The sequence below is a fragment of the Rhincodon typus genome, chromosome 24 (genome assembly GCF_021869965.1).
Source record: "Rhincodon typus isolate 14 chromosome 24, sRhiTyp1.1, whole genome shotgun sequence".
In the NCBI taxonomy this organism is placed as follows: domain Eukaryota; kingdom Metazoa; phylum Chordata; class Chondrichthyes; order Orectolobiformes; family Rhincodontidae; genus Rhincodon; species Rhincodon typus.
Genome location: NC_063355.1, coordinates 7,492,656 through 7,636,834, shown reverse-complemented (window position 1 = coordinate 7,636,834; position 144,179 = coordinate 7,492,656). Strand labels below are relative to the sequence as shown.

General features: G+C 41.3%; 2 protein-coding genes and 3 pseudogenes across 2 annotated transcripts; 3 read left to right on the top strand and 2 right to left on the bottom strand.

The window, feature by feature from the left end:
- Positions 1 to 16,861: 16,861 nt before the first annotated feature.
- Positions 16,862 to 22,046, bottom strand: LOC125486012 (immunoglobulin lambda-1 light chain-like). Its single transcript, XM_048611790.1, has 4 exons — positions 21,929 to 22,046; positions 21,440 to 21,777; positions 20,746 to 20,754; positions 16,862 to 17,182 (listed from the first exon to the last, which is right to left on the bottom strand). The coding sequence occupies exons 1-4, from the start codon at positions 21,963 to 21,965 to the stop codon at positions 16,862 to 16,864; spliced, it is 705 nt and encodes a 234-aa protein (XP_048467747.1). The 5' UTR covers positions 21,966 to 22,046.
- Positions 22,047 to 48,905: 26,859 nt separating this feature from the next.
- Positions 48,906 to 105,456, top strand: LOC109927699 (immunoglobulin gamma-1 heavy chain-like). Its single transcript, XM_048611696.1, is given in 9 exon segments — positions 48,906 to 49,006; positions 49,142 to 49,483; positions 52,761 to 53,077; positions 83,198 to 83,339; positions 85,955 to 86,151; positions 95,328 to 95,472; positions 102,606 to 102,903; positions 102,905 to 102,936; positions 105,003 to 105,456. Coding segments are annotated over 9 exon segments (1,845 nt in total). The 5' UTR covers positions 48,906 to 48,957; the 3' UTR covers positions 105,326 to 105,456.
- On the top strand, positions 82,963 to 86,278 carry LOC125485976 (annotated as a pseudogene).
- Positions 105,457 to 112,071: 6,615 nt separating the features above from the next.
- LOC109919708 lies at positions 112,072 to 118,969 on the top strand (annotated as a pseudogene).
- A 14,045-nt stretch (positions 118,970 to 133,014) lies between these two features.
- Positions 133,015 to 137,308, bottom strand: LOC109919709 (annotated as a pseudogene).
- Positions 137,309 to 144,179: the final 6,871 nt, after the last annotated feature.

Below are 144,179 nucleotides of genomic sequence, written 5' to 3'. Positions count from 1 at the left end.
GATTATGCAGATGCAGCAAAAGCAATGTTACAACAGGAAGTGATAATGATAGCAGCTGTGAGAGAGCAAGAAGCCAAAGATGATGAATGAAACACTTTAAATTTACAAGCGGCTGCGAGCTCAGAGGAAAATGTAAAATGGATTAAAGACGGGACAACATTAAGAGCAGGCGATATTTGGAGAAAGGAAGGTAACATGTTTGTGCCCACATTATGCCAACAGACCCTATGCACTGTTTACCATGGATTAGCACAGGTAGGGAGGGTTAAAATGATACAGCTAATATTTAATTGTTGGTGGTGAAAAGGAATGGGAAGCAACACAGGTAAGTTTTGCCAGAGGTGCACTACATATGCGCAGCCAGAATCAGGTCAAGGAATTAAAATGAAAATGAACCATCAGCCCTGCCCACGGGGACCATGGTAACACATTCAAATGGACTTTATAGGACCACTCCCAACAAAGTCAGAATAAGAAATTCTGCCTGGTCATAGTCGATCAGTTTAGTAGATGTCTATAAGCTTTCCTCACAAAGGACTGTACTGCAACCTCATTGGCAAAAATATTGGCAACTGAAATAACACCTAGGTTGGAGAAGGGGGTGGGGGGAGGGGGTTCCCCTGCAGCAGACCAAGGAACCCACTTCACAGGCAAGTGCCTGAAGGAAGCATGTAAACTGTTGGGAATAACACAAAGGTAAAGGTACCATATCCCCTGCCACCCACAGAGCTCAGGGATGGTAGAAACAATAATTAGAACGCTGAAAAATGCTCTGACCAAGGCAATGATAGGAGAACGGGTTAAATGGACCCTTTCCCTATCGGCCATTCTGATGGCCCAGAGGGCAACACCCTCGAAGATCACTGGACTAACGCCCTCTGAGCTCATGAAAGGACGAACAATGACACTCCCCAGGACTGAATCGCAGTGGGGACAGAACTGCCTAACAGCAAGGGACAAGCCTGGGATTATATGAAATCCCTCTGTAAACATCTACACATTCTTCACGGACGGGCATAAGGCCAGCAGCTTGTCAAGGACTGGGAGTTTGAGGGACAGAAATGCCAGTACCAGGATCAAGGGTCCTGTTGAAAATAATCCCATGCAAGGCAGCCTTGTCCCCTTGATGGGATGGACCTCATGAGATAATATTAACAGGTAACAGAAACGCACTTATTAATGAAAACGGAATTGGTAAATGGAGACATCCTACTACAACTAAGGATATGTAAGGGTTAATAATATAACAGTCCAGTCTATTAGTTTGGTATGCTTTCTCTCTCTCTCTTGCACATTCGAAAGGGCTCTCATCTGTGCACAGTAACGAAGAGCAGTAACAGGATCCTCAACTTCAGGACAGCAACCGGAATAGTTTAAGGTCGCATGTGAACATACGTGATGTGGGGGAAGCTATAATTAAGAATATTGCTGAAATTAGCATGAATATGAAAACGCTAATCCTCTGTGGGCTTCTCTTGATTCTGATCCCATCGGAGGCTAATAGGTGAGTGGAGAAGAGAGAATTGAATGTGAACACCTTTTTACATTTATCTTAAGTGTATGCAAGAAAGCACTATCTGTCCAGTTGCTGAGTCTGTACAGATATTCCCATACATTCTAAGGGAGGAATACAATTGCGACCCATCCCCTTTAACACCTTAGAACTAGCTGAATGGGTATTGAGACAGAATATCTTGAAATGGGGAAATAGAGACGGGCACTCTACCAATGGTGTGAAGTGCTCAGTGAATACTGACCGAGATAGGGCACAATGGAAATCAACAGGGTATAATCTGACCACCTTTGCAGGATGGTACCACCCCAAGTACAATATCTCATGGCCACCCCCCACTTTGTTACTTTGACTAACATGTCAGGGATAGGGAGACTTGACGGCTTGCTCTGCCTGACAAGGGTGGAAAGCCAGGGAACGGGAATGCTCATGCGATTTAGTAACTGTACGCACAGTTATAACATCTGCACATATCATCTCCAGGACCCATCAGTGCGTTCTTCCTAACCAAGAGTTCCCAAACGCATCTTTTCTCAGACAGGATGACCCTAGCCTGCTGACCTTCAAGAGCCACATGAATAAGGGAATATTCTAACAACGCTGGTACCCCAAGATTATCACCTGACTCATCACATATAATGGCACCTACTTTGTGTGCGGATACAGAACCTATGCCTGGCTATTCCCAACCTGGAGAGGGTCATGTTACTTGAGTTATATGCTACCAGTTTGTCTTTAAAATGCATTATAGCCACAATAATGAAGAAGATGTCTGTAGGAGAGCCATGGATCAAGGGAGTGGCCCTGCTAGGCATCACCAAGCCATCAGACTACTAGTGGAATGATGAAAGGAAATGACCAGGTCATCGAATGACAAAAGGAAGATCATGGATGCAACATCGCTGAGAGAAGACTATCTTGGACTTTGATCTGGACTCTTGAATTCTGGCTTGGATTCATAGATTCTGATTTGGACTGTTTACTAATAATGGCCCTATGGCCATATTGTGGCCTAGGGCCAAAGCGGGGATCTGTGGGTGTGACCTGTACCTGTCCATACAAAGTGACCCATACCTGTTTACACCAAAATGGCTGATGTTTGAAAGACACAAAATGGCCAACAAGGACTAAAACAAAATGGAAAAGCCTGCTCGAACATTTAAGTGAAATATAATGGTACCTTTGAACAAGACTACTCCAAGGTCAGCAAAAGAGCCTTACCACCAACCATCTGAGACTGTTTTGATAAGAGAATGCCTAAGAGCAGACAAGTGATTAATTGCAGCCTCATTAATGAAAGGATGATTGCCCCAGTAAATGGGTAATGCCAGGTGCAGGTCTCAACCAGTATGCCATGAGCAAGATAGGTTGTTCACAATGCATTAATTACAAAATGTTAACAGTAGAAGTAGCTGTACAACTTTATATTTTATAATTAACTTTATAGTAGAAGTTAAACTAATAGCAATTAGCTAAAGTTAACTGTCTTTTGTATTTTTACATATATAATTAGGACAGTGGGAAATTTCAGAGGAGTAACTGAATTTTATAAAGGCAACACATGCAATACAATGAATAACAGAATTCAAGCTGTCCTTAGAGATAAGCAAGCCTGAGACAGATCTGAAGGAGTATAGCTAGTAACTTTGGAATGCAAATGAATAGGATGCATAAAAAGATCCCAAGGCCTAGAGATTAAAATGCCTGGTAAATGCCATATTCATGGGAACATGGGGCTGTCCATAGGACTTCCCAAAATTGATTATGGTCCCTATGGATTGGGTGCATGTATTCAGGGGGAAGGACAGTGACTACACTGTATTTGACCATTGTAACAGAAAATGTATAAAACACTGTATTTCACTGCAAAATTCAGAGTGGGTCATTGATTTCTCTTCCTATCTGACCCAAAGATTAAGGGAAAAATTGCTTTCTCATGTCGAGGCCAGGTTCAGGGTAGATCATTTGGCCCTCTCCTTGCATTAGCCAATTTCTTCTTGAATAAAAGTGTTTCACTTGTCCTAATCCTGCCTGCCTCCTGAGTTTTTGTCCCCAGTCAAAGGCTATGCTCCTATAATCACATTTCTCTATAATGCATGCAGATGTAAAGCACTCATTTAAAACCTTGCCAATGTCTTCCAGCTCCACGCACAGCTTGTCACATTGCAGCCTAATTGTTGTGAAGTTGGGCAGAATATTCGATGTTGGTGAAATGATGGGGGAGGGGGATGGTGTGTTGGGTGGGTGCTTCATCCCTTTAAAGATGATATGTTATTTTACCAGGCTTGGAGATCAAAAAATGTGCAGGTGCACAGCGAACTCCTGAAATTGAAACATCCTATCAAAATGCTGTGTGGTTAACAACCCAGGCAGTAGTTTGTTTTGTTATTAAGGCAACGGGTTTGAAAAATCAGCCAACTAATTTAAACCAGGCACTTAGAAACTGAAAACCAATTAAATTTAAATCTGATGGTTTTGACAATCTAGAACCAACCAATCCTATTGCAAGAAATTAATAAGGTATCAAAGGGTATAAAAGAAGAGGTCATTTGAAAATCACTGTGAGAGTAGCTGCTATCTAATACAGTTAACAGTCTTATCAGTTCTAAGGATTAAAAAAAAAAATCACTGGCTGTCACAATTCTCTCAGCTCTCAGAAAACTGTCATCTAATGAAAGATATAATGACATTCCTTGCTAATACTCTTGACACAATTCAACAGAGAGAGGTGATCCTGATACTGAAGAACACTGGAGAGGGTGTGAAGCATTCTGGAAGATGTATCCTTTTGAGAGATTAAGTTGTTGTTGTTGTTGTTGTTTATATAAGTGGAGCTTCTATTTATTAGAGCAGCATACCATTAGAATTTTGGTTTATTTGGGATGAGTTCATAGTTGGGGTGGGTTATTTGGTTTGTTAACTTGCTCACTGTTAGAGTTAGATAAACAAATTGTTACTGGTTAATTATAGAGGGAGTGAAAGGATTTCATTTCATTTAACTACTCCTTTATAACAGCTTGAGGGTGTGAGGTAGGTTATGCTACTTTTCACATGTCTTTGAGGCAAGGCAAGCCCCTCTGGATATTTCTGTTTTAGTTATCAGAGGGGTGTCCACCTCTGCTTCATAACAGATTGGTGGCTCAGGTCTGGGATCTGGCCAGTTTGTGTATGGGATCTGAACCAATTTAGACTTGGGATATGAAAGCTCTCAGCAAATTTAAACAGATCTTGGGGATTAGTGCCCTAGATCTTTAAATTAAAACTTAGGGGATAATGGGAAAATATGTTTAATTTTGCTTACTTGTGGTTGGTCAAATCAAAAGTGGGGGAAATGGCTCTTAATGTTGCTAAGGAGGTTCTAGGGTTTGAAGATGCTTTCCAAACTTGCCAAGACAGTTTAGAAAGATAGAAAAAGGAGAAACTCTTAGAATGAGCAGACATGCTAAATTTGTGTTTAATAAGGGATAAGAGGAAAGCTGAAATTGTATCGAAGTTAGCAAAGCATTTAAATATACCAGAGAAACAGTAAAGTGCAATGGAGTTAGAAAAAAATAAATTGCAAAGATGACAACTGGAGTTAGAGAATGAAAGAAAGGAGAGAGTTTGAACAATGGTTAAAAGCAGAAGAGAAAGAAAGGGAAAAAGATTCTTAGTTGAGAGAGAAGAAAGGGGGAAAAAATGTTTGAGTTGGAAAAAACAAAGACTTCAAATGATAAAAGTAAAACTACAAGATAGAAGTGTTGATGATGAATTTGCTCATAGTTAACAGCCTGGTTGGGATATGTACAAATATGCACAATTGGTACCAAAATTCAATGAAATGGATGTAAAAGATGTTTTCACTTCCTTTGAGAAATTGGCTAAACAGATGAACTGACCAGAGAGACTATGTAATGTTACTTCAGACCAAGTTGAAAGGCAGGGTTAGTGAGATGCTTGCGGTGCTGTCAGATGAGGTGTTGAGAGAATTTGAAGTAAAATGTATTATTTTGAGTGCCTATGAACTGGTACCAGAAGCATATAGGCCACAGTTCAGAAATGAAAGAAAGGAACCAGGTCAGACTTGTGTTGAGTTTGAAAGGGTTAAACAGAGCAACTTTGACAGATGGGTGAGAGATTTAAAGATAGAAAAAAAACATGAGGATCATAGAGAATATTCTGCTGGAGGAGTTGAAAAACTCACTTCCAGAATGATGATAACTCCTGTTGAGGAACAGAAAATTAAAACAGTGAGAAGAGATGCAGAGATGGCAGATGAATGCACATTCGTGCATAAATCAAAATCTAGCTTCCAATAGCAATTTCATTCCATGAGGGATAGAAATTGAGGAAAAGGGGATCCTTCAATGAAAAACAAAAAGTAGATCATCCTGGAACAGTTTACCATGTGTGAAGAAAGAAACCCAAGAGGGTGAAAAAAGGGGTGAAAGGCTTCAAGTGTTTCCATTGTATTCAATGGGGACACACTAAGTCAGTGCTGGTGGATTAAGAGGCACTGGGGAAAAACGGATGTGGTAAAACCCACCAAACAAGTGGGTAGTGAAGGAAATCCCAAAAGAAGTTGAGGACCTGCAGGAAAGTCCACAGTCTAGCCACAGGCTGGATAGTAAGATAATGCCCGATCTCTTCAAAGACTTCACCTCTGTGGGCAAAGTTTTACTCAGGAAGAATGGGGCAGAAGGTAAAGAAACTAAAGTATTGATATGGGAGCTAATAGTAAGAGATGAAAGTATTTGCACTCCTTTTGAAAATTTACCTGAGAGTGATAATCTGTGGAATAAATGGACAGATTTAGTGTTCCCTCATGTAAGATAAGGCTAGAAAGTCCAATCAAGATTGGGAAAGTGACAGTGGGAGTGATCGAAAGAGTGTCTATGCCAGAAACACAGCTTTTCTTGAAAATGACCTAGCCAGACCAAAGGTGGGAGTGATGCCTGTTGTGGTGAAGTCCAAAGAAAACCATGGCAGTGAGGAGTTAAAAACAATATACGCTGGAATTTTTCAACAGTGTTGACAATAAACCACAGTGATAAGTTAAAGCATAAATGGAAAACCAAAGGAAGATGGAGTTGAGGTCCAGTTAGCTGATACCCTGTTTGATGAAATTGCAAAGTAGAAAATGAAGCAGGTAGAGGGTAGGCAGAGATAATTAGTTCTGAAAGACTAATGGAATTACAACAAAAAGATGAGACAATAAAAGCTTTATACAATAAAGCCTACTCAGAAAAGGGATCAGAATATATTCCAGAATGTTGTTACATTAAGGATAAATTCTTAAGGTGGAAGTGGAGACCTTGAGAGGTTAGTGCAGAGGAGAAAATGGGAGGAAGTTCACCAGATTGTTTTACCTGTAGCATACAGATAGGAAGTATTGAGGGTAGCACACGAATTACCTGTAGGAGGACATCTGAGTGAGGAACACTGAGGCTAAGAAAAAAAACATTTCTATTGGCCTGGATTACATAAAGATGTGGTTGAGTTTTGCTGTACCTGTCATACTTGTCATATGGTAGGAAAGCCACAGGCAGTAATAAAACTAGTGCCTTTAATGCCGATTCCCACATTTGAACAAGCTTTCACGCAGGTTTTGATTGTGTAGATTCCTCCCTAAAACCAAAAGTGGGAACCATTATTTGTTAACCATAATGGATGTGTCCACCAGATTTCTGGAGGCAATTCAATTGTGGAATATCAAGGCCAAAAATATTGTGGAGGAGTTGCCTGCTTTCATAACCCATTATGGACTACCCAGGGAGATTCTGTCAGACCAAGGCCCCAATTTTACTTCCAAACTATTTAAGGAGGTCATGGACAGTTTAGGCATCCAACACGTTCAATCAAGTGTATACCATCCTGAATCCCAGGGAGCATTGGAAAGGCAGCATCAGACTCTGAAGAACATACTGAGGGCTTATTGCCCAGATTACTCAAATGATTGGGATAAAAGGTATCCCTTTATATTGTTTGCTATTAGACATTCTCAAAATGAATCAACTGTTTACTCCATTTGAATTGATATTTGGACGCAAAGTGAGTGTCTTTAAAATTAAAGAAAAATTGATTGATAGGTCTGAAGTCAGAGATCTCGCAGTTTGATTATGAATCTGAGGTGAGAGAAAGATTAAACAGAGTAGGTGAATTAGCTAGACAACATTTGAAGGTGGTACAGTAGCTAATGAAGCAAGCAGTAGATAAGAAATCTAAAATTTGCATGTTTGCCCATGGGGATAAAGTATTGGTGTTACCAGTAGTAAGAGATCCCTTCAAAGTGAGGTGCATTGGTCTCTACCAGATTGAGAAGTTAAGTCAGGTGGATTATCCAGTAAAAATGCCACATAGGAAAAAAAATTATTGGGTATGTCATGTGAATGTGCTGAAACCTTACTATGATGAGGAAAGGGACCTGGAGAAACAGGTATTGGTCACTGCCACTGAGTGAAGAATCAAATCCAGATAATTCAGATTTTGATGTGCCTCAGAATAAATTGAATCTGAGGAAGTCCTTAAAGAATGGGATAAGGTAGTAAGCTGTATGCGTCAGGAACAGAGACCTGAATGGAAAGACTGTTGCAGCACTGAGTACATATGTAGAAATAGAACGGGGAGGACTAACACTATAGACGAAGTGGATGTAGGAAGTGCTGTTCCAATAAATCAACATCCCTACATGCTTAATCCCCTCAAAGCAGCACATCTACAAAAGAAAGTGGAAGTGATACTTCAAGAAGACATCATTGAGCTGAGATAAAGCAAGTGGAGTTTGCTGGTTGTGTTGGTTCCCGAACCTGATGCTACTCCATGATTCTGTGCAGATTATCAGAAGGTCAATGTTGTGACTAAATCAGACTCCTACCCACTTCCAAGGTTGGAGGACTGTGGAAAAATTTGTACAAGTCACCAACATAAAAGTTGGACTTACTTCGCAGTTGCTGGCAAGTATCTTTGTTGGGCATCTAGATGATTTAGTGATCTTTAGCCACTCGTGGACAGATCACATGGCATATTTGGCAGAGCTCTTCAAGAGAATACAGAAGGCAAAGTTGGTCATAAATTTGGCAACATCCCAATTCTCAAAGACGGAAGTGACATTCTTCAGACACAACATCAGACATGGATGGATGACACCAAGGAATGTGAAGACGAAGGCTGTGGAGGAATTTCTAAGAACATCCTCCAAGAAGGAGGAGTTGCAATTTTTGGGACTGAGCAGACTCTACAGGAACCTTTTAACAAACGTTGTCATGTGGTGGCACCACTGATGGGTTTGTTAAAGAAGAACATGAAATTTCAGTTGGCAGAACAATGCCAGGAGGCATTTGAAAACTTAAAAGCAGTGTTAACCACTGCACCAGTTTTAGCCATGCCAAATTTCTTGAAACACTTTAAAGCTGCTATCAACACAAGCGATGAAGAGGTTGGAGCTGTGTTGTTACAGGAGGATGATTGTGGAATTGAAAGGCCAACTGGTTATTTTTCAAAGAAACTCAATATCAACTAGAGAAAACATTCAATCATTGAAAGGAATTATTGTAAGTAATTAATAGGTCAAGAGTATGAAAGAGGGCATTTGAAAATTGGTGTGAGGGCAGCTACCATATAATACAGTTAATAACCTATCAGCTCTAAAGAGAAAATCACTGGCTGTCACAGAATTCTCTAAGCTCTCAGAAAACCATCATTGAACTAAAGTATAGCAGCACTCTCAGTTAATATACTTGATGCAAGAATTCGATGAAAACAGGTATTCCTGTCACAAGAATTCGACAGAGGTGTTTCTGACTGAAGATCACTGGAAAGTGTGTGGAGCATTCTGGAAATCATATCCTGGCTGTAATTTTTGAGAGATCACATTTGAATTTATTATCTTATTACTATTTTGGTTTATGTAGGTGGGACTTGTACTTATTGGAGCAGCTTACCATTAGAAGTTTGGTTGATTCAGGATGAATTATTAGTTAACAGGGAATTGTTCGGTTTGTTAGTTCTGTTAATTTGTTCACTGTTAGAGTTAGATAAATAAATTGTTACTTGTTGATTATGGAGTGAGTGAAAGGATTTCATTTAATTTAACCACTCCTTTATAACAGCTTGAGGCTGAGGCAGGTTATGCCACTCTTCACTACTTTTAACAGATTGAGGTGAGGCAAGCCTCTGTTGCGGTTTTAGTTATTGGGGGGGGGGGTTGCCCTCCACTTCATAACATAATGGAACATCTTCTCTCTCCCTGGTTATTCTCTTGACCACAATGCATTTATACAACACCTTTGGATTTACTTTTATTTTACTCATCAGTGTTCTTTTATGCTCCCTCCTTTTTTCCTAATTTTTTCACGCAACCCCCGCACTTTCAATATATATCTGGAGATTCCAGTGTTTTGAAACCTTGCAGTTTACCATGAACTTCCCTTTTTTTTCCTTATCCAACACTGAACATGCCTTGATATCCAGGGTTCCCTGGACTTCTTGTACCCATTCTCCACTTGTTGGCCAGATGCTGCTCACACATAAAGACAGTAACTGAACTGAAATTACCTGAGCCCTAGCTGCTGGGCTAGGTAATGAGGTAATCCTAAAGCTGTCCTTGAAGTGAGTCCATAGCGGAGGGCCACTGCTTTCAGATGAGCTGAGAAGCCAACAAGAGCAAGACACCATGATTTGGGAAGATAAAGAAAATGGATAAAAATGAAGGATTTCAGTGTGCCATCAGCGAAATCTCTGAACAGTAACCTTTCCAAATTGAACCCCACACTTGGATGTGGAGAAGACTCCCAAGATCTGAAAGGGATACCCAGCCAGTGTAAGCTTTATTCTTCGGTATTAGCTTTTTTGCTGACTGTTCTGGGAATGTTATACTTAGTGTGTGTTGATGAATTGCATGCTTGCTGTTAACCTCTTTCAAACCAAATGGTGTAAATTGCATGTCTGCTTTAAATAAACTAATAAAGGTAGTGGTCAGTTGGTATAGATTTGATTCTTGTGCTGAACAAAAACCTAGGGATGTAGGTTCATCATTCCTTGAAAGTGGAGTTGCAGGTAGATAGGATAATGAAGAAAGTGTTTGGTATATTTGCCTTTATTGGTCAGGGTATTGACAATAGGAGTTGGGAGGTAATGTTGCAGCTGCACAGGACATTAGTTAGGCCACTTTTGGAATACTGCATGCAATTCTGGTCTCCCTGCTATAGGAAGGATGTTGTGAAACTTTTCCCTATTGTCACAGGCTAAGGGGTGACCTTCTAGAAGTTTCCATAATCGTGAGGGCTATGGATAGAATGAATAGACGGGTCTTTTCCCCAGGGTGGGGGAGTCTAAAGCAAGAGGACATAGGTTTAAGGTGAGAGGAGTAAGATTTAAAAGGGACCTAAGAGGCAACTTCTTCATGCAGAGGCTGGTGCGTGTATAAACGAGCTGCCAGAGGAAGTAGTGGAGGTTGGAACAATTACAACATTTAAAAGGCATCTGGATGTTTATATGGATAGGAAGGGTTTAGAAGTATATGGGCCAAATGCTGGCAAATGGGACTAGATTTAATTTAGAATATCTATTCAGCATGGATGAGTTGGGCTGAAGGGTCTGATTCCGTGCTATACATTTCTATCAGTCTTTGCGTTCAGACAAAAATTTTAGTCAAGAGCCAACCAGGCAATACTCTTTACAAGAATGTAATGGCCCTGCATTTCACTATTTCCTTTCTGAAAGACTTCCACTGCTCCAGTGTAGATTTTCCTACAAGTAGCTGCTCCCAGATCCAATCTTAAACTAAAATCCATCTGCGCTTAATTCAGAACCCTTTATTTCCAGTCCACTTTATCCTTTCCCATGACTACCTTAAATCTTTCTTCTGTACACAATATTGAGCTCCTAGTCCTGCCCCTCCCTCAACCATGTCTCTGTGATAGCAATTATATCATATCTCCAGGTATTAATCGACTCCCTCAACTCCCCTGTCTTACTCATAAGGCACCTTGCATTAAAATAAATGCCATGCTTCCTTGTGCCTTCACTTGACTATATGATTTGCTTTCCAGACTGATTTGATATTTTCTTGAATACTTGTCTGTGCTTCATCCTCATTTATGCATTTACTCAGTATCCCATCGCCCTGCCAAATAAGTTTAAATCCCTACCAACGGCTCTAGAAACCCCCACTATAAATATGTTGGTTCTGTTTGACTTAGGTCCCATGCATCAGATTGTGCAGGTCCCACCTTCCTTAGAAAAGAAGCCAGTCATCCAGAAATCTAAAGCACTCACTCCTGGACCAATTCTTCAGCAATGCATTCACCTGGAAGCTAGATGCCAATGTGGTCTACTGTACTGAAGTTTTATTTCTGTAAGGCTGAACACTTTATTTCTGTATTGTCTAAAATCTTGTAACAAAAGAAGCTGTGCTTAGGTACTTTAGTATCTAAATTGGTGCTGTAATTGGCAATGTGAAAACTTTTCACTATACTCAATGAGTATATATGACAATAAAGGCTATTCTATCTCTCCTACGTAAGTTTAAAAACAAATCTACTCACTTAATCAACTCATGTGCCTATAAACTCTTTATTGCTAATATTAACCCTGCATTTGTGTAGAAATGTATATTTTTCAAAATTACTGGAGCTGAAATGCATTTACCAGCCATAACTGTTCAACAAGCAGTCAACTCCTGCCTCATCAACTTACAGAGCCACTGATCATCATCTTGCAATCTGTGATTGTCATTACATTTCAAAAATACTAAACTTCATATTTTTGCTGCAGATTCAAAAAGATTTTCAAATATATTACAGCTGTCTGAAAAAACTTGCCACATGTTAACAGTGCTCATTGCTCTACTTTTATAGGATGTGGTCGAAATTGACAAGGCCAGTCTTTGTTACCCCTCCCGCATTTCCCTTGAACCTGAGTGACTGTTTAGGCCCTTTTCAAGGGGCATTTAACAGTCAACCACATTGCTGTGGGTCTGGAGTCACACGTTGGTCAGACTAAGTAAGGACAGCAGCTCTTCATCCCAAGGGACATTGTGCCACCTTTAAAAGAAAAGCTGTAAAAACTTAATGTTAATCACCTGTTTGGACAGGCTATAAACATACCTTCTGTAGTTGATGCTTTTTTTGACCGTGCCTCAGTTTGAGGGACCAGTAGCTGAGACTTAAAAAGAGCTTAGGTGTCCTCTACTGGTGCTAAATCAAATTGCATACAGTTCCACCGTCACATCACCCATCAGAAAATTATTTTTGGATTAGCTGAAACTTATTAAAAATGTTTATCCAGCTTGCTGATTACTCTTTATGATATTACAATTACTCATCTCTTAATTAGAATAACCAAACTAAACAGTAGAAGCATGAATTTTCTGCAATGACTATATCACAGTAAAGGTCCCAGTAAAAGCAGATACTGAGTAACAAATGGCTCTCAAGTTCATGAGATGAGGCACTAAAAAGACAAGCTTTTGTATAGTGGATAAGTCACCATGTCAAAGTAAGGATGTAACTGTGAACACTGTCAATGCTACTTGGAAATCTGGTTGAAAATCTTGAGTCTGTGTGATTTACCTCAAAAGCTGGTGGCAGCACAATGCACAGCAAGTATTTGGGAAGAAACACAAGCGGTCTGAACCCTGGAAGTAAATTTCTTTATGCTTTCTTCCAATTTCCCTTGTAGATACAAGTGCAATCTTGGAGAAAGGACAGCAGAGGCCCCGTCTCTGGGTATCTGTAGACTTGTTGTCAAAGTCATGGGAGGGTTTCTCGAGAATGCTACAGTTTCTCCATCTGATGCAGTGAGTTGAAGCTCGTCCTCCTCCTCCTCCTAATGCATCAATCAGTGATCGTTGGGTGGAACGTTGCAGAGATAGCAACATGGCATTTTTGACTTCTTGGTCTTGGATGATTTGGGTCAGGGGCTTTATAGCCTGAATTCCCCTGGCCCCCATGGAGGTGCCTTTTTGGAGAAGAGGGCAGTAAAGGAAGAAGTTGTGGTGCAAAAATGCTGAAAGAGATATGAGAGCCACCCCCTGACATATTGTCACCTCCAATTCTATTCCTCCCCATGGCTATGCTGAGTGTCCAAATGGCAATCTTCCTGCAGTGGTAGGACAATAACTGAGTCATTGAGGAGCTAATTAACAAGCATTTTCCTGGTAGCAGGGAGATGTGAGTGCCATTATCTGAACTTATACATCATTTTGTAAAGGGGGAACGGGTCTAAAATAGCACATGAGAAGCAAATACAGTTATATGGAGGTGTTGTCCCTGCAGATTGATGCCTCAAGTGTTTTTATTTCTTGTTATGCTTTCATGCCTGTGCCTTGGTGTAGCTGACGAGGCCAATATTTGTTGCCCATCTCTAATGATCCATGAAATGAATGGCTTTCTGGGTCACTTCAGAGAACAGTAAGAGTCAATCATATGCTGTTGGTCAATGTGTAGGCCAAACCAGGAAAAGGATCCCACATTTTCTTCTCTAAGGGCTGCTATTAAACCAGAGGGATTTGAAAACATTTGTTTGCAGTTGTTGTGGTCACTATTACTGAGAACCAGCTCCATATTCTAGATGTTCTAATCTAATTGAATTTAATTTGTCAAGCTGCCACCTGCACTTCCCCATAACATTACTCTTGGCCTTTGCAAGACTAGTCCAGCAAAATTTCCAATCGGCTGTTGTCTTACACTGTTGGCCTCAATGACGCATCCTTTACTTTCCCTTATTTTGCTTTACATTTTTTTTTATTCAAACAGCCAGGCCAAAGTTCCTTGCTGCCTAGTCCAGGTGTTGAAATTGAGACAGACTGCAGTGTCCTGGCCTGACTGTTTACCAAGGGCTTCCATCGGACATTGTTGCTGGGTGAGCACTAGTGAGCTGAAAATTTATTATTCATCCCCTTAATTGGAATAGCTTTAGCGAGGCCATTTCAGGGACAAATGCAAGTCAACCATATTTCTGTGGGTCTGCAGTCACATGTAGACCAGATTGGGTAAGGCTGATAGATTCCCTTCCCTCAAGACCATTGGTGAGCCTGATGTGATGTAATTACAAAAAAATGACAGTATCCACCATCAGCAACATTGAGACTAGTATTCAGACTCAGATTTATTAATTGAGTTCAAGTTCCACCAACTACTATTTGATTTGATTCAATGAGATTTGATGCCACATCTACAGAATGTTAGCCTGGGCCCTGGAATTATTAATTCAGTGACCTTATCACTATATTGCCATCTTCAAAAGCTTTCAGTGTGCTATTTCCACCATTTGTTCAGTGTTGGCCAGCCTTCCTTTTGGCCCCTCTGACTCAGCATTATAGACTCATGGAATCATAAAGCATGGAAGCAAACCCTTTGGTCCAAAGCATCCATGCTGACCAAGTTTCCCAAACTAAACTAGTCCCAGCTGCCTGCATTTGGCCTATATCTTCTTTGCTCTCTTGTGTCTGAGTGCTACCCACCATCAAACGCAAAGTCTACCAAATATCAACCAGTACTGAGAAAACTGGGGAGGTGATAGCCTAATAATGTTATTAATCCAGAGACTCAGATAATGTCCTGGGTGAAAATGTCCTGATCATGGCAGATGGTGGAATGTAGTTCACTAATGTCTTTTAGGGAAGTAAACTGCTGTTCTTAGCTGGAATAGCCTACATGTGACTTCAGAGCCACAGCAACATGGCTGATTCTTAACTAGCCTCTGGGTAATTAGGGATGGGTAATAAATGCTGGCCTAACTTGTGTACCCATATCCAACCACTAAAAAAAATGTTCCTGATATGCTAGAGGCCTTCCAAAGTTGATAGATACTTCAGCATGCTCGCAGCTGGAAATGCAATTTCAATTTGGTAGGTTCCCTTTTAAAGTTCTGTTCTGAGGAAGGGTCACCGGACCCGAAACGTTAACTCTCTTTTTTCCTTCACAGATGCTGCCAGATTTGCTGAGCTTTTCCAGCAACTTTGTTTTTGTCCTTTAAAGTTTTTATTTTTGGTACAACAACATAAGATGACTCTCAAATGGGCTGTTTAACTGGCAACCTCTGTTGCACTTTCTCCTGCTCTTTCATTTCTTTTTTCAACATGGAGATCACAAATGTTGACAGTTGTGTCATGTAGTCTAAACATGGTTCTAAAGGAGTTGGAACAGAACCTCCTTGCAGTTGAATGTCATCCCTCTCAGAAAGCCTGTATATGGGCCCTGTATTGGGTTAAAATGTTAGTTTATGTGTTGACCAATACTGGGTTTCCTCAAGAGGCAAGATCATGCCATGGAGCCTGATAATGACTACTTGGGGTTAACACTCCGAAAGGTGGCGATATCGGTTTGCTGACACTGGTGGAAAATTCAACACTTTGAAAACTCGCTTTGTCTCTACCTAGAACCTACGGTACATTTACAAGATTGTTTTTCCACTCAGTCATTCTGGTTAAATAAAAAGACAGTCAAAAAAGAGATTGCCATTTTGACATTGGAACGTCTAAGGAAATGACCCACATTCATAAGGCGCAGTTCACCGATTTGGAAAGTGTCCAGGTTTCACTGCCAATAAAATACTTTCTAACGGTGGCCTCAACCCCATGTTGCCATCTATTCCCGATAACCATTCATTCCCCTTAATCTATCTGCCTCACCCTTGAAAATATTTAGTGATCCAGCCTCACAGTGCTCTCTGGGGAAGAGAATTCCAAAGAATCTGAGAGAAAAACAAGTCGTCATTTTCATCTTAAGTGGGTGACCCCTTATTTTTATACCGTCTTCTACTTCAAGTCCATATCAAAATAACATTTCACCTCCTCTGCCAACTCCTCTCACTGCGTTGCCTGAATTCCTTTGAGACCCTTTTGTTTTAAAAAAGCTAGAAGGCACTATTTAAATGTTTGATAATTTCTCCGTATTTTTCACAAATGTCGAATAAACGAGTTCCCTCGTAGGAAGGGGAAGTGGACGCGCAGGATAATACTACAAATCCAACAAACTCTTGCAAATCCATGAGCTCAAAAGAAAGTAGCACTTGCTGGAGGTACACGCTGGAGTCAGTCAGTATCTGCCTGTCAATGATCACTTCCGGATAGTTTCAGTGTGAATCGCTAATGGCGAATTTGGCCTTTGCGTTGTGAGCTATACAGCATTTCGCGTACTCATGGTATTTTATTATTTAATCCAGGCTAAAAATAAGACATTAATACAGCACACGCAAATGCAACGGCGTTACTTTGCTTAAAGAAAAGACGGTGACGCACCCTTGCTTTTCAAAAAGAGACCAACATTGTAAAAATTGGATGAGATTCAAATTAAGAAACAGCGACAAGTTATTTTCAACAGGAGTACAGAAAAGCCAACATTTTTTAACAATATATTTCTTTCTTCATCACATGCAGCTTGATCGACTGATGCTTTGCTCAAGTGTGGAGCTGAGGGTCTGGTGTTTTACTCCGCAGGAGTAAAGCTCGTGTGAGCTCCACTCGGAAGCTGGCAGGGTGAGGTAACTGCTTAAGCTGTATGTCTGGTCAGAGTCCTGTATGGTTGAACTTGTCTGGACGCCGGTCTGTCTGACTTTGCCGTCCACACTCCACACCAGCGTCACCGACTCCGGGTAAAAATGAGTGACCACACACATCAGCGTCGCATCGTTGGTTCCTGCAATCTGCTTTGTGCTGGGGGGAAGGAGCGACACTTTGGGCTTGGCTGGCTGACGACCTAGAAGCGAAAGGTTAAACACTGCTTTGAGTTCACTAACGCACAGTGGTGCATCTGAGTTATAAACTGTCAAACCCTCAGATTTAAGCAATTAATGTGTCTGATTCTGAACTGCAGGGAGACCTGTACCTGCCATGGGTTTATATTTCTATGAAATTTCACTTGGATGCAAATATACCCGATAACACGTGCAAGGAAAACGTACAAAGCAGAATTTTATTAAACTGCAAACGGAAAAAGAAATATTCTGTCACTTAACATCTTGCTGGAGAAGGCTGGAGAGTCTGCAAATTGCTCTCGTGGCGCAGATACATTGACTTGGGTTAAAAAAAAAGTTTCTGATCATTTCAGGGAACTAGTTCTCAAAATCCATTTATCGGTAAGGAGGAGAGAGCCTGTGGGGCAATCGTACAGTGTCTGACTCTGGGAGGCTGCGTGTTCAAATCACGGTAGCTTCACACTCTATGTTCCAGTAATGTTGTCGTTATGACATTCGCATAAAAGGCGAAAGGAGCCCGGTTCGAAATCAGGTCAAAAACATCAAATCTGTTTTAAGTTGTGGCTCTTGTGATGCAGTAGCAGTATCCCTATTCCTTGAAGCTAAGGGCCACGGGTTTAAGTCTCAATCACTCGGGTAGTGTGCAATTACATCTGTGAACATGCTGATTTAGAAAATATCCAGTTTGGCAAGGAGCAAAAACGATCACTCGTCATGCTGGTAATAAGAGAGTACAACATGGCGCAATGTCTTTTTTTATTCACAAACAAAAACACAAATTGCTAGTAAAACTCAGCAGGTCTGGCAGAACCGAACAAGAGTGACTGGACACGAAACTTTAGCTCTGCATTCTTTCGAAACATGATCCACATTCGGAGCGCGAATACTCATCATCGGACTATTTCCTGATGAGCATTCCTTATGTATTTCTGTGGACAGCTTCAAGCAGAAAATTCCTCTATACCACAGGGATGTTATTTCAAATCTGACTGCCCGTGACAGAGACTGGCTTCTATTTCAAATTGCTTAGCGTTAGCAATGTGTACAGACTCCCACCGACATCAAGCAAAGACAACTATCCCCAAACATTGTACATTTGACACACCCTTAGTCCGGTCAGTCTGACGTGATATGAAGCTAAATATTTGTACATGGCTGTGGTATTTATTTCAACTGTAAGTTACTTTATAGACGTATTTTCTGTTGGTGTGCTGATATCTGAAATCATTGGTCAGTTTTGAGGATAATTGAACAATAATGCTTCAGGACTTGATGTAACCACAAGTCAACTCCGAATTACAGGAGACTTGGCTTCTGGATATTCACAAGTGTTGGCAAATTGCATTAGAGCTCTGTGAAGCAGTGGTAGTGTCCCAACCTCTGAGCCTGCGTTCAAATCCTACCTGCTCCAGGGGTGTATAAACACACCAATACAAAGGTATCTGCAATAGGTTGCACCAATTCGGTTTTTGATCAAATACCACCAAATATTACCAACGTTGAATAGTCCTTCACGAGGACTTTTAAATTGTTTTAGTTATGTTATAGATTGGGTGTCCGAGGCATCGCTCAGTTGAATTTTATTTACATCTATGTAGGCTTCTGACTACATGTCTGAACAAAGTTGGACAGAATTATCTGGAGGGGACCATCAGTTGTATATGGTTAACCCTTCCTCTAGGAGGCTCACCGGAATATTTCCGAACACCTTTACATTCCTTCCCTTGTAACAGTAGCAAAAACGTTTTAAAATTATTTAGGTTAACTGTAAAACAGAGTCGGCTTTTCTATTATTAACATTCCCCAACATAAGGTCGTTGACTCAGTAAATTCCAAACTACGCTGACCAATATATCTTTTATCAACAAAACATGTTACCGGGATTACCGTATCCATTCCAATCAGCCTTTAATGCCAAATTCTGCTGAGAGACCCGATTTTCCGGAGATTAGCCAAATCCAAGATCCACATTTAGACCCAAATAAGACAGGGAGATCGGGCAAGTCCCTGGGAGAGTTATTTGGAAGTCAGAATTGAATCTGCCATCCCCACAGTCTTAGGAAGTACATTCCAGTCCTTGAACACACCACATCAAAAATGTTTCTCCTCGTGCCACCTTTGGTTCATTTGCCTTTCACCTTAAATCCGAGTCCTTTGGTTTGCCATCATTCCAGCAATGGGAACGATTTCTCCCCAGGAACTCTGCCTAGACACTCCATGATTATGGACGTTCCTATCAAATCTTGTCCGCTCCTCATCTTCTTTAGAGAGAACACTCCCTGCTTCTTCAATGAAACCGCCTCACTGAACTGTGGAGCCATTTTCATATATGTTACCTTTTCGTATCACCCGCTAAAACCCTTGCAATCCCTGCCAAGTTGGGTCGAAAGCACCTGATGTAGCCAATTCAGTGTTTTATGAAAGTTCACGATAAATTCGTTGCTTTTGTAATCCGTTCGTCTATTTTCAAGATCAGGATTCCGAAATCCTTTTTAATGTAAGAAAGATGCTCAACCTGCCCTGTGTTTAAAGATCTCATCTTGTGCCCTCAAATCGCCGTGCCTCTCTCTGTTCCTATGCTCTGTACAATCACGTTCGTTGTTTCATATTACTTTACCTTATTCTCCCTTACACTATGTAACAATTCACATCTCCCTCCATTCAATGTCATCAGACTAGTCAGTCTTGAAATTCATCATCATCTTCCTCACAGCTCACCACTCCCAAGATTTTTTCATCCCTAACGTTGCAAATGTACCCACTATACCAAAGTCCAATTTATTCCTATAGATCGGTAAGCAGTAATCACCGGGGGACTGCACTGTACACGTTCCTGCAGCCAAGAAAATAACCATTTACCGCGACTCAGTATTCTATCGTTCAGTCCACTCCCTAGTCAAGCTGTTCCTTTTATCCATGGGCTTCGCCTTGACAAGCCCTTCTTATCCCTGCCTGATTACTTGGTGTTAGTAAAAGGCCCGCACATTTTGCCTGATAACAGAAACAGTTTAATCCTGTTTCAATTCAGACAATACGTGGGATAATATTTTGTTGAAATTGGAACAAAACTAGTCTTGGCGCTGTTCCTGGGACACGTTCCCTCCGGGATTTGTCTGGGGCTCTGTAGGTAGTCTAATTCTACCTGCCGACGTGAAACATTGCCAAGAAATCACCCCAAGGCTCTTTACGACTTACGGCGATGGTGTGGGAAAAGAAACAACGTTGACCCTGTTTCTACATGGTTTCCCTTCATGTTCAGCAAGGTTTGAGCAGAGATCAGCCAAAGGCCTGTATTTTACTAACCCATGGATTTAGTGTTGGAGTCGGAGGGGTGACGTGGAGAATTTTGGAATATAACGTGGGGGTTGGGTCTCCCGATTGGTTCCCATCAACGGGGGCTTTTCCCGGACGGATCCCCGGTGTTAGTGGCGACCCGCCCAGGCAGTGGGGGAGAATTGAGGGGCGCATTAATCCCCATTCGGCACTACGTTGCTATTTCTTTACCAGAAGCAAGCATACACCTCTCTCCTATGTGCTCGAAACAACTTGAGGCAGACTGCGTGAAGCTTTGTGGGGAATCGCTTCAAGATATAGCTCTCCATCTGCCTCACAGCTCTCAGCCCTCCCCACACGGACTCCAAATGGCCGGTAAATCCAGGGGACTGGAGGGGGGCTAAGTAAGCGTCCGCTTCCCGTAACGTTAAGCCAGCAAGTGTGAGGTGGGCTTGGGACCCGGAACTGTTCCCGACTTCCGCCTGCAAAATTACCCCAATCAGCGGTCTTTTGGCCTCTGAATGAGCCGGGCGGTTGATCGGGATACGTGAGGATTGGAAAAGGCTTGAAACTCGACTTAAAGGTTAGTTTACACTTAGTTACGAGCCATTGCTTAACTTGTATATGAGGGTGTCGGTTAGTTCAGTTGGCTGGATAGCTGCTCAGCGCGGGTTCAAATTTTGGACCAGTTGAGGTTACCATGGAAGTCCCAGCTTTTAACTTTTCCCCTCAGGTTCAACCTGCACCAGTTGTTTCTCTCGAACATGCGAACCGTCCACTAGCAACTGTTACTCTTTTTACATAGAATTATGATTTTCTTTGGAATGACGTGAAAGCATAGTTTGTTTGTTTTAACAGCGGGAGAAACCGATTCAGTCTCTTTGTTGGAAATTGACAAAATAAACATTGCATTTAAATTAGGCATCTTATCAAGAAATTTTACTTAGAGGCATAAGGAATTAGTCACTTGCCCGGCACAATCAGCCTGGTTCCGCTGCAGAAGTAGCACACGTCGCTTGCCTCACATGAAAAACAGTAATACTCAGCAGCATCCTCCGATTGCACATTAGTGATAGTCAAATATCCCACGTTGGTTGATTCATCTTCCAGGCCGGTAAATCTGTCCGAGATACCTTCACCTCTTTTATCGGTCCCCTTCAGAATAAATCTTGGGGCGCTGTCTCGCTTCTGCTGGTACCAATAAACATGCTTTTTTGAAAGGCTGATTCCGTGGACTGTACAGGTCAGGCGAACAGTTTCTCCAGGTGTTGTGGACTCGGAAGCTGGTTGGACCAAGCGGACGTCCGCGCTTGTGTCTGTAAAACAGATAAAACATTTCATGATTAATAATCAACTGATAAAAATGAACACCGAACGACGACATTACGTTCAGATCAAGACACACTCCGGATTAGGTGCTTGCTTGATATTTTTTTAAACATTTGTTCATAATGCTAAAGAAATTACACATATTTCGATGACACTTGCAGGTCAGGCCAAACATGAGCAAGACCAGAGGCCATTGTGACGGCACTGCTGTTGCAGGAATATACAATCTTTCAGGTCAGTGAATGCAACTCTTTATATCAAAGGCCGGGGCAACTTAAATGTCACCGTCTTATTAGGTAGGCAAATATATTGTCCTCCCGAAAGTGTCGATTGGCCAACTGAGCAGTATCCAGGTTCTTGTAACCAATTGCATCAGTCACAACGTTTCCAAACAGGAAATTCAAACGATAGAATTCAACCTGTCCACTCTTCCTCCTCCCCGCTGAGATGTTTCTCTTCACATTATCGCCGCGACTTAAAATAAAATCCAAAGGCTAACATATTTCAATTCTCATATTTAGTAAAACCTCAAATTTGATCAATGGTCATATTTTTAATCAATTGCCCCTTATGATTAGCAACTGCAGTCGCGTCATGTATTTAGTTATTTTGTCATTTAAATCGTTGAAATTGATTGCTAATTCACAAATAAATTAATATATCAGCGTTAGTACTTTTTTTTGCACTTAGAAATTGCAGTGAGGCACCGAGGGCTGTTTTCCATTGTAGAAAGTGCAAAATCCTTTATTAGTACATTTATAAATTTCTAACTGTTTCCATTTTGTTTAATCAGTCAGTGCAAGGGTCTAGGCCCGAAACGTCAGCCTCTCTGCTCCTATGATGCTGCTTGGCCTGCTGTGTTCATCTAGCCCTGCACCTTGTTGTCTCGGATTCTCCAGGATCTGCAGTTCCTACTATCTCAGTTAATTCATTAACATTCTTTTTCCCTTGCTGTTACACAGTTGAAATGGTCCTTCAATTCATACATTTCCAGCAAAAGTGAATTGTAAAACTTCCGAGCTTCCAGGAATTGATATTGGTACAAAGGGTAATCCTTTCACTAAATGACCTCGTTTATAGGTGTCATGAGGTAACATTCACAAGATTTTGCTCATCATCACAGATGTTGCACTGATGGAATGGAAGGGTATAGGTTGTAGGACACCATCGCGGAAATGGGGTCACTGCAAATTGCGTTTATGATGAATTTCCAAATGTTGTAAATCGAATAATGACAAAAGATCCGTTTTTTGAATTGAACAAATTGTTGTTTGAGCGATTCTCTAGTAAAACATCTTTAAGTTGTAGTTCTCGGGGCTTGAGATTTCTCCTGTGCATTCACATTAGAATTAAATAAAGCTGACTATTTGGAATTTAATAGGGGTAGGAGTAATATCATCGTAAACCATTGACTTTTGTGAGAGGTTTATGCTTCGCTTGCAGTCCTATAACTTTTGCAACCATTTTTAGAACGTGGAGTACCCGGACAGAAGTTGTTCAGAGATAAACAATGCAGTCAGCCTTTCGTAAAGTTCAGAAAAAGCAAATATCGAAGATATATTTAGTGATTCTATATATACACGTTGTTACACTGAAGTCGGATATCCTACGTGTGTAATGCATGATAACTTACTTTTCTAACATTGCTTCTTGAAACTTTTATCATGTAATAAAATTACGCTCAATCATGTCTTTTTTGCCATTTATGGTTGAAATCAAAATTTCTTTCCTTCGCACGTGTGTTCCATTATAGTGCAATGGCCCTCAGCCTTCTTTACTATCCTGTTTCGACACCATCACCTTGAAACTTGTTATTATCTCTCCACCTTAATTAATTTATACAGTTTTGGATTATTTGTTGCTTTGGTTAGGCCCTCGGCAAGTGACTCTTATACCTAGTATGTTATTCCAGCAGTTTGGTTTGTCTCCAGCACCACCTTATTTTTGTTTTGTAATTGTTTCTCTGCCTCAATTAATCGGATTATAGTCACTCCTTCACTTGTTATTCAGCTGTTGACACTCACACCGCCTGACACTCTTAATCACCAGCACAGCCCTATTATTCGGCCTGTGGACACGCCACTCAGACCACTCGTATGATCTCTTGATCCCTCTGATTATAAAGTTTGTGCCTAGGTTCTCTCTTCACTTCACCTTACCAAGGGGCAGCGATTTGAAAGCTTGTGATTTCAAATAAACCTGTTGGACTGTAACGTGTCCTGTGGCTTTTAACCTTGTCCACAAAATACGGGCTACATTTTAGTGGGATGTGCCACTGTTTCGGCATTATTTACTCACCCCCAACCCCATCCAAATTCTGTTGTGCTATTAATCTTTGCTGTATTCGGAACTCATCATACAAATTAATTGACCAAATGAAAGAAAATAGTCTACCCATATTTCCACGCAGCTTGCATTCTAAACAGGTCTGATCGAGGGCAAATTAGCTTCATGATGGATGCGGCTGGTCACACGGGGTTAAACAATGTACCAAAAGCAACGCACCGTCGATGTTGGAGATCTGAAGTACAAACAGAAACTGCTGGAGAAACTCAACAGGTGTGGCGGCATCTGCGGAGGAAAAAACAATTAAAGTTTCGATTTCAAGATGTTCCTTCCTCAAAAGATTATTCTTCTGAGTTCCGAAGAGTCTCATTGGACTGGAGACATTAACTGTGTTTCTCCATATAGATGCTGCCAGACCTGCTGAGCTTCTCCAGCATTTTCTGTTCTTATTTTTGCCAGCACTGGTATTTACAAAGAATATATGTAAACCTCTCGCATCAGCAAATGGCTCGATGTCAATTTAAGCCGTACTTTGCATTAAGCAACACTGCTTTAACGATGTGATAAAAGTCATGAAAATTAGTAGTTAGAACATACACTCCAGACCCTTCATATTATCATTCTGACAAGTTGTTTCTTTTTTGTTGCGCTGCTACTTGAGAATTCAAAAGTTTAGTTTTTATTTGTGTATCTCCAGCTCTATCTCTCTCCACTGCTTCATTTTAAAAATTGTGGGTCTCAAACTGTCTCAATTCCCGGGCACTGAGAGTGCAGCAATCCGATTATCTTGGTGCTTATTGACTAGTTTGTCCTGTTTGGATTTTGTACAACTGGAATGTTGAAAAGGGACTTTTGTAGAACTGTTTTTTCGTTGCTAAAGAAATCCGAATCTGAACGCCAAGTTGTGAATGTCAAATCCAGAAGTAGCGGAGCCTCTAGACAAGCTCCTTCACCAAATCTGCTCTCGGTCTTCGCCTCTCGGAGGCGAATAAACCCGCCTTCTCCAATCTATCCAGGAACTGAAGTCTCCTATCGCTACATCAATTCTCAAAACTCTTTTCTGAATCAGGTCCAGCGATTCCACAACCACGCTACAACGTGTGACTCAGAATTGAACGCAATAAACAGTTGAGGTCAGACCAGTGCTTTGTGAAGTTACACTATTAACTCCTCGGTTTTATACTTTCGGACTATTTATAAAGCCCAGGAACTGTATCGAGTTTTAACTATTTTCTCAGCCTGCCCTACCGCCTTCAACTATTTGTGCAAGTCTGCACCCAGGATCCTATCATTCTGTAGAAATATACTTTACACGCTTTTTTCAATACTTTCATGCCTCGTTTTCCTATCAAAATTTACAACTGCATTACTTTCTGAATTAAATTGGATCTGCCACGTGCCAACTCCTTCCATCACGTTGTCACTATTCACAATACGTTTAAAATTTGCATCGTCAACATGAACATAAATCTTCTACACCCAAGACTAGGATATCGATGTGTTTTCTTTTAAATAAAATAGTTATTTCGATCACATCTTGTCCTCAAATAGCGTGGCTTACTCTGGCCATTTCAGAGTCAATCCTGTTGCTATGGCACTGGAGTCACATGCAGGCCAGATCAGGTATACACGGGAGGTCTTCTTCTCAAAGGGACATGAGTGAACCCAAAGGGTTCTCACAACACTTTCATAGTTTCATGACCATTGCTTACAATGTCAGCTTTACACTGAAAATCTATTGTTTACATCTAAATTCCATATCGTTAAAATGAGATTTGAATCCATAATCCCACAGCATTTTGTTCTGAAGAAGGATCAATGGACCTTGAATATTGATTGCGTTTTCTCACCACAGATGCTGCCAGACCTGCTGAGTTTCTCAGCAATTTTTGTTTCTAGTTGATTGCATTAGTGTGGGCCTCTGAATTGCTCAGTAAGTGATGTTACCATACTAACTGTCTCCACCAAACAAAAATCAATAAATATCCATTATACTAACCTCGATTTCTAATTATTTCCTGATATACACATTTGTATCTTTTTTTCCATTTTTTCATTTATCTCTCCTTCCACAACATATCTCTGTTTTTGATTTCCGGAGAAGATATCCAAGCAGTCTTAATTTTTTCTACTTCAACTCATTCTTCCAAATTAAACATAACCACTTTCTCTTCTAACTCAAATCCATCTTCATGTTGCAGTTCAACTGTCCCACCATCACAGCCTCCAACTAGCTTTTGATTAATTCCAGAGATGTGATCTCCATTAGTCAAAGCTTTGTTTCTGGCTCCTTGCCTGGAAAATAAGTTTCTTGAAGTCTTATAGGCATTCATTTTCCCCTTGATTAATAATAATGGTTTAACTAAAGTGCGACTATTTTTGATTTCTTCATGCTAGTTTCTTGGATAAATATATTTACTGTGCATTACTGGGAAAAGGACACGCTGGTAGAGAAGCTGCCAGAGAAAATGCACCAGATAATGATGATTGGCGGTTAACTGTCAGCGCATTTTTAAATGTTATACGAAGTAGGTTGGTTCTGCTTGTTTAAGGCATCACTCTGAGAAATCAACCGGCGAATCACGATCCACTGTTCTGTTCAGTTGAAACAGGAGCAGTGCATGTAAATGTTCCCTGTGCCTGCAAGCAACAGGGCACTGTTTATTAAGCTATGTAACCTCTGGTACAAGTAAGTACCAGGCCCAGTCAATAATTCAAAATTAGTTGCTCTGAAATTCTTCACACACTTGGGATTATTCAGCAAATATTGTCCAGTTGCATCATCACATCTAACATTAGACTTGCAATGTAGGATTTGCAAGCATAGATTGATTGGATATTTTCAGTACCTTACTTGTTGCAAATAGTTGAGGGGCTCTGTCATTTTATACCATCCACTACTCATCGGAATGTATGACCAATATACCTGATATCATACCTGCTTGCAAATTGTCATGATAAGTGCAAGATGTAAAGCTTTTACAAAGTTTTTTTGTTTCAAAAATCCTCAAGTTCTGTATTACCACATGATTTATAATTTCCATCATCATTTTAGCATTGAAGAGGTTGAGTTTTCAAATGTAGTCTTAGGAACAGTTTGGTTTTCAGAAAAATAAAATGATATTTTAACCTTCTCTACAGTGTATCTGGAGATTTACTCACTAGTTGCTGATGGAAGTTATGAAGGGGTTTGGCAGGGTAAATGTTGAGATGATATTTACATTCATAGGACAGTTTTGAACTGGGGTGTAGTCTTGGAAGAAACGAGCACTAACTTAAAACTGAAATGAGAAATTTCATATCTCAGAAGTTTGTGAGTCTTTGGAACTCTATGCCACAGAGAACTGGGGAAGTAGAGTTCATCTGTATAGTTAAAGCTGAGATAGATAAATTCTTGATTAGTAGGGGAATCAAGTGTTATGGAAAAATGTAGGTGATGGAGCAACTTTGAGGGGCTGAATGGTCTCCACCTATTTCTTCTGAACTGATCCTCATTTTGAACAGTTTTAATTCTTTCATTCATCAATACTCCAGAATCACTTTCTTGTCCTAATTCAATTGGCTTTGAATGATTCCAGAACTATCATAGCCGTATCTTGCTGTTTCTTCCGACTATTAAGCACATTTCTTTTCTGAAGGAAATCGCCTTGATTTCAATCCTGGATTTCCCATGCGTCATTTTCAGTCTGCATCTTCATTTCTTCTGCACCGTTCAGCTAAAGACATTTTTTCTGCCTTTTTGTAGAAGTTGACAGCATCATTGGTTCTTTGCTAGAACGTCTGCTGAGCTGATCCCGAGACAATTTCCTTCCACATTCATGATATCTCTTTTTAATCCAATATTTATTCCATTTTCACTGGATGATGCAATAATCTCTCCTTGAAATATAGTGGTGATGAAGCAGTCCATATTCCATTTACTAGCTGTACAAATTAATGAATCCTAATCTCTATCTTTATTTTCTTAGTGACAAATTTAAAAGGAAATCTCTTGTTACTGCCACCTGAACGAGAGAAATAGTTTCTCTCAATTTATGCTATCAGAACATAAATCAAACTTTAGTAAAGCTCCATGTTGCTGCAGTGTTGAGGCTCCAAATGTCCACTGTATTAAGAATGATCTGGCTTCAAACAAGAAAGTAAAGCCAAGCTTTCTGTAGATTTCTATCATTAGGAATAGCATCAGGAGTAGTCTGTTTGATGCCTGAGCGTGCTCTGCCAGTCAATCAGATCATCGCTGATTTGACATTCATCACGTCCATGTTCCTGCATTTCCCCAGAACTCTTGATTCACCTGCTCATCAAGAACCTATCTATCTCAACCTTATAGACAAGGACTTTCCCCTACAGCATTCCATGGGAAGCAGTTCCAAAGACTCACAATTCTCTGCGAGAATAAATTCCTCCTCATGTCATCTTAAATTGATCCCCCTCTTTTCTGAGATTATGTCCTCTGGTCCTAGATTCTCCCCTAAAGGGAACCGTCTGCTCAGCTTTTACCTTTTCAAAGAACAAACAAAGAACAAAAGGCCCTCAAGAATCTTTTCATGGATTTGCTCATAAGACAACCCCTCCATACTAGTGAATCTTCCTTGTTTGAAGGACAGAAATTGCTGATAGCATCTTTGGAGAGAAGGCAGAATTAACATTTTAGGTCCAGTGACCTTTCTTCATCCTAGTAAACCTCGTCTGAACTGTCTCCAATAAAATGATATATTTCCTTATATAAGGGAACTAAAACTGCTCATAGTACTCCAGGTGTGGTCTCACCATCATCTTGTACATTTGCAGTAAGATTCCCTGATTCTTATATTCCAAACCCCTTGAAATAAAGGCCAGACGTCCTGATTACCTGCTGCATTCGTGTGCAAGCTTTTTTTGATATGTGTATAAGTACCCCAATCCCTTGTGTTGCAGTTTTCTGCAGTTCTCTATTTAATTAATTCTCTGTCATTTCGTTTTCCTTTCAAAATGAATAACTTCACATTTCCCCACATTATATTGTATTTGCTAGCTTTTATTTGTTTATTGATTCACAGGATGAAGATATTGCTGGCCAGGCAGCATGCATTGACTATCCCTAATTGCCCAGAAGGCAGTTGAGAGTCAATCACATTGCTGGGGGTCTGGAGTCACATCTAGGCCAGGCCAGGTAAGGACTGCAGTTTCCTTCCTAAAGCACATTAGTGAACTATATGGATTTTTCCTGACAATCAACAATGGATTCGTGGTCATCATTAGAATCTTAAATGGAGATTTGAAAAATAAATTGAATTCAAATTCCACTGTCCACCATGGCAGCATTAGAACCTGGGTCTCCAGAACATTATCTGAGTCTCTGGATTAACAGTGCAGTAATAGTACCACGAGACCATTGCATTCCCCTTTTTTATTCAATTGCTTAACTTGTCACTATTTCTTTATGAACTGTTTGTGGCCTTCTAGCAACTTGCCTTTCCAACTATTTTTGTGTTGTCTGCAAATGTAGCTATAGTATATTTGCTTCCTTCCTCCAAGTCATAAATATGAATTGTAACAGATGTGGTCTTAGCACTGAGCCCTGAGGAAATCCACTCGTTACAGGTTGCCAATCTGAAAAAGAATCTTTTATCTCACTTGGTTTCCTGCAGTTATGGGCCAGACCAAATCCCCTCAAAATATATTGACAAAAAAACCTAGACCCTAACTTTTTTTTTATTTTAAATGCAAGTGCCAGGCTTTGCGTTTGGATGCAATTTAGTTGGTCAAACTACCAGTTGTGAAGAAAATAACACTTAATTCATACACTCTAATTAAAATACAGGGCAAAATAAAAATAAAAGAATTGGCTTAATTGTAACTCTATCGAAATGCTGAACAAATTAATATATGTATATATGTTAACTACCAGGAATTAAATGCTCCAATATAGGAATATCCCATAAACACATCCATACCAAAGGCAAATTCGGTAAAATAGAATGTCTCATATGCAATTTTCCAGTCCAGCAGGAAAATCATGAATGAAAAAACTCTGAGAGAGACAGAGAGAGAGAGAAAGAGAGAGAGAGAGAGACAGCAGCAGGGAGAGATGTAGTGCCACTTCCAAACCCAGCTTCAAGATCCCAGCAACTGCTACTGAAGGCTAAAACTAAAAAAAACCTGGTTCTCTGGGAGCTTGACCCCACCATTTCAGGCTGCTTCTATTGTTGCAACTTGGAAAAAAAACACCCAAGGCCTCACAAAGTTCAGTAAAAGGAGGTGTGGCATACGTGAAGGGCAAGTACCAGGATATACACCTAGAGGCATGGAGCATAGCTGAGGCATTCACATTTATTTACAAAAGAAGAAGATAATAGTTAAAGAGAAGATCATTCAGACACTTAAAAGGGTTCAGAATCAATAAATAGGAGGAATTGGACAGGCAGACTGTCATAAAGGTTGATTTTGCACCCGGCAGGTAATGATACATCCAAGGATACTGAGGGAAATGAGAGGGGAAATTGTTGAAGCTCTGGTCATATCAGTCTCCCTTGGTATCCGATGGCTGAAGAATCGGAAGTGGCCAAAAAGGTTGTAAAAATAAGTCCAACACAGGCAATTCTTCACCCACCTCTAGGTCTTGTGTTGTATGGGTTGCTTGCTGCACAGCAAACCCATTTTCAACTATCTGCTTTTCTTGTAGCACCATTCCGAGCACTTAATGCGCCCTCAGCTTATCCTTAGCTATATCTTTGTTTGCCTGAACTCCCTATTCTGAGTGCGTGCACTCCATCCCCATGTACTCAATTGTCAACCACACCAACGCCATCATTAGCATAAATGCTACTCTTTCTCCTTTACCATGTTCTCATGCATGAATCTCAAAAGATTAGAGTGCATGCACAGCACATCATCAAGAAGGATGATGAGATGTTATCCTTTTTTATGAGATGAGCTGGATATACAACTAAATGTAGAAGGTGCTGGATAACTATAATGTGTCTGGCAGCATCTGTGGACAGAAAACAGAGTTAATATTTAAGGTTAGAAGAACCCTTTGGCTGATGAAAGGTCAGTGGATTTGAAATGTTAACTCTGTTTTCTCACCATAGTTGCTGCTGGACCTGCTGTATTTCTCCAGCACTTTCTGTTTCCGTTTAAGATTTCCAGCATCCTTAGCTGCCTGTGTTTGTTTTATTGCCTGGCCCTGGTTGCTCTTTGAGAACGTGGTGGTGAACTGCATTCTTTTTAGCAGCTGGATTCCATGTGCCATTGTGGTAGACCCACAATACTGTTAGAGATGAAGTTTCATGATTTTGATCCAGACACGCTGAAGGAGCAGCAATATATTTATCAGTCAGGATGGTGAGTGACTTGGGAAGGAAGCTGCAGGTGATGCTGTTCCCATGTATCTCTGGTCCTTGTTTTTGTTATTTTGGTGGAAGTGCTCATGGGCTTGGAAGGTGCTGTCTAAGCAGCCTTGGTGAATTTCTGCAGTGCATCTAGCAGATGCCACACAATGCTGCAACTGAGCATAGGTGGTAGAGGGAGAGGGTATAGTGCCAATCATGTAGACATCCTTTGTCCTGCAAGGTGTCAAGTACATCATTGGAGCTGCACTCTTCCAGGCTAGTGGGGAGTATTCCATCACACTCCTACCTGTTCCTTGTGGACAAGCTTTGGGGAGTCAGGAGGTGAGTTACTCACTGAGTACTCTTCGCCTCTAATCTGCTCTTGTACCCATTGTATTTATACAGTTATTTCAGTTTTGGTCAATCTTCTTCATATTTCAAAAATATACTTTATTCATATTAAAATCTTTATATACACACATAGTCTTTTGATACTGTACAGTCTTTGCAATTGGGAAAAAATTGATGTTGGATTGTGACTTTCTCAAGAATTCCAACAAACAACCTAAGAGATTTCTTACATATGCAATATGCTATTTACATATATTAGAGGTACCTGGAGGGTCCAATAACTGAACATACCCCCATTTTACTTTGGCCAATAAACCTCAAACAGTGGTCTTTCCCCACTGTGCCTTGGTAGCTGCTACCCCAAGTTTCAGTGCGTCCCTCAGCACGTAGTCCTGGGCCTTGGAATGTGCCAATCTGCACTACTCTGTCGAGATCAACTTGTTGGAAAACCAACAAGTTTTGGTCAGACCAAAGAACATCGTTCACTGAGTTGATGGTTTTCCAGGTGCAATCAATGGTTGTCTCAATGTGCTTCCTGAAGACAGCCCATAAAGCACAGAGTCCTTCATGACAGAGCTGCTCAGGACGAACCTCAATAAAAAATCACTGCATCTCTCTCCATATCTTCTTTGCAGAGGAATATTCTAGTGGGAGACGCACGACAGTCTGTACCCACCCCTTCCCCGCAGCAGCTTCAAAGGCAGCTGGCAGTGTCACAGAGAGAACGGGGATACTTGAGAGATCGAACAGGTAGTGCACTTCTCAATGCCAGCCAAGTGATGTCTTGGTGCTTACTGGAAAGTTCTGGTGATGAGGCATTCTGCCAAATAACTTTAATAGCCTGCTCAGGGAATCACCCAAAATGATCCACTCTCTCCTTTTCCCAGAGGGTCACAAGGCCATTACGTGCTGACCACTTCCTGACGGATTTGTGGTCAAGGGTGTTTTTCTTTGCAAATTTCTCCAGGAAGGACAACCGTGCAACTACTTGGAGCGTTCCACAGTGAAGAGACCAGGCCCATCCTTCGTAACACCAGGGACAGTTAGAACCTCAGTATATTGCGACACTTGGTGTTGGCCTACCGAGGCTTTATGCACTGCTTGATGCAGCCACAAACAAACGTGGCCATTAGGATGAGGGGTAGCATCGAGTACATCCTTTACCCCCTTTTCTAGAGATTTGTACATTGAAACCTTGAAGGCGCACATTTTTTTCTAAAATTCACTGAAATGCAAACATCTGATGGACAGTTTGAAAGCAACACCAGGAAACTCAGCTCGAAGGCAGCCATAGCGATCTTGTGGAGCGGTGATGGTATCACTACCTCTCAGTCAGGAGGCCTGGATTCGAGTTCCACCTGGTCCAAAGATGCGCAATATCACACCCGAACGTACAGAAGCGAATTTATCGAAGGCGCCTCTTTCACCCTGTGTCTTACATCACTGCACCACCAGAGGGCAATGTTGCACTACATACGCCTGTTCCACAGCGAATTGCTCGCCCTCTCTCAACAGAAATTTCGAGTCGAAACAGTTCTACCGTTAAATAATCAAGATATTAACATCTAAAGACATTTGTCTTCAAATTAACCGTAGTTATTCACACAGGACCTTAGATGTTTCATTCTTTTTAAATGCATGTTCCCCTGTTGCTTATTTGTCGTGGACCAGCTACCGCCGCCTGTATTTCTCCCCGTGTTCCCGTTCTTTTGTGCTCCTGTTCTCTCCCACGTTTGCTCACTCTGTGTTTCGCTGTCTCCGGGTTCCTGCCAAGAAGAAACAGTGAATAGCTGGCAGTCCCATCTCACTGATATCAGTAGTTGCATAGTTGTCTTTAAAAGCCTGACTAAAACAATCTTCGCACGCAGTAGTCTGAACATCAGAAAGCTCGACAAATCACATTTAAGATAATCTGCGAAAAGACAAAGTACAGATGTAGGAGGAAGAAAAATAAGGAGCGAGTTCTTTTTAAATTATCGCACATATAGATACAGATGGTGAAGGGGCATTCAATAATAACTCAGAAAAGGTAATAGCCACATTATCTTGTTTAGATTTGTATCTTTGCTACTGGTTTTTCTTTAGTTGGAACAGCTGATGAAACTAATTACATTTGCAATCCACAGAACTCTCTGCAGACATGCCTTTCAGGTCATCATAGATGGAATCTTTTGTTCTTTCTCTTTTCCATGTCTTTCAGCTGGTCTATGGAAATGTTACTTCTTTCAATTGTTCGTAGACATGTATATTCGCACGAATGAAGTATTGTGGGTCACAGAAATAGTATGACTTAGAAACAGTCAATTCACATTCCATTGAGCCCATTCTGGACTCTGTAGAAGAATCCAGATGGTCACATTCCCCCATCCTATCACCTTTTTCCTGCAAATTTCTGTCTCGCTGGTGCGTAGCTAAATTCCTTTGAAGGAATTGACTGTCCCCATTCCCACGCCTCCAGTGGCGTGATGGATTGCAGATAAAACAACCCTTTTAATAGCATCTTCGCTTTCGATCTTGCCACAATATCTAAAGTTGTGTCCTCTATTTTTTGAACCGTTAATTCATGGCAACAGTCTTCATTTGTTTACTTTATCTAAACTTGCTATTATTCTGTACATTTTCCTGTACAAATGGCAACTCTTCCTAGTTTTGAACTTGATACCTCTACTTATAAAACCCAATATTCCGTCTGTTTGTCAGGGGATGGGCACTGAATGCCGACATTGCCATTGACATCCACATCCCATAAGACAACTTAAAATAAATGCAGAACTCCAACTTGTCAGTCCGCCCTGCTATCTTCAAAAATCAATTCACCTAATACCCCCCACCAAGGTTCCTTTGTCCTTGCACAATCTTTTGAACTTTAGAAATGTTGCTTTTCTCTAACCATCCTGCCAAAACACTCAACCCACTACACTGTTTTGAATTCCACCTACCATTTGTCCGTCCATGCTCTACGCTTATGTATGTCTTGATTGGTCTCAATGTCACAGTTTGGCACGCCTCCGATTTTCTTATCATCGAGAGTGCTGAAACTTTACCCTGTATACTAATGCACACGTGACTTCTATGTATCAATTGGTCCTAGCACTGATATTTCGGGATCGATATTGTTTCCCATCCTCCAGCCTGAAAATCTACAACTGTCTGTTTGCTGTCCTTAAAGCATTTTTAATATCCAAGCCGACAGTAACTCACATATTCCATGAGTCTCAAAGCTGTCATCCCGCCTTTTTTTGCGATAATTTGTGAAAGGCCCTCTGTACATTTGAATAAATAACACCCACAGCATTATCATTATGATCCTTCTATGCCTCTTCATTAGAAAATGTGAATTTACAGATCCATGCTAATCATTTTACTTAACTCAAATCTGTCCGTTTAACAAATATTTCAGATCACGATTATCATTTCTGAAGCTTTACCAACTACTGGCATTAAACTAGCCGACCAAGATATACCAGGAATTCCCCTACACACTCCTCTGACCATCCCTGTCACACGTGCTACTTTTCAATCCATTCGCACCTCCGCTGTTCATTCATTCATGTGTGCTCTGCCTGAATGCAGGTCCGTGACACATTCCCTCAACATCAGCTCTCGCCAGGAGGGGGAAACCGACATATTTTAGTAGCCGGAAACCGCCAGTCCGAGGAGATTAGCTACATTTCATTGAGAGAGGAATAAAAAAGGATAGGATGGGATGTACTTTTTACCCAGTTAGGGCTCGGACTACAGTGTCTTACCTGTAAGAATAGACCAAACAGAATCAAGGGTTTAAAAGAGAAAAGAGGGAAAAAGACAATTTCTTCTGTGCACTAGAATTCTTTGCCCACTGGGTTTAAAGGCTGACATATCCAGGCCTCCGATAGCCCTGTTCAAATGGCTGAAACAGACATTTAAATACTCCAATCCGCTTCGATCTTCGATTAGGATAGATAGTGGGGAAATTTGCTGCAATTCAGTCTCACCTCCAAATCCAGTGAAAGAACCTCACTCCCATATTTTGCAATAACCCTCGCGGACTAGAGTCAATCTATCAGGAATCGGTTTGTGGGAATGATAGTCAGCCGAACGAAAACAAAACATTGATTGGTACAAGATCTTTTTTTTTTATTAGTGTGTCTTGCCTACCCATTCAATGAATGGTACTGTGAGATCCCCATCAACGGTGATCAGATGGTTGTATATTTTGGAATTATATTTCAAATGTGTGCAGGCAGCACTTGAAACCGGAAACTAGTGGGCGAGATACAGAGACACTACCACTGACCTACAAAGACCTCTGACACACATTATATGTTCCCTCAGTTGTACAATTGCAGGTTCTGCGTTCAGAGTAAGAGCAGTAATATTAGAAAAGATACATGAATTAAAAACGAAAGAACTGTGGATACTGGACATCAGAATCAGAAACAGAAATGGTTGGAAGAAAAACTCAACGGGTATGACAGCATCTGGGAGAGAAATCAGAGTTAACGTTTCAAGTCCAGTGACGCTTCTTCAGAACACAGGCTTTGGATCACAAAACCAACTGACATTCCCAGTAACTTCAGTTTTTGTTACAGAGAATGTTTTCGTCATAGTTATTACGACTTGTCCTTTCAACAACATAACGTGAAACAGGCCAAGATGAGATAACAAACAAAAAAAGTTTCAATTGTTTATCCAATAATACAAACGCCTAATATTACAAACGCCGCTACAAACTTCGCTGCAACATTCTTTCGTTTGGAGAATGATATAAAATGAAGGCAAAACCTGATTGATTATCTCAGGAGATTTCAGTCATTCTGTTCTCATAATGTTCAACTAAGCCACGGTTAGATCTGCTGTTAGGGGTTTCAGATACTTGTCAGAATACTAGGACATTGCCTCTCCAAATTAAATGTCAGGTAAACTTTATTGGTTTCCAGGCGGAATCCTCAGAACGCCATTACTTTATTAAACCGCTAGGGGGCACTCTGGAACAGCTGGCAGTGCAATAATTTTATTCCCGCAAAAAATATAACCTTTTCATATTTTAATCACTGATTTACAACAATTTATCAAATCTACCAAATGATTGGCCTTCTCAGCAGAAGCTTGTAAAGCATGAGGCAGCGACATGAAACTCTGACAGTTCGGTCTCAAAACATCCTGTTCCACTCGGTGATATTTCGTGGTTACCATCATGGGAACGTTTGTTTGTCAAAATAGAGAAATAGGAACGAACTTACATTAGTATGGCGCCGACCACGACCTCGGGACATCTGGGCGCACTTCGCAGTTGGTTCAGTGCACCCTTTTTGTAAGGAAAGCCACCATAGCGACGGAGGTTCCAGTTTCTCCCTTAGCCAGGCTCCACAAATACGGATGACCACTTAAGCTGTCTAAAGCGATTTTGGGTGAGAGGTGAATATTTGTCAGGTGGTTTCCATTACAGGAATTTGAGGCCCCCCGTTATGATACCACTGCACAATAGAGATGTAGCTGGTTACAGGTGACGGGTTTCTGTTTAGTTACAAGGTGTGATATTGTGATCCAAATCACGTTCCCAAATAGTGTATTTTGAATATGGTAGAACAGTGTTCTGACGGTTTACACAATAAGTTGCAGTGAAGCAGGACTGGGAACACTGAGAGAAATTTCGTGGAGGCGAGCAAAGTAGTAAAATGCGTTACGCAGAAATGCAACAGTTTGACCAATTTGTAACACTGCCGTGAAGCATTTTTGACTTAAATATTGAAGCTTATTTTTCTGTCGGCATTAGTTTATACTAAATTCCAAGTTATTACTTGATACCTTTCTTTCAAATATTTTGGCTATTTACCACACTTACTCTTCAGTTTCCTCTTCAGAATATGAATGTGTGCCTCACCATGTAGAAAGTGGGAGCACCATTTCAGATTATCGCTTTTTTTGTACCGGAAGCCGCAATGGTGGCAAAGTTGACCCTAGTGTGGCTCCGTTCAACTAAATTTCTCAAACCTTTCCGGAGCGATATATAATTTTCAAATATTTGAAAAATGTGAAACATGGATTCCGACGTATGCGCTATTTGTTAATTGGAAATTCTTCGACTGATTCCTGTTTTTCAGAACCGCGGGTCCCTTTGGTTTCCTTCCTTCCGCCTTCATCCGTTCAAATCACGTCCCTGGTGCGATGGTGAGCGGTTTAACACGAGTGCTGTGGATGTTGAGCGTGCGGTAGATGGCAGCACCCTTCCCCACCCCCCATGTAATTAGAGTAGAATTTGAATGAATAATTCACATAAGCTAGTTCAATACCATTGCATAACCTTGCTCCATTCATTTACTCCTCGACAGATTCACAGTTGTGCATCAGTCAGATTGGTCTAACATGGTTCCCCGTAGCTTGCGCGCTGTAAATTTCATACCCACGTTCGTTGTCTGCCGTGTTAAATATAGCGAAAGTCTTCAGCCGAGAATTTTGAACAAATTTGACTTAACTGCATTTACCCTCTACTTTTGCGAGAGCGGAGGAAAGATTACCACTGCTCGCTGACACTGGGGTGATGAATTCCGGGCATAATAATAACCATTTTTCAATAAGCTGTTCTCTCTTGTAATTGCTTCATCACATTTCCACAAGCGAATGTATATCAGGTACTAGCCGCAAGATGTAGCTTGAATTACCCAGCTAAATGCGTGCATATAAACGAAATAAAGATCGTACATAGAGAAGATTGCCAAAAAATACTTCCAGATTTATGTTGTCCTAGTTACAGTGGACATAGTATTAGACTTCTCAACAGGATGTGACGTGAGCAGGGGACGCGTCAAGTTCCATTTACACCAGTGTAATTTGAGTTCTCATGTTTTCTTCGTTAAGATTTGCACTTTTTAGTTTGGTCTTTGCTCAAAGGCTTGAATAATCCAAGAGCACCTGAAATACTTGGAATGCCGTGAATTCAGAAACAAATTCAGAAATTGCTGGAAAACCTCAGCAGTTCGGGCAGCGTATGTGGAGAGAAATCAGATTTAACGTTTCATGTCCAAGGGACCCTTCCTCAGAACTTTGACGGACTCGAAACGTTAACTCTGATTTATCTCCACAGATGCTGCCAGACTTGCTGAGTTTTTTTTTCCAGCAACTTCTGTTCTTGTTTCTGATTTCAAGCATCCACAGTTCTTCTTATGCCGTGAATTCAGGTTCGTTCTACCTACTCTCTAAACACAGCCTATTGCTTGCTCCGGGTGCTAACGTAAATGATCCATATGAGGAATACTCAGGCAATGGTGATCAAAACCAAGTTAACGTTTTAGGTCGACGCCCTTTCATCATTATTTTGGAATGATCGACAGTCTAATAGTGTTCACTGCTTCTAGACCCTTCAATCGTCTTCAGTGACGAATGACGTGGGAACAATACTGCAGAGACAACAGCAAAAAAAAAAGGTTGTAAGATCTTATTATGAAATTTCCAGTGTCAGTTTCACCAAAGACCCAGCTGTAAAGTTATCCAACACAGCTTGAGTTTCTGTATGCTGTAATTTCCAAATTCCACTTCTCTACGGCGCCAAAAGTGTGGCACCAATCACATTAATTCTCACCCATTCCCAGATTTTTGACTCGATTACTGTCGGCTCAATCCCGCAAATCGACGAGTGTCTCAATGGTGCCACCAAGAAACTATCTGTATTCCACTTACTTTTCCTTTAGCAACGTGCACCGTGCCTACCTAGACATGCAATTTAGTGTTTGCACATGTGAAATATTGAAACTTAATGGATTATCGAGAAAAAGATAATGGCACGCGTGGATTGACTTGATGTCTGCACAAATGGCTTGCTAGATGCAGTATGTAAAATATGCAACAGAAAGACAGATCATGGGAGCACAAAGGCGATGCCTTGGGGCAGAAAGGGGATGTGAGATAGCTTTGGCATGTAGGGTTAAGGAAAATCCAAAGAGATTCTACAAGGTATATTAAGGAGAAAAGAAAATAGATGACGGCAGAGTGGGGGTCGTTGCCTACATGGACTTTAGCATGGCCTTTGACGAAGTCCCGCATGTTAGATTGGTTAGTAAGTTTAGCTCACATGAAATTCAGGGCGTGCTAGTCAATTGGATACAAAATTGACTTCACTGTAGGAGACAGTAGTTGGTGGTAGAGGTTTATTATCAGACTGGAGGCATGTGAACATCAGTGTGCCACAAGGCTCTGCTGGGTCCACTGTTGTTTCTCATTTATATAAATAATTTGGATGAGCATATAAGAAGCATGGTTAGCAAGTTTGCGGATGACACCAAAATTGTGGTTTAGTGGACAGTGAAGAGGTTTATCGAAGAGTGAAATGGGATCTTGATCAACTGGGCCGGTGGGCTGAGGATCTTTAAGTTAGAAGGAGTTTCAGTTAGATAAATGTGAAGTGTTGGATTCAGGTAAGACAAACCAGAGCAGGACTTACACAGTTAATGGCAGGTCCCTGGGCACAGTTGTCGAACAGAGAAACCTAGGGGTGCAGGCACGTATTCTTTGAAAATGGCATCGCAGGTAGACATGGTAGTGAAGAAGTCCTTTGGCATACTTGCCTTCATCATACTCCTCACTTGTGCCTGTGGATGTCGCAAAGGCTGTGGGGAGTCAGGAGATAAGTTACTTGCTGCAATATTCTTAGCTTCTGAACAGCTCTTGCAGCTATTGTGTTTACATGGTGAGGTCCAGTTTAGCTTCTCGTCAATGGTAATCTGAAGGATATTGATAGTAGCGATTCAGTAATGGTAACAGCATTGAATGTCAAGGTGCAATGATTATGTTGTCTCTTATTGGATATAGTTATTGTTTGGTATTTGTGTGATGCGAAGGTCACTTGCTATCTGTCAGCTCAAGCCTGAATGTTATCCATATCTTGTCTCATGTGAACATGGCCTGTTTCTGGATCTGACGAGTCAGGAATGATGCTGAAAGTTGTGCAATCATCAATGAGCAATCCCAGTTCTGACCTCACGATGGAAGGAAGGCTGTCCATGATGCAGCTGGAGATGGTTGTGCCTAGGGTACTACCCTGAGGAGCTCCTCTAGAGATGTACTGGATCTGAGATGACTGACCTCCAACAACAATCACTTCCCTGTGTACCAGATATGACTCCAGCCAGCATAGTGTTTGCCCCCTCATATCCATTGATTCCAGTTTTGCTAGGGCTCCTTGATGCCACACACTGTCAAATGTGGCCTTGATATCAAGTGCTGTCACTCTCATCTCAGTTCAACTTTGGAATTCAGCTGTTTTGTCCACATTTAAAGTAAGGCTGCAATGTGGTCAGAAGCTGAGTGGCCATGGTGGAACCCAAACTGTGCGCCACTGAGGGATTATTGCTGAGCAGGTGCTGCGTGATAGCACTGTTGATCACACTTTCCAACACTTTACTGATGATCAATAGTAGACTGACGGGACAGTAATTGGCCAGGTTGGATTTATCCTGTTTTCAGTGTCCAGGACATACTTGGACCATTTTCCATGAATGAGGAGATGCCAGTGTTGTAACTGTACTGGAAGAACCCGGCTAGGGGATTGGCAAGTTCTGGGGCACAGATATAGTGTACTTTGCTGGACTGTTACCAGTGCCCATAGCTTTTGACGAATCCGGTGCCCCCAACCATTTCTTCATATGATGTCAAGTGAATCAACTTGGCTGAAGATTGGTGTCTGTGATGCTGTGAACCATCGGAGAAGGCTATGATGGATCATCCATTCTGCACTTCTGGCTGAACATTACTGTGAATGCTTCAGCCTTATCTTTTGTACTGATGTGTTGACTATGGGGATATTTGTGGAGCCTCCTGTTCCAGTTGTTCAACTGTCCACCACCATTCATGTCTGGCTGCGACAGGACTGCAGAGTTTACATCTAATCAGTTGGCTAACGTAGTTTTGTCTATCTCTTGCGGATTATGCTGGTTGGCATGCAAATAGTCCTGTTTGGTAGATTCACCAGATTGACACCTCATTACTAGGTATGACTAGTGATGTTCCCAGCATGCCTTCCTGCATTCTACATTAAACCAGAGTTGATTCCCTGGCGTGAGGTAATGGTTGAGTGGGGGTTATACTGGATCATGAGGGTGCAAATTGCGCTCGATGCTGCTGATGGCCCACAGCATCTGATGGACGCCCCATCTTGAGTTGCTAGGTCTGTTCGAAGCCTGTCCCATTTAGCCCAGTGATAATGCCACGCAACATGATGGAGGGTATTCTCAAAGTGAAGGCGGGATTTTTCCTCCACAAGGATTGTGTGGTGGTCACTCTTACCGTCACTGTCATGCACAGATGCATCTGCAGCCGGCGGATTGGTAAGAATGAGGTCAAGTATGATTTTCCATCTTGATAGTTCCCTCACCACCTGTCACAGACGCAGTCTAGCAGTCTAGCACTCGAACAGCTCGATCAGTAGTGGGTCTACCGAGCCATTGTTGGTCTTAGGCTTTGAAATCCTCCACCCAGAGCACATTTTGCGCTCGTGTTATCCTCAGTGATTCCTCCAAGCGTTGCTCAACATGGAGGAATACTGATTCATCAGAGGAGAGAAGCTGGTACGAAATAACCAGGAGGAGGTTTCCCGAAGCCATAACAATCTGTAGAGGATGGAGTCAATGCTGAGGACTCCCACGGAAATTCCTTCCTTCCTGTATACCCCTGGGTCTGTCCTGCCGGTGGGATTGTGGGGCCTCCTAAATTCAGCACGAGCCCCCAGATATTCATGAGGAGGACTTTGCAGAGACAATGAGGCTGTTTTACCATTATCTTTTTCGGTGCATAGGTCGATGCAGGTGGTCGGTTCGATATCATTTCTTTCCTGAGACTTCGTAGTGCTTGATACCACCGAGAAGCTTGCTAGGCCATTTCAGAGGGCAGCTGAGGGTCAACAACGTTGCTATGTGTCTAGACTGATATGTAGGCCAGACCAGGTGAGGATAGCAGATTCCCTTCCCTGAAGGACGTTAATAAGCTAGATGTGTATTTCCGACAATTGACAATGAGTTCATAGTCATCAGTAGATTTTTTAATTCCAGACATATTTATTGATTTCAAATTCCACCATTTCCAAACCCTGGTCACAGAACAATATCCGAGTCTCCGGATTAATAGTCTCGCGACAACAGCACTAAACCATCGCAATCTCTTATGTCAGAAAGTTGCTCTAGCTGTTGTTACCTCCAATTGGTAAAAGGATGCCAGAAAATATAAGACAGTGCCATAATTGACCTATGTTTATTAATTAATGATATATATCTGAATAGTGGATGCAAGAATCACTCACATGCAATTTATCCACTGGCCAAATATGAGTTTGGATCTCAGGATATAGTTGTCAATGAAGTTCACTGATAGAAAAGATCTGATGGACAATTTCACTGGGCGACATTGGGCCACGTAATTTGAATGGGTTCGTTCTAGGGTGGCCGTGGGGCGTGGTGGTAGTGTCTTCCGAGTCAGGAGGCTTAGATTCAAGCTCCACCTGCTCCAGAGGTGTGTAGGAACATCTCTGAACAGCTTGATGAGAAAATATTGGAGGAGGGAATTTCATCCTGTGTTATACATCAAAGTAGCACCAGATGGCAATACTGCACCACATTTACTGTCCCACAACAAAGTCAACCAGCTCTCTTGGGAAATATTTGTAGACGAAACATTTGGCGATTAAGTAAAGCGCATTTTAAACAAAATATTTGCAACTAAATAAATTTGTCACCAAATTCACCATAATTGTTTGCACAAGTCCTTAGATAGTTCAGCTTGAAGTGCGCGTGCCGTTGGCTTATTTGATGTAAATTCCCAAGGGGACAATTTACTGCATTGGGTGTGCTCAAAGACCTTCCGTCCGGTCCGCCACTCTCGTCCAGCCTTACGACCGCGCCGTATTCGGAAGGAATGCGGTCAGCCCGCGCGTCTGCACTCCCTCACCTCCACTTGTGTTTTTCTCCGTAACCGGCTACTACCGCGATTTATTTCTCCGCGTGTTCCCGTTCCCTCATGCTCCTGTTTTCTCCAGGTTTGCTTTCTCCATGTGTCGCTCTCTCCAGGAACATCAGAAACAATGGCATTAACGAAGTGCACAAATTTGCAGTCCACAGAACACTACAGACATGCCTGATGTGATCACTGTAGATGGGATCTGTGATTCTTGCACTCCTTCTTGCTGTCAGCTGGACAATGAAATGCTCCTGCATCCAACTGTTCATGGATACAAGAATTGATGTGATAAAATATTATGTAGTCACATTAACAATATGATTTAGAAATAGTCCATTTAGAATACATCAAGCACATTCACGCTCTATAACGAACAACTTAGCTGGAAATATTCCCCACACACTCCTCGTTGCTTTACAAATTTATTTCCTGCTGGTGCTTTATCTCTTGCCCCAAAACCTGAGGTTTTGCCCTCGTCTTCTACCATGAACTAATGCCAGCAATCTTTATTTTTCTACTTAAGTTAACTTTGCAACTATCCTGTGGACTCCCATCAAATCGCAAATCAATCATCTTTTTTCCATTGACAAGAAAATCCAGCTCCAAGCTAAGATTATAGCTAAATTTCCTCAGCCCAGGGATTATACAATGAATCTCGTTTCCACCACTTTAGGAGTCTTTCCCCCTCCAAAAGTGTGAGGAGCAGACTGGATACAACTCCTTTGTTGTGACCTAACCGTAATTTTTCTAAAGCTTCTGCATAACTTTCCTGTTTTGACCTCGATATTTCTATTTCTAAAACCTAATATTCCACCTGTCCGTCTGGAGATGGGCAGCATGTACTGGCCTTGCCATCGACATCCACATCCTATGCAATAATTAGGTATATGTTTCTTCTCCCTAACTGTCGTGCAAATAAAATGCGCAACCTCACACTGCTCTATTTTGAATTCCATCTACCTTGTGTGTCAATTCTGCTAGCTTACATATGTTCTATTGCAATCAATTGGTATCAACGTCAGTGTTTGACACACCCTTAATTTTGTATTATCTACACATTTGAAACTTTACCATGTAATCTAATGAACGAGTCACCTCCATGTATCAAACTGTCCCAGCACTGATATTTCGGGTCAATATTTCTAGAATCTGCCAGGCTGAAAAAAAATACAACTTGCCATTTTGTGCCCTGAAAACATTTTTATAATCAAACCTAACACTAGCCCACCTATAAAATGAACATCAATTTTGTAATCTGGCCGTTTATGAGATAGTTTGTTAAAGGCCATTTTTACATTTGTACAAACAACATTCACTGCATTCGCATATGTACCATATGAGAGCCGTTGTGCTCAATTTTGGTCTCCTAGCCTGAGGAAGGACATTCATTTATTGAGGGAGTCCAGGGAAGGTTCACCACACTGATTCCCTGGATGGCAGGCGTGACATTCGATGAAAGACTGGATCGACTGGGTTTGTATTCGCTGAAATTTAGAAGAATGGGGTTGAGGAAGAATTTCTTGACTCAGAGAGTTGTGGACTTCTGGAATTCTCTCTTACAGAAAGCTGTTTGGGCCAGTCCATTAGATATTTTCAAGAGGGGGCTGGACGTGGCCCTTGCACCTAAAGGGATCAAGGGGTATAGGGAGAGAGCGGGAATGGGATAGTGAGATTGCATGATCAACCCTGATTGTATTGAATGGTGATGCAAGTTCGAAGGGCCGAATGACCTACTCCTGCATCTTTTTTGTGTGTTTCTATAGAAGATAGTTTATCAGAAAATGCAATTTTAAACATCCATGCTACTCGCTTGAATAAACTCAAATCTGCCCAGTTACCAAATATTTCAGTTCACGATTATTATTTCTGAAGCTTTGCCCACTACGGAAATTAAACTAGCCGACCGAGATATATCAGAATTCCCTCACTCACGTTCCTGAACGCGGGTATCACACGTGCCACTTTTCAATCTACTCGCACATCCGCTATCCATTCATTCATGTGTGAACTGCCTGAAGGCAGAACTGTGACACATTGCCTGAATATCGTGAGCCGTTTCCGTCGGGAGTGGTTTCTCATTGCCTTCTACGTGCAGGAAAAAGACACGAACAAAGTTCACTTTGGCTGGAGAGAGAATCCAACCTGCGCTATTAATATTGGTATGAATGACACGCTCGCCAGCTCACCGCTGCATCTTGGGAAAGATGGATCAGTAGATAGATAGATACATACGTAAAGACAGAATATTCTTGTTCTACTTTGGGATGTGAGGGAAATGTCAAAATGCTCCGGCACTGTTTTGCGAAATTTTGGTGAATTGTCATTAGATAATGCTGGTTTATTATCAATGAGAAAATCTAAAGGTTTTGTATGATTTTAGACCATTATATCTTAAGACCATAAGACAGAGGAGCTGAAGTTAGGCCATTCAGCCCATCGAGTCTGCTCCGTCATTCAATAATTTTTGATAAGTTTCTCAACCCTATTCTCCTGTTTTCTACCCGTAACCCTTGATCCCCTTGATAATCAAGAACCTATCTATCTCTGTCTTAAATAAACTCAATGGCCTGGCCTCCACAACCTTCTGTGGCAGTGAATTCCATAGATTCACCACTCTCTGGCTAAAGAAGTTTCTCCTTGTGTCTGTTCTAAAAGGTCTTCCCTTTACTTTAAGGCTGTGCCTTCGGGTCCTAGTCTCTCCTACCAATGGAAACATCTTCCCAACATCCACTCTGTCCAGCCCATTCAGTATTCTGTAAGTTTCAAGTAGGTACTCACTCATCCTTCTAAACTCCATCGAATATAGAACCAGAATCCTCAAATGTTCCTCATATGTTAATTTTTTCATTCCTGGGACCATTCTCGTGAACCTCGTCTGAACCTACTCCAGGGCCAGTACATCTTTCCTGTGACATAAGGCCCAAAACTGCGCACAATACTCCAAATGCGGCATGGCTGGAGCCTTATAGAGCCTCAGAAGTACATCACTGATTTTATATTCAAATCCTGTCAAAATAAATGCCAAATTTGCATTTCCCTTCTTAACTACTGACTCAATCTGCAAGTTTATCTCGAGAGAATCCTGGACTAGAACTCATAAGTCTCTTTGCACCTCAGACTTCTGAATTTTCTCCTCATTTAGAAAATAGTCCAAAACTGTATTCTTCTTACCAAAGTGCATGACCTCACACTTTCCCACGTTGTACTCTATATGCCACTTCTTTGCCCACTCTCCTAACCTGTCCAAATCCTTGTGCAGCTTCTCTGCATCCTCAATACTACCTGTTCATCTACCTATCTTTGTATCGTCTGCAAACTTAGCCAGAATTCCCTCAGTTCCTTGATCTAGATCATTAATGTACAAAGTGAAAAGTTGTGGTCCCAACACTGACCCTTGTGGAACACCACTTGTCACCAGCTGCCATCCTGAGAAAGACCCTTTTAACCCCACCCTCTGCTTTCTGCCAGACAGCCAATCTTCTATCCATGCTAGTACCTTGCCTCTAACACCATGGGCCCTTATCTTACTCAGCAGCCTCCTGTGCAGCATGTTGTCAAAGGCCTTCTTGAAGTCCAGGTAGATAACATCTATTGGCTCTCCTTGGTCTAACCTGCTTGTTATTTCCTCAAAGAATTCTAAGAGATTTGTCAGAAATGACCTCCTCTTGATGAAGCCATGCTGACGTTACCCTATTTTACCATTCACTTCCAAGTATTCAGAAATCTCATCCTTCGCAATGGACTCTAAAATCTTACCCACGACCGAGGTTAGGCTAATAGGCCTGTAATTTTCAGGCTTTTTCCTTACTCCCTTTTAAAACAGAGGTGTCACATTAGCGATTTTCCAGGCCTCTGGGACCCTCCCTGACTCTAGTGATTCCTGAAAGATCATCACTAACGGCTCCACTATCTCTTCAGCTATCTCTGCAAGAACTCTGCGGTGTAGTCTATCTGGTCCATAATTTATCCACCTTTAGGCCATTCCATTTTCCTAATACCTTCTCCTTGGTGATGGACACCATACTCAGCTCTGGCCCCTGATTCTCTAGAATTTTTGGGATATTACTCGTAAATTCTACTGTGAAAACTGATGCAAAGTCATTACTCAGTTCCTCAGCCATTTCCTTGTTCCCCACTACCATGTCTCCAGCGTCATTTTCCAGCGGTCCAATGTCCACTTTTGCCTCTCTTTTGCCCTTTATATACCTAAAGAAACTCTTAAAGTCCTCCTTGATATTACTGGCTAGCTTACCCTCACATTTAATCTTCTCCCTCTTTATTTATTTTCTTGTTGTCCTCTGTTGGTCTTTGTAATCTTCCCAATCCATGGTTTCCCACTGCCCTTCGCCACATTATATGCTTTCACTCTTGTTTTAGTGTGATCCCCGACATCCCTAGTCAGCTATGGTTACCTCATCGTCCCAGTACCATGCTTCTTTTTCCTAGGAATGAGTTTAGAGGAGGTGCTATTCTTAGAATAGGAATTTTGCATATTTGTTTCAACAATTGAATGTGGTGCTGTATTTACTTTGCAGTTCATCATAGCTATGATCACCCTACATAAGAACTGGTACATTTGACGCATTCCTCATTTTCTGCACTGCCTTCAATTTTTAAATGTCACTACTTCCTGCACCTTAAATATATCTCTAAGACTAATTCATGGAACCTCTTGGTAAAGGCTCAATATCATTGTCTGAACTCTTCCCATAACAAGCAACTCATTAAGACTTCTCGAGACTTCAGCATCTTGGCAACTCACTTACTTGCCATGGCAGAATAAAACTGATTGATTCTCTGTCTTCTATCTATCTATCTATCTATCCGTACATATCATTCTAAAAGGACAGTGCTCAATCTCCTCTACCTCTCGCTATCTACAAATTCAATGTAAACTCACAATTGATCATTCAGTTCAGACTCCATGGGAACTCAAAAGCTGTTAAACAAATTTACCATCCTCAGCTTCTTCACTCTGTGGTAATTTTCACAATTCAATTATTCAAAACTCGCTCGTTTAATCTATTTATTTGTTTTGCGTTATTCCATCATTTATGCGCTGTATTGACTGTGTTGTCCTGTTTCTCTTTAAAATGGCTGACATACGCTCTATGCAAATGTAAATCGATGCAGTTTGCAGAATCCAGTTATTGGCTTGCTGTGGATACAGATTTGCATGCATGTTCAATATTCAGTAGGTTGCTGGGGCTGACACTTCTTAAGGTGAGATTTAAAAGAGTCCAGAAACACATTGTGTCAGGAATTATTTACCTCCTGATTTTCACAAGAACCTTCACCATGACTGAATGGGTTCGAGCACTCGCGGCTCTGCTGTTCTGTCTCCACAGTAAGTACGGGCATTCATTCGCACGATCGCTTCTGTTTACATTGTTCTCTTTGTGTCTTAGTTAAGCGGGGGGAACTACAAACAATATTCAAAGCTGCAAAATGTAACTTGTCAATATCTTCACTATTTCACCAGGTGCAAATGGGGATCCTGTTCTGACTCAGCCAGGTTCCATCTCAACATCCCCGGGGAATACTGTGAAGATTACCTGTACCATGTCCGGAGGCAGCATCGGTAGCTACTACACGAGCTGGTACTGGCAGAAACCCAGGAGTGCCCCGGTCTTTGTTTGGCACGAAAGCATAGGTACAGCTTCGGGAATTCCAGATCGATTTACCGGGTCCGTGGACTCGTCGAGTAACAAGATGCATTTAACTATCACAAACGTGCAATCGGAGGACGCAGCCGATTTTTATTGCGCTGTAGGAGGTAGCGGAATATCGACGTTCGGGAAAGGAACCAAGCTGAACCTGGGCAGTAAGTAAAATAATATGCACTATTACTGCGGAAGTCTCAAAAATAGTTGAAAATCATTGGTTAGGTAGATTGCACTAGATAAAATCTGGCTTATTGTTCCTAAGTATATTTACAGTGAACTAGTGAATCTGCATTATATGATATGGAAAGATGGGTCAGGCAGAAATGCGAGATAACAAGGTGTAGATCCTTCTTCTTCAGAAGAAGGGTCTAGGCCCGAAACGTCAGCCTTCCTGCTCCTCTGATGCTGCTTCGCCTGCTGTGTTCATCCAGCTCTACACCTTGTTATCTCAGATTCTCCAGCATCTGCAGTTCCTAATACCTCTCAGGCAGAAATGCGGCTATTTTGAAGTGGATGATCTGGGCTGTAAACAGGAAGTAGGTCTAATCGTTTCCCAGGTCATAACAGTATGGCTTTAGTTCGGTCCAAGTGCGGCTGTTATCGGGTAGTGGTGGTGTCCCTAATGCTAGGTTAGAAGGCTCCATTTGATTCAGAGATATCTTACAAGATAATTACATCGTTTGATTAAAAATACCTAAAACGCTTTCGGAGAAAGTCAAGGTGAAGAAACTTTACCATCACTTTCCACATTCTGATGGAATGCGGCCATTTTCAGAGATCGGGCAGCCGCCGGCCCGGGGAGATAAACTTAATTTCATTTGGAGTGGGATGGAAGGACAGGACGTGATGTTTATTTACCCAGGAAGGGTTCTCACTGCAGTGCCTTATTTCTAAGAATGGAGCGAGCAGAACCAAGGTAGTCTTTAAAAGAGAAAGAAGGGGGAGAAGCTCCTGCTTCTGAGTACTAGAATTCTTTGGCCGCTGGGTTTTTCAGACTGACAAAACCCTGGATTCCGATAGCCCCGTTCCTCTGGCTAAAACGTGCAGTTAAATACTTCATTCCATTTCGATCTTGGGAGATTGAACCCCCAATCTTGGTTAAGGATAGATAGTGGGGCAACTTGCTGCAATTCAGCCTCGCCTCCAAACCCAGTGAAAGAACCTCAATCTGATATTTCGCGTTACTGAGTCGGAAAAGCCTTTCGAACATATTGTATATTCGTTCAATTGCATTTTCCCGCTGTTTCTGTGATCAGCGTAGGAACAGTAAAAGTATATATTCGTTGTTGCTATTTCATCTTCTGTTTTCGGCAACATTACGTGAAATGCACCAAGTTGTGATAGGAAACAGAAAATATTCTGTCATATTTTCAACTGTTTCCTAAAAATAAAGGCGCCAAATTTTAAAACCGCCACGGTAAATTAGTTCGCGGCAAAACACTTACTTGGACAATTATATAAAATGAAGGCAAGCCCTGCTCCGTGTATGGGAGATTTCAGATATTCCACACATATATTGTCATAATGTTCAAATAACCTCCAGCTGTTGCAAGGAGATTATACTTTTAGCTGTTTGTGATACTTGTTAGACTACACAGAAAATCACTCACCCAATTCAACTGTCAAGTTCCCAGACGGAACTTTAACAAGGGCAGAAGTTGGTTAAACTGACAAGGGGCTGATCTGGGATGGCCAAGGCGCTCCAGAAGAGCTGGCCCCAACATCACAATGTCACGAAAAATATGAAGCAGGTCAATCTCTACTTTTAGACATGAACAAAGTAGTGACATTTTCACATTTTCTTCACTGCTTTTCATTGCGTTATCAAATGTACCGAGTGATTAGCGCTGTCAACTGAAGCGTGTAAAATTTGAGGCCGAGGCAGGGGACTCTGACAGTTCGGTGTCAACACATTCAATCGCACTGGGCGATAGTTCATGCTCACTATCGTCGGAACGTTTCTTACTTTACTATAGAAATACGGAAACGAACTTGCGCCGACTAAGACTTAAGGACATCTGAGCGCGGTGATTAAATGCGTCTTTTTTTGAGGAACTTGTTTCGCATTTAGCAAGGCTCCGCGCAGATATAGTTGGTTCCCAAACAAAGGCTATTTATAGGTAAAATCCAAAAGAGTTGCCATACTGTAAATCAGAAACAAAAGCAGAAGTTGCTGGAAAAGCTCAGCAGGTTTGGTACCATTTGTGAAGAGAAATCCGGGCAGGGCCACCGGACTCGAAAGGTTAACTCTTCACAGATTTTGCCAGACCTGCTGATCTTTTCCAGCAACTTCTGCTTTTGTGGCTATTTATAGGTGGCGGTTTTCTGTGTAGTAAGAAAGTGTGACACTGTGATCCCAATAATGTTCACAAACAGCGTATTTTGTTGACGCAAGAACAGTCTTTCGAAGGTTTGCACATTAAATTACAAGGAAGCGAGGATTGGAAACTATGTGGAAAATCTCTTGGAAGCGAGAAAAGCAGCAAAATGGGCTGTACAGAAATGCAACTTTAAACGTTTTAAATGTTGCAGCTGTTTCTTTTTTCGGTCAGCGTTAGTTTATTCCGAATTCTAGTTTGTTGCATCTTACTGTTATTTGAATAGGGTCATAGAATCATAACAGCAATAGATAATGCAGCACGGAAACAGACTCTTCGGACCAACTAGTCCATGCTGAATATAATCCCAAACTAAACTAGTCCCATCTGCCTGCTCCTGGCCCATGTGCCTCCAAACCTTTCCTAGTCATGTATCAATCCAAATGTCTTTTAAATGTTGTAGTTGTACCCACATCCACCACTTCTTCAGGAAGTTCATTCCACACGCGAACCACACTCTGTGAAAAAAGATTGCCTGTTATGTCTTTTTTAAGTCTCTCTCCTCTCACCTTAAAAATGTGCCCCGCAGTCTTGAAATACCCCGTCTCCGGGAAAAGACAACTGTCATCAACTCTATCTATGCCTCTTATTATTTTATAAACTTCTATCAGCCTGTACACTCTTTCTTTAAAACTCAAACCTTGCATATTGGCAACATCCTGGTAAATCTCTTCTGAAACCTCTCCAGTCTGATAATATCCTTCCTATAACGGGACCACCAGAACTGGACACAGTATTCCAAAAGAGGTCTCACCTCTGTTTATTAATACCTCTAGCTATTTACTGCCCTTGTATTTTATTTTGTTTCAATTTCCTCACCAGAATATTCATGCGTGCCTTGGCATTTAGAAAGTGAGAATATCATCTCATGTTAGCTATTTAGCACCGTCAGCCGCAATTGTTGCACTGTTGAACGCAATGAGGATCCGGTCCACTAAATTCCTCATGGTTTTGCAGAATGATGTGAAATTTTCAAATATTTAAAAATCCTGAAGCACTGATTCCGCCATATATATATTAATGATTGGTTCCTCTTCGACTTATTCCTATTTTTCAGACCCACGAGCGCCTTCACTTTCCCTCCTTCCACCTTCACCGGTTCAAATCACGGAAAAGAACAAGGCGACCCTGGTGTGTTTGGTGAGCGGTTTTAACCCGGGCGCTGTGGAGATTCAGTGGACGGTAGACGGAAATGTCAGAGGGAACGGAGTTGAGACCAGTCGGATCCAGCAGGAAACGGACAACACGTTCAGTGTGAGCAGTTATTTGACCCTGTCAGCCTCAGAGTGGAATTCACACGAGCTTTACTCCTGTGGGGTTAAACACGAGACTCTAACAAACCCACTTCAAAAAAGCATCACGAAATCTAGTTGTGTTTGATTCAAATATCTTATGTATTTTTTATGCTAGCGGCAAGTTTTGTGTAAAATCAAACAAGCTCGGTATAGTAGACAAGTTCAAATCATAACAGGTTACAATTTCTCTGTGCATATTTTACAGTGTGTTCACCCTGAACTGGTCAAAGAATCAACATGCACGTGCTCGCAGTATAATAAAAATGACTATTGCTTATCTCAAACGTTGTAATAATTTTCTATTCACTCACATATTCATTCCTCAATAGCTAGCTAATTATGGCGACTCCTTAATTTTAATGTTTGCAACATTCTGCACATTTTGTGATGTCATTTTCATCAGTCGGAAAAATGGGATTCCTTTCAACATATTTTCAAAGATAGAGAAAAATGGTATTTTTTTGGTGTAGCGGTAGTCTCCCTCCATCTGGTTTCAAGTTCGCCCTGCTCCAGAGGTGTGTAATAGCACCTTTGAACATCTGAAAATATCCGCTCAAAGGTAGACCTAAGGGAGGTGGTTGTGTAGCGGTCACGTCTTGGATTAGAAATACTGACTAAATGATCTAGAAATATGGATTCAAATCCTATCTTGGCAGATTGAGGAAATTTAAATTCAATCATAAAAGAATCAGTGATTCGTAAAGGTGCTTCTGGACTGCAGTAATTGAGTCAGTTCCTTTGAGCCCTCAAGCCTGGCTTCAAGTCTCACCAGCCTCTGAAAATATGGTATATGTCTGATCAGGTGGTGGAAAATCCTTACTTCCAAGATTGACGTAAGGGCTCTTGTGGTGCAGTGGCAGATCCTCCAACTCTGAATAGATAACATATCTCAAAGATAGTTTTGGATGAATCTGGTCCTTATGGAGTAGGGCGGAAACCTTTACCCTTTGTCCATGCCTCGTACTTAGAGTCAGTGCTTCTAAAGTATTGGGTTCTACAAATTTAAGTTAAATATTGCAACTGCCTATGCTCTGGAATTCAGGGGGACCATTGTCAGTGCAGTTTCTGATACTGCAAACTTCTTTCTTTCAAAATTATCTGATAACTTTAATTGATAGGTTTTGCCTATTTCGAAGCGGCAGATTTCAGTCGCAAGTCAATTGGTCATAACGACCGATTCTGTAAAAATTTAATGTGATATGGTTTAGATTAAAGTCGTGATTTTACATAAAAATAGCAGCTTCACACTCACCGTGAACCAAGTATAGAATGTTTCCCATTCACTGTCGTTGTTCAGTCTGAAACAGGACGAAACCAGATAGATTGTTGCATCTGGAAACAGCAGTTATTTTAGGTCAGAACGAATGCAACCAAAATGCTGTTTGATTTCTGGCGGGGTGAGGTGGAAACGATCTTGATTGGGAGGGATATGTTTCAGTTATAGAGCATTGTGTTTTGTCTTGAGATGAGCATACATTTCTTCCCTAGTCTTTAAAAACCTGTACTTTATGTAGCTTCGTTAATTATCATCCAAGCACAAATAGATGTATTTTCGAACGGACGAATATGGGATTCGTGCAGGAAAGTGGCGCTGAGTTACAACATCAGGACCTTATTGAATTGCGAAACATACTCGGGGGCCAAATTACAATATTGTATTCTTGGGGTCCAAATCTTGATTTCAATTACTGCCATTGAGAGCGAAGTGAAAGAAATCTCCCACTTCTACCAGCAGCTTTGCTGCGGAGCTAACCTAATCGAACCATAAAGATCATTCCCAAAATACAGATGGAGTGGAGCAAGAGAACACTGGCTAAAATGAACTCTATGTATAAATGGTAAAGCAGGCACATCAATGTGAAGCAAAAAAGAAAAAAAAATGCACGCGTATTTAAAGTGGGAATTACAACAATCGGAAGAGGGCTGCCTTTTAGGGGTGACTTACGTCAACTCCAAGAAGTTTCTACTTTCGAGAGACAAACTGACAGCAACTTCCGCATTTGCCAATATATGAGACAGAAAGTAAGACTTATTATTGCTTCATGCTGTCAAGAATAATGTAGCCTAATTTGGACTATGTTAAGAGAGAGACCCGATTTCTTAAAAATAAGATCAAAATAATAAAATGCTATGCAGCTGTCAAAGTTTAATTTCTTTTCTAACACGACAATTGCAGCCATCATGTGTTTTCCTAATCATTTTAATAATACAGCAGCACCAAAATGATGAATATATAGGAGTACACAACGATAACCTCACAATGGTCTTATGTCATTGTTGCAGTTATTTGCAGAAGTTATTCTTCTCACCGCGTCCAGAGATCCACGCTCAGTGCCATGCGTTATCATAAGCACAATCTCCAACTCTCTGTCAAGCAGCACTGCTTCGCACAATCTCAGAGCTGTCCTTCCTTTCAGTTTTACTTCATTCTCTGGCTCGTTTGACATTCCATGAAGAAAAGTTTTCTCTTTTTAGGCATTAAAGAGAGCGAATTGCAGCATCTCGAGGTGGCCAAGCCCCTCTGGAATCTTCTTCCTCTGCCATTTCCCCTGTCTCCATCTTTTCACCTCATCCCATATTTTGTGGGTTATTTACTATCTCTTCGGATATTCTGTTCCCTGATGCTGAACGTTCTGTACTCTGCAATGGACTTAGCTTTATCCCTCTGCACACTCGCATCAATGAATTTCAGGCACGATGTTACGTTGAACCCCCTTGCCTCGATCTCCATGACCATTTCACTGGACAAGTGTCCATCGCCATTCAATCATTCCTTCACCGGCCTCCAACACTCTCCCTCCACCTGGAAACCACCCTGTTGTATGTTACCTGGCTCAATCTTTTCATTGAGAGCTGTTGACATGATGTCAATCGCCTTGATTTCTCTGCACCCCCACACCACCTCCCCATCACCTCTTCGAATTTATCTCCCTCTGAATGGACTACTCTCTGTACTCTCAGATTCAACCCTGACTTTGTAAATAAGACTATGCCAAGTGCGGTGCCATTGCTGTCTGGTGTAATGACCGCTACATTTTGGAGACTGATTGCCTACTCTTGTATGTCTCCTCCTATCACCCCTGGACCATGATCCCACCATCAAGCATTAGGTTACTATAACCACAACGGTCACTAATCTCATCTTTCTGCGGGTCCCACACATAATCCCGGCCCCCCAACAGCCTCCAAGCTCACAGTTCCCAATCCCAGACAGGCCACATCTAACATCTTTCCAAAAATCGCAAACAGAACTGTCTGCGTAGTCCCATTGCTTCTGCCTTTCTCCCCGTTGGATGTATTTCTTCCTACCTTGATGTGACTTTTCTCCCCTTCTCTTGTACATTCCCATATACCTCCATTGCATCAGTTTCAAAATTTCCAGTTTGCGGGCACCAGCCACGTCCTCTTCAAAATGCTCTTGCAATCCCTGTACACATGCTTTCCCCCATCAGGAGAGTCTGACTGTTCTCTGCTTCTTCCTGGAAAGAAGGCATGAACAATTGTCATCTATCACCATTCTCCTCCACGTGGTCAAGCGCATCTTTTCTTTGAACAGCTTCTCCTTTAACTCATCTACTTTCCTTTAGATCAAAGGTGTGGCCACACCTACCCACACGGATCTTTGTGGGAAATGTGGAATATTGCTTATTTGGATCTTACTCAATTTTTTTTGAGTACATCAATGAGATCTTCAGAACTGCTTTTGTCTTTGAAAAAGAAATTACCAATTTCACTTCCAAATTTCACTCTGTTCTTGTCTTCAACTTCTCCATCTTTGATTCCTGTGCTCCATTCCTCGGTATCTCTGTTCATATTTCTGGAAATGGGTCGGTTACCACTTTCAACCCACCGAATTCATATCTGCACTACACAATCACTCCATGCTTCCTGTAATTACCCTATTCCACTCTCCCAGTTTCTCTGTCTCTACTGCTTCTATTGTGATGATGCCACGTTTTGCAAGAGTGCCTCTGTAGTTTACATTATTTCCTTCAACTGACAATTGGCTACAACCATGGCTGACAGGATAATTAGCCATGTCCATCAGATTCCACTTCTGCCTTGACCCTTTCTCTTCCTACTTACAAAACTGATAGTATCCTTCTGGTCTACACTTCCAATGGTTCCAGCACCTGCATCCAAACGATTCGAAGCTGACATTTCAGCCACGTCCAATGGGGTTCCACCGTCAGGCACATATCTCCTTTCTTTTGTCAGTACTTTGGTCAGATATTTCCTACAGGACACCGTGCTCCACTCCTCCTCCACTCTTAATAACTTCTCCCATCCCCATGGAAATATCCCATGCAACTGCAAAAGGTGAACAGTTGGGCATTTACTTCTCCCTCCTGACCGTCCAGGGCTTATGACATACCTTCCAGATGAAGCAATGGTTTACCTGCACTTCACTCATTTTAGTTTACTGTACTCACTACACGTCATGTGGTCTCCTCTACACTGGGGATATGAAACACAGAGTGGATGACTGCTTTGTGGATTGCTCCCCTCTCCCCTCATCAGCATATAATCCAACTTTTCCGAGCTGCTATGACTTCTGAAGAAGGGTCACAGGACTCGAATAAAATCATCTGCTTTCTCTCTGCAGATGCGATTGAACTGTCGAGATTTTCCTGAAATTTAAGTTATTGTTTTGAACCCTCAGCATCTGCAGTTCTTTGTTATATTACAGAAGTCATGTTGAATTAGAGGACATAGCAGAAAACACTGGCTCAGTGGTTAGCACTGCTGCCTCACAGGGCCAGGAACCCAGGTTCGATTCCACCCTCAGGTGACCATCTGTGGGGAGTTTTCACATTCTCCCCCTGTCTGCGTGGGTTTCCTTTGGGTGCTCTGGTTTCCTCAGGGTCAAGAGATGTGCAGGCTAGATGCATTGGCCATGCTAAATTGCCTGTAGATTTCAGGGATATGTAGATTAGGTGGGTTATAGGGGGATGGATCTGGGTGGGATGCTCTGAAGATCGGTGTGGACTTGTTGGGCCAAAAGGCCTGTTTCCACATTGTAGGGGTTCTATGAAATCACCATTCTATGTGTATTCCAAAGCATCTTTCAAGGATTCATTTGAATATTACGTCTCATACAAGAAAACTTTGAATATTGAAGCCACTGAAACCATTATCAAGCTCGCTTCACCTCTGCCTCCTTTACTCAATTTTCCACCAGCAAACAGGTTTGATCTGCAATGGAACCAGTCTTCTGACCATATGTCCTGTGCCTCCAGACCCCAACTCAATAAAAAGTCACCAAGCTTGCAACTGCTTGCTGCTCACCTCCCTTCCCTTAGCTCACTTGTCCAAATGCTTCTCTGCATCTGCGCGTGACAGGTACAACCTCAGTCGACTACTCTTTGAGTATCTATCCCTCATGGCAAGCATGAAGCAGGAATATTTATGTCACATTAGGTTGCTGAACTACATATGTACATTAGTGACTTCCTGGGAACTGTGCACACACGTGAAAGAGCTTTCTGTGGTGGCCACCGATTGAATATACATCCATCCATACCTCAGTTTCATGACAGACATAGACTTGTCATTTGTGGTTGCAATAGCCACATGCGTTCAGTTGATCAATACCTCACCTGGAGGAGTTCAGCGAGGACCCTGAAACCCATGACTCATTTAGATTGATTGTACAGATTAGTGTGCAAATATAGATTGTTCTTTGTTCTCTTGAACAGGACATTTATCAACAACGTGTTGCATCTCTGCACCAGATTGCCAGATCCCAGATTTCATCACATGGATCATAGAAATTGTGAAGAGGCATAGACGTTCTGTGTCACGTGGACCATCAGTGTCACTGAGGAGTGTTAACAGTTATTCCCCATGGGGCTTAGTTTGCCCTGCAATACGGTACACAAATCATTGATGGCTTTTCTGGTGAGGCCTAATATTCAGAAACTTGGTTCTTGGATATTTGACTCAGCTTTGAAGTTTCCCCTTTCTGGAGACTAACAACTTGATCACTCTCTGTGCCCTTTTCCGTGTAATTTCACACCAAGGAACATCGCCCTGTTGGGTCTGATGTGATTGACCTCCTGAGGCAATTACTTCGACTTTATCCTCTCTCTGCTGTTTCTCCTCTTTGCCGGAGGCCTAACCTCGGTTAAATGAGGCACATGACAAGTGATCTATCTCAGTTCCTGGTGTTTCTTATACAAGCTAGGATGAGTTATCTTACTATCTGGGTATTGCTTCAGCTCAAGTGCCAATTTTAGAAAAGAACAATGGTAGCACTGCTTTGTAAGTGCTGGCACATCTTTCCCCACCTTCTAACTTTGTTTCCAGTATCTGCTTTGTCCAGGTCTGAGTGGAAAGCTACGCTGATCTCATGAAGTGTGCCAGTTAGAACTGGGCCTGAACTTTCCTTGCTTTGCTTTTCCTTTGGTTTGGGAGGCCACGAGACTCTGTAGATCCTTTGTAAATCAAGGAGGTTCAAACCTGCTTCACCATTAAAGCCAGGGCATTGAGTTATGGTTACTGAAAACGTACACGTGTTGTGTTTTCTGATGATGTTGCACAGGGGAACACTTGGATGAGAAATAGTATGGTTACAAGGATTCGTGTGTTGATAAGGCAGAATGGTATTATTCATGTCTGCTCTGTTGCTTTCTGTTAGTACAACATCGCAGAATTCAGTTTAATAACCTGCTCACCATGTTCGAATGTTTCACTCTTTCTGTGGGCATTCTTCACTTGTTGCATTTCGTTGTCTTTTAGAGGCATTTAATTCAGAAAAAGTCCATTTTTAATTCGTCCAACGTAGCTCCATGCATTGGATCTTCCCATATTCGATTCTAATATCTGTACCGCTTTGCGCCCTGGGACATTTGCAGCCATTTTTAGTCAACCCGTTCAGACACGTACTGACAGTTATGGAGTTCTGAATTGGGTCTTCTCGTCCAGAGGTAGGGACGGTGCCACTGCCGTGCGACAGCTCAAATTCACAGTTAATTTATCCATTATTATAATCTAACTTGATGCAATGTTGCATGTTCTACATTCTGTACACACTTTACAGGGGACAAGGATTATGATCCTAGAGTTTGCAATGGATAGTATATGAGTTTTCAGTGGTCTGTACCATTACCTATTAGCTGAATTGATCAGTTGAGTGAAATGTCTTGCACGTTTTAAATGTCTGACAAATCTTGATGTTAAATAAGATTAAACTTACATGATTTACACTTTAAAGAGTCACTGTGTAAAAGTCGCAAAACATCTCGGAAGAAGTGCAATTATCTACATTCTTACCAACAAATTTAAAATGAAAGTGTAAATTCCAAAACGAAAAGATCCCGGTGCAGCCTGCGTATAAAAAGTTGTTTTGTTCTGTACATAGCACTTCTCTTTAAACTCCACCTTCAACCTCCTTCAAGATGATGGTAAAGTAGGGCTTCTGAACTGGAGTTCATCTGCTCTGACCTCTTTTCTCTTTTTTCGTTTTTCCTAGTTTTTAATTTCTCTATTTCCCTTCAATTCCAAATTCTGATAGCATTAGCGACAGTTAGAGGCCTGCGCAGACATTGATTGGACCCAGCGCTCTCCTCGAACAGTCCCAGTGTGGAGTGAGCCCAGTACAGACTTCAAACGGGCCCAACGTGGACCTCGAGTGAGCCCAGTGCAGACTTCTCCACAAGACCAGTGTGGAGAAGAGTGGGCCCAACGCGGAGGCGAGGTTGATCAGCATGGAGGAGAATGGACCTTTACTTTCCCGGCTGAGCACTGAACCTGCATTGGAGTCAGTGGCTGCTACAGGTAGAAGCAATATCAGTGGTGTAAGCCTAGCAGTAAAAAATAGTGCCTGAGGATCAGCGAGTTTGTCATTGGTTGGGTCCGGAGTAGGTGGGGGCATCATGTTGACATCGAGACAGGCCCTGCAGCATGAGATGCGGCTCTGATGTTGGTGGATTTGGCACAGGCGGCGAGGCAGTGTTGTATGTGATTTGGCCCAGTGTAGAAACATGGCATGTGAGGATACAGTGGTTTGTATGTCGGGTCGAATTTAACACGTTTATTGACAGAGTTCCGGCTACAATGCCCGGCCTCCATGAATTCCCTGGCACGTCTCTGTTTGGCTTGCGCTATTATTGATGTGTTGTCCCAATCAAATTCGTGTCCTTCTTTGCCCGTGTGTATTGAGACCAGCGAGAACTAGTCCTGTCTCTTGGAGGTTAGTTGGTGCTCTTATATCCTTATTGCCAGTTTTCTTCCACAGTCCGCCTTTACCTCCGTGATAGACTACAGCAAGAAGACACAACACAGCTTGACACACTAGTCACCCTAACGTACACCAGGAAAATGCCAGAAATGACCACGAGACTACTCAGGCCCCTAGGTATCAGGGTAGCCCACAAACCAACAACTACCCTGCGACAGCTACTGACAAACGTAAAGGACCCCATACCCACAAACAATAAAACTGATGTAATGTACAAAATACCATGCAAGGACTGTGAGAAACTTTACATGGGCCAAACTGGAAGAAAACTGGCAATAAGGATGCACGAACACCAACTAGTCACCAAGAGACGTGACCAATTCTCACTGGTCTCAATACACGCGGATAAAGAAGGACACACATTCGACTGGGTCTGCACATCCATAATAGCACGAGCCAAACAGAGACATGCCAGGGAATTCTTGGAGGCCTGGCATTCCAACCGAAACTCCGTCAACTAACACATTGAAATGGACCCGATATACAAACCACTGAAAAGCAGAACCGGAAGTAATAGCAACTACCCCAGCCAACCGAGGTATATAAATAACAAGTGGGACCGAACGCCAACGCTTCACCGGAGGTGCACTGCCGATGTTACCTAGCAGGGTGACGAAACGTCTGCAATCAAACACACTGGCTCAGCGAGCAAATCTGCAAACTCATCCACAAGTCGAGCTACAAATCTCAAAACCTTTATACTTCAAGATTGTTTGGATCCGGTGTCGACAGCGGAGAGGTTGTAGAGGAGAAATGGCAATGCATGCATCATTGATAGTGATGAGCTAACTTGGGACTGATGTGCTCTCGCGTTCAGCTTTAACTTTCTATTTTTATCTTATTCTTCAATTATTCAAAAATGCACTAGAACATGGAGACATTGGGAAAAACTTTTCACCGTATTTTACCGTTTTTTTAAATCACTGTAACATGCATATGATAATAAAAACATTCATTCATTCAGTCATTCAACCTTTCAGGGTGGCTACTATTTTCGACAAGCTTCATCTTCATGGAGGGAGAGGAGACGCTCATCCCGAGTGGTTCTGTCTCCTTAGTGTCATTTTGTTTTTGGCCCCGATCTTGGTGAGGTGTCAAGATGCCTTCTCAGTACCTGCATCCTTCCCCTCAACTGGCCCTAATGCCCCAAGAAATCGTAGCCATCCATTCTGCACTGTACCTCAAACCACAAATTGATTTTTTTATCTTGCCGGTTTCCACTCTGACTGGCTTGTGACACTGAGAACTAATCTGCGATTACCTTTTCTAAAGTTCTCCTCTTCACATTCAAAATCTGAAAGTCTGACTGTTGGACATTAATATCTGGTCTCTTAATATCATTGAATAGTGATATACGTTACAGTACCCGCCTCATTACCTCCTGCCAATAGAAAATTCCACACCCTCTCTATGAGAATCTGTTCCCACAGAAGCAACAATCTTTACAGGATTCACTCCCTGAAGCACTGACATCAAGAATCGTGATGGTGGTGTCTGGGACATGGTACGTAAGGTACCATGAGAAGATACCATGCGAATGACGAGCATAGAATAACTTGCTAGACCCTTTTAGAAAGCAGTTAAGAGTCCTGATTGAATCTCAAGTCACATGAAGGTGAATGTAAGAACAGCAGATTGCCTTTCCTAAAGTACGTGAGTGAACTATACTGGCTGTTCCTGATAGTCGGCAGCGAAGTCTAGTGAAGCCACGAGGCTATCACTGGTCTTCATTAATTGTCATGGAAATAATTTAGCCAATGCCTTCAATTCAAAGCGTAGTTTTCAATTAGTCTCCGCGTTTAGTGGTATATCCACTCCTCAACATCAATTTCGCTTCCAAAATCAAAGGGTCCAAGGGACTCGCTTAAGCTGCTCTATTGACGTTTAATTGTGATTTTCCGACTTAATTTGCACTTACTATGTTGGAATATTATGTTAAAAGTCTTGTTGTAACGAATTCAAGTTGTCCTTTCTTTACAAAAGTCATTGAAACGGTTTTATTTCTGCATTCCCAGCTGAGAATGAAGGGCCTTTATAATTTTGTGCATTCGTTTTCAGATTCACCAGTTCCACCTGTCTTTCTGTCTCCTTCCAACTAAATTGCGGTGATTCTGGTCAGTTTTGGTGAATTGGTTTCATCTGGGGCACTCTGCAGATTGAACGGACTGCAGTTTGCAATGCTGCAGGAAATGACACTGTGACCAGTCGGATTCAAAAAGAGACTGTCAACATCTTCAGTGTGAGCAATTTCTGAATCTGTCAGTCACGAAGTGGACATCAAGCGAACTTTACTGCTGTGACACAAGTTTCTTGCTCTTTTCTTATCTCCCCTCACGCCGTCTTTGAGCTCATCTGCTCCATGAGACCTACCTTCAGTTCTCTTGATTATGTTCCCACTAAACGACTCTGCTCTCTGCATTGCCGTCAAGGTGAGCGGACATGCCAAACAATTCTCCTCAGAAGTTGTCCCTCTTTCCTTTAAATCTATTCCTCTCAGGACAAAAACAAACTATTCTGGTGGGCGACCGTCCCATTTCCAGCCTCCATTTCTTTGTGAAATCTCATGAATGTATTGCTGTATTTAACAACACTTTATCTTTACGGCTTCGCGGCAAAATATAACTGGTATGAGAGTGGCTGAATGAGCTGTTGCACCAGGTAATCGGGGTACGTGAGGACCAATGAATTGCATAAGCCACACGGCCCGTGTGGTCACAGAAATCTCTGTAAACGATTTACGTCAAAGTCCATTTCCAGACCCCACCTAATTAGAATATAATTTAGTTTCATAATTCACTTAAACCAGCCGATAATTACAGAATTTAGCTCCACCCATTTCTCCTCTACAGTTTCACATTTGCAATCAGTGAGACTACTTTAAGTTGTTCCCCATAGCTTTCGTTCTGTACATTTCATATACACTTCAGTTTAATGTGGTTTAAAGTTAACTGAAGGCAGATATTGTTCAACATTAGAATTATAACACATATAGAAGCCTTCAGCCGAAAACTGTCGAAGTAAATTTGGTATACTATTTTTACAATTCCAGCTTTGCCAATACAGAGGAAGGACTGTCACTGCTCGCTGCCACCAATGCGATGAATTATGGGAATTGTTATCATAACCGCTTATATTAAGCAGTTCCCTCTTGTAATTGCTTCGTTACATTTTACAAGAGAATCTTGTATCAGGAATGAGCCACAGGTTGAAAACTGAATTAACTCGCTAAATACACACATATAAACGAAATTATGACCATGCATATAGAACATGGCAAACATATATTCCAGAAGTAGCTTGTTCTCCTGGTTATAATGGATATAGTTATATACACAGTATGTGCTGGCGGACCCATCCATTCCATTATACACACTGCAAGTTGAGTTCTCATCCTTTCTTGATAAAGTGTTGCTGTTTCTGGTTGCCTCTGTGCTCAAAGGCCTAAATAATCCAACAGCATTTGAAATACTTGGAATGGTGTGAACTAAAGTTCGTCTGAAGTGATCTCTAAACACAATTCATTGTTTGCTCTGGGTGCTAATTTAAATCGTCCACAATAAAACCTCTGCAAATCATAGAAATACACAGCCCAGGAAATGGCTATGCTGATCGAAACCAATGTAACTTTTCAGGTCGATCCCCTTTCATCATTATTTTGGAATGATCCACATTAAGACAGTGTTCACTGCTCGGACACTTCAATCGTCTTCAATGATGAGAAACGTGGGATCATTACGGTTCAAAAATACAGCAAAATCTCCAAAGACCCAGCTCTAAAGTCATCCAACACATCTTGAGTTTCTGCATAATGGAATTTCCAAATTCCGCCTCTACACAGCGATAATAATGTGACATTCATCACATTAACTCCTTACACTCTTAAACTTTTGACTCCATCACTGTCGGGTCAGTTGAATACATCAATGCATGTCTCAATAATGCTACCAAGAAACTATCTATATTCCACGTTTTCATCAGATACAGTGTTCGCGCATGCGAGATATTGAAAATTAACAGGCTGTGGAGACAAAGATAACGGCGCAAGTGGTGTCTATATCTGACTTCCAGAAGATGTCCAAACCAATGGTTTGCTAGATGCGTTATATAAAGTACGCAGTAGAGAAACATATCATTTTGTTCAGCTAATTTCAATCAACCTGCCACGACGTAAACGACTGCAGATGGGACTTGAACCCTAACCTTCCCTTCAGAGGTAAGGACACTACTCCTGCGCCACAACAGTGCAGCACAAGCTGAAAAATAATTAAGTGATTAAGGTAACTTCTGACCTGTTTCATGATGGTAGGAAGTGCCTAATCTTGTTTACATTATTTAGCATTATTAACAAGCTAATGCTACTGCCCTACGCATGACAGAAATTGCCCTGGGTTAGCATTGCAGATGAGCACACTGTACAGAAACTACACGGGTTGATAATGCAAACTTTTTCACAGTCTTCGAACTGTTGCTTCATCAAATATGCTGTCCCAATCATACCCCTGAATTAGCCAATATTTGTGGAATTTAGATAAATGAAATGAACTTATGTCTTTTTCCTCCCTTATTTGTGCTTGTAGCCAACCAATATTCATTGTCACTCTTTGGTGTATTTACATACATTAATTGCAAGGCTGTTTTGGATTTCTCCCGTTGCTTCTTCATCTACCCACTTTCTAATGTAATATGCTTCGTTCTCTACTGTCATGCAAAGTTCATGTATATTTATACAACCTTCGATTCTTTTTATGTGGATTGCTTCACTCCTCCATCTTGCTTGCCCACACCTCAATGTCGCCGCCCTCACCTAATTTTTTTTAAAATCCTTCCTAAACAGACTCATGAACTTGTGGAGAACAAATTGGTCCCAAACTGGTTGACGTGAATCTGATGATTCTGAGTAAATGCCTCTTCCTAAGAAGTGGCCCAAGAAATTGAAACCAGCAATTCTGCACTTTTCCTCAAATCACACATTGACCCTTTCTATCATGCCAATTTCCAATCTAACTGACTTATGACAGAGCGTAATCCAGAGATTGCCTCTTCCAAAGTCCTACTTTTCATTTTCATAGCTCCTGAATATCTGACCGTCTGACCGAAACATCTGGGATCTTTACGACATTGGTGATGATTTACATCACAGCCCCTGGTCCTTCTCCCAGTAGAATATTCCATACCCACCCTATGAGAATCTGTTCCTAGAGAATCATATAGGGTGGTGACAGGCTTGGTGGGGAAGTTTGGCAAATTAAAAGCTATGCACCACCTACCTCACAAGTCATTTCTTGTATGACCCCAAGAAAAAATCCACCAGAACCCAAGAATTTATCAGCCTGCAGCTCCAACGGTTTACTCAGTACCATTTCTCTGTTGATTGTGGTTTCCCTCAGTCTCATTTTGCCATCCCGTTCTTGAGTTAGAACCAGTTCTGGGATGTTACTCGTATACTCCACAGTGAAGACTGATGCTGTTTTAGTTTTCCATTCATCTGTGATTATGTGCACATTCTTAATTCTCACTGCCATTTTCTATAGGACCAAAACACACTTGGTTAACTGTTTTTGTTTAAATATGTATCAAAGCTTTTGGTTTTTTAATAATTCTGACAAACTTTCTCTCAAACTCTATTTTTTTCCCACTTTATTAACTTTCCAGTCATTCTTTTATTTTTTAAAATATGGTATCAAATCTTCTGAACTACCAACTGTGTTAGCACCTATGTTTTTTTTAAAAGTTTGATACTACCTTTAACCTTTCAAATTAACCATGGATGCTGAGTTTGTCGCTTAAAATTTTGCTTATTCATTGCTATGTACCAATTCTGTGCATTCTGAAAAGAGTGCTTGAAAGGTCAGTCATTACATTTCCATTGACATATCCATTAACTTAATTTGCTAATTCACTTTAGATGGCTCTGTTTGCATGCCTTCAATTATCAATCTAAGTTAATAATGATCATGAAACAGTTGACAATTGGCAATGCCCATATTCTATGAACGAATCAAACAGGTTCTGCTTAATTAAATTTTAAGAAATTGTCTTGGACCCTCTTTTTTTCTTCCTCAGACTGAATATAAAATGCAATAATGCCATGCTCACTGCTACCTTGCGACGTCTTTCCTGTGAGATCGTCAACTGGTCATATCTCATTGCATATTATCCTGGATGGTGTCAAGCTTCTTGAGTGTCTTTGGAGCTGGACTGATCCACTTAAGTGAGACGTATACATCACACTCCTCATTTGTGATTTGTGGATGATGAAAAAGCTTTGGAGAATCAGGGAATCAGTTTTTGCTGTAGTATTCCTAGCTTATGACCTGCTGTTGTAGCAAATGTGTTTATGTGGCGAGTCCATTTGAGTCTTTGGTCAATGGTAATCTCAAACATGTTGATAATGGGGATACAGTGATGGTAACACGATTGAGTGTCAAGGGACAGCGGTTAGATTGCCTTTTATTAGTGATGGTCATTGGCTGGTGTTTATGTGGCGTGAGTGTGACATGCTACTTGTCAACCCAAGCCTGGATATTGAGCAGATCTTGTTGCATTTGAACAAACAGCGTCAGTGTCTGAGGAGTCACGAATGATGCTGAACATTGTGCAATTATCAGCAAACATTCCACTTCTGACACCATGATGGAGGGAAGGTTGTTGATGAAGCAGGTGAAGATGATTGCGCCCTAGTCACTATCCTGAGGACTTCCTGCAGAGATGTCCTGGAGCTGAGATGACTGACTTCCAACAACCATCTTTTTATGTGCCAGACATGATTCTAACCAGCAAGAGCTTTCTCTCGATACCCATTGATTCTAGTTTTGCTAGTGCTCTTTGATGCCATGCTTGGTTGAATGTGGCCTTAATGTCAAGGGCTGTCATTCTCACCTCACCTCTGGAAGTCATTTCTTTCGTCCATATTTGAGCCAAGGCTGCAATGAGGTTAGAAGCAGCGTGGACCTGCTTTAAGCCAAACTAAGTATCATGGAGCAGGTTACTGCTGAGCAAGTGCTGCTCGATAGCATCATTGATGACAACTTCCATCATTTTAATGATGATCTAGAGTAGACTCTTAGGGCAGTAATTTGTCGGGTTGGATTTGTCTTTCATTTTATGTATAGGACACACCTGGGCAATTGTCCACGTTATTGGGTAGAAACCAGTGTTGTAGCTGTACTGAAAGAGCTTGGTTAAATGTGTATCATGTTCTCAAACACAGGTGTGCAGTAATACAGCCAGAACGTTGTCAGCGCCAATAACCTTTGTAGTATCCAGTGCAACCAACCGTTTCCTGATATCATGTGGAGTGAATCCAATAGGCTGAAGCCTGATCTGTGATGCTGGGACCACCGGAGGATGTCATGATGAATTATTTACTTGGCACTTCTGCCTGAAGTTTGCTGTGATTTTTTTTGCCATATCTTTTGTACTGATACATTGAGCTCTTCCATCGTTGATGGTCGGTATATATGTGGAGCCTTCTCATCCAGTGAGTTGTTTAATTGTCATTTGTCGTGATTAATTATCACCATTCATGACTGGATGCGGCAGGACTGCAGAGAATTGGTCTGATCAGTTGGTTGTGGGCTCACTTATCTCTGTCCATCACTTGCTGCTTATGCCGTTTGGCATTCAAGCAGTCCTGTTTGGTGATTTCATCAGGATGGCACCTTATTTTTAGATATACCTGGTGCTACTCCTGGCACGCCCTTCTACGCTCTCTGTTGAGACACAGTTGATCCCCTAGCTTGTTGGTGATGGCTGCTCGGGGAATATGCCAGGGCATGAAGGTGTAGATTGTGCTAGAGTGCAATTCTGCTGTTGTTGATGATTCACAGTGCCTCATGGATGCCCCGTCTTCAGGGGCTAGATCTATTCAAAGTCTCTACATTTAGTACAGTAATATTATCGCATGACAGAATGGGGGTTATTCTCAAGGTGAATGGAAGTGTTCATCTCCACAAACGACTGTGTGCTGGTCACTATTTCCAATGCTGTCACGAACAGATGCATCTTCAGCATGTAGATTGGTAAGGGTGAAGTCAAGAATGTTTTTCCCTTTTGTTGATTCTGTCACCACCTGCTGTAGACTCAATCCACCTATGTCCTTTAGGACTCAATCAGTAGAGCTACTGCCGATGCACCCTTGTTGGTGGACATTATAATCCCCCACCCAGAGTAGATTTTGCTCCTTTGCCACCCTCAGTCCTTCCTACAAGTGTTGTTCAACATGGGGGAGTACTGATTAATCTGTGGAAGAAGATTGGTATGTAGAAAGTGGCGGGATGTTTCCTGAAGCCATGCCATATCTGGAGTCAAGTTTGAGGACTCCATAGAAACTCCATCCGTCTGTATACAACTTTGCTGCCGCTTTCTTGGGTCTGTTCTGCTAGTGGGACAGGACATACCCAGGGACGATGATGGTGCTCTCTGGGACATTTTCTGGAAGGTATAATTCCATATGTCCATGTCTATGACAGGTTGCTGCTTGACTAATTTGTGAGACTCGTGCCCCAAATTAGGCACCAGCGTCCAGATATTTGTAATGAAGACTTTGCAGGGTCGTAGGGATGTTTTGCTGCTGTCTTTTCCGATGCGTAAGTCAAAGCAGGTGATCCGTCCTGTTTCATTCATTTGTTGATATGTCGTTGATCCTCATACAGCAGTGTAGGTTGCTAAGATATCTCAGACGGCATTGAGAGTCAACCACATTGCTGTAGTTTTGGAATGATATATGCCAGACCAGGTGAGGGTGGCGGATTTCTCTCCGTGAGGTAAGTTAGTGAGCTAGGTGTGTGTTTTCCAACAATCAACAATGGTTTCATGGCTTTCACTCGATTCTTAGTTCCAGTTATTTTCGATGATTTCAAAATCCACCATCTGCTGTGAACCCTGGTCCCCAAGAACATTATATAAATCTCTGGATTAGTGGTCGAGCGATAATACGGCTATGCCGACTATCCCCCAGTGTCAGACAGTTGTTCCAGTTCTTGCTATTCTCAGTTGGTAAAAGGAAACGGAAAAAAATTGTACAGTGTTTTAATTGACATATGTTTATTAATTAATGAAAGCTATCTGAACAGTAGATGCAAAAAATTATTCACATACAATTTATGCACTGGAAAAATAGCAGTTTAGACCTCAGGATAAACATCGGATCCTTAAAGTTCCAATAGATTTTATCAATGTGTAAACATCTGATAGACAATTTCAAAGTAACTGTAGACAACTTAATTCGAATGGGTTCATTTTAAAGGCGGCCATAGGTTATTGTGGCACAGTGGTGGTGTCGCTACCTCTGAGTGAGGAGGACTGGGTTGAACTTCCACCAGCTGCAGAGGTATGTCATGGCATCTCTAAACAATTTGATGGATCCCCAGTGGTTGGGATTGGTCAGTGAGGTGGGAGGAGCGGATAGGTGGGAGGGAAGATGGGCAGGTTGTGTCAGGTTGTGTCAAGTCAAGGAGGTAGGGAAGAGAGTGAGGGTTGGTCATGGGATGAGGCCGGGGGTGAGGAGATTTTGAAACTGGTAAAGTCCACATTGAGATCATTGGGTTGTAGGTATCACAGTGGCGGTATTAGTTGGTGTTGCACGTGATCAGGGAACGCGAAGAACTGTGAATTGTATAAGCTGCATGGCCAGGGTGGTCACAGAAATCACTGCAAACGATTTACCGCAAAATTACATTTCCAGACCCTGCCTAATTAGAATATAATTTGATTTCACAATTCCCATAAACTAGTTGATTATTACAGAACAGTGCTCTATTCATTTTCTCTTCCACAGTTTCCAGCACACATTTGAGACTAGTTTAAATTTTTCCTTATAGCTTTCTTGCTGTAAATTTCATATCCACTTCCGTTTTCGACTGCATTAAAGTTAGTTGAAGGCAGACATTGTGATTATAGAACACTTCTGGAAGTCTTTAGTCGAAAATTCTAGAAGCAAATTTGATTTAATTACATTTGTACTCTAGCTTTACCAACTGAGGAGAAGGACAGTCGCTGCTTATTTGCACCAATACAATGAATTATGGGGACAATAATAGTTGCTTATAATAAGACGGCCTCTCTTCTGATTGCTTTGCCCCATTTCACAAGAGAATCTTGTAGCATGAATGAGCTGGAAATTGAAAATTGAATTGACTAGTTAAATACGCGTACATACAGCCATAGTGATAGTCAGAGAAATGTATAGGACGGAAACAGATCCTTCGGTTTGACTCATTCATGCCGATCAAATATCCTAAAATAATCTAGCCCTATTTGCCAGAATTCAGCCCATATCCTTCCAACCCCTTCTTATTCATATACCCATCAACATGCCGATAAAATGTTGTAATTTGTACCAACCTCCACCACCTCCTCTGGCAGCTCTTCCATACACACACCACCCGCTGCGTGAAAATGTTGCCCCTTTAGTCCCTTTTAAATCTTCCCGCTCTCACCTTAAACTTATGCCTTCTAGTTTTGGTCTCCCCTGCCATGAAGAAAATAGCTTGACTATTCACCCTATCCATGCCCCTCATGATTTAATTTACTTCAACCTCCGATGCTGCAGCAAAACTAGCCCCACCCTATTGCTACAGGTCAAACCCTTCAACATCCCTGTAAATCACCATAGAATCCGTGCAGTGTGGAAACAGGCCATTCGGCCCAACAAGTCCACATCGCCCCTCCGATGAGCATCCCACCCTGACTCATTCCCCTACTCCTGCCCCTGCCTTTCCCCAAGTTTAGCCCCAACATCCCTGGACGCTATGGGCAATTTAGCATGTCCAATCCACCTAGCCTACACATCATTAGACTGTGGGAGGAAACTGGAGCACACCCACGCAGACATGGGGAGAATGTGTAAACTCCAGACAGACAGTTACCTGAGGGTGGAATTGAACTCTGGTCGCTGGCGCTGTGAGGCAGCAGTGCTAACCACTGAGCCACCGTACCGCCCTAAATCTTTTCTGAGACCGTTCAGGTTTCACAACATCTTTCCTATAGCAGGGAGACCAGAATTGAACGCAGTATTCCAAAAATGGCCTAACCAATGTCCAGTATTGACTCAACATGACCTCCAAGCTCCTATACTCAATGCACTGACCAATAAAGGCAAGCGTGCCAAATACCTTCTTCACTGTATAAACGAAATAAAGACCATACATAGAGAACGTGGCAAACATATTTTCCAGACGTAGCTTGTTCTCCTAGTTGTAGTGAATATAGTTATATCTTCCACAACGGGGTGTGACATGCGCTGGCAGACACATTCTCATGTTTTCTTGGTTAAATTTTGCTCTTTCTGGTTGACCCTGCTCAGAGGCCTAAATAATCTAATAGTGTCTAAATACTTGGAATGCCATGAATTCATGTTCGTCTTAAACGATCTCTAAACGCAGTCCATTGCTTGCTCTGGGCGCTAATTTAAACAATTCAAAAATAAACCTCAGGCAGTGGCTATGGTGATCGAAGCCAATGTAACTTTTCAGGTCGATGCCTTTTCATCATTATTTTGGAAAGATCCACATTACAATAGTGTTCACTGCTCCAAAATGCCTCAACAAAACCACCGCAGATGGGACATAATCTCTAACATTCTCTCCAGAGATAAGGACACTACACTATAAGAGTCCTGCACATGCTGAAAGATAAGAGTTTGATGTAACGTCTGACTTGGTTTCATTTTAGTAGAAAATGGCTCACCCTTGTTTACATTTTATACCAACATTCAGAAGCTAACGCTACTGCCTTACACATGACAGAAGTTGCCCCAGATTGGCATTGCAGACAAGCATATTGCACAGAAAGCACACAGGTTAATAATGCAAACGTCTGCACACCCTGAGCTTAGTCTTTGAGCCATTGCTTCAACCAAATATAGTGTCCAGAAGAGTGCATCACATCCCTGAATTAGCTGATATTTGTAGAATTTAGATCAACTGAACGAACCTTATGTACTTTCCCTTCACTGAATTGTGCTTGTGTCCAATCAACATTCATCATCACTCTTTGGTGTGTACACATGCGTTTAATGCATGGCTGTTTTTGGATTCCTTAAGTTGCTTCTTCGTCTACCACTTCTTGCATATTTATGCGAACTTCTATTCTATTTATATGTATTGGTTAGTTTCTCCACACACCACTTGCCCTCACCACTCTTACCCAACTTGTTTTAAATCCCTCCTCACCAATCTCATAAACTTGTGGTGACCAAATTGGTCCCAAGCTGGTTGAGGTGCAACTGAAGCTTGTGAGTAGATCCTCCTTCCCCAGAAGTAGCCTAACAAAGTGAAGCCAGCAATTCTGCACTCTGCCTCAAATAACACATTGATCCTTTCTATCTTCCAATTTCAACTCTAACTGACTTATGACACAGGATGTAACGCAGAGACTGCCTTCTCCAAATTCTTACTTTTTACAATCATAGCTCCTGAATACCTGACCGTTGGACCTAAACATCTATCTCTATATGACATTTGTGGCGATGTATGTCACAGCTCCCAGATTATTCCCTTCTCCCAGTAGAATATTCCATATTTACTCCGTGAGAATGCAGTCCAAGAGAAGCAGACTCTTTACAGGATTCATTCCTTGAAACAATGAGACCAGACTTCTCTCTCTGAGACACTGATGCCCTCCAACACTTTCAGGGACAGAGGGATCCTGTATCCTTCTTTAAGACACTAATACCATCCATCACTCTCTGAGACTTCAGATCTTCCATCACTCTGGCAGATACCGTGGCCCTCCATCATCTCCTGAGATCTTGAGAGTCGGCTTCACTTCCTGAGACCATGAGAGGCTTTGTCACTCCCGAGATCTTGAGAGTTTCCAACTCTTCCACACGCTCCAAGATCCTCCATCACTCACACAAATACCGAGACCTTCACCATATCCTTAGATAATCAAATCCCCCATCACTCCCCTAGAAACTGAAACCTTTCTTCAGTTCCAGACACTCTGAGATCCTCCAACGTTCTCCCAAACACTGAGATCCTCTGCCACTCTCAGAAGCTTAGCAATGACGTGGTGATTGATCCAAACAATGCCAGAACTGTCTCATATGTGCAGAATGAACTGGGTTGCCATCTTTAATATCCGCCTTTTATTCACAAATGAGATAGCTCATTGTTTTAATGGTCAGGGGAACTCAAAATTAGATATGGCTAAAAAATTGATCTGACATGAGTTCTGTCTGTAACTTCTGTTGAAGATGCAAGTCCTCTTTGTTTCTGGTGCATCAGATTGACACCTGATTTTTGTTATGCTTGAATTTATTCCCGACTCACTATCCTACACTATTAATTGGGCTAGTGTAAAGTTAGGCTTTTATGGCAAACGCAGGTTGTATTAAGGTATAATTCTTCTGTGGCTGATGGCCCACAACTCTCCAAGAATATTGAGATCTGAGCGCTAGATTTGTTATGAATCAGTTAGAAGGATGCTATTGTCAAACAACATGATGAACGGAGTCTATGTTGTGGGATAGGACTTCATCTTCATAAGCACAGTGAGTTATACAGCCATGGACAAATGTACCTGTGACATAGATACTAGGATGAGGGCAATTTGGTTTTCCTTGTGTTGATTCTCTCAGCAGTTAGCACGAGTCCTACCTGGGAGTTATGCACTTGAAAACTCATATTCCCAATTAGTAGTGTTGCTTCCAAGGCACGTCAGACAAGTGTTGTCCCACTACCAGATTACATTCTGAGACCTTGCTGCCTCCAGAGCTTCTTTCAAATAATGGAGGATCACTAATCCTAGAGGAGGGCAATGGGTTGTAATCAGCTACTTAATTGATAGGGCCTATATCAAAGTTTCCAGGGTCCCTTTTCCCTGAATACACGATGGGATGCCTCCTCTGGTGGATCTGTACAGTTAGTCGGACAAACTGATGCCACCAGTGCCTGACATGTTTGATATTGTGACTATTACCGGGGTAGGCTGTTGATTGCCTTTTCTATGGGATAGTTCTCCTGAAGGTGATTCAGATTAGTGAAGAATGCTGTTTAGAGTTGACACAACTGTGTGCGACTTTGTTTTCTCTGACGCCAGGCCTGGGAATATTCTTCTTGATCAGGTCTCTGGCAGTTTCATTCAACTGAATGGCTAATAGGCCATTTCAGAAGGAAGTTAAGTCTGGAATTACATATTCACAAGGTGAAATTGTCAGATTTCCTGCTCTAAAGAACATTAGAGAAGTTGTTTTCTTTTTCAATAACCATCAAATAGTTTCACTGTCACCATATTGGTAAGAGCTTTTTAAATTCCTCCAAGGAAGTCAGAACAACCTAATTGAATCTCACTCCATCCATCACCTTCAGTCTTCAGTCACATCACACCATCTACAACCTGGACAGCAGAAATTCACCATGGCATCTTCCAAAGTACCTAGTTGTACCTAGAAGAACAAAGGTAACAGATGTATGGAACGCCATCAGCTGAATTTTAAATTATAATCGAAACACCATGTGAAGTAGTAACTATATCATTGTTCCTTCAATATCACTGGGACAATATCTTGGAACTCCCTTCCAAATAGCACTGTGACTTTAGCAGGTCAAGAAGACAGATCATCACCACCTTCTGAAGGACAACTGGGGAGAAGCAAGTAGTATCAGCCTTGTCTACATTCCATAAGTTATGGTAGAAATCCAGAGGATATCCCCAATTCCCTCTGTGGGGATCATGGCACTAGGTCCATTTTATTCATTTGTGAGTTGTGAGCATTGCTGGCTGGTCAGCATGTATTGCTTGCTTCTAGTTGCACCCAAGAAGGTGGTGGTGAGCTGCCTTGATGAACCTGCAGTCCACGTCATGTAGGTTGACCCACAACGCCTTTAGGGAAGGAATTCTAGGATTTTGACCCAGCGAGAGTGAAGGAACAGTGATATATTTCCAAGTCAGAAAGGTGAGTCGCTTGGAGGGGTACTTGCAGTTGGGGTGTTTTCAGGGATCTGCTGCCCTTGCTCCTCTAGATAGAAGTGGCCATGGGTTTACAATTTACTGACTAAGGATCTTTTGTCAATTTCTGTAGTGAATCTTGTAGATGGTACACACTGTTGCTACTAAGCTTAGCGGTGTTGTAATTTTAAAAGCTTATTTTGTCTTTGCTTTGAAGATAGGTTTTAAGGCAGAGGTACCGAGCAGTCTACCAAAACTATTAGAGTAAATAGCTTGTAAGGTCTTGTTTGTTTGTGATTTGGAATAACAGAAGCAGTCTGAAAAGGTGTGGTTGAGCTCCCACAGTGCCAGGGTTTTAAGCTTTATCTTTCAGCAGCAGAAGCTGCTGGAGTTGTGATAAAGCTGCCACATTTCTCTTTGCTACAGCTGAAAACTAGACTTGTCTCCTTCTCAGAAATGTCTTTTGATGTTCTTTCCTTCTGGATTAGAGAATTGCATGTGAGACAATCTGTTTTCTGAGTTTGCTTTTTGTGAAGGGTGTGTTTATGGGATGTTGCGATATTTGAACACCTAACTAGAAATACTTACTGTATCTATTGTTCTGTTCAGTTTTCCAACAGAGTTAAGTTATTCCAATTACTTTCTTCTTTTGTTGTATTTTAACTATAGTGGATGCATGAAGTGTGTTTTGCTTTAATTCTGATAGTTTGACAAATCAAATTGCATCTGGAACACAACGCCTTACAGTCACCTTTAAAGTAAGAGAATGTTAGGGTCTTGACTATCTTAAAAACAGTTTGGGGAGATTTGGTCTGGCCTTTAACATGAGCATCAGTGGAGGAGGCAGTGAATACTTGTGGATGCGCCAATCAAGCAGACAGCTTTGTTCTGGATGATGCCAAGCTTCTTGAGTGTCGTTGGAGCTACCCCGATCCAAACATTAGACTCCTGACTTGTATCTTGTGGAATACAATAAAGCTTTGGGGAGTCAGGAGATGAGTTATTCACTGCAGCATTTCTCGCTTCTGACCTGCTCGTGCAGCCAATGTGTTTTTGTTGTGAGTCCAGTTGAGTTTCTGTTCAATAGCAATCTCACGGCTCTGATAGTGGGGATTCAGTGATTGAATGATTGAATGTCAAGGGAAAGTGATTAGATTGTCTCTTATCGGTGATGGTCATTGGGTGGAATTTGTGTGGCGTGAATGTTACTTGCCACTTCACAGCCCAAGCCTCAATATTGTCCAGATCTTCCTGCATTGAACAAGGACTGTTTCAATGTCTGAGGACTTGTGAATAGTGTTGAACATTATGCAATCATCAGCGAACATTACGACTTTTGACCTCATGATGGAGGGAATGTTGTTGAAGAAGTTGCTAGGGATGGTTGGGCCTAGGATAATACTCTGAGGACCTCCTGCAAAGATGTCCTGGGCTGTGATGGCTGACCAACAACAAGCACAAACATCTTCCTATGTTCCAGGCATGAATCCAACGAGCAACATTTTATTTTTCCGTGATATCCATTGATTCCAGCTTTTCTGGGGTGCTTTGAAGCCACACTCGGCCGAATACTGCCTTGATGTCAAGGGCAGTCATTCTCAACTCACCTCTGGTATTCAGCACTTTCGTCCATATTTGAACCAAGGCTATAATGAAGTCAGAAGTTTCTCTGGTGGAACTCAAACTGGGTATCACTGAACAGGTTATTGCTGAGCAGGTGCTGCTTGATAGCATTGTTGATGATAGTTTCTATCATTTTGATGATGATCAAGAAAAGACTGTTTGGACAGTAATTGGCCAGGTTGGATTTGTCCTGGTTTTTGTGCGGATATATGTGGGGCTTCCTCCACCATGTGAGTTCTTTAATTGTGCATCAACATACACAACTGGATGTGGCAGGACTGCAGAGCTTAGATCTGATCAATTAGCTGTGAGCTTGCTTATCTCTGACTATGACTTGCTACTTATGCTGTTTGGTATGCAAGTAGTCCTTTTTGGTAATTTCACCAGATTGACACCTTAGTTTTTGGTAAGCCTGGTGCTTCTCCTGGCATGCCCTCCTGCACTCTCTATTGAACCGAGGTTGATCCCCTGGCTTGATGGTAATGAGTGCATGGGGAATATGCCAGACCATGACTTTGCAGATTGCTGGAGTGCAATTCTGCTGCTGTTGATGGTTCACAGCGCCTCATAGATGCTCTGTCTTGAGTTGCACGATCTATTTGAAGTCTATCCTTTCTAATATGGTGATATTGACACTCAACACATTGGCAGATATTCTTAACGTGGAGATAGCTGTTCATTTCCACAAGGTCTGTGTGTTGATCACTCTTACCGATATTGTTATGGATGGATGCAACTGCAACATGTGGATTGGTAAGGATGAAGCCTAGAATGTTTTTCCATTTTGTTGGTTCCTTCACCACTTGCTGCAGACCCAATCAAGCTTTGTCCTTTAGGACTCGACCAGCTCAATCAGTTGTGCTGCTGCTGGCCGACCCTTGGTGGTGGATATTGAAATCACCCACCCAGAGTAGATTTTGCTCCCTTGCCACCCTCAATCCTTCCTTCAAGTGTTGTTCAATATGGAGGAGTATCTCTTCATCAGCGGAGGGATCTTGGTACACAGTAACCAGTAGGATGTTTCCTGAAGCCATGATACTTCTGGAGTTAAATCTGAGCAACTCCCTCCCATCTGTGTGTCACTGTACCGCCCCTCTGCTCATTTTGTGTAGCCAGTGCAAAAGGACATACACAGGGATGGTGATGGTGGTGTTTGGGACATTGTTTGGAAGGTATGATTCCGTGAGCATGACAATGCCTATGTCAGGTTGTTGCTTGACTAGTCTGTGAGACAGCTGACCCAAATTTGGTAGGAGCCCCCAGAAGTTTCTAAGGGGGAGTTTGCAAGGAGGTAGGGCGATTTTGCCATTGTGTTTGCTGGTGCCTGGGTAGATGCAAGTCGTCTATCCTGTTTCATTTTTTTTGTTGTTGTTGAGGCTTCGCAGCACTTAATACAGCTGTGTGGCTTGCTGGGTTACTTAAGAGGGCAGTTGAGAGTCAACAACATTGCTGTGGGATACATGTAGGCCAGACCAGGTGAGGATGGCAATTTCCCCTCCCTGAGGTACATTAGTGAGCTGGATAGGTTTTTCTCACAATCGACAATGGTTTCATGGTCATTATAAGATTTTTAATTCCAGATATTTTCATTGTATTCAATTTAAAGGAGACGTAGACAAAGGAGCCTTCACTCTGTCAGAGAAATTAGTCTGCTCAGTGCACCAATGGGAGAAACATTGCAGTTGATGTCTTCATGTTTGCAAATCTTTCACCTCAGAAAAGAAATATTCAAGCAAGTAACATATCTGTAGCATAACAATTGGCCTCACTTTCAAATTTTCAGGTATCTTCTTAGCTGTACTTATTTTTACCTTTATACCTGCATTTTATAACAACTATTACATTTTACTAACTAATTTTAAGTAACAGTTTGATAAAGGAAAACTGGTCATTAATTTGTTTAAGATAACAAGGTGTAGAGCTGGATGAACACAGCAGGCCAAGCAGCATCAGAGAAGCATGAAAGCTGACGTTTCAGGCAATCCACATTTAGGCCTTCCCAGTTTGGCCCCAACCGTGACAACTGCCACATTCAGAACATTGAGATTATCATCCCCAATGGACTACAATCCACATTTAGGCCTTCCCAATTTGGCCCCAACCGCGACAACCGCTACATTCAGAGCATTGAGATAGGGTGTAATCCCGAAACGTCAGCTTTCCTGCTCCTCTGATGCTGCTTGGCCTGCTATGTTCATCCAGCTCTACACCTTGTTATCTCAGATTCTCCAGCATCTGCAGTTCCTACTATCCCATTAATTTGTTTAAGACTAGCTTTGTTGCTGGGAATTTTAAAATTGGAGCATCAGAAACAATGGGATTAATGAGCTGCACAAATTTGCAGTCCACAGAACACTGCAGACATGCCTGTTGTGGTCATGATAAATGGAACCTTCAGTCCTTGCTCACCTTGCTTTTCAGCTGAACAATAAAAATGCTACTTCTTTCAATTTTTCATGGAAATATGTGTTTATGTGACAAAATATTATGAAGTCATATAAACAATATGAGTGAAAAAGAGTCTATTTAGAATCTGTCGAGCCCATTCATGGTCTATAAAGAGCAACCTAATGGAGACATTCTACTCTCTATCTCTGTTGCCCTGTAAATTTCTTTCCTTCTGGTGTGTATGTTTCTTTTTCAATTACTCACAGGATGTCTGTATCACTGGTTAAGCCAGCCCTTATTTCCCATCCCTAACGCCTAGAGAGCAGTTCAGAATCAACTATATTGCTGTTGGTCTGGAGTCATAAGTAGGCTTGCAGTTTCCTTCCCTAAAGGGCATTAGAGATTGAGATGGTTTTTGCCTCCCAAAACACTGGTAATAGCTTTATGGTCTGACCATTAATTACAGATTTTTTACTGAATTCAAAGTCCACCATTTACTATGGTGAAATTTGAGCCTGAGTCCCTGGAGCATTAACAGGGTTCTTGGATTTATTGTCCAGTGACAATACCACTAGGCCAATGCAAGGAACAAGGAGGCAAAGTAATTTCCTATGAAGTTATTGACTACCTCCATTCCCACCCCTTCAGGGGGCATTATGTCTTACAGCGAAAAAATGTCTTTAATCACATCTTTGTTTTATCTCTTACCCAAAAAAACTGAAGTTTCACGCTTTACTTCTTCTACCATCAACTAATGGCAGCAATCTTTATTTCTCTATGTTAATTAAATTTGACATTATCCTGTAGATTCCCATCAAATCGCAAGTCAATCTCTTTTTTTACCCATGAACATGAACACCAGCTCTAAGCTAACCTTATAAATAAATTTCGTCAACCCAGGGATTATTTTGATGAATCTTGTTTCCACCCACTTCAGGATTTTCTTATCCCTCCGAAAGTGTGGTGCGCAGAACTGAACACAACCGTAGACGCAACCCTCACTTTTCTAGATCTTCTCCATAACGTTTCTGTCTATGAACTCGACACCTTCTATCTCAAAAGCTTAATATTCGTCTAGTTTGTGTAGAAATGAGCAGTGTATGCTGACCTTGCCATTGGCATTCACAAGTCATGCCATAATTTAAAAAGCCCTAATGTGTCAGTACGGCCTGCCACCTTTGAAGCTAAATTCACATGATCCCTAGGTTCCTTAGTTCTCGCAGAATTTTCCCTTTAATTATATGTTGCTTCACCCTAACGGTCCTGCAAAAAATACACAACCTCACACCACTCTATTTTGAATTCCATCTACCAGTTGCCTGCCCATTCTGTAGTTTATGTTTGTCCGATTACAGTTAATTGGTATCAACCTCAGTGACTCATCTCCGATTTTGTACTAACGACGACTTTCGAAATTTTACCCTGTTTTCTAATGAACAAGCCACTGCCATGAATCAAACGGTCCCAGCACTGATACTTAGCGATTAATATTTCTAGAGTCCTCCAGGCGAAACAAACTAAAACTTGCTGATTTCTGTCCATAAAGCATTTTTATTATCCAATGTAACAGTAGCCCACCTACGCCAAGAACCTCAATTTTGTTATCTGGCCACTTATGTGATTATTCGTTAAAGGCAGTCTTTAGATTTGAGCAAACAACGTTCTCAAATGAGCCGTATGCCTTGATTTATCAGGAAATGCAATTTTACACATCCATGCCACTCACCTCAAAAGTCTCAAATCTGTCCACTTCACGACTTTTTTTCCTGAAGCTTTACCCACGGGGTATATCAGGAATTCTGTTACACAATTTCCTGAACGCGGGTATCACATGCGCTAGTTTTCAATCCACTCGCACCTCCCCTGTCCATTCATTCTCATGTGTACTTAATGAAGATAATGTTCGTTTATTATTAGTGCGAATATCCAGGTGATTCTGTTGTTTCAGAGGAGGTTCCTATTGTTCCAGTAGGAAGGAACGACTTTTCGCACAATTCCTTCAACAATTCAACGCAGCACTGTATTGAGTTTGCAGTTCTTCGTAGCTATCACCGTCCTTGTTAACAACTACTACATTTGACTCATTCATCATTTTTTACATAGTGTTCAATTGTTCCATATTACAGTTTCCTGTAACATTAAATATCCTTCGAAGTCCCGTTTATGTAACTTCATGGTAAAGGCTCGATGTCATTGTCATTTTCCTCACAACATGCAACTCATCAAGACTTCAGTATTTTAGTAACTCACTCACTTTTCATGGTCGAGAGAAATTGACAATTTCTGTCTTCTATCTATCTATCTATCTATCTATCTATCTATCTATCTATCTGTCCATACTCTGATACCAAAAAGAAAATGCTCAATCTCTTCTTTCTCTCGCTGCCTACAAACCAAATATCAAATTATATCTGCTCGTTCAATCGGGTTCCCTGGGAATTCAAAAGCTTTACCACGATTTACCATCCTCAGCTTTACCTTTCTATTGTAATGTTCACCAATCTAATATTCAAAACTCGCTCGCTTAATTCCTGATATTTCAACGATTATTTTATTTTGGGTTATTCCACCATTTCCGTGCTGATTTCAATGTCTTTGTAGTTCCGTTTCTCTCTAAAATAACTGACATGCGCTCTATGCAAATTAAAATCGACACAATTTGCAGAATCCAATTATTCGCTTTATGTGAATAGACATTTGCATGCATTTTTAATACTCACTGGTTGTCAGGGCTGATATTTCTTAAGAAGGCGTTGAAAAGAGTCCAAAACAAGTTGTGTCAGGAATTATTGTTCATCTGATTTTCACAAGTCTTCACCATGACTGAATGGGTTCGAGCACTCACCTCTCTGTTATGTCTCCACAGTAAGTACAGGCGTTCACTTGCACCTTCGTTATTGTTATATTGTTCCTATTGTATATTGGTTAAGGTGGGGGTGGGGGGGTGGCGGGGTGGTGGACGTAGACAACAAACAGTATTCAAAATTGCGAATGTGACTTGTCGATATCTTCACTATTTCACCAAGTGCAAACTGGAATCCTGCTTTGACTCAGCCAGGATCCACCTCAATATCCCCGGGGAAAGTTGTGAACATCATCTGTATCATATCCGGAGGCAAAATTGGCAACTACGACGCGATCTGGTACTGGCAGAAACCCGGCAGTGCCCTGGTCTTTGTGTGGCACGAAAGCACAGGTACGGCTTCGGGAATTCCAGATCGATTTACCTGGTCCGTGGACTCGTCCAGTAACAAGATGCATTTAGCTATCAGCAATGTTCAATCAGAGAACCCCGCCGATTATTGCTGCGCTCTGGCAGATGTTGGTGAATTCACCTTCGGGAAAGGAACCAAATTAAACAGGGCAGTAAATATGTGAATGCGCCATTACAGCGGAAGTCTCAAAGTTACTTTTAAATCATTTGCTTTGTAGACTAAACGAGATCACATCTCGTCTATTGTTCTGATGTATATTTACAATTAAATCGGCACCATGTGATATGTAAGGGTCAGTCAGGATGAAATGCGACTAATTTTGAAGTGGAAGATCTGGGCTGTAAACAGGAAGTAGGTCTAATCGTTTCCCAGATGATACCAGTATTACCTGGCTTTAGATGGGTTAAGCGCGGCTCTTATGGGCAGTGGTTGTGTCCCTAATGCTCGGCTAGAAGGCTCCGCGCTGAAGTCCCCCTTGCTCCAGAGATCCGTTTGAAGATCCAGAAATAAATTGATTAAAAATACCTAAAGCACTTTAGGAGAAAGCCAAGGTGAAGAAACGTTGCCATCACGTCCCATATTCTAATAGAATGCGGCCATTATCAGAGATCAGGCAGCTGCTAGCCCGAGGAGATAAACTTAATTTCATTGGGAGAAGTATGAAAGGACAGGATGGAATGTATACTTACCCAGGGAGGGTTCGGACTGCAATGACTTATCTCTAAGAATGGAGATAGCAGAACCAAGGGAGTGTTTAAAAGAGAAAAGAGGGGAAAAGTCTCCTCCTTCTGCGTACTAAAATTCTTTGGTATCTGGCTTTTCAGACTGACGTACCCCGGCCTCCGATAGCCCTGTTCAAGTAGTTGAAACATACTTTTAAATGCTTCATTCTACTTCGATCTATGGAGCTTGGATCCCCAATCTTGAATAAGGATGGACAATGGGGCAAACTGATGGAATTCACCTTCGCCTCCAAACGCAATGAAAGTAGCTAAGTCTCACATTTCGCAATGATCACCGCAGACTAACATCAACATATCAGAAAATAGTTCGTGAAAATGATAGCCAGCCGAGCGGACAAACATCATTGATGGACATGAAGTGTGTTTTATTAATGAATCTACCCATTCGACGAATGGTGCTGTGAGATCTGCGCAATCAGTGATCAGATGGTTATATTGGTTGGAATTCTTTATATCAATCTGTTTGGACTCACCAACGGTATGCAGGTGCACTTGAACCCGCGTCTCCAGGCCAAGATGGAGCGACTACACCACTGAGTCACAAAAGCCTCTGGCACATATTTTATATTCTCTCAGTTGCACTTTTACGCTGTTTCTGCGATCAGCGTAAGAGCAGTAACATTAGCGAAGATACGCATTCGCTATTGCCATTTCGACTTGTCTTTTCATTGTTATTATGCACCAACTGAAGATAAAAAACAGAAAATATTCTATCGTATCTGCAAAGTTTCTCTAATAATACAAACGCCAAATTTTCCAAGCTCCACTCTCAATTAATTCGCTGAAGATAACTTTTATTTGGACAATGATATAAAAGAAGGCAAAACCTGTTCCATTATCCCAGGATATTTCAGAAATTCCACTGTCACAATGTACAACGTCTTCAGCCGTTGCAAGGAGATTATAAAGCTATGCTATTACCCGTTTGCGATATCTTCTCAGACTGCGCGGTGAGTCGCTCTCCAAATTTAAAATCACAAAAAAGACGTTGTCGGTTTCCAGGGGAATTCCTCAGAACTGCATTGATTTGTTAAAAGGATCAGGGACTACTTACGGAGGCGCTCCGGAAGAGCTAGCAGCGCACAGCAATGTCACAAACAATTTTATAGTGACACCACTGTCTAACCGTAGACTTGAACAGATTTATGACAGTTTCATATTTTCTTCTCTGCTCTATATGAAAGAATCAAATGGATTGAATGATTCACTTTGTCAACCGAAGGCGGTAAAGCTTGAGGCAGTGGCAGGAGACTCTGACAGTTCAATCTCAACGCATCCTATTCCACTGCCCTACTTCATGCTGACTATCATGGGTACGTTTCTTTTTAAGATTGGAAATATGGGAACGGATTTGCATTGATATACAGCCGACCACGATCTGAGGACATCTGAGCGCGCTTTACAGTTGACTATCTACATCCTTTTTTAAGAAAATGCGCGATACGAACAGGAAAAACGTGGAAACTTTTGTTTCGTCTTTAACACGGCCTTAAATATTGTGCCTTAAATATTATATCTTTTTTCTCTCATCACTAGTATATTTCTAAGTCAAATTTATTGATTGAGATCCTTTCTCCTAAAAACTCAGGGAATTTCAGTCCTTGTATTTCGATTTGATTCAATTCCTTCTTCAGAATATGCATGAGCGCCTTGCCATCTAGAAAGTGGCAATATCCTCTCAGGTCACATGGTTTTTAGCACCGGCAGCTGCAAGGGTTGCATTGTTGTCACAATGAGACTCCGCTTTGAAGAGTGATGTGTAATTTGCAACTATTTGAAAAATGTGAAACATTGATTACGATTTACATGTTAATTAATAATTCGATCTTCTTCGACTTATTTCCATTTATCAGATCCACGGGCCTCTTCGGTTTCACTCCTTCCGCCTTCAGCTGCTCAAATCGCGGAAAAGAACACGGTGACCCTGGTGTGTTTGGTGAGCGGTTGTAACCCGGGCGCTGTGGAGATTCAGTGGACGGTAGATGGCAGTGTGAGGGTGGACGGTGTAGAGACCAATCGGATCCAGCAGGAGAAGGACAACACGTTCAGTGTGAGCAGTTATCTGACCCTGTCAGTCACAGAGTGGAACTTACACGAGCTTTATTCTTGTGGGATTAAACACGAGACTCTAACAAACCCACTTCAAAAAAAGTATCGCGACATCTAGCTGTATTTGATTCAAATGGCTTATGCATCGATTTGTTATGCTAGCAGCAAGTTTTGCATAAAATCAAACAAATTCTGCAAAGTCGACAATTTTAAATCACAACAGGTTGCAGTTTGTCGGCGGAGTCCCTGTGTATGTTTTACAGTTGCGTTCACCCTGAGTTATTCAAAGTATCAACGTGCAAATACTCTCAGTATAATGAGAATGACTATTTGTTACCACAAACGTTTATATAGTTTCTATCCTCTGTCATTGATAGAATTCACAACAACTATCTAATTGTGGCGACTCGTGAAGTTTCATTTTTTCAGCATTCTGCACATTTTTTGATATCATTGCCAACAAGTCCGATCTAATCTAGAGGTGTGTGATAACATCTCTGAACAGGCTAATTAGAAAATATCTCCTCAAAATTGGACTTAAGGACAGTGAGATTCAGTGGTAATGTTACTGGATTAGTAATCCTGGTCAAATGTTCTGGGGAGATAGATTCGAATTCTACCCTGGCAGAGTGTGAAAATTTGAATTCAAACGTAAAAGAAAATCAAAGATCGACACAAGGGAGCTTTCGTAGTGCAGTGGTAGAGTCCGTTCATTTAAGCCAGCAGGCTTGCATGCAAGTCCCACATGCCTCTGCCTGTGATATGTCGTCTGAACAAGGTGGTGAAAAATAACTGCCTCCAAGTCAGACGTGAGTGATCTTGTGGTATAGTGGTCGAGTCCCCAACTTTAGAAGGATAAAATATCTCAAAGATAGAATCTTTAGAGTGCAGACAGACCATTGATAGCCACGGGTAATGTGCCAGAAGACTGAGGTTGGGTAACAGCGTGCCATTAGTTAAGAAAGGTGGTAAGGAAAAGTTAGGGAACCATAGACCTGTAAGCCTGACACAGTGGTGGGCAAGTTGTTGGAGTGGGTTCTGAGGGATAGCATTTGCATGTATTTGGAAATGCAGGGACTGATTAGGGATACTCAACATGGTTTTGTGCGTGGGAAATCTCATCTCACGAACTTGATTAAGTTTTTTGAAGAAGTGACAAAGAGGATTGATGACAGCAGAATGGTGGACATGGTCTGTATGGACTTCAGTTAGGTATGCAACAAGATTACGCATGGTAGAATGGTTAACAAGGTTAGATCATATTAAATGTAGTAAGAACTGCCTATTTGGATGCATAATTGGGTCGAAATTAGGAGACAAAGTGTGATGGTGGAGGGTTGCTTTTAGGATTGGAGGCCTGTGACCAGTGGTGTGCTGCAAGGAACTCTGCTGGGTCCGCTGCTTTTGTCATTTATATAAATGATGTGGATATGAATATAGGAGGCATGGTTAGTAATTTTGCAAAAGAGACCAAAATTTAGCGGACAGTGAAGAAGGTTGCTTCAGCGTACAATGGGATCTTGATCAGATGGCCGGTGGACCAGAGAATAGCAGATGGAGTTTAATCCAGGGCAAATCAGGGCAGGGCGTATACACTTAATGGTGAGGCCCCGAGGAGTGATGCCAATGAAAAAGACCTTGGAGTGCAGGTTCATAGTTCCTTGAAAGTGGCGTTGCAGGTAGACAGGGCAGCGAAGAAGGTATTTGGTATGCTTGCCTTATTGGTCAGTGCATTTAGTAAAGGAGTTGGGAGGTCTTGTTGTGGCTGTACAGGGAATTGGTTAGACCACGTTTGGAATACTGCATTCAGTTCTGGTCTGCTTGCTACAGGAATGAGGTTCAACTTGAAAGGGTTCAGAAAAGATTTAGAAGGATGTTTCCAGCGTTGGATGGTTTGAGTTACAGGAAGAGATTGCATAGACTGGGGCCATTTTCCCTAAAGCATTGGAGGCTGACAGGTAACGTTATTCACGTTTACAAAATCATGAGGGACATGGATAGGGTGAATAGCCAAGTTCTTTTCCCCAGGGTAGGGGAGTCGTAAACTAGAGGGTATCGGTTTAGAATGACAGAGGAAAGATTTAAAAGGAACCTAAACTGCAACTTTTTCACGCAGGGGACGGTGCATGCATGGAATGAACTGCCAGAGGAAGTGTTAGAGGTCGGTACAATTGCAACATTTAAAAGGCATCTAGATGGTTATATGTATAAGAAGGGTTTAAAGGGACATGAGCCAAATGATGGCAATTGGGACTGGATTAATTTAGGCTATCTGGTCGGCGTGGACGAGTTGGACTGAAGGGTATGTTTCTGTCTTCTACATCTCTATGGCTCTATGACTGTGTTTGGCCCATTGGGTCTGCACCTACCTTCGGAGGAATATTTCAGCCAGACACAGCCCCCGACACTAACTACATAACCCTGCATTTACTATGGCTAACTCACGCAAGATATATATTTCAATGAAGATTCTTGTCCTTCTGGGAGTTGTGCTGAACCCTTTGTCTATGTTTGTGCCAGGAATGCACAACACTTAGTGTCAGGACTTGTGACCAACCTTTTTTCTGCAATTTTTGGTCAAATCTTGCCACTGTCTCTGCTCTGGGCATTAGGGACCATAGTTGGTGCAGTTTCTGATTCTACAGATTTTCTCTCTCAAAATTATCTGATGACTTTAAATGATCAGTTTTGCCGATTTCGAATCAGCTGCTTCTAGTCATAAATCAGAAGCTCATAACGATCGATGCCATAAGGACTATGACGTGAAAAGGCTTAGATAAAAGTCACAATTTTAAAAGAAATTTTCTTTGCACACACTGTGATTCTGTGAGGGATGCTTCCCATTCATATCCATCATTGTTAAGTCTAATATAGGACTACACCAGTTAAACTGCTGCATGCAAGTGTGGGAGCTATTGTAGTCAGAAAGAGTGCAAACAAAATACTAGCTGATTTCCAGGGAAATCAAACACAACAGCAGTGTGGAGTGGAGTTGGTTTAATAGGGAGGGATATGTTTCAGTGGCAAAGCATTATGCTTTGTCTTCAAATCCATAGTCGAAAAAAAGCGACATTAAATGACTGACATGAGGATAAATTTCTTAGTCTTTGAAAAGCTACGCCTGAGAAGGTAATGCATGTGTCGTTGATTACATTCCAGATATACATCGATGCATTGTTGAAAGAAGGAATATGGGTTTAGGGCGGGAAAGTGGATTTGAGTTGGAACATCACAGAGCATCTCAATGAATTGTGAAACATGCTCCAGGGACAAATTACGATGTTGGTAGGTTCCCAGGCACTAAATCTTGATTTCAAACACTGCCATTGGGAGTCTAATGAAATAAATGTCTCACTTTGCCCAACAACGTTGCTGTGGAGCAAAACTAAGCAAATTCTAACGTTTGTGTCCCAAATACCGAAGCGTTGGAGCAAGATAACACCGCTGAAGTCAATTTAATGTGTAAACGGGAAAGCAGGCAAATCACCGTGAAGGGAAAATGAAAAAACAGTTGCCCATAATCTAAAGGCAAAAGAAGTACAGATGCTGGAAATCAGAAACAGCTGGAAAAACGTTTGCGCCTTTCGCAGCATCTGTGGAAAGAAATCAACATTAACGTTTTGGGTCCAGTGACCCTTCTTCAGAACAGTTCTTTTTTTGTCTTTAATCTACACTTTGCGAGATTTAAAGTGGGAATTTATTTTCTCACACGACAATTGTTACCATTACATGTTTCCCCATTCGTTATTTCCATGAAATAGCTATTACTAAATGATGATTATACAGTATTACTCAACAATAGTCGCAAAATATCTTATTTTACTATTACAGGAGCAGAAGTCATTGTTCTCGCTGTTTCCTGAGATTCACACTCAGTGCCATGCACCTCCATATGCACAGTCTCCAACTCTCTCTCCATCAGCACCGCCTCACACGATGTCAAAGCTGTCCTGCCCCATAGTTCCACTTCATCCTCCCGTTCATTGGATGTTCTAACAAGAAACATTTTATCTCCCTTTCAGGCATTAAATAGTGAAAACCACAAGAACTCAGATGTCCTCATGCCCTTCTGGAGCCTTCCTCCGCTTCACTTCCCTCTGTCTCTATCCCTATCTCCTAACCCTATCTGTTGTGGATTATTTACACTTCATTCTGAACTTCCGTTCTTTCTGAACGTTCTGTACTCAGCAGAGGACTTAGTGTTCTCCATCTGCACACCGACCTCAATGAATTTTAGGCACGACATGACATTGAACTTTTTTTCAGTCACCTGCATCACCATGTCCATTTCGCTGGATGAGTCCTCCTCCTCCACTCAACTCATTGAGAACTGTTGTCATGACATTGATTGCCTTCATTTCTCTGACTCCTCACCCATTCAAAACTAGGTCCCTCAGAACTGACTGCACTCCGTGCTCTTAGCTCCAACCTGATTTCATAAACAAGCCTCCCGACAAGATTGATGCAGTTGTTGTCTGGCATACTGACATCCACATTGCGGCGGCTCGGTGCCAGCTCTCAGACATTCCTCCTATCTCACAGCGCAGTCTGATTTAATATAAAATCCCTGTGGTGTAAACGTCTTTGCTTGAAATTGTTCATAGAAATGCAAAAGGGATACTCATTCTGGAAATTGCCCTTTGATGGCAGCACGGTAGCTCCGTGGTTAGCACTGGTGCCTTACAGTGCCGTGGACCCAGGTTTGATTCCACCCTTGGGCGACTGTCTGTGTGGAGTTTGCACATTTTCCTTATGTCTGCGTGGGTTTCCTTTGGGTGCTCCAGTTTCCTTCTATGCCCAAAGGTGTGTAGTGTAGGTGGATTAACTATGTTAAATTGCCCATCGCGTCCAGGGATATGTAGGTAGGTGGATTAGCCGTGGGAAGTGCGAGGGTATCGGGATAGGCTCGTGGCGTGTGTCTGGGTAGGATACTGTTGGGAGGGTCAGTGTGGATTGATGAGCTGACTGCCCCGCTTACACATAATAGGCACTCTATGATTCTTTGATGTGAATCAAAGATTGTTTTGAATTATCAGGTTCTCTTTACCTCTACGCTATCTGCTCACTATTCCACCAGCAATGAACTGGGAACATAAGTCCCAGTCTGATATGCAATGACACTCATTTTTTTGATCAAATCTCCCTTACTTCCGGAATCCTCACCTCCAATAACAAATCATCAAGCTTTCAGGTCCTTACCACTCATTTCCTTTCCCTTAGCTCACTTGGCTAAGCACTTCTCTGCAACTGTGCATGATATCTTCACAGGGATTGGTAAACATATGCTCTAAGTATTGTACTTAACTTTGGGTATCCATCCCTTATGACATGCATGAAGCAGGAATAAGTGTCTTGTTAGACTGCTAGACTATATATGTACCATGGTGACTTCACGGGAACTGTGCACACATCTAAAAGATCATTCTGCCGTTGTCACAGATTAGATATACATCGATCACCTCATAATGATGACAGGCACAGACTTGTAAATTGGAGTTGGTCACATGCGTTCAGTTGATCACACTCTGCACCTGGAAGAGTCCAGTGATTACCATGAAACCCACGACTCATTTAGTTTCACTGTCCAGATTAGTGTGCAAATATACATAATTCCTGGCTGTCTTGGACAGGATGTTTACCATCAGCATGTTGCATTCTCGTGCTCCAGTCTGCAAGATCCAGAACTACATCAAGTGGACCATTGAAAATATCTAGAGGCATAGATGTTCTGTGTCAGGTGAACCTTCAGTACCATTGACATGTGTTAACTACCATTTAGCATGGGCTCAGCTTGTCCTCCAATATGACACACAAATCATTGACTACCCCGCTAGGGAGGGGACATCTTCAGAAACTTGCTGCTTGACAAAGCTTTGGGGTATACCCTTTCTGGAGACTAACTATTTCATTGATTTCTGTGTCCTTTTCCAAGTGTTCCCAGACCAAGACATAGCTCCCTATTGGACCTAACGTGGCTCATCTCCTGATGTCATTATTTTTGCTCTCTCTCTCTCTGTTGTTTCTCTTCTTTGTTAGAGTTCCGAATTTTGGCTAAATGAGGCACATGACAGGTGACCTACTTCAGTCTTCAAGGCCTCTTATACAAACAACCTTGGGTACCTTCATTCACCATCTGGGCATTACTTCAGCTCAAGTCTAGTGCCCAAAATGAATAATGATAGCACTGACTTCACTTATTGGCACATATTTCGCCGCATTCTAACTTTGTTGTCTTGGAAAGCTACGCTGACTCTCTTGATGTATGCTAGTTGCATCTGGCACTGAATGCTCACTTGTTTTGTTTCTCCTTGTACTTGGGAGGTCCGGGATTTTGTAGATCCCTTGTAATCTCCTACAAGGCTCAAACTTGTTTCATTATTCCATAAACTGTGGTAGATCTAGTTCTGGTCTTAAGTTTGCTTTCCCGGTGGCGACTGACAATCCATAACACCTTCCAGGAAAATTCAGAGCAATACAGGGTCTGCAAATTGGATGTGCATCTAATTGGAAGAAGATTTTGCAGACAGTGTGGTTAAGCACAGACATTGGTCACTGAAGAATGAAATCTTTTTCCATGTAAGGAGTGTGTGGAGGGCTGAGATTAAGGTATCGTTCTTCCAACTGTTTAATTGGAGAGTATCCCTGTTGCCAGGAATGAATATGTTGGCATCAGATGAATGACGGCTGGTTTAAAGTTATGAAGCCGAGTTCTGAGAACTGCTGTTGTGTTTTCTGATGATAGTGAGGAAGGTCGGCGTTTGGATAAGGAATGGAATGGATATAAGGATTATTATTTATATCTGCTCTATTGATTTCTGTTCATACAATGTCACAGATTGCAGTTTAACAATGCCCTTACCATATTCGCATGTTTCAACTGGGCATTCTTCACTTTTTGCATTTAATAATGTCCTGGAGATATTTATTGCAGAGAAAATCTATTTTATACACTGCTAATCCAACTCTAGATCCCGCACTTTTCCGCTTTTGGTGTTAATTTCTGTCCCACTTTGTGTCCTCAGACAAATTAAATTCAATTAATCCTTTCAGACATTTTAAATTCAATTGTTCAGGCATGTTCTAAGCAGATAGTATGTGAACCTACATCTTCTGGTTCAGAGGTGCTGCCACTGCATCATAAGAGTCCGATTGTGCAGTTAATTTATCCATTATTGTTATCTGACTTGATGGAATGCTGCTTGTTCTTCATTCTGTATGCAATTTACGGGAGACAAGAATTACGATGTCAGAGTTTGCAATCTAATTCATATACTTTTCAAATGGCTCTGTCATTGCTATTTGCTGAATTGACCTTATGAGTGAAATTACCTTGCAGGTTTTTTAAAATCTATAACAATTTTAACGGTAACTAATATTAGGCCTGCAAAGAGTTTACTTTTAAAGTGTCACGGTGCATATTCCGAGATATTCTAGACAGATTCCGATTGTCTACAACCCTGCCACCAAATTTAAAATGGAACAGTACATTGAAGGAAAGTTTCCGGTGAATACAGTATATAAAAAGAAATCGCTTTCTTTTGTAGCTAACATTGTTTTTCTCAGCTCAATCTTCAATCTCTGAGCGTGGCTATTATTTTCTGCAGACTTCATCTTCATGGAGGGATGAGAGATGCTCTTCTTGAGGCGTTTTGCCTTTATGACACTTTCTTTACGAAGTGAGGGAAGGCAGGTCAAGTCATCACGGCATCCGAGCAATAGTCAGGAACCGTACCGAAGTATAGCACAGTGAAGGGCTATGTAATAGACTTGTGAGCTAATTGCTCTTGGCTTTCAATTATTTTGTTGCATGGGATATAACTAACAGAGTGTTGTTTACCGGAGTGTACCACAGCATCTGCCTAATGTCTAATAGCACATTTTATCCCGGCTACGCCACAACCTCATACTGCACAACTTCATATACATTTTTACCATATTTTGAGAATTATCCCTCTGTGTTTTATTCTTTGATATATTGCATATGCTCATGTTGCTTCCCTTCCTTCGTACCCACTTCCTTATTCTTGTCTATCACTGCATTAAGAATGCAAGCAAAACTAGTAGCGCTGCTTTAGTGCTTGGTTTACAATCTAAATGTATCCATCTGGAATGGGTTATTCCATTGTCTGTCCACTGATTCACTTGCAGAATTTAAAGATTTGTCGCAATCTCAATGTCAATCTATTTAAAGCCTACAAAGGATTCACACATTAAAGGATATTTAGTGATAATACTTTAACGTTATGTTTACTGTGCTCTGTGGCAGTAAAGTGTTAATTCTGTAGCAACTGAACCAACTCACGCAGGGTGTCAGGACTCCCCTAGTATTTGCTTGCATATTCTCCGAATTCTATGTTGTATTAGCTCCAACTTCAATTTGTTTTCTAATTTCGCACACTTGGGTTGGTCCAGAGTGATTAGTTCGGGAATGGCTGATCAAATATCTACTTCATAGGGCCAGCTGGCAGTTTGAAACTGACACTGACACTGCGACCAAGCATAAACAAAAATTGGTCTCCCTATGTGTTACAATTCACAGAAAGAAAGGCGAGGTGGTGGCGCCTTGGTATTGCCACTAGACACATGCTCCAGAAACGCACACAATGTTCTGTGAACCTGGTTTGATGGCATGGCAGCTGGTGGATTTTTTTTCAAATCCAAAATTATATGTCGAATGATGACCATCTGGGTTCCTTAGGTAACGGATACTGCCGTCCTTACCTGCTTGACCTGCGACTGAACAGTTCCAGACAATGTAGATTTCTCCTTTCAAAGTTAATCATCAATGTTTACATTGAAGTAGGTGCTATTAATACCAACTCAGCAACCCATGTTTTTATTTCAGAACATCTCTGATATGAGAACACATATGAAATTCACCTTCACACAATAAAATCTCGATACTTCCTTAGTCCATGTTGCTTTCGGACTGGTTTGCGAATAAAGTAACTGCTATATTAACTGCTGGACTTCACAAAACTAGTGAAAGTGTTCAAAAACTGTAAAGTAAAGGCAGGCGCATTCATGTCTAAACGAATATAATGCAACTGTTGAAAAATATTAAACATATTTAGGCGCTGTGTTAGACCATACTTGGAGTAAAATGCACTCAATTAATATTGATCTTGAAATACGAAACGCAGAGTATGGATGACGTTTTTTTTATTTGATGGCCAGCCTGTGTTCGACGATGGTTCCCTGGAGTCTGTATCAGGCTGTCAGATTTTCAGAGTCAGACGCCGAAAAACAAAGATTTCTCGCACCATCCTGAGCATGGCATTCCCTATGGACATGTTGCTGGATCCAACTAAACTGGTGGCGAGTGGGAATCGATGCAGAATGAAGCGGAACAGCCTCACGCCTTGCATGAAAAGGATGCAGCAGCTTCACAGCATATATTTATTTGCGTGACTTTATGGGCAGTTTTGCTAAAGTAAAAACTTTACTGAAGCGGCATTGATTGTTCTATGTGTACTAACAGATAGCCACAAACATTCACTCGCAGTAATCACACAGCTGTTTCGATAATTACCACCCCCAGGTTTCATATCATAGGATGTCCCTCGGCATTTATGAGGTATACCTATGATATCAACCTGGTCATATTGCTCTATAATATCAAACTGGGCATATTGCTGGCTCTTATTTGGATTTTTAGATGTATTTTATTTGTTATATTGCTGAAAACATGCAAATAATTCTAATCAGAGCAGAGTTAAAACGAGGTAGGGCCTGTAATTTTCCAGGACTGTAGATTCCGTAAATGCTGCAATTGATCACTTGCATGTTGCTTTACAAAAGTCTGAACAAAAATCACGCTCAATGATTTTAGCAGGCGGACATTCCAATCCCATAACTTACGTATTAGAGATATTGCAAGCTTTCCCTGGAATGTCGAACGCTGAGACGAGATTTGATTAAAGTTTTCAAAATCATGAGGGGTCTGGACAGAACTGATAATAAGAAACACCGTCCCTTGCAAAAGTATCGAAAACTAGAGGGCACCATCATAAAGTGGTTTGCAAAAGAAAGAAACGAGAGGCGAAAAACTAAAACTCATTCATACAGCGAGTGGTCATAGAGTCATAAATGTCTACAGCACAGAAAAAAAGGTTCTTCGGCCCATTGAGTCTGTTGGTGAGATATAATGATCTAACTATTCCTATCCCATTTCCAAGCATATGGCCCATAGTCTTATATCCATTGGCATCACAAGTGTACCGTTTAAATACTTCTTAAATATTATGAGGTTTCGGCATCTAGTATCCTTACAGGCAGTGAATTCCAGAACCCCACCACCCTCAGAATAAGAATAATTCTCACATTTCCTCTGAACCTCCTGCCTCTCACTGTGTTTCGAATGCACCATCTGGAAGTATGGTCAAGATAGTATCGTCTGAAGCTTTCAGGAGGGCATTGGATGATGATTTAAATAGAAGCAATATGCAGGGAAATTTTTGGAAGAAAATGCCAGGCACTGAATCAAAATACCCAGACACAATGGAAGGAATGGCTTCCTCTTGTACCCTTACTGTTCTGCCAGTCAATTATGCATGAAATGTCATTCATTTATTTTTCATGTCAATATACAATATGGTGAAAATTGTTCTAATACCTTCTCTTGATTTTTGCAACAACCCACACACAGCCCCTTTATCCTTGGCATTTGACATCAGGCTTTTGAGTGACAAAGTTATGTTCTATACATTACGATTTTATTCTACTGAAAACAACAATGCATCGTGATGGTAGTGCGCTCTATTTCGAGATGCACTGCAAGAAATTTCCAAAGATTCCAAAAAATAGCGCATCCCAAGTCCGTAGTGCTTCCACCTAGAACAAAGAAAGAAGAAGGCACAAAGGAATACCATCATCTGCAAGTCTTCCTCCAAGTCGCAGAAGTGATTTACGGGCTACACGTGGAATTAGTAGGGAAATGCGATAGTCGTCGTGCAATGTCCTAAATTAGAATTTCCTCGAAAGTTATGCAAAAGATAGCTGACTAATAAGTTGACCAAGAGCCATTTTAAGATTACAGAGTATTTTGGTGCCCGATATTGCCTTGATTCCTCTGGTAAGCACAGTGATCACCTTCTGGTAATTGTGGACAGTCCTGTGCAGGTCAAAATCAACAAGCAGTGACAGTGTTACCTCCATCTGCTGACAGCCTCATTCGACATAAATGAGTATTTTTGATGATGGTGCTCGCCCAAACATTCTATTTTTTTCTGCCTCCTTAATTCAGTGCCACTGAAGAGGCAGCAAGGGACCCAGTTTGAAATGTTGTGTATTTCTTTTGTTCCTGAGTGCTATCTCCTGCTGTCCTGCCTGGCTGCTTAAAGTTTGGGGCAATCAATTGATAGGGGCACACACTGCCTTTTAATCTGGTTTCCTCCAGTGTGATGCTGAAATATAGAATTTTTAACTGTCTTTACAACAAGCTACACTCTAATTTCTATCCAGCCCAGCATCCTAAACTGTTTTAATTGGATTCACGTTGTTGATCACTCTTCTGCATACACAATTATCTAATCCAGGAAACCCTTGTCCTCCAGTCCCTCCACTCCACAGCTGTAACTTCTAAGGACGTTCAGAAGAAGCTGGTCCACAACGGATTTATATAATCATTTTGGTTTACACGCCACCATTGCACAATTTATGTAAGCGTAGTTGGGGTCCAGTGAAATTCCCGATCTACTTTCCATAGTCTTGATAGGAATTCAAGTCTGTTACTCTAGCTCCTGTGCCCTTTCCCAATATGTCAGACTGGCAGTGCCTGTTCATTATAGTAAAAAAAAGTAGTACTTTCTAGATTTCAAAGTACCCATTATGTGGACCAGTTGTGACAGAGTTATAACACCTTGAGATGCCCAAGATAATTTTCAGGCAACAGGGTTCAAATCCCAACAAGGCACCTTGTGGAATTCCAGTTCAATTAACAAACTCTGGAATTGAAAACTGGCCCACGAAAATATCATTGATAGTTGTTAACACATACCTGGTTCAATAATATCTACCAGGGAAGGTGAAATTATCTGGTTTGGCCTAATTGTGAAACTATTCCATGGAAATGCGGTTGGCAGTCATCAGCTCTCTGAAATGGCTGAGTGAACGATGACGGATAGGCAATAAATGTTGGCTTTGCTAATGATGTCCACATCCCAATAAACAATACGTAAATAAAATGTACGAAATTGTCATCAGATGCACATTGAATGTAGCCTTGAATGCCTACTCTTTCTGAAGTTTACAGTTAATTAAACATCTGATTGACAGCTCAAACGCTGCAGCATCTAACTTCCTCCTCTTCTGTCAGCTGGAAGGCGCTGATGATGTCTAGCTGTCATATGCTGAGACACCATTAGGTGGTAATATTGTATGGCATATGTCTGCCACATAGGGGAACGTGAAAGATTTCTTTGAACATCCTGCGGTAAAATATAAAAATGTTTACAAAATACAAACCACGTAAATTACACATTTAAATTCAGATTAGCTATAATTCTTTACTTAAATATTTTGATATTTCATGAATTGTCCACAACTCCACTGCTTAGACTCGGTCTGTGAAACCTCAACTGCATCTAAACTGTGCGTTCGACCGCATCACACTGAATCAATAACTAAAGATGAGACATTAGTACCGTCTTGTATAATTAACAATTCATCATTATCTTATATCGGAGGTTCTAGATTTTCTACGTCAAACATCCAACGTGATTGCTCTCTTATTATTACCACTGCATCAATGAGCGCAGTAATACACTTTAATCGTAGCCAGCTGTTGGATTGTTATGTTAAACATTGCCACATATTACTAACACCATCCACAGGTATCAGTCTGATTTTTTTACGGGAACACATTGTACAACTGCACAGTCGTAGTGGAAACAAATGTCTATCTCTGCACTGAGGACACCTCCTCTGTGTTATGTGGTACTCTCACCTTGCTAAGTGGGGTGGATTTTAAATCCTTCTGGCAACTCAAGGCTGTGCAGTCATGAGACGTTATGTGCTTTCGTCAGTAGCAAAATTGTATTCAACCGTAATCTTTAACTTTTTGGTACAGCATATCCCTAACTCAACCATTACCATCAATTTTGGTTCAATGCAGAAAGTGCAATACGATGACAAGATCAACAACAGGCATACAGCCTGGTGAAGTTACAACACAGAATTATTTGCATACCAACCAGCAGAAAGAGCATGTAATGGACAAAACCAAGGAATCACACACACAATGGATCAGATCCAAGTTCTGCAGTCCTACCACAATCAATCGTGAATGGTGGTGGACTGTTAAACAACTTAAACAACTGCTCAAATATTCCCAGCGTTATTGATGGTGGAGCCTAGTGCATCAGTGCAAAAGACAAGGCTGAGATACTTGCAATAATCTTCAGCCAGAAGTACCGCGTTGGTAATCCATCTCGGCCCCCTCCAAAGGTCTCCAGCATCACAGATTGCAGTCCTCAGCGACTTCAATTCACCCCACTTGATATTAAGAAACGATTGATGGAAAGGATACTGAAAAGACTATTGGCCCTGATAGCCTTTGGACAATAGTATAGGAGACTTGTACGCTAGACCTAGAAGCACCCAGACTCAAGCAATTCCAGAACATTTGCAGTTCTGGCATTTGCCCAACAACGTGGAAAATCGCTTGGTCCACAGAAATAAAAAAGGATGAATCCAACCCACCCATTACCACCCAAACAATCTACTCTCAGTCATCAGAAAAGTGATGGAATGAGTAGTCTACGGTATTATCAAATGACACCTGATTAGAATTAAGCTACATATTGTCATTTGATTTCAGGTCATGTGGCACATTAGTAGTAGCTTTACCTTTGAGCCAGGAGGCCTAGGTTCAAGTTCCATTTGCTCCAGTGATGTTTAGTAACATCTATGGAGTGATTAGTTGGAATAGATTTTTAAAAAGATCGGTTTCAGTTCGTCAGTGCCACATAGATCCTAACTTATTGTAGCTGAGTCATAAACATGGCCAACAGATCTGAACGCAAGAGGGAAAGTGAAAGTACCTCGGATATCTCTGGCAACATTTGATCCAGTACGGCATCGAGTAGACCCAACAAGTCTAGAATTATGCAGAAAACTCTCAGCCATTTTAGGTCATATCTAGCAAAAGGAAAGACGGCTACGTTGTTTGGCAGTAAGTAGTCTCAATTCCAGACATTTCTGCAGGAATTCCTCAGGGTAGTGTTGTAGGCCCAAATATATGCAATTTCTTCATTAATGACCTCACTTCCATCATGAAGTCGAAACTGTGGATGTTCAGTAATAATTTCACAATGTTCAGCAGCTGACTCATCGCTTCTCAAATATGAAGTGTTAGCTGTCCATATGTAGCAAGACACAAACAACAACGAGCCAAGTATAAGCGGTAAATAATATTCACAGAGCAGAAGTGCCAGGAAGTGACATTTCCTGCTTAATCAATATTCTTGTGTGCCCAGAAACTGAACTGGACAAACTGCAGCTACAAGAATAATTCAGAAGTTCGGATCTTTGCAGCAAATAACTCACCTCCTAACTCCCAAAATCTGTCAACCGTCTACAAAGTATGAAGCAAGCATGTTGTGGAATGCTCTGCACTAGCGTGGACAGCAAGAAGCTCTATACCATCCAGGAAAAGCAGCCTGCTTGATTGGCACTACATTCAGTATCTCCAACGTACACTCCCATCACCACAGTTGACCGGGCCATCATCTACAAAATGCACTGCAGTAACCCAGCAAGGCTCCTTCTTCAGCACCTTGCAAACTGACACCTCTATCACCTAGAAGGTTAAGGCCATCATATGTTTGGGAATATCACCACCTGCAAGGTTTTCTCTAAGTCACAGGCCATTTGGACTTGGAGGTATCTGTCGCTGTATCAAAATCCTGAACTCCCTTCCGAATAGTGCCGTGAGTATATCTGCATCCCCAGGCCCCTTGTCCGCACCCCAGAACACATAAAGAGCCTTGTATCAAGGAGATGTCTCACCATCATCTTGTCAAGAGAAATTGGGGACGTGATAATAGTTGGCCTATTCAGTGATGCCCTACCGCCCAGGGTTAAATTAGATGTAAAAGTACAAGCCGAGAACTGCAGAAATGCAAACGTTTTATTCCTGTTCAGTAGAAACAACACACCGGACACCTACAGGCCAAACAGCCAAACGTTAGCAGTTGGAAAACGTTTGGAGACAGCGATTTGGCATAACATTAGCAGGCACGTGGCGAAATCAGGATTTATAAGTGAAATCCAGCAAGGACGTATTAAAGGGAAATGGTGTTTAACAAGGTCGATTTTCTGAAACACTAAGGAAAGTTTCTGGACAGTGAATATTCGATGCTTTGTAACTGGAGTTATAAACGCACCATTTGATACAGTACCACATAATAAACATGTTAGCTAAGATGAAGTCAATTCTATTACATCGCCACTATTAAATATTTAGCTAAATGACAGAGGAAATTGGTGAGCAGTTGTTCCCAGACTTGGGTTAGTATGTACTTCTCTAACTCCAAAAATCACTGATGAGGCAATTGCTCTCCTGTCGTTATGGACTGTTGGCTTGGATATGCAGGCATTTTTTTAAGAGTTAGAGAAGACAATAACTCGGAATTGTAGCAAACCTTGAGGAGAATGATCAGATATTTCAACAGGACATAGACAAACGAGGTTTGCCCGTGGCAAATGAATTTTTACAGGGTGAAGTGAGAAGTAATTTTGATAGAAATTATGAAGAAATGAATGTAAATGTAAGTGAATGACTTCCACCCATCCATCCTTTAGGACGATCAGTCCTGAACTAACTTCGCCTTCCTCCATATGAACAAATAAAACCTACTTCAGTAACTTATTCTTCGCAAGGACCTCATTGGTAATTTGTCGATTACCACCCTCTGTTTTCGCTCTCCCTTATATTTTTTGGGCTTCTGAAATACAACATTTTCCATCTAATCTCTGTTCCTGGTTGTGCTGCATCTTTTGTTTCGTTGGATTCAATCATTCTGGTATAATAGTCGATGGCTTTGACATATCGTTTCTCTTTTACAAAAAAAATGGTTGCAATGCGCTTATGCAAATCCAATGTGAGCCCGGGGTTTCTGTTGGCCGATATCACGTGGTTATAGATTTGCATGAATCATTAAAATTCAGTGACATCGCCAGGTTTGCAGATACTTAATGGGAGGTTTGGAAAGATCCCAGAAACACGTTATTGTGCCAGGCACTAGAACCTTCACCATGAATGAACGGGTTGGAGTTCTCGCCGCACTGTTGCTCTGTCTCCACAGCAAGTAGACATGTTAATATGCCCTATAGCTGCTTTTAGCATTGCTCCTTGTTTGTGCGTCACTCTTCCGTTTAACTGCCATGAGCTAAACTAAGACAATATTCGGAATTTACAATGTGTGATTGATCTCTGAGTTGTCACTTCACCAGGTGTATACGGGGATCCTGCTCTGACTCAGCCAGGATCCATCTCAACATCCCCGGGGAAAACGGTGAAGGTTACCTGTACCATGTCCGGAGGCAGCATCGGCAGCTACTCCGCGAGTTGGTACTGGCAGAAACCCGGCAGTGCCCCGGTGTTGGTTTGGGACGAGTACGACGAAACTGCTTCGGAAATTCCAGATCGATTTACGGGGTCTGTGGACTCATCGAGTAACAAGATGCATTTAACCATCACCAACGTACAGTCGGAGGATGCCGCCGATTACTACTGCGCTGTAGCAAGTAACATTCGGGAAAGGAACCAAACTGAACCTGGACAGTAAGTAAATTTTTGGTCACCTGAGCACCAAGTTTCGCTTTGAGTTTGGCATTTTCGTGGAAAATCACCGAATCCCAAAACACCAGCGCCGAGTCTCGCCTGGGAATTGTATCCCGACCCTCAAAGCCCCGTTTCAAACATTCAAAACACTAATTACAATTTTCGCACGATGCCTTTTTCATTCTAGTGAAAACAGCGCCGCGATATAAGCGCCCTTCCAAGTGTGAGACTGCGAAAGCATCTCTAAGCAATGAAAATCGCTCAGTCCAAGATTCTCAGTCCTACCTTTCACATTAATCCCGAGGGCTAGCAGGAACATTTTCTGTTGCGCTGGGCTCAACCAGTTTGATCAACGCTAATCCAATTTCTGCGTTAACGCAGTCACAGCCAGGATCTCTCAGAATGCGGCTGGATTGTTTATCTGAGACTGGCGAGTCTGCTGCTGGTTACATGCGCTGTTGTGCCTGACTTTGGAACTTAGTGTCATAACCAATTGTAGCGGTTCGGTTTCTAGATCACCAACGAGAAAAAGGACTGTTTTAATCTTCGGATTATGTACACCGTTTCACTCAGTGTTTGCAGCTGTCCGTGATCGGCGCGAAAGGTTGTTTAGAAACAGAAGAAACCGTAAAAATCCTGCTTTGAAATTGTTACAACGGGGTTACAATTTATAGTCAGCACTATGAGAATAATTCTGTTTAATCAGAAGGAAGAGAATAAAGTGGTTGCTAAACACTGCAATTTTTACAAGCTTGAAGGCAGGTGTGGAACCGGTGGTTCGGACTGGGTAGGGGTGCGGGAGAGGAGTGTGTTGGTAGTGACCGGATGAGCGGAAATGGTGCCCAAAGAGAGAGAAAGACAGCTGGGCAGATAAAGGGGTGGATATTCATATGCCAAGGAGAAAGACAAACTGATAGCGGGGACCGTAAGTAAGTGAAAATGGGTTGGCAGGACAGAAAGGAGCTCCAGGAACTAAGAGTTGGTATAGCGTGTAACACAACCTCAGGACAGGTGAGTGGCTGTCAATGCATACTGTTGAAGTGCTGCAGTATGTTTCTGTGGTGTAAAATACGCGCGACCGTGCACCGGTGGACAGCGTTGTGAGAGCGAGCTGCTGTGTTTAGCGGTATTGTCTAAGGGATCGATATTGACCAGGGCATTGTGTTTGCATTTCACCGATAGTGACTGATTATGTTTATTCAATATGGTTACAATGTTGGGAAATATTTCTTGGAAACTCATTCGCTTTGGTGAAACGGTATTTTTTATCACTCCAATGCCATGGATGTCGCCGATTTTGGTATTTCGACCGCGAGGGGAGAACCCTCTGCGATTTTCCAGTGTTGTCGCCGACAGGGGTGGGAGCGGGAAAAGTCCAAACGAATAATCGAGCTGAGCCTTAGGAATAGTAGCTGTACAGAAATACAGATATCATCCTAAAAAGCCCACCTCCACACCTAACTCCCACCACTAAAAATAAGAGAAGCACGCAAGAATCAAGATGGCAATGGAGTTTATGGAATAAATGTTGTAAAATGTTGTCATGACAGCATTGGTTCCAGGTTTTATACCAAATTCTAATTTGCCGGTTTTTACTTTGTTTCTAATCCTCGGGTCCTGGGACACTGTGACAGGCTGCGTCAGAGCAGTATATTTGAACGGGCTACTGAGATCCCGTCTTATGTTAAACAGAAAAAAAACTGACGATGCAGAAAATCTGAAACAAAAACAGAGTGTTGAAGAAACTCAGCAGGCCGTATCTGTAAAGAGAAAAACAGAATTGATATTTGGAGTTCAATGACTTCGCAGGGTTTTCTCTTTACGGCCGATGCCAGACCTGCTGTGTTTCTCCAACACACCTATTGTCCAGTATTATATATTTTCCGTTTTAACATTTTCTCACGTTGGAGAATCTTCATTTTTTTTACCTTACAGTTAGTAAAAGTAGAAACATCTTCTCGGGTTATATCCTTCCTAGGGCTGCGGGTCTCAGGTTCTCCGATTTGAAAAAAAAGTAAAATATTAATTCCAGTTTTAAGCCAATTTCATTTATTTCTACATTACAGATCCACGGATTCCCACAGTTTCCCTCCTGCCGCCTTCATCCGTTCAAATTACAGAAAAGAACAAGGCGACTCTGGTGTGTTTGGTGAGTGGTTTTATTCCGGGCGCCGTGGAGATTGAGTGGACAGTTGACGGCAGTGGCAGGGGGAATGGTGTTGAGACCAGTCGGATCCAGCAGGAGAAGGACAACACGTTCAGTGTGAGCAGTTATCTGACCCTGTCAGCCTCAGAGTGGAACTCACACGAGCTTTACTCCTGTGCGGTTAAACACGAGACTCTAACAAATCCGCTTCAAAGAACTATTGCGAGATCCAAATGCATCTGATAGAAGATTTTTGTGCATTTATTCCTCACCTTATTAGAGAAGCTTCTTGAAAACTAAGATGCTGAGTTTGCTATTACGCGTTCAATTTTAAATGGAACATTTCAAACTGCCACAATTGTCCTGTTTTCTGTAGTTTGCAGCGCGTTTACCCTGAAACCATCAAAGTTTCCATGAAACGTTGCAAATATCGCTTTGTAATAAAATGTGTGTTCCATGATCTCAGATGCAGGGGTTATTTATTTTTGTCCGATGTCCCTGAAGCCGCTTATAGCAACATTCTGAGTGTGAGAAAAAGTCAAGTTTAATGGTTTATGCTTTTTTGGACACATCACGTATGTTAGTTGGGATACAGAAATTGCATGCAAGCAAGAGGTGTTGTTTGAATCTAACATTTTAAGAAATTAATTTTACGACATCTTTTTTGGAAATAGCTGACCCGTGCTGGCAGAGGGAATGAGCTATACTTTATGTGCATGTTAATATCAAATGCACATTGTGAATGTGCCAATGCATCTGGGTTTACAAATTCAGAGTAATCGCTATACCTGCCTTTTTCTGTGAAATCAGGCCCTAATTCCGCTGTGCAGTTATTGACATTGCACGGCACTTGTTTTCCCGAAATAATCCAACATCTTTTGTCCTTGATCATCGTAGTTATTTCGACATGAATGTTAAAATATTTTGCGAAACACAGCTGCAGATTTTGTGGGGCCTTTATCAGAAATCAACTTAGTTAAGAACCATGCTTTTAAAATTCTACTTCAGAGTAATCATGAACTCGATGCAGTATCTACTTACAATATATTGTCTTTCTTTGGACTGACTGAGCAAATCAATACATCTCAAAATACAGAAATACAAGTTGCTAAAACGATCTGAAGTTTATTTTAATAAGTTTTATCAGTGATAACCTACAAAGAACATTTTGTCAGATTGAATGCAGATGCTCTCATTTATGGCACCATACAACAAAACTTATAATAAGAGCCCGTGAAGAGATGCACTTGGAACATCAAAAACCAGTTTGCGAAGTGGGTTAGTGCAGAGCTAGGAGATATAAATAAAACTTCGCTATCTACGGATAAAACTACGAAGAAAACTGTTAGCAATTGGATGGGAGGCAGAAGAAGGCAAACAGGGAGTAAGGATTCATTTCCTCGTCGCCTGGGTGGGGAAACTGGGTTCCGGAAGCAATCAATTCCAGCACAACCGCTTTTTAATACACATAGTAACGACTTGAGAAAAAGTGTAGCGAGATATATATATGAGTTTGCAGGTCGCACAATATTAATTGTCACAGTGAGCTACATGACGTCCGTAATGAAATCCCGTAGGCAACGTAAATATCCAAAATACTGACAAGATCAACAGTGACAAATGATGCGTCCACACAGAATAACATCAATGGAAACTTTATTCAATATTCAGTCGGTCGGAACTGTGGATTATTGAATAAATTTAGGTGCCCATGTAAAAACACACTGAAAACTAGTGCACAGGTGTAATAAGAAATGAAAAAGGGAAGTATAATGTTGGTGTTTGTCACAAGATGATTGGAATTAAAATTATGAGGTAATATTTCTCTAGTACAGAGTCTAAGTCAGACAATATTTGCAATAGTACACTCAGTTTTTGATAACTCACCTCCTGACACCCCAAAACCTGTCCACCATCTACAAGGCACGAACAAAGCATGTGATAGAATACTTTCTACTTGCCTGCACGATTGTAGCTCCAGCTCCTTGCATACCCAAAGAAAAAGAGTCAACATAGCAATACCACTGCACAAGAATACGTCCATGCCATGCATGATGGGAAAAACGTGACTGACAGAGCTAAACAATACCCTAACTAACTGAGCAGATCTAAACTCTCTAATCCTAGCATGTCTAATCCTGAATGATTGTCAACATCTAAACAACTAACTGGAGGCGAACACGCGATAAATAGCCTCCTCCGCCAAACCTACGTTGGAGTCCTGGAGTCAGTGACAGGCGTCCGAGGCCGAAAGAAGGGAGGAGAGAGGGAGAAAAAAATGAAAGAGAAGAAAAAGAACGGGCGGAGCGGAGAAGCTCCGGCTGGAACTTCCCACTCCGCCGCCATTTTACCATTTGGCCGAAAGAACTGGATATTGGAATGCCTATTGGCTTTGAGAACATTCCGACAACAGTATAGAACTTTTTTAACCAAAGTTGGCCTTACTCCAAGCCAAACTGTCCTTGTACAAATGGAACTCTGGAATTTAATGGACAATTTTTCCAACTATAGATTGTGCGCTAAAAGCAGGACACATCCAACAAGATCAATTAGAGTCCATCAATGAACTCTTAGCCGTTAGCAAAGTGATGGAATGTGCCATAGACTGCATCACCAACACAGAGCTAACAAGAAACATTTTGTCAAGATGAACCAGCTGACTGACGTTCATTTTGCGTTCCACTAGCCCAACCCAGTACATAAAATCATTTACAGGCTTTGTCCAAATGTGGGCGGTTTGTGAACTCGGCAGCAGAAGTGAGGATGATTGCCCTTGACATCAAAGCATTATCTGACCAACTGAGGCATTAAGAAACATAGCAAACCTGGAGTCACTCAGAATCAGGGTAAAAGAATGTGTAGACAATGTTAAATAACAAAGTCAACAGTTCGAATCCAAGATAGAAGTTGCGCGCCTCCTGTGCAGCCACAATTTTCATGCCTCGCTCTGCCTCAGCACGCTATGACCTGTATGTCAGATAACAAGGTGTAGAGCTGGATGAACACAGCAGGCCAAGCAGCATCAGAGGAGCAGGAAGGCTGACGTTTCGGGCCTAGACCCTTCTATCTCATGACCTGTATGGCCTTGTTTGCTATGATCTGCCTGTACTGCTCACAGAACAAAGCTTTTCATTGTACTTCGGTGCATGTAACTACAATAAATTAAATCAAATCAAGTAGTTTAACTAATACATGCAAGGAAGAGCTCAAAAACACTCCCATGTGTTGCATATAGTTGTGACTTTTCCTCGGATGGTGATGGCTAGCACGAGGGGACATAGCTTTAAATTGAGGGGTGATAGATATAGGACAGAGGTAGGTTCTTTACTCAGAGAGTAGTAAGGGCGTGGAATGCCCTGCCTGCAAAAATAGTAGACTCGCCCACTTTAAGGGCATTTAAATGGTCATTGGATGAACATATTGATGATAATGGAATAGTTTAGGTTAGATGGGCTTCAGATTGGTTTCACAGGTCGGCGCAACATCGAGGGCCGAAGGGCCTGTACTGCGCTGTAATGTTCTGTGTTCTATACAGTTACACGCCCCATTCAGGGCGGAAAATCGACCTATCACGAACCACCGTACATGTCACATGTTCTAGCTGCCAATTAAATGCTTCAAGCTAGATGTTTATAAGCCAAATAGTTTTCAAAATGCAAACTTGATACAGTTAAATGGAGTAGATTTATTCAAACTAAGTGCTCCCAAAAATAAGAGAAAGCTAACATGTTTTCCGAATAGTATTTCATGCTAGTTAAAATCCCTAACTTTATAATTAGCTATCGCTAAAAAGCATGTAATGTTCTGATTAGCCAGAAGGTGCAAATCCGATCCCTGACTTCGGGTCTTAATCTGAGACTCGGCTCGGACTGCATTCTGATCCTTAACTAAAGTATAATTGGCTAGTACCGACAGGATTTTGAGTTATGACGTCATACCATGTGGTGACTCCCACTATCTTTGGGAGCCCTATGTACCCTAATTGCACCTTATCTTAAAAATATTACAGAATCGGAGTGGGCTTTTCCTTTATTGCTATCACTTTATGAAAGAGGAAATAATCATTCTTTCTGCTTTCCATTTCCTAGTCTTAGATATATGTCGCATATGGCATGCAGTGTCTCTTAATAATTTTCCACACTACGGCTATTCTTCTTTACTCTTTTCATCCTCACTCTCCGTTATACTAGTTTTGTCTTTTATTTTATTTCTGCCTTCACTGGAAACATCTCCACTGGTTGGAGTCATTCCTCGCATAAAGGAAGATAGTTGCAGTTGTTGGAGGTCAGTCACCTCAGCCATAGGACATCACTGCAGGAGTATCTCAGGATTATGTCCTAGGTCTACTCATTTTCAGCTACTTGATAAATGATCTAACCTCCATCATAAACTCTCAAACTGTGATATCCTATGATGATTACACAATGTGCAGCACCATTCCATTCGATATTGAAACAGGCTACACACATATACAGTAAGATCCAGATAACATTCCAATTTGATTTGATTAACAGCAAGTAACATTTGCATGACATGTTCAACAGTCAATACCTATCTCCATCAAGAAAGAAACCAAACATTATTCCTTGATATTCAATGATATTTCCATCGCTGTGTCTCCTGATATTAATAACCTGGGGCTATCATTGACCAGAGAGGGTACTGGTCTAACAGTATAAATACTGTGGCAATCGAAACATGTTGGCGGCTGGATATTCTATGAGAATAAAATATATAAATGTTGCAGTGAGTACCTTGACTTCACAGTGCTCGTCTACCGCTGCTAGGCATAAGGCAGGAGTATGATAGACTACTCCCCACTTGCTGCATGACTGCATCACCAACAATACGCAGGGAGCTTGATACCACCCAAAACAAAACAGTCCACTTGAATAGCAACCCATCTAACATATTCAGCATTCACTCGCTTCACCGTCGACTCTCAGCAGCAGCAATGCGTACCATCTAGAAGATGCACTGCAAAAAAATAGCAGGGGTCCTTAAAGGGCACTTTCCAAACCCGCCAACTCTATCACTTCCACTCTTCCAAAGTAAACTGTTAACGTACAGGTTTTACAGTGGTCTCATTTCCTTTCCTTCCACTGGTAACGCAGTATGGTGACATAATAATCTCCCTGCGTTGAGACACATCTGGAGAACTTGATCTCAACACTGACTGAAAGATGCCTTTGCGGGAAAAAAAGGGAGTTTTAAAATACTTGCGCTCGAGTTCTGGAGATTATCCTACTGGGCAGATTAGGTATGTGTTCCCTAGCTTGTAGACGACTGAGAAGTAATTTATTGAAACATAGTAGATAGAGTGTTGTTTCCCAGACAGCTTAGTTGAGAAACAGCAGGCATAATACCAGAATAAGCCATTTAAGAATGAGATAAAAGAAAAAAAAGGTTTCTTTATGAAATGTATTGCGGATATCTGGTTTCTGCCGTGCCAGCTTTAGATGAACAATTAGTAATTGATCATGTTGGAAGCAGGATAATTTTGCATATTGAATGATTTATGGGAGTTGGGGTAAAATGCAAAATTGGACTTGCGGTAAGGAATATCGATGAGCTTATTCAATAGCCCGAGGATTTAAGGGGACAATTCCTATTCATAGTAATTTTCGTGTTCCTCATTTTACTTTGATTGCAAATGAAAGAGACCATTCTTCTGACAGGTGGTGGCGCTGTCGAGCAGCCTTAGCTCAACTGCAGTGTGTCTCAAAAATTCTGGCGTAATGTGGCACTGACTAAAATAATCTGTAAATAAACTAAACTAAAATAAGCACGTATAACTCAAATACCTGCCCTGTGCGATAAAATCAAGCCATTACTTGACCTCATCCTGACCTACTTGACGTCATTCTCAACAATCTGCCAGCTGCAGAGGCATCTGTCCATGACAGTATCCGTAAGAGTGACCACCGCACAGTTGTCGTGGAGACCTAAGTCCTGCCTTCACGTTGAGGATGTGTTGTATGGCACTATCACCGTACTAAACGGGATAGACTTCGAACAGACCTATCAACTCAAGCCTGGGCATCCATGAGGCGCTGTGGATCATCAACAGCAGCAGAATTGCACTTCAGCACAATCTGTAACCTCATCACCCGGCATATCCCTCAACCCTGGTTCAATGGAGAGTGCAGGAGGGCATGCCAGGAGCAGCACAAGGCATACCTGAAGATGAGGTGTCAACTGGTGAAGCCAGCAAACAGGACTACTTGCACGCCAAACAGCATAAGCAGCAAGTGACAGACGGAGCTAACAAACGGATAACCATCCACAACCAACGGATCTGATCTCAGCTTTGCAGGCCTGCCACATCCAATCGTGAGTGATCGTGGGCAATTAAACAACTCACTGGAGGAAAAGGCTCCGCAAATATTCCTGTTCTCAATGATGGAAGAGCCCTGCACATCAGTGCAAAAGATAAGGCGGACGCTTTTACAGCAATGTTCAGCCAGGAGTGCTGAGTGGATGATCCATCTCGGCCTCATCCAGTGGTCCCCAGCATTACAGGTACCGGTCATCAGCCAATTCGATTCACGCCACGTGATATCAAGAAACGGTTGGAGACAATGAACACTGCAAAGGCTACAGGTTCTGACAAAATTCCGGCAATAGTACTGAAGACTTGTGCTCCAGAACTTGCCACTCCCCTAGCCAGGCTGTTCCAGTACAGTTACAGCACTGGTATCTACCCGACAATGGGTAAAATTGCCCAGGGATGGCCTGTACATAAAAAGCAGAACAAATCCAATCCAGCTAATTACCACTCCAACAGTCTACTCTCAAACATCAGTAAAGTGATGGAAAGTGTCATCAACACTGTTTTCAAGTAGTACCTGTTCAACAATAACCTGATCAGTGATTCCCTGTTTGAGTTCTGCCAGGGCCATTCACTTCCTGACGTCATTACACCCTTGGTCCAAACATGGATAAAAGATCTGACTTCCACAGGTGAGGTGAGAGTGACAGCCCTCGACATGAAGGCTGCAATCGACTGTGTGCGGCATCAGGAAGCCTTGGCAAAACTTGAATCATTGGGTATCAGGGGACAAAATCTTCGGTGGTTGGAGTCATACTTGACAAAGAGGAAAATGGTTGTGGTTGGTGGACGTCAATTATCTAAGCTCCAGGACATCTCTGCAAGTGTTCCTCAGTGTAATGTTCTAGGCCCAACCGTCTTCAGCTGCTTCATCAATTATCTTCCCTTTACCATAAGGTCAGAAGTGGAGATGTTCGCTGATGATTGCACAATGTCCAACATCACTCCTCAGATACTGAAGCAGTCCATGTTCAAATGCAACATGACCTGGACAATATCAATGCTCGGGCTGACAAGTGGCAAGTAACATTCGCAACACACAAATGCCAGGCTAAATCCATCACCAATGAGAGATAATCTAACCACTGCTGCTTAGCATTAAATGGTGTTACCATCACTGAGACCCCCATTATAAATATCCTGGGGGCTATCATAGACCAGAAACTCAACTGGACTCACCACATAAAGACAGTGGCTACAAGACCAGGTTACAGACTAGGAATACTGCGGCAAGTAACTCACCTCCTGACTCCTCAAAGCCTGTCCACCATCTACAAAGCCCAAGTCAGGAGTGTGATGGAATGCTCCTCACTTGCCTGGATGAGTGCAGCCCCAACAACACTCAAGAAGCTTGACACCATCCACGACAAAGCACCCTGCTTGATTGGTGCTACATCCATAAGCATCCACTCCCTCCACCACCGATGCTTCAGTAGCAGCAGTGTATACAATCTACAAGATGCACTGCAGAAATTCACCAAAGATCATCAGACAGTACCTTCCAAACCTATGACCACTTCCATCTAGAAGGACAAGGGCAGCAGATATTTGGGAACACCACCACATTCAACTTTGCCTCCAAACCACTCACCATCCTGACTTGGAAATATATCGCCATTCCTTCACTGCCGCTGGGTCAAAATCCTGGAATTCCCTCCCTAATGGCATTGTGGGTCATCCCACAGCAGGTGGACTGCAGTGGTTCTAGAAGGCAGCTCACCACTACCTTCAGAATGGCGGACAAGAAATGTTGGCCAGCCAGCAATGCCCACATTCCACAAAATGAGTCTTTTAAAAAAAAAAACAACAAAAACAACAAAGGACTGTTTCAGTCCTTTGCCAACATGTAAGAAACGAATCAGAATTGATCTTTCCATTTCTGTGGTGTAAATTATTTAATATGATTTAGATTAGCGTACAAGAGGGCTGATTGCAGAGCAGTGACTAATGTGAATCAAATTGCGAAACAAGATAAACAGATACATCAACAAATGCTTTAATTTTCTCACACTGCTATTGTGCTGTCTCGTGTTTTACTGCAAATGAATTCTATTACTGCAACAGGATGAACGCACTTGACCCACGTGTTGTGGGTTCCTGTAAATTATTTGTTTGCGCATATTCGGGTGATCTCTGTGATTGTATTCGCTTTATTTACATCTGCCCTCCAACCGCCCAGTTCCAGACAATGCAGGGGCTTCTTTTAATCATGTCTTAGCCCGTTGTGTTTTACAAAGAAGCAGGCGTTGTTAGCATTAACTCAATGATCACAACTATTAGATAAGCCAAGTCCTTGGGTTCCGACACGTCAGGTACAAGCGGCACATTTAAAATGCACGTTCTGGAGACTTCTTTCAGAATGATTTGTAATCACTCTTGTATTAATTGCTCTAAATTGTCACAAAACTGTAAAATGCACGCACAGGTTATTTTCTAAACGAATAAAATGCAAAGGCAGAAAAATAACATTAAGTATGTGTAGAATCTGCGCTAGACAATATTGCTGTAATGTACACCGACATAGGATTACACTTGACATAAGGGTTGACGATTCGTGATAAAGTAAGAGACTAACAGTACAGATAAAGGATTTTGTTTTTGATTGCCAAGGTGTGTCAAGTGCTGTTCCCCTGGATTCGGTGTTGGGGCCTCAGTTTTACATGATTTGCACGTACCATTCTGTATGGAAGTCAGCAGGAATCACTAAGTTCTAAGGTGCAGAGAATTGTGTTGAACAGACTGAGTAAATTATAAAATAAGATGGCACAATCTGAGAATTAGAGCTAAACCATTTCAGATAAATACAAACTAAATGGCAAATTGGAAAATTGCGAATATTTATGAAGCCTCCTTCATCCATGCAACTCTGTCCATTCATCCTCTAAAACCAAGATCTATAGGACTCCAACTTCCTCACTCTTTCGCGCATCTAGAAATAAATTCGCAACTCATTTTCTACTTACCCAACTTGTTCTTCGCGAGGGCCACGTAACTATTTTACTGGTTATCGCCTTTAGCTTTGTAATTTATTGCTAACTTCGGGCGTCTAAAAACCCTACCATAGTTTTATCTAACTGGTATTTCTTGTTGCACCGCACTTTTTATTTCGCCGCATTCAATTTTCCTCGTTGTGCCACCTATGGTTTAAAAACTTCTTCCGTCATATTTTGCCAGAATAGTTGGAATAAACAGTGCGCAGATACCATTTATTCCTGCGGTCCCTTTTGTCCGATATCACATGATTATAGATTTGCATAAATCATTAACATTCAGTGACTTTGCCAGGTTTGCAGACACTTAATGTGAGGTTTGGAAAGATCCCAGATATACATTATTATATCAGGCACTAGAACGTTCACCCACAGGTTGGAGTTCTCGCCGAGCTGATGCTGTCTCCACAATAAATAGAGATGCCAACCTCTATTACTGCATTTTTACATTGATCTGTATTTTATAATGTTTGCGTCAGAGTTTAATGCCTTGAATTATGAATAACTTTCGCAATTGCAAAGTGCAATTGAGCAAATATCTCTTATTTCACTAGGTTCAAACGGGGACCGTGTCCTGACTCAGCCAGGATTCACCTCAACATTCCCGGCGGAAACAGTGAAGATCACCTACACCATGCCCGGGGGCAACATCGGCTGCTAATAAACTAGTTGGTGCTGGCATAAAGCCGGCAGTGCCCCAGTGTTGGTTTGGAGTGAGTACTCCGGAATTCCACTGGGTATTTCAAATCTATTCAGTGGGCCTGTGGACTCGTCAAGTAACAGGATGTACTTCTCTATTACCAACGTGCAATCAGAGTAAGACGCCGATTATTACTATTATGTGGCTTACACTTTCGGGAGAGGAACCAAGTTGAACTTTCAGTAAGTAAATTATTGATCATCCAAAAATTGGAATTCGGGATTAACCAATGCTCGAGAGATAATAGGAACTGCAGATGCTGAAGAATCTGAGATAACAAGGTGGAGAGCTGGATGAACACAGCAGGCCAAGCAGCATCGGAGGAGCAGGAAAGCTGAAGTTTCGGGTGCTGACCAATTGTTAACCAATGTTCAATCTGTGATTATCTGCGTTTGGTCGAAAATCATTGAATCCAAAATCACTAGTGTCGAGTCATTCTCCGTGATAACGCTATCATTTTCCTCATTCAAATCGTTGTATTTCCTCAGTGCAGCGACGCAGGTCAGAAACAATTTACAGGCACTTAACAAATTGACTCAGAGTAGATCAGGAGGATTTCCGTCAATTGAATTCATTCAGACCTTGTGAATCGGTGATGTTTAGATGACAGTCCATGTTACGGAGCATGTCCGAACCCTGCAGAGGACATATAGACAATGTATTAAGGTGAGGTCAGCGCTGCAAGGTTTTCCTTGTGAGAAAACCTAAATGAATCCAGTTCTACTCGAACTTTATATCATACTGTGCTGAAAATGTTCGGAACTCCAAGCCGCTCCCGCGCAGCAAGATGAAAACCAACATAATTGCTGACGGGGTCAGTGTTTTGAGGCCAGTGTTTTACCTCAGGGATTGTTCGGTCCCCATTGTCGCAGCTGTTAAGAGTACGCTCAACGAAGCTACGGTAGTGCTGAGAAAGGAAGCAGACATTTTTTCTTTAAAACAGCGGGAAACAATGTCTGATAATGGGTCGGATGATTGAAAGGATACGATCGGCCTTCTTTGGTGACCGCAAATTTTATGATTCTTTTCAACCCGACGGAGTCTTTCAGATGTTATCATCTGTGGCCTTCATAGCCCCACTCTAAAAGCTGAAAACATACTTGAAAATATTTGCGTGATGCCGTTTTCATTCCACTGAAAGCAGCACCGCGATATAAGCGCCGTTCTAAGTGCGGGAGGACGATGTGGCGTTTTGCTGCAACTCCGTCTCACTCTTCTCTAAGCAGTGAAAACCGCTCAGTCCAAGATTCTCAGTCTTACCTTTCACATTAATCCCTGATGACTATAGTGAACATTTTTTTTTTGCGCTGGGTTCAGCCAGTGATGATCACGCAGATCCAATTCTGCACATGCGCAGTCCCAGCCAAATTGTTTTGTTAGCAAGTCAATGGACCATTTATTTCTGTCCATCCAATTGCTCGGATATGTCTCGGAATAGATTTTTAAATCATTGCCCCCGTACCTGCGCTGTCTCAAGTGTTGCTGAATGCGTAGTCTGTGTCAGTGAGCGGAGTTACACACAGAAAATATCGATATTCTAACAGTGTGTGCAATAATCATTATTTGGCTGCACGGGATGATATGGGTTAACCGGCAAAATAAAACAGAAAGACTCCCTTTGTCATACTTGTTCTTTTTCTAAATGCGTCTCTCGTACATTTCTCAAGAGAAAGAGAATGTACTGTAAAATACTTCGCATTTTTACAATAATGTAAACGGATGGGTTAGAATATTGTTGGATAGTCCCACAGGACTTCAACTATTTCAGTGTCAGCAAATTCAGCTAAACACCGAATCGTAGGGGTGCTGTGGCAATGGAAACTGGCGACACTTGTCTGATTACTCACATTTTCAACTTGCGTTTTTTTTCGTTGTAGATGTCAAGGTGAATCGTTCAGAATGCAGATAAATTATTCATCTGAGACGGGCAATTCTGGTGCTGGTAGGACGCGCTGATATGGCTGTCATTAAAACTCAGTGCCAGAACAAAGTGTAGAGGTTCAGCTTCTAGATCAACGATTAGAAAACGTATTTTCATCTTTGCCTCAGATTAAATAAACCATTTCACTCTGTGTTTGTCGCTGGCCTCAGTCGGTGCTAAGGTATATTTAAAAATATAGGAAATAACGACATTCTTGCTCTGACTTTTACAACGGGCTGCATCATGAGAATAAATTTGTATAATGAGGAGAAAAGATAAAGTAGCGGCTGATATTGATGTAGTCTGTAACACGACCTCAGGACACTCAATACCGTCAATGTTAATAAATGCCTCAGCAGGAGTCTGCACCATCTACAAGATGTACTGCAGAGATTCACCAACGCTCCATGGACATTATCTTCAAAACCCTCCACCAATACCATTTAAATGGACAAGAAAATCAAGGGAATACCACCACCTGCAAGATCCCCTCCAAGTCACTCACCATCCTGACTTGGAAATATACCGCCTTTCCTTCACTGTCATTGGGTTAAAGTGTTAAAGTCATGGAATCCCCTTCCATGTGTGCCAACCTACAGCACAAGAACTGCAGCGGTTCAAGAGACAGCTCACCACCACTTTCTCAGGGGAAATTAGGGACGGCCAATAATTGCTGGTCATCCAGCGACAGCACATTCCTGACTGAGTACAAAAAGAAGTACTTCAGAAGAGCAGACTCCGCTGAAATGGAAAAAGAGCTGTAGGTCAGTTGAACACAGTTAGGATCCCTAAACAGCCCTGTGATAATGAGCAGTTTGTTTTAGAGAGACAGAGTCGACCAGTGTATGTTTGGACTTATTACTTGCAAATTAAAGTCAGATCGGGGATAATAATATCCAAAGTGGACTTAATCGGTTAATATGACAGAGGTTACTTGTTGGAAAATACTTTCTTTTCGAAACTGTATCTTTTGACACTCTGGCACCACAGATATTTTTGATTCTCATACCTCAAATGCGTTAGGAGGGCCCTGTGCAATTTGCCAGAGCATTCTCGATAACAGGCGGGCGGGAATGAGGGATGACTAATATGCCGAACTCTTAAGTAGTAATCTGTAAGAGACCACTTCCATCAATAGAAGAAGCAGAAGCAAAAATCGTGATTAAGAGGAGATTCATTAGAATGGAATGCTCGTGATAAACATCGCAAAATATTGTTTGTCAGCATTGGCTTTACGTTTTATCCTAAATTCTGATGTGTCAGATTTTACGTTGGTCTTAATCCTCAATTCCTGGGACATTGGCAGTCACAGTTTGCTTCAGACCACTACATATGAACATTTTACTGTTTCCACGTTATTTTTTTTTAATCGTTCCTCGTGTTTCATAATTTTCATTTGGTCTCTTGGAGTTAGCAAAAGCATAAACATCTTCCTGTTTATATCTTCTCTAGAGCTGCGGATCTCAGTTCCTGTTTAATGCACACTGAAAAGTTCCGTTTTAAGCAAGTTCTACATAGCCTTGCAGGGTGACACCGAATTTTCAGAGAGTTAAAGAAAAAATAATAATTCTAGCTTAATGCCAGTGAAGATTCAATCGTCTTGCATTATTTCCTGCTTTTCGTGTCCACGGAGTCTCACAGTTCCTCTCCTTCAGCCTTTATCGGTTCAAGTCACGGAAAAGGACACGGCCACCCTGATGTGTTTGCTGAGAGGTTTTAACCTTGGCGCTGTGGAGATTGAGTGGACGGTAGATGGCAGAGTCAGGGGGATGGCATTGAGACCAGTCGGATCCAGCAGGAGACGGACAACACGTTCAGTGTGAGCAGTTATCTGACCCTATCAGCCTCAGACTGGAACTCACGTGAGCTTTACTTCTGTGGGGTTAAACACGAAACTCAGGCAACCCCATTTCAAAAGGCTATTGCGAGAGCCAGTTGCATCTGATAGAAGAAGCTTTTGCATTTATCTCTTACTTTATTAGAGAAGCATCTTGTAAACTAAAATGCTGAATTAGCTGTTACGTGATCAATTTTGATGGAACATTTGAAACTCCTACCGTTGTTCAAATTGTTGGCTGCGTCCAGCTTTCTGTAGATTTTAGTGTGTTCGCTCTGAAATCATCTAAGTTCAAGTGCAACGTTGGAAATATCGCATTGTATGAACTAACGATGACAAAATCATGTTTAGTATGTTATGATGTTCTTTACCCTTGTTGTGCCTTAATCCGAACGCAGAGAATCGCCACTAGATGGACATTTTATTTTAAAATGACCTTAAGGCATCTTTTTGAAACTAAACCTATCTCATATATACAGAGAAGGAGCTGAAAGCTATATCCCTGCGTGTTCCTCCGTTTTGGAATCCAAATCTAATTCTGTGTGTAGTTACGGAATTTGCAAGAAAGATGTTTTCAAATTTATTCAACGACTTCAATCCTCCATCGTGATTATATTGAAATGGGTGCTGTTTATAGTTTTTAAAACAGTCAAAACTGCAGATTTCGTGGACCCTTAGATGAAACCAACTCAGATTTTTTAAAAAATCTTTTAAAATCCTGCATCAAGCTAATCACTGACTCAATGAAGTATACGTTTAGTACATAATCTTCTTTCTTTAGATTGATTGAAGAATACAACATCTACACAAGAAGTAGATAGGCAAGTTGCGACAGCTATCTCAAGTGTGAAAAAAATTGGTTGATACCTAATGGGACGTGTGAGGGTTTTATGAGACTCTTACAGAGCTGTGCTCAGTGATGGTACCATGCAACAAAAATTATACTGAGGCACTGAAGGTGTGAAAAATTGTTGCAAGGTAATTAGTAGAATTGAGGTGTCATAATTGTCAAATTAAATAGATAGATTGCACTATCTCCCTTCTGAATAATAAAGGACTGAATAGTTTTAACAATGGACTTCAACATAATGAAAAACTGAAGCAGTGGAATTGAAAAATCAGTTTCCACTGTGGTTGAGTCCAAAGCAGGGAGCTGTTAACAAAAAGGTGGCCACCTTTAATTGTTGGAGAAGTGTTAGTAATTGAAGGGTGGGATTAATAAAAGGAATGGATTAAGGCTTCATTTTCTCATTGCCTGGAATTGACAAAAGAAGTGACCATTTCACATACCCCAGCTTTCCAATATACATGTTAGTAGCAAACAAAAATAAAAATTGCTACAGAAACTCAGCAGGCCTGGCATCATCTGTAGAGAGAAAACAGAATTACTGTTTTGACACAAAACAAAGAAACTGAAAGAACTGCGGATACTGGAAATCAGAAACAACAACAAAAAGTAGCTCTAGCAGCATCTATGGAGAAAATTCAGAGTAAGCATCTCAATGACCCTTCTTCTGGACCTGAAATGCTAACTCTGATTTCTCCTCACAGATGCTGCCATACCTGCAGAGTCTTTTCAGCAATTTCTGTTTTCGTTCTGTTTCGATTCCAGTTCTGAAAAAGGGTTATAGGACTCGAAAATTTAACCCTGTTTTCTCTCCAAAAATGCTACCAAACTTTCTATTTTACTCCAGCAATTTCTGTTTTAGCTCGTTTCAGATTTTCAGCATTCACACTTCTTTGTTTTATATGTACTTTTGTGACTTCAAGAAAGGAGTGAAGGGTCGTATTTTCAGGATTTCTGCTCTAAGAGCCGTTGAGAGTTGACTAACTCCGTGATAGATATCCTGTCAGTAGACCAAATAAATGTACAAAAATGTAGAAGACGGAGTTCAATAGAAAAACATGTCTTGTCCACTTCGAATCTGAGAATAATGCAAGCTAAACATTTATTTAATGCTGTGAGACGAGGAGCTGTGGATTACCTAAACAGGTTAGATTAAAATACATACATCACTTTTTCTGCCAGTAATAGGTTCTATCCTGTCATCTTTCCCGATTCTCAGGAAAAATTTCTATGGAATAGAGGATAGATAATGTAACCCCACCATTTAAAAAGTCGGTAGAAACGAACGGGGAATTATAGACTGGTTAACCTAACGTTGGTAGTGGGAAAATGTCTAGACAGCTTTACAAAATATTTAACAGCAGAGGACTTGGGAAAACTGAGAGAATCGGACAGAGTCAACGTGAATTTATGAAAGGGAAAAATGCTTCACAAATCTTTTGGGAGGTTTTGATGCTGTAACTAGTAGAAATGATTGGGGGTGGAAGGAGGCAGTGGATATTCAATTTTCAGAAGTATTTTGATAAGATCCCACATAAGAGACGAACATAGAAACTGAACTTACAAGGGCTTGGGCTTAGTGTACTGGTGTGGATGGAGAACTGGTCAACAGACAAAAAACAAAGAGGAATAAATATGTTATTTCCTAAGTGGCAAGCAGTAATTAGTGGAGTACTGCAGGGATCAGTGCCAGGACTCTAGGTATTCCCAAAAAATAATCATGATTTAAATGAGAGAACGAAAGGTAATCTCCAAGGTTCACAGATGACACAAATATGGATGGGAGGGTGAACTGTGAAGGGGATAATTTGGACAAGTTGAGTGAGTGGGTAAATGCATGGAAGATGAAGTATCTTGTGGATAAATGTGAGATTATTTACTTTGGTTGCAAAAACAGGAAAGCAGATTATCCGCTGAATGGCTATAGATTGGGAAAGGGGGAATGTGCACAAGACCTGGACACACACGTAAACATTCACTGAAAGTAAGTATGCAGGTTCATCAGGCAGTGAAGAAGGCAAATGGCTTGTTTCTCTTCATAGCAAGAGAGTTCGAATACAGGAGCATGGGTGACATGCTGCAATTATACAGGGCCTTGGTAAGACCATAGCTAGAGTAATGTGTGCAGTTTTAGTCTCTTTATCTGAAGAAGGATGTATTGACTATTGAGGGAGTGAATGAAGGTATACCAGATGGGCTCCTGGGATGGCAGTATTGATATATGAAGAAAGTTTGGATCGGTTAGGATGATATTGACTGAAGTTTAAAGGAATGAGAGAGAATCCCATGGAAACCCATACAATTCTAACAGGACTAAATAGAGTGAATACAGGAGGGATGTTCCTTATGTTCGGGGAGTCCAACATCATGGGGCACAGTTTTAGAAAGGGTCAAGCCATTTAGAATGGAAAAGCAAATGAACTACTTCATCCAGAGAATGATGAGCCTGTTGAATTCTCTGCAACAGAAAACAGTTGAGGTCAATGTATTGAATGTTTTCAAAAATAGTTTGACATAGTTCTTAGAGAATTTTATAATTCTAGATGAATCAAACTGCATGGAGAGGAAGTGGGAACAAGGTACTAAGTTAAATGATGAGCCATGATCATATTGAATGGCGGGGCAGGTTCGAAGGACTTAATTTTGTTCCTATTTTCGATGATTTTATGTCAGTTATTATTTGCATGCTGTTAACTGATTCTTAGGTTGCATCTTATGTGAATGGTCGCTCCATTCGTATATTCGCTCCTTGCCTGCCCTACTACACTCTTTACCTCTACTCTCAGCTTGTTGTATTTGACATGGTTCTTGGTTGAAGAATTAAATGACCTGCATTATACACGCCCATTTTAATCTATACGTGGTGGCTAGGGCTGCGTTTTAATGTCTCCCTTTGGGCAAAAATATTTGCCCTAAAATCTTTACTGGATTAATTCATAACAGCATTAGATTTAAAACCAATAGAATTGGCCTCCTGCGCAAGTGCTGGCGATTGCTGCAGTGGTATTTCGAATTTTATCTGGTAGAAAGTGATTGTGGGTTTTCCTGATTCTATTACAACCAATAAATTATTGTTATTAAAACCAATTGCATTAATTAAATTATAAGCATTTAGAAGACAAATATATACTAGTTGTTTAACTTTGCAACATATTGCGAAGTCCCAAGTCTCAAATGCCTATTTGCTTCTTGTAGAATAGTCGTCATTGCTTTCAGTAACAAATGCCAAATAATTGTTGGAATTGAACTGACTGGTGCAGTTGCATTCAGAACCCAAGAAAACACACCTAAATGTATCAATGCTGATAAGTTAACTACGTGATCTTTATGTGTCATATGCTACTTCACTGTTATGTGGTAGTGTTACACATTTACTTCGCTTGGCGGTTTTGTTTATAGAAATAACAAATAAAAATTGTTGATTTTTAAACCAGGCTGTAGTCATTTAAATCAAACATGTTGGCTGATAGCTAGCTATAATTCCTACAAAATACTTTGATACATCTGAAAATGCATGTGACTTTCTTTCCCTGATGTTTCAAATACTCCAGGATTGAACTAAAACGTGCATTAAACCTAATTGCACAGAATACTCTCTGAGTGTAGAATATTCCCGCTGCCATGTATTGGTAAACTAATTTTTGGTCATATTAAACACTAACCTACAGTTGGGATGTGAAACTGACATATGAATATAATATTCAGCAATTATTGTTTTAATTTATATTTAGCATTGCTCCAAAGATTGATTCCAGGCAATGTACTGCAGAGACTAATTAAGGCTCTTAGGCTGTTCAATCTGCTGGATCTGATTTCTTTATGCAATCGTGCTGAAGGAATTGGGAAACTTACTACAACAGAAGATCACTGCAAACGGCAGAAATCGCGAACTAAAATTGTAAAATTCTCACTTCCTATCTTGCGCACTAAAAATATTCCTGTGACAATGTGAACTGCTTAAATTCTCTGCTACTACTGCCTCATTACTCTGGCACTTTATAAGAATTTGATTACGTATTTGATCCTCAATCTCTCCCTGACTCTCCTTTACCCATTGGTACAATTGATTCCTTCATCAAAATTGTGACTACCTCCTATGATATCCCCCTTGCTATCTGGTCTGAGTACTGTGTAACCAGTAATGTTGAACTGCCAATCCTGCCCATTGCTCAGCCAAGTCTTGGTTATGTGTGTCTATCTGTACCCTGTCTTATTCCCCAAACTCCTCCCATTAAACTGTATTCCATTTAGCTTTGTTAAACTTTTTTTTTATTGAGTCTAGGTTACCACTGACTTCAGATGAACTTCTGACTTCTAATTCCATCTCAGCTTATTTCCCCTCTGAACTACTTTTCAGGATCCCATCCTGCCGCCAATATAGATTAAATCCTACTTAACAGCATCAGCAAACCTTCTCACAATGACTTCGATCTCTCTCCTGTTCAGACGTAATCTGTCGATATTGTACAGGTCCCACCTACCTCAGAAATTGTCCCAACGTCCCAGAAATCTAATCCCGTCCCTCCTGCACCATCTCCCCAGCCATCCATTCATCTGCAATTTTCTTCTATTCCTGTACTCACTGTTACATGGTAATGGGGAAAATCCAGAGGGTACCACATTTGAAGTCCTGCTTTTTAATTTTCTACCTACACCCCGAAAGTCTATTTGCAGTATCTCGTTTCTATTTCTTCATACGTCTTTGGTCGCAACATAGACCTGGGTCTCTGACAGTTCACCATTCTCCTTAAGACGTCCTTCAATTATATGCTGACTCTGACACCTGAAAAGCAACACGCTATCTTGAAGTCACGTCTACAGTTGCAGAAGTACCTGTGTACTCCCATCACTCACGGATCCTCTACCCTTCTACATTTTTCCTCCCTGACAAGCTGTGAATTAAGGGAACATTAAAGTAACATTGATCAAAATATCAGAAGTCCCAGGTTCGCCATGGTAAATGGTAAGGAGCAATGGAGAGAAAAGAACTAATCGTTCAAGGGTAAAGTCCAGTGAGTTGAGATGTGTTCTCACTCAGATAAATTAAAATTCGATGATACAAGGAGATGCAAGGTTAGGAAATGAGGAGTCACTGGCCATAAACTTGCGTACCTAATTTGGTGTAGTATATATCAGAGGATGGGAGAATTGAAAGCTTGGTCGAGAAAGGGTGTGAGGATAAGCCCAGTAACCACAGATCAGAGAGTTTAACCTCAATGTGGAAAGCTTTCGAAACATTAATGTAGAATGGTATTGACTGTTACTTGAATAAGTTAGGACTAGTTAAGCAGACAAACAAGGATCTTTTAAAGTTTTTAATAGACATGTTAAACTAACTTTTTATTGTCTGCTTTTATTTGTTTTTATTTACTAGTTTATAAAGTGGTTATGTGGTTCTCATGAATGAAAAAGAAGAGAAGGCAACATCAAAGTTGGTTACGTGAGAAGAAACGAGAATACTGGTGGCTGGTTAGTATTACAGATGCAAGGATGGCCCAGATGTCGATTGTAGGATCATTGTGTTTGTTGATCCCTATCATTGACCTGAACTTAGGAGGAGAACGTCAACATCTACAGGTGCTACAAAACACACCAGTGCTGTGAATTGTGAAGGGTAAATGACAGATTTCAAGAAGTTAGCTAATTCCATTAAATAGTTAACAACTGGCATGTAACATTCATGCCACACAAATTCTAGGCAATGACGATTTCCAGAAGGAAGGAAGACAAATGTCGCCCTTTGAAATTCAGTGGCATTGCCATCACTGAAATCCTCGCTATTGACATCCAGTGGATTTCCATTGAACAGGAATTGAACTGGATTAACGATAGTAGCGCTGCGGCTTCAAGGATGCTAGGAATCCTGCATCTAGTGACTCACCTCCAAACTCCCAACGCTAGTTGATCATCTACCAGGCGCAAGTCAAGATCGTGGTGGAAGGCCCTTCATTTGGCTGCATAATTGCAGCTCCAACATCACTCAAGAAGCTTGACGCCATCCAGGGCAAAGCAGCCGCTCAATTGTCACCACATGCTCAAATATTCACTCCCTATACAATTGAAGTTCAGTTGTTATTGTGATATCAAGTCTTCTTAGACAGTTCCTTCCAACCCCATACCACTTCCATCTCGAAACAGGAAGATAGCAGACGCATGGGAACACAACCAAGTGCAAGTTTACCCCCAAGCCACTCACTATCCTGATTTGGGAATATTTTGCCTTTCTTTCACTGTTATTGGGTCAAAACACTGGAACTGCCCCACTAACAACAATATGAATGAATACCACACATGGACTGCAGGGGTTCAAGAAGGTAGTTCACCATCACCTTCTCAAGTGCGACGAGGTATAATCAATAAATGCTGTCCCAACCAGGAACACACACATACTCTGAATGAATTAAAAAATGCGTCTTCCACACTGGTTAGACTCCTTTTCACCTCACGAAAATTGGCCCACTGCCAATTGTTAACCATTGTCCCTTCCTGCTTTTCTTAATTGATCAAAATGTTATGATACTATGAATAATGTTCCTTTAAGGTTCGCTTCATTCCTCAGACTCGGATACTACATAACTCCTCTTCCTTTGCCCACGGATGCTGGCTGGTGGAATAGACAATGACGTGGTAGGTGGAAATCGAGGGAAAGTTGTCAACTGTTGATACTTCAATAGCAAAAAGAAAGAAAGGCCCATGGAAGAGCAGGTGTACCTGGTGGAGCATGTAGCCACCTCATTGAAGGTGGAAGAGCAATGTGGGGAAGCGGTTATTAAGACAATAATATTAATAACAATGTATCCTGGGCTCCATAGCCGTTACAGCTAACTGTACTGTGTCCGATTCTGAGCACCACGACTTTGGAAGAATCTGAACTCACTGTGGTTTGTACAGAAAGCTTTACAGAAATAGTTCTAGCGATATGTGATTTCTGTTATGTGAATGGATTTAAGATGCTGGAATTTTAATCAAAAAGACAAAGATCAAAGGGAAACTGATAGGATAGCTAAGAAGAAACATTGCCGGCATGATTTAAAACCAGAGACATTATTTTCAATGTAAGTGCAAAAATAGCAATGGTGATACATGAAACAATGTATATTACTCCAACAACTTAATTAAGATATCTTCTACAATAATTGATATTGTGGTCAATGCAAATTTGATCGTGGATCTCAATAGGGAATTGAATAACATTGTAAGAGATATATATGCAAGGTTACTGGGCAAGAATGGTGCAGTCAATCTCAGCTGAGTTTTTATTGTAGATAACCAGAATGGATACGATGGTCCAAATGTCCCCCTTCTGTTCTGTTATTATTTGATAATATTCTAACGTCATTGGCATTGGTTAAAATTGGATACAGTTAGATGTGCAAGAGATTTTAAGTATGCATGGAGACAGGGAAAGGGTTGTGAGGAAGAAGGAAGCACAAATAAGGAATGCCTGTGATAGCATTGAAAGCAAAATGGATTGCACAATAGGGTAAGTGTAAGCCGACCAAGAAAAGGAATCAATCCAAGGGAGCAGTAAATGGCAGCAGCAAGATTCTTCATCGAATGATACAGTAGAGATGAGACCCTTCGGCCTATCAAGTTTGTACTACCAAAATACAATGTCCTCCCCCTTACCTATTGTGTTCAGTTCTGGTCACCTCATCACAGGAAATAAGTGGAAGTTTTGGAGAGAGTGCAGAGGAGATTTACCAGGATGCTGCCTGGACTGAAGGGCAGGTCTTATGAGGAAAAGTTGAGGGAGCTAGGGCTTTTATCATTGGAGCGAAGTAGGATGAGAGGTGACTTGTAAGAGGTTTACAAGATGATGAGAGGCATAGATAGAGTGGATAGTCAGAGACTTTTTCCCAGGGCGGAAATGACTATTACGAGGGGTCACAATTTGAAAGTGATTGGAGGAAGGTATAGGGGAGATGTCAGAGGTAGGTTCTTCACACAGAGAGTGGTGGGCATGTGGAATGCGCTGCTGGCAGTGGTAGTGGAGTCAGTCACCTTAGAGACTTTAAAGCGACTCTTGGGTAGGCACATGGAGGATAGTAAAATGTAGGGCATGCAGGGTAGATTGATCTTAGTAAGATAATAGGCCGGCACAACATCGTGGGCCGAAGGGCCTGCACTGTGCTGTACTGTTCTATGTTCTTTGTTCTATGTACCTGCAGTAGGCTCATAGGCTTGAATGTGATGATGCTTCAAGTGCTTATCCAAGCACTTTTTAAGGGTTGTGAAGTTACCAACCTCAACTGACTTCGCAGGGAGGGCATTCCAGGCCCCCACCATCCTTTGGATGATTTTACACTCACATTCCCTCTAAACCTTCTGTCTTTCACTGTAAAAGTGTGCCTATTGTTCTTGACCTTTTGACTAAGATATGCATTTACTTTCTATCACGCTGTCCATGCCCCTCATAATCTTACATACCTCTATTAAGTACCCCTCAACCTTCTCTGCTCTAAAGAAATCAACCTGAGCTTATCCAGCATTTCTTCATGGCTGAAATTTTCCATGCAAACTGAATCCTGGTAAATCTCCTCTGTACCCCTCCAGTGCAATCGCTTCTTTGCGATGTGTGTGGAGACCGGAATAGCACACAGTACCCCAGTTGTGGCCTAACCATGCTCTGCATAACCGACAAAACCTCCCTGCTCTTATAATCTATGCCACGACTGCTAAATTCAAGTGTCCCTTATGCTTTCTGAACTACCCTGTTGGCCTGTTCTACCACCTTCAGGTATCGATGGACAGGAAATCCCTCCGTTTCTCTGAGATTTCTCGTGTCCTGTCAGTTATTGGGCGCACCCTTTTCTTGCTAATTCGTTCAAAGTACATCAGCTCACATTTGGCAGGAGCTGCTCTCCTAATCAAGAGGAGCAATAGTTTTGGTCTGAAATTGTTGATCTAAATTTCCTGCATTTTGTGCACGATGGCGAACAGGTCATCACCTATGAAAGACTACAAACGAGGATAGCTCGCTCTAACGAATGATATCCATAAATCTGGAATCGTCCACAGTTTGCATTTGTTACATTTATGAGTCAGAGGATTCTTCTCCTAAACTTGCCGAACCTCATTTTTTTCCTTTTTCTATCTTCTTGCTTCTCTCAACGGAGAGCTTGACAGATTGGTAGTCGTACTGATAAGATTGATGAACCCCAAGCTCATACTCGATGAACATAGGATATTACAATGTGACCTAATGTGGGTGTTTACAATTATTTTTTTTTAAAACAAAAGTCGAATAGAAGGAGGCAAAATCTTAAAATGCAGCTCGCCCATGACTGGATAAGATGGACATGGTAGACTAGACGAGTATGCTTTATTTTTACAGTTGTTTTTCTGACTTTCAAGAAGGAATAAAAAGGAGATAATGAGCACTCAATTTGAATAGTTAGATTTGTAACCTTAGGTGCCGTTGTTGCTTAATTAACGCAAATAGAACAACAAGGAGATGCAGTATTTGTTCGCTGGCTTTGCCGTATTACAAATTCACAAGAAGTCTCAAAAGAGTGTTGTCAAAAAAAACTTAACAGCTCGTCATGTAAGGAGATAGTCAAGGCTGCAATTTTAAGTAGGATCGTCATAAACAAGTAGGCAGAAATGAAGAGGTAAGAAATCTCAGAACAAGGGTAAAGGCATGGAGCTAATGAGCGAATACCTAAAATAGAACCCCTCTCGTTCTTTTGAACATAAATAAGTATAGATCCAACGATTCATTCTAGTAATTAACCCAGCGATTTTGTTTTATACGTTCAAGGAATTTCGCCATTTGTTACCGACACTTAGTTGTCCAAAGGGCTGTGAAAAGTCAACCACGTTGTTGTGGTCTGGAGTCACATGTAGTCCAAATCAGGAAGGATGGCATATTTCCTTCCTCACAGTATATTATAGTAAACCAGATGGGTTTTTTATGACAAATGTTTCATGGTCAGCATTGAACCAATAGTTCACTTCAGATGGTTATTGAATTCAATGCATCATTCAACGTGGTCTCAACAGCGCCCTACACAATTGCACCAAGACTTACTTAAATTTACACTCCATTCCCCTTCTATTAAACAATAACATTTAACTTATGTTCCTAATTAGCTGCTACAGTTTCATGCTGAATTTTGTGCTTCGTGTACAACAACACCTAGATACCTCGGTACCACAGCTTCTGGCAGGTTGTCTCAATTTAAACAATATTCTGCTACCTATCAAAAAGCACAATGTCACATATCCTCACATTATAATCCATCAGCCAATGCTTTGCCCACTCACTTAACCGGCTCACTACCCTCTATTGACTATTTTGTCCTCCTCACAACTTGAATCCGTGCTTAACTTTGCATCGTCAGCAAATATTATTGATACTGCACTCGATCTCTTTATCCAAGTCATTTATAAAGAATATAAATAGTTATTACCCCAATGTTGTTTCCTGTGGCACTCCAACAGTTACATAATAAAAGCAAAATACTGCGGATGTTGCAAGCTTGAAACAATTACAGAGAGTGTTGGAGAAACTCAGCAGATTCGGCAGCCTCTCTGAAAGGCGAAACAGTTAACGTGTTGAATCCACTATGACTAGTCTTCAATGGTTACAGTCCCTGGGGCAAACCCCACAATATCAAACACGTCGGGGAGGTCTGCAAACACTACCTTCCACAAAAGTAACCAACGCCCATTGGAACAAAATTTGAAATCCAAACTATAAAAATGACATTAATGTATTTTATATCCTTATATAATATATATGTAGAGATCACCAGACCTTTCATCGCACCGTGAAAATCTGGCTAAAGGCTTGTGGGTCTTCTTTTGCTAATATTTTGTACACTTGATATGACGAGCCTAGTATTATTAACTATTTGCATCGCAAATATGTTTAATACCTCCTCGTTGTTCCCCATGTTACTCCTATACAATTCCTCTCTAGTTAACAGCATGTTTCCCAGCACTACACCAACTGTTATTACTTACTGCCAGCGAACCTAAGCGCTTTGCTGCGTGTTCTGCTTCATTTTTAAACTCTTATTCTGAATTTCTCAGCAATTGCAAACTGAAATTGCTCCTATGATGCTGCTTGGCCTGCTGTGTTCATCCAGCCCTGCACCTTGCACCAACATCGCTTTTGTTACATTTAGAATTCTTTCGGATTTCAGCTTCAGAACCAACTCCTCCGAGGGGGTTGCTGTGCAGCGTCAATACACTTGCCTCCAGACAGTCATAGGCATGACATGCGATGTTTTCATGTACATATTCTTCTAAATGTCCAAATGCATGTACACTTTTATAACACTGACAACAATTCCTGTTTCCAAATCCTCTCTAATGTGAATTGGACTTGGTGTCGGGGATCATTAGTCCCAGAATCACTGGTCAGATATCGACCACTTTGGATTCTGCTCCAGCTTGTCTAAACTGTCCTTTAAAAATAATGGTCATATCCGCAGACCCAGGTTGCAATTAATACTTTGACGGATGTTAATTGATATTTGCGGTCGCAGTTAGACTACAAGAACTAACTATCAATGCGCGAGTTGAATGTCTATTCACAGTATACAAACTATATTGCTCATGGTATTTCGCAAGCTAAAACTGAACCTTGCGATGAATAATTTCGTATATACAAATTAGCAAACAGGGATAGATGAAGTGAAACAAAAAAGAAATGCTGCAGATATTCGGCAAGTCTGAGAAGCTGTTCAAGTTTCAGATCGCGACCTTTCAACTGAATAAAGTCAAACGTCACAGGACACCAGGTTATAGTCCAACAGACTTATTTAAAATCAAAATGAATATTGGTTTTAAATAAATCTGTTGGACTGTAACCGGGTGTTGTATGACTTTGACTTTGTCCACTCCAGTCCAACATCGGCATCTCCATATCATTTCATCCAAATACTAAACTGATGTTTGCTGTATTAGTTCTGCGCTTGGAGCTCCCTCTCAACTATTATTTTGTATCCCTTCTCACTAATCTCATGTGTACCAGGCAGCCCCTTATCATTTAGATCAAGATCTCGTAAGTTTGCTTTTTATTTGATCACGACGTTTTGCATTGTCCTTAAACTAAATTCTCCCATTGTAATATCAATAATTTTCAATGCATCGACTCAAAATGCATTCTGTTTTTGTCAAATTATGCAAGTTCAGCAGTTTTCTATGTTCATATAACACTCAAAACGTCATCCTTGATTCGAAGGAAACTTATAGTGTCCGTTTCAAATACCGATGATCAATGCAATTACAATAAATTCAAAATGCATGTCATTGCTTATGGAGCCTTCGTTTGATCAAGGATTTGGGAGTTTTAACTACGGAGAAAGAATTCTGAGAGGATCGCTCGATACTTGAGAATGAAAATTGCAGGAATTTGGAGCTACTTTATTCGAACAAGCGGCGCAAATTCGATGGACCGAGTGCAATTGTTTTGTACGTCAAAAATCAATAATCAGTACTTCCCTTTCCAGCCCATCGTAATTTACCAATGCTTTGGGTTAAGATTTGTTAATTTCTAATATTTTTCGATCTTCGCGCACGTGCATGGGCTGTATGGTGGGTTAGTTGTTAGCACGAGTATCGCGCAGCGCTAGTGACCTGGGTTCGGTTCCAGCCTTGCGCAACTGTCTGTGGAGTTTGTACATTTTCCTGTGTGTGTATGGGTTCCCTCCCACAGTCAGACATAGACGGGGGTAGGATAAGAGTCTGGATGGGATGCTCATTGGTGCGTCAATAGAGACTCGATGGGCGGAATGGCATCTTTCTCCCCACTGCCTGACATCTATGACTCTATTTTGTACTCGGCTGCTATTCCACCGAAGCTCTAAAGAACAAATAATCGCCACAGTAAAACGCACTGTGCTTCAACCAATGCACAAAAAACATTTAGAGAGCTTAGAATTTAAGTTATCTTATAACCAGGTGATCAATCATTTATTGCGTAAAATCTATGCTTCCAACAAGAGTTTTACGGTTTTATATAACTTTGCACAAGTTTTCCAAGATAGAACCTCGTCATTTGGACATTTAAATTGGTCCTAAAACCAAAAATTAAAGCAAGAAAAGGAGAGAATCAACTGAGACAATAAGGGAACATTTTATTGCATTACAATGATACAGAGAAGGTGAGATAATAACAGGTAAAACAAACTCTCGCATTACAAGGAATGGAATTAAACAAACAAATTAATTCGGCGTTTGGTTATGATCTCGAATTCCTCAATCAAAATTTAAAAAATCCAGGTGTAAACTCGAATTTCGCCGAAGCGACGTTTACTGAAGGTAAAGTAAAGGAACACAGAAAATTCTAAGATCACATGCAACTGGACCTCTCAATGCTTGCCTTTAGCGGCTTTTCTAAAGCCTCGTGTTTAACTTCACAGGAATAAAGCTCGTGTGAGTCCCAGGCTGATCCGACAGAGTCAGATAACTGCTCACACTGAACGTGTTGTCCGCCTCTTGCTGGATCCGACTGGTTTCAACGCCATGCCCTCTGACACTGCCATCTCCAGTCCACTCAATCTCTGCGGAGTCCGGGATAAAACCGCTCACTAAACACACCAAGGTCGCCGTGTTTTTTTCCGTGATTTGAACCGATGAAGGAGGAAGGAGGGAAACCGAGGGAGGACGCGAATCTAGAAAGAAAAGGTGAAACAGAGAGTAAAAGATCTACTGCTGATTAGATACAAACTGTCGAAATTAAACGAGTGTCATTTTCAATTTGTTCATATCCAAGTGTACAAGCTATATGCTGAACATTGACAGGTTCGTTACTTCCATTAACTAATCACACAGTGACCGCTGACCGTGAAATCTATGTAACGAATTCAACGAAATCTGTGGGAACAGTGTATCCCGGAAAAGGGAACTGACAGACAATTCGTCCTTATTTAAATTAAGTCCCGAAATTTAGGATTTTGCTTTCAAGCAGTTGTTCGCAATCTATTTTTATTACTAAGGACCACTGAAGAATCACAGGAGTCATTCACCGCACAGCATGACATTTGCAGCTGTTTATTTTATTTACTAGGCTTATTTTATTCACTATCTACTTAAGCCAAATGTCTGTGGTCGAATATGGTTCCTCTCTGATTACGTAAACAAGGAGACATAGGTGAACCTTCGACGGCGGTTAATTCATAGTGTGATCAGAGAACTCAAAACTGAACCAGTTCGTCGCTTTTAGATGCATCTTAGGATGAGTTAGCCTGGCAGCGGTAAGAATTCCAGGGTTCAAAGTATCACGATTGACGGCCTCATGCAAAGAAAGACAGTTATGACAATGCTGTCCTCGCTCAAAATCACTATCACTGGAATACAATGGCACGTTCGCGCTAGATAATCACCAAGTGAAATCAGAAAGTCTGTTTTAAAGGAAAGGGCGATGGAAGATTGATATTGCATGGTCCTGAACGGTTTGGTAAATTGAAATTGTTAGGAGTGAAATTGGTTCATTTTTGTAGGGTAAAATTATGAAGAAATAGGTGCAAAGGAAATTCAATACCGCCTAAAGGTATGATGGTGTAGGCTCACTGAGCTAATGTTTCTTTGTTCCAATGTAACTTGTGGAAAGGAGGTTAAAATGTTCTGATCCAAACGTAAGAAAATGATCAACTTATACAAACGACTAAACGCCAGGCGGGTAAGGCTTTTGAATGAGTAATCTCCTGTTCTGTTAAAGTATTGCAACAGAGACAACGTGAGACAGAAATGCTCTAACACAAAGCGACATCCTTTCTATGGCAGTTAGCCAAATACTTCTACAAAATGAATGTTTACGAGTCCCCCTTCATTTGTAAGGCTACTCTTCTTTCCTGACACAATTCAATGCATTTTGAAAACAAGGACAATGCGATTATAAAACATTGAACTACGGATGCTGGAAAGAAGAAACAAAAACAAAAGTTGCTGGAGAAGCTCAATAGGTCTCGTAGCATCTGTGGAGAGAGAAGCAAAGTTAACTCTGCCGGTCGAGTGACCCTTCTTCAGGGTACTGGACTAGAAACAAAAAATGCGAATATTAATTCCGCGGTAATATTCATCTGATTGGGAAATATGAGTCTCTGAGTGGTTTTAAGCCTCGCGCACAACAATTTGCTGATGTTTATCCAAGTGTTGTAAACACACAGAAAAATTGAGAAAGGAGCTCAATTTGCTGAAGAGCTCCCGCACTCTGCTTCTCGTCATCCTCTTGGTACACAGAAAAGGGACAACCATGTGGTCAATTGCAGGAAGTATTTTCCAAAGCTCTTGAAGGGGACCAGTCGATCTCACGGAGATTATAATTACCCAGGACGCTACGTTTGAACGAATTCTGTGAATCACTCCCCAGCCAATATTTACTGGTTTCATCAAAAACACAAAACAAGAATCGCCTTCTCCGTTCTTAAAGTCGTTTAAAAAACAAACCACTGTTGCCACTTTAATCTCAATGGCACTTACCCCAAAAATGAACATCGGATTCTTAAACGTGCAAGTTACGGTGTAACTTCGAAGTTATTCACAACGTATTTTTGTTGCTTGCTAGTGAAGTCATGAATTTAGTTCTATTCAAAATGTCTCGCCAGCCTAAAGACCAGTGAGTTTATCCAGAACACAAACAAGCTCCAACTCCAATTCAGAATATTTAATACCAGCGTGTGATCGTTCATGTTAAAGGTTCGCTTAAAATGTTTTAAAAGGACTGCACATAACAGTATTCGCAGCAGGAATACGTAGAAGCAAAGTATTTATGTATTTTCCAATAGCGCCTTGTACAAATTACCAAGCATTATGAAAATGTCAAACAATAAAGAATTATAATTAAACTGGGCCATAACCATTTGTACCACTTCAGACACCATAAACTGGTATTTAGAATATTCTTGGACATAATCCAAAACTTTGGCTTTTTGTAATATTATTTGGAGCATTTGGCAAATAAAGTAGAAACACTCCTCATTCTAAATACCTGTCGATTGTAGAGGAATGGGCAATATATGTTTCAAAGCATTTCCGTGCAAGAGGAAAAATCTAGAACTTCGCAAATCGACATTAAAAGAATCTCAGGGGCAGTCAGTGAAACTTCCATCTACCGACCACATTCAGTTTAGTTCCCTTCCCGAACGTGAATCCACCAGAGATGTATTCTCAGGCGCCGCAATAATAATCAGCGGCATCTTCGGTCTGCACATTGGAGGCAGTTAGATGCAGAAGATTCTTGGATCCGGTGAATCGATCAGGAATCCCCGGGCCTCAGTCAGTCAGATGGCCGTTCCAAACATAAACGGGGGCATTGCCGGGCTTCTGCCGGCTCCAGCTCGTATGATAACTGTCCAGGCTTCCTCCGGACAAGGGTCTAGGCCCGAAACTTCAGCCTTCCTGCTCCTCTGATGCTGCTTGACCTGCTGTGTTCATCCAGCTCTACACCTTGTTATTTCAAGTGATTGTGACCGTTTTTCCCAATGAAGTTGAGATGGACCCCGGCTGAGTAAGCACGGTTCCAGCGTCAGTACCTGGCGAAATAAGAAGTTAATGTTAAGCAGCCTTCCTCCAAATCTGTGAGGAATGATTGTAATTGATTGTAATTACTGCAACCCTTCAGCATCGTACAAAGAGTGGCAATGCAATCAGAATTAAAAATAAATCATTGACAGTGCCGTACTTACATCGCAAACTAAGTATCAGGGCCACTGGCTCATTTTGTAGACTTTTAAAATCAAAGTTAGGACAAAATGTTTCCCCACTCACTCGAACCTAATAACCTTGAAGCTAATGATACGACACCTTATAAACCTCTATTTAAGAACATCTACGCAGCAGGATATCAAGTCCCATCTATTATTTATGCAAATTCCTATGACGTCCGGTTGACAACTGGATTCGCGGAATTGGTTCCACAGACGTTCGTGAAAATGAATATTCGGCATTTTTAATGCTTGGCTAATTCGGGACTTGCTGAAGCTGTTAAACAGAACCCGCTTTGGACATCTTAAGACGACGATTGGGTTTTTGGTTTGGAATTCCATAGGTTCCTATTTAACAGAAATGGTACACCATTTAAAATCGATTACACTGACCAGTTACTGAATTCGTGCACACCTGAAGGGACAACTATTTACAGCAATTTGATAATTGAAGGAATCGTGCCTTTAAGGAATTGATGATCACTCCAGAGGACATGAGATCAGGCTGCTTGTGCCGATCTCCTACTTAATCCTACGTGATTTCGAATTCCTTTCATTTTAATATTCATCGCTCCTGGAGATTAAATATTACATCCAGCCAGAAAATATCACAATTCTGGGAACCAGGATTTCTCCCATATAGCTTTTAATTTCATGGTTGCAGGGAGAGAGGATTTCATGGAGGTCAAATGGCACTTACGTTTTATTCAGCACTGTGGTGTGGGGTGGGGGGAGGGTGGTTAATGAATTGTTCATTTTAGAGAGTTTGGACTCTCTAAATTGCAGAACCGCGTTCCTGTCAGCCCTGCGATTGTGAGATGATGTCATCTCAGAGGAACATTGAGGGTAACTTCTGAAATTGCGCAGAAGACAGTGAACACTGACGGTCAACAGGTTCCACTTACTCTGGACACAAGGAAGGTTGTTGAAGTCAACTGCCATGACTTAGGACAATTAACAATTTCACATTCCATTCTGTGCCCTATTCTGCGCAGGAAACAGAAAGAATGTTTCCAAACAACTCTTTCATTATTCGAACGTATAATAATGTCTTCAGTGAACTCTATAGACAATTCCTGGCAATATTTGTTAATCAGGCGCAAGTGTTAACGCTACATTTGGTCGCGAATTCATTGTAGGTCGGAGGGGAAGGCTGTCCCGAACATGGGGTACACATTGTAAATTTCGCATCTGACTTCATTCACCCACACCGCAGTCACCACCACATTGATCAATCAGCCGCACAGAAATACCATCGCACAAAAATCCAGCCTTCTTACCGCATCAGCACCTCCCTCCATGAACGCAATCCCTCATACACTTATTCCCTCACAAACAAGAGTCCACTGCATCGGTCCACCGCCCACCCCACATATTCACTCGCACAGCAGCCCCACACTAAGTCTTGGCTCACAATCTATCCCTTTGGTGCACACTTCACCTACACAAACAACACTAAACACACAGATGTGCATTGGACTTCTGCCCAAAATTTACCCTCTCTGCCACCTCAAACCATGCCACATATGCACCATCCCACACAAACAGCATCCTTACACATAACTATAAAGACTGTTTCAAACACAGGCCACAATTCACACTCCCTTATCCCCACGTGAACTCTGCCACACAATTCAAATCAATGCCCTCTTAAATTCTCGCCAAAAAGCACTAACGCAAGCACACACATCACTCTCCATGAGCAGCATCTTGTACATAGATTCCCACTTTACAATTTGTTTCGGTTTTCCTTTGCTGTCTTGTAAACTACTTCCAATCTTTTCGACCTACCAGCAATTTCACATCATTTTACACTTTTTCTTTTGAATTTGATACTGTCATATTTTAAAAACATTAACAACAGATTGTGGATCGTTCTCAAAAAGTATTTTGCTCTCAGTGAAATGTCCTGGAATGGTTTCTATTGGTTCTCTGCTGTCTTAATGTTGAACCCACTTTCCCAGACCATTTTTGACAATTCCGTCTTTGTAACCTGGAATTTCCTTTATCAACTTTAAGATATTAGTTTTAAACCCACATTGCTCACCTTCAAACTGAATGTGAACTCTATTATGCTGAGATCACCATGGCCTAAATGATCTATTACTATTAAGGTTTTTGTTGATCTCAACTCATTTCAAACTTTTAAGCCAAAAATGGCCTGGACTTGTTTGACTCCAGGAAGTAATATTCTTAGAAACTGTCCAGTATGGCATCATCTTCCTTGTTACCTTTGTAAATCACTTTCAGTCAAATGACATGAAGACTTACATTTTTTTTTGCTGGTGTTTGGTTTATGTATGCGCCTGTAATCTACCAGTGACTTTCTTTATTTGGTATTTCTTATCTCAATCTAAACTGATTCTACTTCTCGTTCATTCATGACCATAGTCATAATCACCTCTTAAAATCTCTTTCTTGTCTTTCTGAAATAGACTCGAGTATTTAAGTACTGGTCACCTTGTAACTAAATCACTGCAATAGCCGACTTATCAGACCCATTTACATGTATTTGTATTATTTATTCGTCCATCTTAATATGAACATGTTAGATGGGAAGTCATCAAAACAGTTGTAAGTTGAAGGTGAACTACAGAATTAAATTATCAAGGAACATTTACTAAAGTAAAACGTTTTATTAGCATAGACATGAAAACTCAGTTGGGAAGAAGGCCATTGAGGGATAAAGAGATTACATCACAGGTAACGACGCAGAAATGCAGAAACATAAATAACTATTTTGCTTCTGTAGTCACCAGGGGAACATAGCAGGTTGACATCACATTTGATGATGAAATGAGGCACTTAAATTATAATTAGAGACATATGAAATAAATGACTGAAACTCAAACGTAATAAATGCCCTGAGCCAGATGATTGATTCCACATGTTTCAAAACATCCCAGGAAGGAGATTTTTAAAAAGGCATTACTGCACATATTTAATAATTTGCTGAAAAAAGTCAGTGCCAGACTGTTGGATAACTAACGTAATGCCCAAGTTAAACAACTTAGACAGAAAACGGGCCGAATTATAGACTGGTCAGCTTAGCATTTGTGGTGATGTACTCCACATTTGAAATAAAATATCTAGGAGCTGTAGATACAATAATGAATAGTCAGCACAGTTCTAATAGCTCATGCTTGAAAGATCTTTTCGAGAATTTGTGGACGGTAAAAATGGGAGGTAGGTAGTGGTGATACATTGCGCAGTTGCAATTCTTCAGGATTTCAAGCGTCCTTCCATTATGTGCCCTTATAACGATACAGGGAAGATCAATAAAATTAAGTAAAAAGCAGAAATGTGGGGCGCACATATCAGTAATTAATTAAGAGGGGCTTTTATTGTTGAAAAACAAGACTGTGAAAGACAAATTGAGTGTCTTCAAACACTTTAAAAGGCTTGATAGAATGGATACAGAGAGAATGGCGCAAGTATTGAATTAAATAGATTCCTCCAAAGCAGCTGTAATGTGTTAACTTTAAACCGTCGCCTTTGCAGCATGGACTGCGTTGGGGATGCCTTTGTCGCCGTTGATGTTTGGGTCATCAGTTCAGTTCTCTATTAGTAATAGACTATTTCTTTGTACTAGGTTTATGCCACTGAGTGGCTTTCCTGCCTTCTCCAATGGTAGTTAAATATCAAGCATATTGTTGCAAGTTTCAGGTCACATAAATACCAAATCAGGTAAAGGTGTCAGATTTATTCCCTGAAGGATATGGCTGAAGCAAAGTGATATTTGTAACAGTCTAGAGCTTTCATTACTGACATTTTTAAAAATATATTTTAGATTTATTTAATAGATTACTGATTTTTCCCAGGATCCCATGGAACGATTATGAATTATCGTACTGGATCATCAGTTAAATCTTGTGGTGTGCTAACCCAATAACATAACCACCACATGACAGCGCCAACTGTGCTTTAAATGCACATTTCCAACTCCATTGACTGGTTGTCTGAAGCTGATGCTGTGCATATTAAGTTTTGCAAGATAAGATGACGTACAGATGAGATATGCATTGAAGTTAATTTTGAATCAATTGCTCGTCCATTATCTGGTTGTCAGTGTTTAAATCTAGCAACCTTTGTTTAAAAAAATCAAACTGATTTCCTTGCACCATCCTGAACAAATTTTATATAGGGTTTGTGCAAAAAATTAATCCAAAATGTGCAGTGATCTAACCAGAAAATGCACGTACAATTACCAACCAGAAACTGATTTGACATTCACAGCAGTAACTCTTGTGAAGACTCAGAAGAAATCTTTCATGTAGATATTTCAGCCAACCTGTATGACACGTTATGACATATAAGCCAAGACAGTGGAAATCGATCCTGGGTCTTCTGGCTCAGACCAAGGTACACTTCCACTGCATCACAACAGTCCAGCTCCATCATATGAACACCAGGCATGCAAGTACATCATCAACGGAGACAAATTGGCCGTTTGTACATTCTGTTGAAATTGCCTGCCAATTAAATTTTAATGTTTGTTTTATCATCAAAAATCAAATTAATCGCTCCCAATTTCTATGGAAAGGTGAACAAAGAATGATGTAGTCGCAGATACTCATTGTTTTCTCAATGCACCATCCTGATGGTGTCCGTATTGCATCGTAGACCCGTTGTACACTCTCCATTATGTAATAAACAGATCCGAGAAGCAACAAAACAATTGTTTACCTGGCATGTTTATTAATTAGTGATAACATTAAAAACAACAGATGCAAGTAATATTCGTATATCCAGAAAATCCAGTGGCCAGGTATAAGCTTGGATACTATCAGAGAGATTGTAATCTTCAATGCATTCTTATCATAAATAATAAATCTATTTAGATATCCCAAAGACAATTTCTAGGTAATTTCAATGCAATAGCTTGGCAGTTCCAATGTTACAGTATCATCTCTAAGTGTCGTATGCTATGGAACCAGTAGCTAGCAATGGTGCAGCATAGATACCTGGAGCACGTAGGACAGAAGTCTTTCATGAAAAATAGTTTGCACTCAAGATATCTCAAACAATGAGCCCTTAAACAGTACATTTTTGCCAAATTATATATAATTAGTTGCACAATGTTTCCTAAACCATCTTTAATCATTAACTTGTAATATTTAGGTATGGTCTGTAAAAAGGTGGCCGTTGAGACTACATCAAAGTGTTCCCTCCCCTGGAGCAGGCAGCTCCTCGTATTTAGATAATGGGTGACCAGTCAATCATACGCAGTTGTTGTTGCTGTCTCCAAAATCAGAGCAAGTGACCATCAGCTTTCTTGGGATATTATATTTGCTCCAACTTTCCGATTTGTTAAGCAGAGACATTGTGTGTAATCACAGGAGGTCGGCCCAGAGGTCAGGCAATGGCATAGGGCAGATGAATGTCGAATAATCGCTAACTATGGTCAGAGAAAATCTTGCAAAGACCCCTTCCCCTTGGTTAGCCCTCGGAAGGAGACCATTAGTTTTCATTTGGTCCTAGCTAACATCAAAAAGGTATCTATCTAAAACTGAGTATATCCACAGAGAGATTCCATGACTGTTATCATAAGACCCAGCAGGAAAAGGAGGAGAATAGTTTTTGAACGGACCTTTCAAATATTAAAGTTGACCTCTCTCTGTATCTTCTCTGAATCTGCAACACAATATTCTGCATTCTTTTCCATTACCCTGATGTTCTTGTGTATGATATGATCTGCCTTGTTGGTGTGCAAAACAATACTTTTCACTGTATCTCAGTACATGTGACAATAATAAAACAAACCAAACCAAATTGACAATTCATGTTAGTCCATTCTGAGACTCCATCACCAACTACATCCATGATCCGACTTCAACCCTATGAAACCTTTAATCGGTTGAGAGCATGCCTTACATATGGAAAAGCAGAGTCTAATTCACAAACATCACAGATTTTTAAAATGTTGTGAGGAAATATTTAACATGAATCTAAAATACTGCACATTTAGCTGCTGGAAAAATGGCTTAGCCAGCAAGGATCATAATTTGTTCCCCAAAATATAATGCTAAACCTAAGGACTTACTGTCATTTGGCAGAATCGTTTTCCCCCGATATATTTGTATTAGATTTTAAAGTAGGACTACCAAATCAAAGAAAATAAAGTTGTTTTGAAGGGGGTAAATGACGTTATTTGCCTTCCAAGCATAGAGCGAATATATTTTGTTCAATCTTTAGCCTTTCAGAGACTTAGCATCAACTATTCAGTCACTTTTGTTAAAGCAATTTTTTTCATACAATGTGGAAACAGACCATTCAGTCCAACAAGTCCATACTGACTCTCTGAAGAACATTCTACCTAGACTCATCCCCCCTACCCTGTATTTCCCATGGCTAATCCACCTAAACTGTACATCTTTGGACTGTGGGAGGAAACTAGCGTACCTGGCAGAAACCCACACAGACACGGGGAGAATGTGCAAACTCCACAGAGGCAGTTGCCCAAGGCTGGCATTGAACCCCTGAGTCACCGTGCTGCCCTGATATGGCTTTGCAAGATAAAGTGTTTGCGCATTGGCGTTAAGAAATTTAAGTTTAAACATGACAAGACATTCTGTGTATGAGTAAAGATCTCATCGATAATCTTCAAACCTTGGCATCACTGTTTTTCGATTTGGAATTGACAAATAATTTGATAGTTGTTTGCATTTAAAAATGTCGAAGGCAAGTTTACCTGAACTTTAAGAGGATAAACAGACTTCAATTTAAAGATCAAGGTAATGAAAATACTGTTGAGTTGGTTGGCTTGCCGAGCTGGTTTCTCGTTTCGCAGATGTTTCGTTACCGTGCTGGGTAACATCCTCAGTGCAGCCTCCGATGAAGCGTCGGTGTATTTTCCCGCCTGGTTTTTAAACTCTGGGGTCCGGTGAGATGGATTGCCTCACTTCCGGTTTTCCTTCGTAGTGGAACGTATATGGGGTCGAGTTCAACGTGTTTATCAATAGCATGCTTCGTGGTGTGACAGGCATGAGAATTCCTGGAATAATGGCACTCCACGAAGCATGCTATTAATAAACACATTGAACTCGACCCCATATACATTCCACTACGAAGGAAAACCGGAAGTGAGGCGGTAAGTGAATTAATAACCAAGGCGTAAGATCACCACAAAAGAGAAACTGTTTTGTTTCCCTTTCTGGAAATACGTATAAATAATCCCTGCAAAAGTCAGGATATCTCCGTTCAGTGGATTTCTTAGTAGGTAGGATGGTACTCTGTGTACTCCTTATCTATGCATGTATTTAGTAAGGGACAGGAAATGGCCACGATCACTACATGAACTAAAGAGCCGACCCCGATTGGGAGGTGGATGGGTGAACAACTGACCACCCGACATCGTTGATGCCTGTCCTGCATTAATGGTTTGAACCGTTCAAACAATTGGCAGGCAGAGAGTAAAATAACTGTCCCTAGAAGTAAAGTGTATGAACATCTTCTCGTCTGTCAGCTGATTCTTCAGATGGCGAATGCGCCAGGAAAGGTGGAGAAAAAACTGGGGAATTAGTTTCTCAACGCTTCGGCTAGAATGCAGGAAGCTGCCATTAGGAGTTGTTGAGATCAACTTGATCTGTGGCAAAGACCCGTTTGTCCTTTGGGATTAATGAACCATCTTCAATTTTCATGGGTTGTATACTTACCCTGTCTATTTACTGAATACAATGTATCCAGTTGTTGCTTCTCAATAAAGCTAAATAAACGATCTTATAATTTCTAAAGAATGATCAACCGCCAACTCACTCATCTTCAGGTGCCAAACCCGAAATTTTACACTGCATGGAACTTCAGAGGAGGATCC

Excerpts from the sequence above, each read along its gene's own strand:
- LOC125486012 (XM_048611790.1), bottom strand. The coding sequence starts at position 21,965 with ATGTTTGGCCTGACCTGCAAGTGTCATCGAAATATGT. Across the intron at positions 21,778-21,928 it reads CAAGTGTCATCGAAATATGT|ACACAAGCGCGGACGTCCGC; the intron begins GTAATTTCTTTA and ends TCTGTTTTACAG.